The sequence below is a fragment of the Pagrus pagrus genome (assembly GCF_965226575.1).
Source record: "Pagrus pagrus genome assembly, chromosome: 16".
In the NCBI taxonomy this organism is placed as follows: domain Eukaryota; kingdom Metazoa; phylum Chordata; class Actinopteri; order Spariformes; family Sparidae; genus Pagrus; species Pagrus pagrus.
Genome location: NC_140200.1, coordinates 16,618,106 through 16,752,140, shown reverse-complemented (window position 1 = coordinate 16,752,140; position 134,035 = coordinate 16,618,106). Strand labels below are relative to the sequence as shown.

The 134,035-nt window shown below is 40.6% G+C and overlaps 7 protein-coding genes across 28 annotated transcripts; 3 read left to right on the top strand and 4 right to left on the bottom strand.

Moving 5' to 3' along the window:
* Window positions 1-25,657: 25,657 nt before the first annotated feature.
* On the bottom strand, window positions 25,658-41,187 carry gpr176 (G protein-coupled receptor 176). 2 transcript variants are annotated; one of them, XR_014624461.1, is made up of 4 exons: window positions 40,403-41,187; window positions 30,547-30,799; window positions 26,573-27,861; window positions 25,658-26,483 (listed from the first exon to the last, which is right to left on the bottom strand). XR_014624461.1 is itself a non-coding variant. In XM_084377467.1 (3 exons), exons 1-3 carry the CDS (start codon window positions 40,632-40,634, stop codon window positions 26,625-26,627), a joined length of 1,722 nt encoding a protein of 573 aa, XP_084233593.1. In that variant the 5' UTR covers window positions 40,635-41,187; the 3' UTR covers window positions 25,658-26,624. The 2 variants fall into 2 exon arrangements, 1 of the variants encoding a protein (XP_084233593.1); XM_084377467.1 differs by having other exon boundaries at window positions 25,658-27,861.
* Window positions 41,188-43,773: 2,586 nt separating this feature from the next.
* acot20 (acyl-CoA thioesterase 20) lies at window positions 43,774-48,814 on the bottom strand. 11 transcript variants are annotated; one of them, XM_084377645.1, is made up of 7 exons: window positions 48,692-48,777; window positions 48,320-48,476; window positions 48,107-48,164; window positions 47,349-47,377; window positions 46,837-47,255; window positions 46,550-46,752; window positions 43,774-46,113 (listed from the first exon to the last, which is right to left on the bottom strand). In XM_084377645.1, exons 5-7 carry the CDS (start codon window positions 47,153-47,155, stop codon window positions 45,526-45,528), a joined length of 1,110 nt encoding a protein of 369 aa, XP_084233771.1. In that variant the 5' UTR covers window positions 47,156-47,255; window positions 47,349-47,377; window positions 48,107-48,164; window positions 48,320-48,476; window positions 48,692-48,777; the 3' UTR covers window positions 43,774-45,525. The 11 variants fall into 11 exon arrangements, with proteins under 11 accessions (XP_084233771.1, XP_084233763.1, XP_084233769.1 ...); XM_084377637.1 differs by lacking the exon at window positions 48,107-48,164 and having other exon boundaries at window positions 48,316-48,476; XM_084377643.1 differs by having other exon boundaries at window positions 46,837-47,377.
* A 2,993-nt stretch (window positions 48,815-51,807) lies between these two features.
* susd6 (sushi domain containing 6) lies at window positions 51,808-86,525 on the top strand. Of its 2 annotated transcripts, none has more exons than XM_084378066.1 (7): window positions 51,808-52,029; window positions 59,751-59,942; window positions 78,890-79,084; window positions 80,457-80,651; window positions 80,771-80,909; window positions 82,869-83,344; window positions 84,081-86,525. In XM_084378066.1, exons 2-7 carry the CDS (start codon window positions 59,792-59,794, stop codon window positions 84,104-84,106), a joined length of 1,182 nt encoding a protein of 393 aa, XP_084234192.1. In that variant the 5' UTR covers window positions 51,808-52,029; window positions 59,751-59,791; the 3' UTR covers window positions 84,107-86,525. The 2 variants fall into 2 exon arrangements, with proteins under 2 accessions (XP_084234192.1, XP_084234193.1); XM_084378067.1 differs by lacking the exon at window positions 51,808-52,029 and adding an exon at window positions 52,106-52,181.
* Window positions 86,526-88,732: 2,207 nt separating this feature from the next.
* On the top strand, window positions 88,733-95,229 carry srsf5b (serine and arginine rich splicing factor 5b). Its single transcript, XM_084377907.1, has 8 exons — window positions 88,733-88,867; window positions 89,173-89,317; window positions 90,265-90,335; window positions 90,447-90,560; window positions 91,010-91,082; window positions 92,414-92,487; window positions 92,597-92,704; window positions 93,667-95,229. The coding sequence occupies exons 2-8, from the start codon at window positions 89,192-89,194 to the stop codon at window positions 93,992-93,994; spliced, it is 894 nt and encodes a 297-aa protein (XP_084234033.1). The 5' UTR covers window positions 88,733-88,867; window positions 89,173-89,191; the 3' UTR covers window positions 93,995-95,229.
* slc10a1 (solute carrier family 10 member 1) lies at window positions 95,113-104,895 on the bottom strand. 3 transcript variants are annotated; one of them, XM_084377903.1, is made up of 8 exons: window positions 104,805-104,895; window positions 99,944-100,220; window positions 99,745-99,831; window positions 99,173-99,285; window positions 98,070-98,274; window positions 97,121-97,299; window positions 96,809-97,008; window positions 95,113-95,469 (listed from the first exon to the last, which is right to left on the bottom strand). In XM_084377903.1, exons 2-8 carry the CDS (start codon window positions 100,160-100,162, stop codon window positions 95,408-95,410), a joined length of 1,065 nt encoding a protein of 354 aa, XP_084234029.1. In that variant the 5' UTR covers window positions 100,163-100,220; window positions 104,805-104,895; the 3' UTR covers window positions 95,113-95,407. The 3 variants fall into 3 exon arrangements, with proteins under 3 accessions (XP_084234029.1, XP_084234031.1, XP_084234030.1); XM_084377905.1 differs by having other exon boundaries at window positions 99,944-100,116; XM_084377904.1 differs by having other exon boundaries at window positions 99,944-100,178; window positions 104,805-104,869.
* A 3,130-nt stretch (window positions 104,896-108,025) lies between these two features.
* LOC311271920 (hepatic sodium/bile acid cotransporter-like) lies at window positions 108,026-113,980 on the bottom strand. Its single transcript, XM_084377906.1, has 8 exons — window positions 113,956-113,980; window positions 111,905-112,139; window positions 111,706-111,792; window positions 111,110-111,222; window positions 110,011-110,215; window positions 109,508-109,686; window positions 109,196-109,395; window positions 108,026-108,262 (listed from the first exon to the last, which is right to left on the bottom strand). Exons 2-8 carry the CDS (start codon window positions 112,121-112,123, stop codon window positions 108,201-108,203), a joined length of 1,065 nt encoding a protein of 354 aa, XP_084234032.1. The 5' UTR covers window positions 112,124-112,139; window positions 113,956-113,980; the 3' UTR covers window positions 108,026-108,200.
* A 6,423-nt stretch (window positions 113,981-120,403) lies between these two features.
* max (myc associated factor X) lies at window positions 120,404-133,634 on the top strand. 8 transcript variants are annotated; one of them, XM_084377778.1, is made up of 5 exons: window positions 120,404-120,588; window positions 120,914-120,940; window positions 128,485-128,592; window positions 131,122-131,245; window positions 132,038-133,634. In XM_084377778.1, the coding sequence occupies exons 1-5, from the start codon at window positions 120,553-120,555 to the stop codon at window positions 132,223-132,225; spliced, it is 483 nt and encodes a 160-aa protein (XP_084233904.1). In that variant the 5' UTR covers window positions 120,404-120,552; the 3' UTR covers window positions 132,226-133,634. The 8 variants fall into 8 exon arrangements, with proteins under 8 accessions (XP_084233904.1, XP_084233903.1, XP_084233901.1 ...); XM_084377777.1 differs by having other exon boundaries at window positions 131,107-131,245; XM_084377775.1 differs by having other exon boundaries at window positions 128,485-128,640.
* The last annotated feature ends 401 nt before the right edge of the window (window positions 133,635-134,035 follow it).

Here is a 134,035-nt window from a genome sequence, read left to right as displayed (position 1 = left end):
CTTGACACACTGCAGATCCAAACAGACTGTCAGCCAGAAACTCTGGTCTGTCTTGGCCCTGTTGAGATTTCTTTGCTGTCTTGTATTTTGTATTTGAGGAGGGTTTTGAGCATTCTGCAGCCAAGTTGTGTGACAATTAAAAGTCACCATTCAACTACATTAGGTCACCTGCATCAGGACGATGCATAGAGCTAACTGTGCAAGAGAACTGCTTGCCTCACAATAGCTTGGGGCCTGGAGGTTTCTTTTATCTTCACTGAACCCCTCGACATCCAAGCCCCTCATGCTCCTTCTGTCTGTTTTTTGTATTTCATTTCATTGGGCAAATTTAAAGGGTGGTCAAAGGAATATTTTTTTTATATATTTATATGTAAATAGTGGCCTAGGACTGGGTCTGGCATTTTCCCACCACTACCGCCTCAAGTGTATCCTCTGAACACCACAGGATTGAACACACAAGCTGCACCCACTCTCTAAAGTTTGTTCTTTCATTTTCTGGAGGCATTTCTCCATCAGAAGTCATCTGACTGTCACTGTCTGGCTACTTCAGGCTGCGGCCAACAGCATCTTTAATATCTATCTATCTTTAGCATAACATTAGCTTTCTGGCTAACAGCTGAGCCAAACAGCTCGATGAAGTGGGCACACTCGAAATATCTCACGTTGTCAAGTCGATCTAAGGTTTGTCCTACTTACTGGAGAAGTTAAGAACATTTCCATTGCATATTAACAGTATGGTAATGATTGTTCCAACCTTTAGTCAAACCCTCAGTGAGTTATAGCTTGTGGAAAATGTTAGATTTTACTCACAGAACCCATGAAGATATAAATAATGGTGTTATTTTTTTTTTTTTTTTGGCAAGTGAGCACAGTCTAAGTGGGATAAGTTTTGTGTGCTTACTAAAATCAAAATCTCATTAATTCACACCAACAATTGAACTGAAAAAGATCAAATATAGAACAGAATCGGAATATTTCTCAATAATTAGAATAGTTTTGCAGCATCAGTCTACATCAGCTGTGATGAAAGGCTCGGACAACTCTGTCCTTCTTCAGGTCTCAGAGGTCACTGATTAAATCTGCCCGGAGACGACTGCTCATCATTACATCTCGCAGTCCACAGGGTGCGTGTCGCTAATCATTAGCTGATGAATGGTAGCCTGGGGTCACTCTGCAAGCTGCCTAATAACGCCTGTCTGCTGGCTACAAACCATCAGAGATAAAAGGGCTCTCGTGGATGATGCTCCCAGACCGACTGCGGAGGTCAGACTCCATCTGTAGAAGTCGCTGGTCGGTCAGCTGTCTGGATCTCAGCGGGTGATCGTCTCAGTCAGCAGGCAATGGCCTCAGAGTCGGAGAAAATAATGAGACAAATACCAATAAAAATGTTTTGTTTTCAGAAAAAGTTGAATTTAATGTGAGAGAGATCTTGATCTCATGTTGTGCAACATCTTTCCTGCTAATCACCCCACAGCAGACACAAGTAGAACAGATGGCTGGTGCTAGTGTGCATTGTGCTATTTAATTCACTTGTATTACATTTGTGGACTACGAAATTTTTGGGTGAACGTTCCCTTTAATTTGATGAGAGCTATAATACGAAAAATCCACTTGCAAAAAGGTAACTAATCAATAAAACCCAGAAAAGCTGATATGTATCCAGACTGCCAAACATTCAGACAGAATGTTTCTTTTTCATTTCCCACAGACCATCACAGACAGCTCCCACTCCCCTCCTATAGACGTGTTTTTGCACTGAGAGCAGACATGTCAGCCGTGCACATTAAACATCCCAGCATGTACCTGTGGAGAAGGTCTCGGCAAGTTTGAAAACAGTCGCGGCCCTGCACAGGTTCCTGCAGAGCAGCGAGGCCACGAGCCACGCCGTGTTGTTACTGCAGCTGCAGCCAGACATTTCCTGGACGTCCTGCACGTGCCGTGGAAAAACACATCACTGTCCTGCTTCCAGCGTGAAATCCACTGCCCTTTACCAATCCACAGAAGAATGTGAGTGACGCATTAAAATCACAAATTAACGGACATTCCTGAAATTGAATGGAAAAGCAATAAAACGTGGACATGCGAAAGTGCAATCTGTGAGATGTTTTCAATTTTAGTGGCCAGTCACATGACGAACACTATGGAAAATAGGTTGCAGCATGTGCCTCTATTGTTTTGTTACTTTTGTTTTTACATGAGGCACCTGGACAAAATAATATCATAATGAATGTGTTTACATGCACAAGTGTGAGTATTCAGTCGGTATCCATTCACGGCAGTACTTGGATGACCTGAATCGTAACGCAAATCCCTGTAATTATCTTAATCAGATCAAGATTTGAACCGCAATTGGAGCACAGCTTTTTTCTTTCTCAGTCTTTTTCTTCTATAAGATTGTTTTGGTTTTTTTTTCAAACTGTGCATGACAGAGGAGACCGGCGCAAACAAGAACAGCCTGTAGTGACAAGCAGTACACCAAATCTAAGAGTAAATAAACCCAGCTGAAATCGACTCGACATGGTTTTGATCAACTCTTCTCAAAGCACTTCTGCAAAGACGGATGGTGAGTTGTTCAAAACTCAAAAATGTGTTACAGTTACTGTAATGCCAGGCAACTTTGGAGTCCAACTTTGTACCAATCTTTCTCATTAAGATCTGTGGAAAACACATGCGTCTGAACACCAAACTTAAAATGTATTTACAGTATTTAGACGAGAGCAGCTTTAAGATGTCATTTACACCAGGTATGCTGGGGATATGTCTCCACCAGCATAACTATGTAAAATATGCACACAGAAATGTGCAGAACAGTAAACGGTTACTCTTATAGGCTACTTCTTATGTCGTCTGTGGAGAAAGTCACCAGACTCCCTTTAAAAAACGCTCAATTTTTTACTTTTTGCATCAGGAGAACTGTATAAACTTAGTGAAACACTGTCTACAACACACTCTTAACTATTTGGGCCTACTTGTTAATTCGGCAAATGTTAAACATTAAAATATGTCTTCATTTGTGGTTTGTTCCAGTGATGTAGGTCTATATTTGCATAAATAGAGGGAAGGTGAGATCTGATCTTAAGAGGTCACTCAAGACGCATGTCGTGACACATTAAATGCCAGGTGTGAACTGACGGGCTTGAAGTTGTCCACCTGTGATCAGATCACTCAGGACGGATGGTAAAACCAAATCAGAACAGCCTCTGCAAAAGTACCTGCAAACAGAAAGCTGCTAGTTCAAAACAGCATGTCAACTCAGTTAATGTATGGCCCCCAATTACAAAGGGCCTCAAAGGGCTTTACAATACATCGTTTGACAACCTCTACCCTACGACTCTCAATCTCGTGGGTGCAGGCCTGTTGTCTATGTAAAGATGTATTTATCTACCTGGCTGTGTCACCTCTGCATCAGTTATATTGGATGTTAACAAGCAGAGATGATAGATGAGCCCTCTCCTTCAGAAACAGCTGCAGCGCTCTAACCAGACGAGTGTCTCTTCTCCAACAAGAAGATGACTCAAAAGCGCACACACACACAACCTGCGGTGAGTTATTCATCAAGGGTCACTACGTGTTAACCTCCTCCAGAGAAGACGTACTTTCCTTGGCATGTCGCTGCAAACAATAAGGATGGTTTCTTAATCACCAGGTGTGGCTCTGGCTCGTGTTCATCACATCTGGTTGTGAAAATAATTATACTCCGCTGACAGGTAGAGTTACTGCGATCTCAGACATAAAGGACACGGGGTCAAATGAAAGTGGTCGGATGGTTTCACGTGAAGTAGGCCATGCATGAGACTTTCATCAATATCAGTATATCAAATAATTAAATGAGGTGTGAAATGCGTCGCTCTTAGTAAGGAAACCAACAAAGAATTATCATGTGTCGCCTCAGCTCTATGGAGGGTTTTAGTATCTTTCAGCTCATTGTTTTGGTTTCGCAGTTCACAATTTTAAACCCACTGTGACGTCGACCATGGTTTGTGACATCGAGTTTGACGTTACGATCATCGCCATCTTGGTTTTTTGGAGCCAGAGGTGACCATATGTGGGCAAGACGGTGGAGCTAGGGAGGATATCCTTGTTGGATCTAACTGAGAACCACAGTATACACCCTGGTCATTCATAAGGTAGCCACGTCCTAAATCACACCCTGCTTTATCGTCTGTTTTACTCTAAATCGGACCATAATTTACAAAGTGAACATCATGCTGTATTGAAAAAGATTTGAAACTAGCAATTAGAACCATAAATTCATTAGGAAACTCTTTACTGAGTTAATAAATCAAGTGAGAAGTAGGTCTTTTTCTCATAAGCTTACATACAATCAGACTTCTCTTTGCAACCAGTGGAGAATGCAGGTTTGAAGCTCTTACTCGACTTCATTTTTCAGGCCCAGAAGCTCTGTCCACTCTTTCTACAGTCACTGCTTTCATTGAAAAGGCAGACAAAGTTAGCGACAAGCTGGTAAACATAGCAGCACAGTTAGCAGCCAAGCAGGATGATAAAGGCTGGATATTGGAATTAGCATTTTTCAGGTGGCCAGATGCATGACTGCAAATGAATGCTACTGTTGCTCTGTGTCTGCTAGATGTGTGAAAAGGCAACTGTTTGCTCACACGGTCCCCATAATAACTTTATAAGGTGATAATATGTCACTGTTGTGGTTGCAGCTTGTTTTACTGGCCCTACTGCCTTGAGCACTGTGTGGAGCTGCCAAAAATACATTGACCAAGTATCTGGTGATGCTGGCTCAGTGTTGTCTCAAGTAAATGTCCCTACCAGGCAGGTTTGTCTTTAGATCTCCAGCCCAAACACGACGTCCCTGACCTCTGTTGGTGACGTGGTTGCAACCTAACGTGCCACCATCCTGTGTTTTGAAGCCTGTCCAAAAAAACTCTCTGACCTTGAAGATACATATTGAAACACTCTCTGCACTGAGAGGTATTTTTCCTGAAACATAATCTCGCAGAAAGCCCGGTGCATATGGAGGGCACTGTGAGGCACTGTGTGGCACAGTGGCACAAATGAGTCTTTGTGTTGCCTTGTGGGTCTTACATCATTTCCAGACTCCAGCTCCAGGACTGACTGGAGCTGGTGGGCTTGGTGGGAGATCCCCGCGGTACGCTTGGCCCGACACTGAACCCATCTGATTTTTATCTTTCTCACAGAAGCTGCTGTTAACTTGATCACAACCTTATATTGTACCCGTGAAAGTTGTTCCAGGTTCTGTCAGGTTAAAGCCTCACCTCCCTGTCCTGTGTGAGCCTTGCTGCTTTGGATCAGGAGTCTTGCTAGTTGGCAGGTCAATGCCTTGAGTGTTGCTGCACGACCGTATGCCTGCTGCTGTTGCTGCGGCTGCTGCTGCTGCTCCATCTCACCCTGTCTTCCTGCCTGCCTGAGCTCAGCTTTTCCAGCCGTAACTCATTCCTGCTAATTAGGACAAGGGCTTTTGCCGGTCCGCGAGGGAACCACTTTCACATGGGAAGCCCTCGGTTTGTTTCCACCCCCCTGTGCCCGGGCACAAGTTAGCGGCGTTGTGAGACGAGTCTCTAAGTGAGAAAAACACAGACAAGAATAATCCTCCGGCTCTTCTCTGAGGTCACCTTCACTTGGCGACAAAAAAAGTTCCCCTCACGTGAGCGCTGCGAGGCCAAACGCACAAACATAAACAATTGATGGAAACACTTACGAGCTGCTCATCCTTCATCCAACATTTTTACATGATCTGTCTTCACACAGTAAAACTACTGTGTGAAGGATTTTCCTAAACCGCACAAACTTCAAGACAAGGTTCTGTTGATTAAACCAAACATGTTGACTGTGACATGAATGACTCATCGATTCCGAATCTACACATAGCTACTCAACGGCAAAAAGGCTTTGGTGAGAATTTTTGTGCAGCTCAGGTATCCTCTGCTCCTGCTAACTTCTGTTTTTTCCTCTAAACCAGGGCCCTGTTTTTACATATCTTAGGGTCTAAACGACTAATGGGTGCAAAAAGTGCTGCAGTGTAATCACTGAGTGCAACTTCGACTGTCAAATATTCAGTATAAGTGCTCGATTTTGCCACTGACAGACAGTGAACAGTGTAATTCTAAGTGTCTGACAACATTATGGAAAGGATCCCGACAAAATAGACCTTCCTGGTAGAGCATCCTCTTTGTTTAACCAGAAACAGCCATTATATCTCTTTACTAAGCCACCAGACGCTGTTGACAAAAACAGTAATTTGACTTTCTTACTGTGACAGGAACATTTGCAGCCATTGCAGCCTGTTTTGCATCTGTTGTCTGAGGTGATCTACTGCAACAATTCCAAAACGTTTTGTTCATTTTAGGCTAAAGTCACACTGTAGCCCAGATTCAGTTGTGTTTTGGAGGTCACCAACAAAAAGCCAGAGATCACAGGCAAATCAACACTCGCTCCCGTGAGCGACAGTCGCGTTTAAGATATCTAGCGAGCTAAATATCTGGTCGAGCTGCTGACGGGTCAGTGAGCCGACTTGTGACTTAAACTTTACATTTGTTTTGTAGTAATACCCTGTTTGTTTTGGTGCTTTTAAAAACTGGCATTAATTAAGTAAGCACTTGAGGGCAATGCAAGCTGTAACCACAACATTGACCTATTATCACCTCATACAGTTGTTATATTGAACCTGTTTGCACAAATGTACAGATCCAACAGAAAGAGCAACATTATCATTGATGTGGAGTCTTGATGTTTTTCACCTCCTGGTGACAGGATTAAATATTTACTCTCCCTCAGCTCTTCTTTAGTCACTACCAACTCCCGTTTTGCTTATTAAATGCTCCACTATGTTAACCAGCTCGTCACTGACTTTGTCTGCTGTTTGGTGCTGGGCAGATAGAGTACAGTGGGTTTGCAAAGCAGTTTTGTGCCAAAAATAGCTTCCTGCTGGTGAGAAAACGGATGAGCTGAAAAGGGAGCTGAGGTGGTTGTCAGTGTTGGGTGATGATTCACGTTCGCTTTACACAACCCTATTCAACATATTGTTAATATTAAAACATTGATTGGTGCAGTTTGACACTTATAATTTTGATTTTTATCAAATTTCAGTGTCAAATACGTCTGAGAATTACACACAGGAAAATAACTCCCAAACATCCATTGGTTACACTTTGATCAAATGTCCGATGTTTACCACTATGCCAACAGCGAGTCTGTAACCCAGTAGCCCCCTTCTCTTTTTTAACGCGCCACAAAACGCATTTGAGCTTTCCAGCTGATAAAATTGCACCTTGGTAGCAACAGCACTCAGCCCCGAGAATGAGTTTCTGGGAGTCACTGTGCTTGTTTTTATATGAGACACAGTAAAGTGTGTGGCAGAGTGAGGCGACTGGATGGAAATAACAAGAGGGAGCACACAGCCCGAGCCGCTGCGGGGGAACCGAGAGCGCTGACAAACCAGAAAATCTCCCTTAAAAATTACGAGAGGCCAAAGGAACAAGGGGCGAGGACTGGAAGCCAGGATGGGAGGAAGCAAAAGAATAGAGATCATAAAAACTGGAATACACCCTCTGAACATCCATACAAAAGGAGGAGGATCAGTAAATGCTTTTAATAGGGAAACCCTTCTGAGCTGTCTGGTGTTAAAAATGTATATTGCTCTGCGGGCAAGAATAAAGCTTGCAGCATTAGTTAGAAACATTATAATATAATGGCTGGTGTTTTTATGGTATTGATGATTTTATTACATAACAATAAACCCATGCACACACACAAATACATGCAATTTAAAGGGTCATGTAAAAAGAAAAGGAAAGTACATTTAAACTGTATTTAAGCTTCCTCTAAAAATGTATTTCTGGGTTGAGGTTTGTCAGAAGTCTTGTTTTGTGGGACTCCCTTCCTAAAAACAAGTCCATTTGGCACCCAGGAGGTGTTTCTGGCACCGTGGTGAGACCCCGTTCCACACGAGTTGCAAATGTCTTCTTCGCTCTGCACCCCAGAATAACACATTTTCTGAAAGCAGACTTCTCTCCAAACCAAAGCACTTGTAAATCTCTCATCAGGCTCATGCAATGAAACCAGAAATCAGCATCACGCAGCTTCTGAGCCGGTGTCAAAAAGTCATATTTTAATTTTCATATTTGCATGTAGAGATCTCTTTTCATCGTATTTGTGCCGTTGGTCTCAGATATGCTGATGGTTGCCGCATGTATTTGTGCATGTAGAAGCTTTCAGTCTACAGTAAAAGACACTCACTGCAGCATGTGAATGAGATGTTTTACTCTGTTTCATCCAGCAGATGGGGATAGAACTCCAACCAAAATGAAGCCCTTGATCAGAGCTAATTATGACTTTACTCTGACTGCTTTGTGTATAAAATTACAAACCATTCAGAGCTGGGTTATTTCAGAGATTCTTATCTCATGCAGTCATATAAATATAGAACTTTGACTCTGAAAAAGCCTGAAACACGCAGGAATTTCAAAGTACTCTTGCCAAACCCAACAAAGCCCCCTGAATCCTAATTAAATACCGATGATGAATTCCTTTCAGCGCCACTATTTGCAACAACATTTTTGAACCGGAGCCCATCCACAAACCTGAGAAATTAGCCGAGTCTGGTCGCACTGGATGGAATAAATATCCATCATTGTGTAAAGCCAGCAGGGTTTTACAGGGGAATCTGTATTTCAGTGTGCCACTGCAGGAAAACAGTTGATGGAAAACAAATTCAAATCAGTCTGCTTCACATGTACACATGGGCCCACACATGTATTAGTAAGACAACAAGGCTCTCATATGTAGGGACGTTTTTACTGGCATTTCATGAATAATGTGGTATTAATATTTAAAAGGTCCCATATTATGCTCATTTTCACATTCATACTTTGATTTTCGGTGTCTACTAGAAAATGTTTACATGCTTAAATGTTGAAAAAAACACATTATTGTCCTCATACTGTCCATTTGTGCAGCACCTCTATTCACCCTCTGTCTGAATGCTCCGTTTTAGTGCCTGTCTCTTTAAGGCCCCCCTCCCAAAAAGCCCAGTCCGCTCTGATTGGTCAGCTCTCACAGGCCTGAGTCGGCACCGCCCACCCTGTTTCAGCATCAAGTCTGCTGGTGTTTTTGCAACCACAGCAGTGCCAGGGGGCGTGGCTGTAAAGTTGTGACATCACAACCGTACGGAGGCACAGTTTCTGAAAACAGGCTGTTCAGCTAGCACCTAGATCTGCTTTTATAACAACAGATGTATGGCTCAAAACTTTGTGATTATCGTGTTAAATTTTCAATCTTGTTCTTTTGACATTTTATTAGAAGTAATATTATGGTCTATAACAGGATACTTTGTGTGTCATTGCTTTAAACTGCCCTGCTTGGCTAATGTGGCTAATTGTGTGCAAAATGTGGTCATTAACAGACTTCCTGTCTTGAAAATGCAGATTTTGTTCATATTCACAGCTCGGCATCTTACTGTCTTATGATTGTATTTCTTAACCTGCTGCTTCATTATAACAATAATAATAAACTTTATTTATAAAGCATTTTTCAAAACAACGTTACAAAGCACTTTTCCAGAAAAGGAAAGAAAAAAAAACAGATTAAGACAAAAAAAACAGCACATGGCTTATAAAACATTGTGTCAAAAATATTTTAAAAATGTTAAGGCAAGAGCAAAATGATAAAGCCCAGTAACTTATACAAAAATTCACAAATGCCTTCCCACTAACAACAAACAGAACATTCATCTTCTACTCTGATTTACGTGTTTCATGTCGTGACGGGCTAAGAATGGTGCCTGTGGCTGCGTGACATTGGTTTAATGGTGTTGTGTGTGTGTGAAGTGCAGCCACTTACATGACTCAGACTTATGTCTTCCTGTCAGCACACTCTCGGGTCAAAACAATGACAAATTAAAACTGGGACAATGTCAATGCCTTCCCTGTCCTTTCAGTATGTCAAAGGCAGTGTAATTACTAAATTATTTAGTTGTCAGTGGATCTCCATGGTGATATTGATCTGTAGCGAGGCCTGTTAGTCACTCAGAGCTCCGGTGCTAACTATCCTCCCTCCAATGTGACTAATCTAAACCGGTAATCTATACATTAGGTTGTCCTGATGTAGGCTGCCTCTGTGTCTGCTGCGACACTGTGGGGAGTAGTCGTAATGACTTTGTGTGTTTCATTCGAATAAGGCTGAAATTGACACAGTAGGCAAAATTAAAAGCAATAAAGTTTCAGATCATGTTCGATGCTGCACAGTGGCAAAAGCACAGGACCGTGTGATGTAAAAGGTCTTATGAGTTAACTCTACCCAGTAGTACCCATGGGAAGAAAACCACCCCAAGACGAGGTGTTTTGATCCAGTAAAATAACTCTTTGACTTTCTGAAACTTTCTGAAAAGATTGCATCACTGAAAAAAGAAGTTAAACTGAATCCAAATGTAAATGAAGAAGATGAAGGGATGAGGCCAACATTTTTGAAACCTGGTGCCTTTTCTGCTTTAGAAAAGTTTAGGAATAGTTTGGAAAATATACGCTTCCTCTCTTCCCTGCCGGGTGCTTGATGAGAAGATTGACGCCAAGAAATAGTCCAACACAAAACCCTCCGTGAAACTAGAGTGTGTCATTTTTATGCTTTAGTTTCTGTCCATGCTGATTGGACAAACAAGATATAACATGTTAATTTGTGAGGTTTAGAGGTGCTGGTTGGTAGATTGTGTTACATTTGGATGGAGCCAGGTTAGCTGTTTCCTTTTGTTTCCGGTCTGTATGCTAAGCTAAGCTATACCAGCTTCTGGCTTAGGCTATATATTTACCTCAAAAATATGAGATAAGTAGCGATTTTCTTGTCTAACTCTTGGTCAGAAGGCAAATACAGTACATGTATTGCCCAAAATGTCAAACTATTCCTTAATTACATTCAATGATTTAATTTGGCAAGCCAGTATCTGCAAAGTGTTACATTCATTTAGAGTTTATCTGTATTTTTCTCGACACACAAAATGCAATACTGTAATTAATAATGACAAACATGATGGCACCGAGGAGGAATGTCATGCAACGTCAGTGACTTAATTAATTTAGAACACACGTCAATAACACTTTTATAACACTACACTTCATCTACATAGATGGTGGGATACTTTTCCTGACTGTGCTTACATCCTTACATTCAAACTCTCAGATTGCTGTCATAGTTGCAGACATTCCTATCTCTTCTTATCAAAACTTTTATATCTTCCACTGACCTCTGAGATTCTGGGGTTGCAAGCCCTAAAAATACGATTGACTGTCTATAAGTTTGGTATATAAACTCCTAATTTCAGTTTAAAGTTCACACTCTGACCTACTTTGGAGCTCAGTTGGCCACTTCTTCATGAACTCATGGTTCACATCTACCTTCAGACAGCTAATATTGACTTGACGTTGGACCTGCACTTCATCATGTTTAACACACATCCATCAAACGCCTGTTGTGTAGGCTGTGATCATCTGACTGTTAAAAAGAGATCGATGGGCATCCGTCAGCCTGCCGATGTGTCATGCCGCTACCTGTGAACCAGAGCACTGGAGCTTTGATGGCCGCTGTCATAAAAACATGAAAAAGGTTGAAACGTGTCAGTCCCGTGTGAGAAAGCTGCTCTGTAATGTGTGTTCAATTGTCAGGAATGGAGAAAGTGCCTGAAGGATGATGGGACAGCATGTCATCATGACGAGACATCACAGCCAGACGTCTCTCACTCCAGCAACATGACCTGCTGAGAAGATAACTGCTTTTATCTGACCCACTTTACATTCCTCAACACTTGGCTGTTCTTCTTCACCTTCTTAAGGAACTCTGAGGTATATCTGTCTATTTACTTTCAGGGCTGATGATCGAATATATGAACGAGGTGAACGTTTTTTTTTCTGTCAAATGTCAAAAAAAGAAAAAATAACTGAATGATCAAGAAGTGTTTCTATGGGGCACTACTGCCCTCTACTGGCAGAACAGGCAGTGTTTGGATTTGTTTTTGCCTTCAGGTGTGTGTGCAGCTGCTTTTCTTAAGATTTCTCTGACAAATAAGTTTACATTTGAAGATTCTTTGTTTTGTTTAACTTTATCCTGTCTTTATTCAGTTCAGTGCAACTCATGTTGTATCCATTTGTGTTTTAGAGGGTATGAGCGGGGGACTGAGTACAGAGCATTGTGTTATTGCACGACAGCCTTTCATGGATAATAAATATGGAGGACCAAAAGTGTCCAAATCCAAAATAAATAAATAAATGACCAAAAATAATATTAAAAATAAATCTAGGCATTCATTTATTTATAAAATATGATATACATTACTATTTTAATTTTTAGCTGTATTTATTAATCTATTTCTAAAGCTATTTTTTATTTCTATGGCCTATTGGTTTTTGCATTTTACCCCATATTTATTTCCTCAAATGTATTTATTAATGTACTTTCTTGCTACATGTTTTTATGCATTCTGATTCATTATGCTCATGAGGGGGCTGCCATGCAAAGTGTGGCATAAATTAAAAAATATGTATAGAATAGAATAGAATAAAATAACTTAACCAGAGCAGGAAAACTGTCTTCGGTGTCAGCCAGGTAAATATAAAAATGGACACGTCTACAAGATTAAAGATTAAAACAAAAACAAGAACTGTCACTTAAATTAAATAAAGATTCAAGTGTTCAACTTACACTCTCATATTTGAAAAAATAAATATAGATAAACATGGACTGATTAATACAGGAGCAATTTAAGAAAAATATCTATTTATAGCATATATAAGAATTTAATGCCTACATTTATTTTTAACATTTTCGGTGCATTAAATGTCATATCCATTTATTTACTCACTTATTTTATTGCTTATATATAAATATATATATATTCATTTTTGATTCTCTGTACCATGTAACAGGGAAGCTGTTCAAATAAAGGTCAATCTGAATTAAATAAATAAAACACTCAACCATGTCACCTAATGGCTCTGCCCAAGCAGCCAAATTTAGAAATATGAAATGTCACACTACATCAGCGCCATGTGTGCTAAATGTCTCAGGAACGGGCTCTCAGCTGAATTAAGAATTACAGTCATGTTCAGGACAAAATGTCAGCCGTCTGGGATGGCAAATAAACAACGTGAAAATGTTAGAGAGCTTTTTAAATCATGTCCAAATGAAGCTATATGAAATAAGGACTGTGAAGTGCAGCGATGTAACTGAAAAGCAGTGTGCTTTGAACTCCGCTCAGTACTTCTTGAAGCTGCAGTGCCTCTCTGAATTTAATAGCATGAACAGAGCGAGTAATCAGTCCTCGTGGTTAAGAGAGCAGCACTTGAAATTAATAAAGAGAAACTGTATAATCAGAAGTGCTATAAAACAAACATTTAAAATGAAGAGGCTTATAAATGCAACTAAGAGGCTGTTTACACCTGGCATTAACATGGGTCTCGAGTTATCCAATCAATGGACAGCTCTGAGTACAGTTGTGAATGTACCCGAGATGCCTTGAGGACGCAGTGAGATCTGACGTCCTCTGCACAACAAGAAGAAGAAGAAGCTACAACAACAGACAGAACAGATTAACTGATTTCCTTTTTGGTTCACTGTAAAGGGCTCTCTTACCTGGCGCGATAAGCAGCAGATGTTTGTGAACACAGTCTGTTTCCACTGATTTAACTATTGAAAAAGTGAGTGAGTGCAATATCGCTAGACTCCCTTAAAAAATCATGCAATTGTGAGAGTTGTTGAGTGAGGAGAAACTTAACAAACCTTGCAAAACACTTACAGCAGCATGTTTGAAATCATTCATGGCTCCTTGTTATTTCTGCATTAATTAATCAATTAATTTCTGCAGTATTTTGGCAGCTGTTTGAACACTGTTTTAACTAATTTCACCATTTACACTAAATTTATTAAAGACAACACAATTGTATCAAAAGGTAAACATGTCAAATACAGTAAACAGTAACCAATAGATTTGTTGAGTCGGGAGAATTTTTCTAAACTTTTGAAAATGCTGTCTACCACAAATTCATAATTATTTGGCTCATCTTGTAAATACTGCAAATGTTATTTATTCTTTCTTTCTTTGTGTAAAAAAAAATATTATGTCTGAGTGTCCCAACAATGTTCATGTTAGATTGGGAAAGAGAGAAACCCTCACAGGTGTTCGCCCGAGACGCATGTTAATGCCAGGTGTGAAGTGATGTACTCAGAGCTGTCCACTTGAGTCCAGACCATCCGTGACTCATGTCAATGTCAGGTGTAAACAGCCTCTGATTCAATTCCCTACATCCATCCTACTCTTTGGCACTGAATTTGATATTACGACTACATGCACACTAAAGCTGGCAACTGTTTATGTGTGAAAACAAAGTGTTAGAGTTAAACTGGGGAGCGGAAACAAGCTGTGAACATAATAGACATTATAACGTCATAAAGCTGATATGGTGAAGGTGTTCAGCACACAAAGCAACATTGTCATTTGAGCTGTGTGGCCGCCTGGAAAATGTAAGTCCAATATTTGCTCCTTTAAGCTGTGTGTTTGGTCTCAACTCCTGTGGGAAGGTTCCTGGCTGTTTAGCAGCTAAATGCTCCACAGTGTTCACCAGCTAGTCTGTCTTTTGCTTGGTCTACAGTGGGTTTATAAGAGCTTTTTGCTGAAAACAGCCAAAAATTCTGATATGAGAGAGGTGGGAGTGAATCAAAACAGTGGAGTCGATGGTCGTGAAACCAAAACAGTTAGCTGAAAGTCACTAAAATTCTCCAGAAAGTTGAAAGGAGCTGTGATGACTATACTCTGTGGACTCGTTTCTCTTCACTCTTTTGTGTTTTTTTCCATTGTTTTTGTTATAAGCAAAAAGAAAGTATTATAGCTGTCACTTTTTTTATTTCCTGTTTAATGTTGGGAGTCTTTTTCCCGCCTGTTTTCTGTGCTCACCTGTGTTTCATTTGTTAATTAACCACTATGTATTTATGTTGATTTTTTTCAGATTTGGACTGATCATAGAATAATAAATTAGTGTTGAGTGTTGATTTGCAAAGACTAAGACATTAAAGGGGCACTATGTGTTTATGGAGAAGAAATTCAAACTCAGAATTTTCATATTTACAATATTAATGAGGTAATAATACAAAATCAGAAATATTAATTTTTCAAACAGAACACTGTTTGAAGCTAGAAAGGTGGCAGGGTCCGCCACATATAAACAAAGAAAAACAGTATAAAACTGTGTTGTCCTTTAAGGTCAGTTTGTTTATTCAGTGTATTCAACAAAGAGTTTGTTTATTTTAGTTTGTTTAAGCATAAAATAATCAGTCAATAAAGATCTTTCTCTTCTGATTAAAATGTCTTCCCCAAAACTACAGAGTGCACCTTTAAAGGAAACTATCTTGTAACATAACTGTTAATCAGTTTATGATTTTAAAAGAAGAACTGTGTCGACTGCTGTTGATCAACAAGAGATCTCCAGGAGCTGCATTGCACATATTATAGATTCAGTCCAAAGGTCAGCGTCACCTGACATCAGCCGATCATTGATTTAGTTCATGCTTATAAATGTGTGAATCCATCGCCTGAAGCAGAGTGGTCGTAGTGCAGAGACCTCCAGACCTCCTATTGACTCCTGGATGTTTTTTTGCTGTTGTCATTCCATTATTTACCATATGACACAAACCCTGCGTGAGTCCCAGAGAGCTGAAGACGCCCCGGGCGAACACCGGACTCCCAGAGGGATGATGATCTGTCGGTTAAACATCTCCGACAGGCCAAGAATAGCTGAGATTGGACCCTGCGCTCTGTGTTGATGTTTCAACTGTGATTATCTAATGATGACTATGTCCTTGAATATCAAAATTAAGAAAGAAAAAAGCCCAAGAAAGAAAAATCAGAGGTAGAAGTTGTTGAACTTTAACAGGAAAGAAGGACCTAGCATGTATTTTACAGTACATATTATACAGATTGTATAATAGGATGGTCCATTTTCTTCTTTCACCATCATCACCAGTATTCTGAGAATTGGGGGGAGGTTGCCATGGGGATATTTGCTGGTTGCCATTCACTAGAGCAGGTAATTGTTCCTCTTCACTATCTTTCTCTCTCTCATGTCCTCATTCAGCACTTTGCTGACAGTCGGGGGCGTTCTTCACAACAGAAAGAAAATGGTCCTATTTGTTTAGTTTGAACAGAATGAACTTGTGGCGTGAATGTGTTTGTTTCTTGTATTAAATGATGACTTTCTGACAGAAGACGCTGAAGTCTTAGATGTGAAGTTTTTAGCATATCAGACAGTACAATTTTCCAAAACAATCCCTCTTTGAACATCCATTATCAGCATTAAACATACTGTAACCTTGACCGAAAGTGTACGTGTTGGCTGCGATGGATTAGCCACTTAGAGCAGATGTAAAGCTCCAGCACAGGGACGGCATGTAATGGTAAATTGGGCTGCATTTCTACTTTTATACTGAGCACAAAGGGTATCATAACAACTCACACAAAGAAAAACCGATCACTGTTAGTGTTGCCATACCTGCTCATTGAAGTGTAGGTTGAGTACAGGTTTCAGGGCCTTGTTCAAGGAAGCTTCACAAAGCCAACTGTTATTAAAGGATGAGTCATGACACACTCACACCCCGATGGGGAGTTCGTGGAAAACCTCCTGTTATTCAGAGATTGTTCACTTATTATTCCAAGATGGTTACTGGATATTTTGTAGTCCCGCCATAAATAGTCCAAATTAGCAATTTGTTACAGACAGTTAAAAAGAAGCAGGAAGAGTTGTTTCTTGAAATTATTTTATTTTGTGGTTTTGATGGTGGAAACACTACCACTTTTGGCCACATGGGCATCCAAAATCAACAAAATATCAAAGTTCCCTGTAAGAGCTTTAACAAATGAAACCCATTTTAAAGTCCTTTTAAATTAGTTGAATCAGTTGTATCAGTGTATAAATATTTTATTTTATCCAGATGTAGCTGCCTGCAATTCATCTGCTGACACTTTCTTGACACGTTGGAGATATTGTAGGCATCAGGATTTTCTGATATCTGGCTATGGACTTTTGGTGCATGTCATACCCACCTGTCAAATAAAGGCAAAAAATCCCGCCAAAGAAATATTTCATAAAAGAAATTCCTGATATCTCCTTGTCAGAAATACAACTCGATGTGTTGTTCTGACTCAGCTGGTTGTAATTACAGTCTGTACAGTTTTTCCCCAAGATTTAGATGAGAAGATAGACATCACTCGCTTTACTGAGTGATAATTGTGTCGCTACAACCAGGAGGTGATTAGCCTAGTTTAGCATAAAGACTGCAAGTAAAAAGAAATGGGCCAAAGCATAAAAAATGATGGAAACATTTATGAAAAGCAGTTCACAACAAAAGAAACTAAAGCTAAACCCTGTTTTCTGCATTATATACAATACCAGGTAACACTTTATAATAACCATCATTAATAAATGGTACATTTACAGTTAATTAAACTTGAGTTAATAGTTATTTCACTGTTAACAAACAATTAAATGCTTACTCATTCAAAGCTACAAGCTCCGTATTCTTTGCAGAAGGCTAATTTGCAGAAAGCTCCAACAGAGAAATATTTGATTTAATACATATTTTATATGTGTTCATTGCACGGTTACATAAATGTATGGTCTGTTGCAAAAAAATACAAACTCTGTGTTTCATAAAGAAAAGCTGCAGTGTAGAAGCTTAAGTTCGACATTACCATGAACCTCAGAGAACAGCAGGTTTAATAGCACTGCAGAGGAGGACAGACTTTGTTTGATATGTGAGCTAGATGAGAATGAGGTGATGTTTTATGTTTGGCTGTTATGCCTATAGGGATTTTTTTTTTTTTTTACTAAAATGTCCTCCTTTTATGCTGAACCTTCTTTGTAGCAGATTTAGTTTGCCAAGCTCCGGATAGAAGGCAAAATATCTTGTTTAAGACTGAGCTGCAAAAGAACCTGTAATTTTGTAATAAAAACAAATCAATCAAATGTTTGAGTGCTGCAACCTTTGGGGGTGTACATTTGACACGAAAACAAAAGAAATCAAATTCAAATCAAACAGCTGCAGCAGTTGAAGCTTTAAAATGTAAAATCACAGCAGCGATTTACATCCCTCAGGTGGGATCAAGGTCTTGTGAGGAGGCGAGAGGAGTCTAGACGGCTCGACAAGATCAGCATCAGCTCTGTGAGAGCCACGAGGGAATCATCATGACAGGCTTAGGTCTCCATGAAAATACATGTCTGATCAAAGAGGAGAGGAGGTGAGGGTGAGGGATACAAGCAACAGCTGAGCTCTGAGGCCACACATATAAATTATAGACAATAGAGTGTATCTTGTTCTCTAAGATTAGTGTTTTCATACACACCCTGAAAGCAGAACTCTTAAAAAAAATAATATAAAAGTGTTTGGAAGGCACACAGCTCTGTGAATGTCAAGCTTTCACACATGCCAGAGTCAAGATGACCCGACACTAATGCGATCACACCTGTCACACACATATTGGCACCTACACGCTCACAGGACCAACTCTTCAATCTGTAATACTAACTGCTCCCCTGCAAGCCAGCTTTATTTTTTTTCCTGGTGATTTCAGTTTTAAGTTAGTCCATTAGTGTTTTATGTATTTCAAAACTCCTGTGTTTAGTCATCGTTCATAACACTTTCCTTCCTCTTGGGCTTAATAATAGAGCTGCTGGTGAGTTTCAGGACAGAGTAATTGTTTGACTCACTCAAACAGCAGAAATACTGTATAAAAAGTCAGCAGAAGCAAACTGCTGTGACTCACTGCATTCTCTTTTCCGGGCTGTCAGACAATCTGAGCCGAGCTGAGAAGAAGAGTTGTTTGTCTCTTCCCTCCGGCACAAACAGCTCCCGTCCACCTGTCAGATAGAGCCGCATGTGTTTATTAACACCACAACAACAAGGACTCTGAAATCAGACAGATGTCTGACACCTTTAGGTACACCTGAACAAGTTAATGTGATGCAATACGACAGCTCTGCCATTAAATCTGCTATTTCAAAGTTTATAATCTCTAAGTCTTTGTTGTCAGAAAGGTAATAATTCTACTTGTTTATTATAGCGTTGTACTGGAGTGCATTCAATTGAAAATGCGCCTCATGTTCTGCCCCTCTCTTTTATGTAAATGGAGTGGCCAAAATATTCAAAAGACCTCACAGCATAATGCCATCCAGTTATTATCTTTGTGTAATGGCAGAATTTATGGAAGAGCTGCTGTTGTAACAAAGCAGGAAAAGTAAGACATTAACCCCATATTAGTAAAAACTTGTTGTTAAGTGATAGACTGTTTACAGCTGGTGCCCCTTTAACATTGTGAGTCCACCACTGGACAATGCTGTGCTTAGGATCTGATTAGGTTTCAGCACAAAAACCACTGGGTTAGAAAAAAAAGACCAGGTTTTGGCAAAACCGTGTGGTCTCCGTCAAAGTATCCGTGGTTTAACACTTACAAATGTTGAAACGCAGTCTTGAACTGTGGTTAGTGGCTTGGCAGCTTCCTTGCACATCTGTAGAAAGCATTGGCAGTGTGGGAAATACACTTACTTTGCCTTTATTCCCCTAGATTTAGATGGGCAGATTACTTTCCCTGTCATGTCCACTAGACACTAGAATCAGGAGGTGATTCGCCTAGCTTAGCATAAAGCCTTAGCAGCTAGCCAAGCTGTATAAACTCCCTTTAAATTAATAGGTTATTGAAGAGTAAGGACTGAACTAGCATCTAAAAATATCATCATGACAACTGTAGGTGATTTTTAAAGTAAGAATAAATGCTGAAGCGCTATAGCTGACAAGCTAATTAGCAGATGACCAACGATGCTGAAGTTAGCTTTCGGTTTGCTGCTTCCTGTTCAGCAGTTGAAGAGAAAGTGGGAAACTCAGTTTAATTTGGTACCAGATACTCACTTTCAAACTGTGAAAACCTCATTCAATTCATGTAAATACAAAAAAGGGAGGTTTCACTGCTTTCTTCAGATCTAGACCAGATCTAGACCACATTACTGGACTATTGGATTGTCATAAACGTATTTAAGGTTTCATAAAGCTGAAACTGTGTTTTTAGATTTGACAAGTCTAGGTATAGTGGTATTTGAAAAAGAACTGATTCAATATGGTCTCGATACGGAAAAAATAGCAAAATCTCCCTTTTTTTTGCATTTTTACAAATTGTATAAGTCACAAATCTGTAACTGTGTTTTAAAGAATCTTTATCTTAATTTTTAGTCCACATTTGACAAGTCTAGGTATAAAATTGTAATTTGATTCGGTCACTCAGCATTGTAACTTAAGCTTCTCTGAACTTTCCTCTTAACTTCCAAATCAGAAGCTAACTTCAGCGTCGTACATGACGAGCCTGCAAATGAATGTTAGCCGTGCACTTTTCCTCTGTAGGTTTGTTCCGTTTGTTTGGTCTTTCATTCAACAAGCCGAGGTAGAAGAACAAGACGTGTACATTCGTGAGTTAGATTGCTGGATAAAAGTCTGAATTGAGGCATAAGCAAAAAGACAAAAGGTCATGGTGATTTCCAGAGGAGCTCATCCGTGTCAAAGGAGAGAGTGGGTGGAACAAATCGACATCTTTTTAAGTCTCCCTTCCTCTGGGGTCCGCTTGAAATGAACTGAAAGGCCTTTGCGACCATCTGCCACAGCCGGCGTTCAGTGAGTCATTCCACATTAACACCGTCTTTCTATATCATGTCCTTAGCCTCTCACTCGTAATGGCCTCAGCTTTGTGTTTGAAGTCAGGAATGAGAGAGAGGACTGCGGACACTCTATAACCTGCTCTAAAGCATCTGGGTTACCCGTTGCCAAGCAACCATGCTAATTAATTCGGTCTTTGCTTGCAGTTATTACGAGTAATGGCCATCATAAAAAATCAAGTTGTTAAAAACTCTTTAATGCTCCATCTTTTTGTGAGTCCAATAAGTGGACTTGTTGTTAATGAACGAATCCATGGTGCCGATAATAGCTCTGTCAGCCGTTTGGTGACTGATTTTCTCTAATTAAGATAAGCTTTAACTACTGCATAATAAAAGGGAGCAAATTCAATTATCATAATTGTTGTGCATTTGAATGAGCCGATCACATGTAACGCTGCACTGTTGTTTTCTATGATTCACTGTTAGCCGACAGCCTTCTGCGGCTGGGCGCAGCATTTCAATTTGTTTTAATGAATATGAACGAGGCTGCGTGAGAAGCCCTAAAGCTGCGGGACACGCAAATATAGTTTTGTCTGTAAAACAACTGAACATCGGTTCTGTGCAATTAAAATGTCGTTTTTAGCGTGGGTTCAATCAGGAAGGCAATTATCATTCAAATGTTCCTCAAACTGGGCCTCAGTCTCACAATTACATTGTAATTGACGTCTTTCAGCCAAGCTCAGAAGCTGAGTGGTAGTTAAAGGGTTGGATCTTAGTTCTTGCTGTGAACACTTTTCTACCAAACTTACTACCAAAATAAAATCCCCATGTCCCAAATCCCACTGCCTATTTCAAGCTATGCTAACATATTCTGTGGTAAGCATCCTCTGGTGGTCTTTTTGTGATGACAAGAGCAGGAGAGGTTTGAGTAGCATATAACAATCAGACACAAGATTCTGTTGTTCATGTCCCGTCCCCTACCAATAGTTTACGTTGGTTTCTTTTAACCATGACTGCCATCTTTCTCTGACAGACAACTCTTCAAATTCCCCCCTCCAATTGTTTTCCTGTGGTAATACTGTTGGTGCAAATGTCACACAGACACGTCTGCAAGATGACAAGCAGCCTGACTACTGTGCAAAAGAAAAAACAACCGTAAGAATCCAAATTTGACTTGAAAATCCTGATCTCAGTGCTAGGAAAAGGCAGTAAAACACCAAGTTGTATTCATAAGTCGGCAGGTTTTGTTACTTACTGATCTAGTAGAAATAATGTGACTCTCCCTCTTCGCCTTCTTTGCCTCCTCCCTCAGTGGGTTCTTTTTCTTTTGGAAAGTTTCCACAGTTGTTCCAGTTGTTCCACCATCGTCAGGAGATAGCAACCAGGGAAAACAATGCCTCTTCCTGTTGTGGCTGCTCAATGGCAGACGCCGTAATTCGTCCTCCATTTTTCCGGGAGAATCGAAAGTGAGGTTTATAGGGAACCAATCTAAATGTGGATGGTGTTTTTTTTTTTTTATCTTTTTATTACACATTATAATTACACTGTGCAATCAGTATTTATTTTGGAACAATAAGTTATAGCAAAAACATTGCCCACTGCCAGTTCAACCAAGTGGTTTTAGTTGCCTAAATTTATGTTCATATGAATATTTTTTCTAAAAGTAATTTACATTTTAAAAGGCGCTGATGAATAACTTAGTTCTGGTTGGTTCTATGGATGTTCAGCACCTTGAGCACCACAAGCACTACTCCACTCACATCCATGAACAAATGAAGTCAAAATAATTGGCATGGCTAGATACTATTAGAGGTAAGAGATCAAATATAAATGTATTGTAAAACAGGTGAACAGACCCTTTAAACCAGCTTACCTGTTATGTCTTTGTAGTTTTACAGTGCTCCTCTTCTCATTTTTAACAGCAACCTGCAACCTGCGTGGGTTATCTCATAATCTTGATTATTTTATTGTATAAAAATCTGTAAATTGTTACTGTTAAATGATTAAACATAATGAGAACAGTGTCACCTAAATGGCAGGAGTGAGGAGCTTACCCTCTAATTCATATGAGACACATCAACACACTGAGTGAAGTCATTCCAGTTCAGATGTGGACTGGAGGGATTTGCATAAATCTTTAGCGTAAAATCACAATTTTGAACAAATCCAGTGTGATGCATTTCTACAAGTTAGACTGAAACAGCCTGGGCAGAAGGGAAATATTTGGATGTTATAAGCACAAAATAAAATATAGTGAAGAGAATGTTTTCATTAGATGCATTTGTCCAAAAAATCAGATATTTGGGCCTTTTAAAGCCTTTTTGTGCATTTGCCTTGAATTTCAATCTCTTACCTTCATTGTGAAAATTATTACTGTAAATTTACAGTAAATTACTGGCTAACAAGTGCAGTAACTTGTTGGGACACTTGTAGGCCTGTTAGCCTGTTGTTAGCCTTTTAGCATGTAAGCACGTGTACCTTGCTGTAAAACTATTTTTACAGCAAAGGAAAAGAATATTTAATTGCAACATTACTGTATGATGCTGTACCCTCACTACAGTATTTCCACTTCAGAATGCCGCTGAAATTCAAATTCACGGCAGCTTACTGTTATATTCCAAATACTTACCCATCATGCACTGCAAAAGCATGATTGCGGTAGGTTACTGTGAGAATTTACTGTGAGACCTGCTGATTTTTAACAGTGTATTGTGTGTGGTGAGGTGACTGCTTTTCTTCACTGACTTGATTGTGTCCATTAACTTAGACTGCCCAGGTAAAGCTATTATTTTCCATACTGGATTATTCATGAAAAACAAGTCTGGGGGGAGAAAACAGGATGACGACAGCAGTGACGACATGAATAACACCACTGACGACAATTCCTGAATAGATTACAATAAACCAAAGCTGATAACAAACAGAGACTTTGTTCCCCTGCTTTCGTTGCTCAAAGCCTCCTCTTGTGCTCCTTCTTACACAGACTGAAAAGAAGATTAAACTTTTATATACTTGTACAATGTGGACTGGAGCTGCTATAATTTGCTTTAATTTAAAATGCTGCAACCGGGATTTCTGAGTTGAGGTTTTCTGACAACCTGAATGTGGAGTTTTATTGTCAACATGCTGCCTGCTGTCCAAACCCAGTGGTTGTGCTGCTGATTGAATACATTAGAGTCTTTGCGTAGGCAGTAAGTCTCTGATCTCTTATTAACATGTCTAGACGTTCACTAACCCATCGGTCACAAGAGCATAATCCCTGAAAACAACTGCTTTCTCTGAAAAGTCACTGCAGGGAAAAATATACCTACTGTACTGGAGTTTTACTTCCCATATAGAAGTGGTTGCGTAAGGACCCAGTCTTCTATACATAATGTTATTATGTACTTATGTTATCACTGTGAAAGGGGCAAACATGTACAAAGGAGCATACAGATGGAGCACACACTGTATATTTTCTCCATTTTCTTTGGTTTATAATACATATTTGAATAATTACTTTGAAAAAATATCACAAAGTCCATTTAGTAGCTCCTCTGGAGCTTTAATCACAACTCATGATCTTCCTCAACTGATAGGGTTTGGCCATGTGGTCATGGGATTGTAGATGTTCAAATTTTCCATTTTTCCGAGCACTTTAAAGAGGCAATTTGTAATATACCGTCAGAATTTTTGTTTAAAACATTTTTTTTAAAATAGCTTACATTATCAGCAGTGTGGAGAAAATTAGGAGAAAAGTTTTGGCAAAAATATGCCTGCGTATTGTGTTGCAGAGACGTCTACTGCAGTTTGCATGCTAACCAGCTAACCCAGGCCTGTCCTGTCTCCTAAAAGGAAATTAATCCTCCATTCATTGAGTAACATATATATAACATATATGTCAAAATATTCCATCTCAACGAGCCGTTTCCTCTCCCATCTCTGCCTGCTGTGTCTTCTCGTCTCTGCAGTCACAGCCCTAGTCAGAGCTGTAAATCACCTCCATCCACAGTCTTCACACTGGCCTGGGGGGGCCCATTGATTGAGCCCTGTTGCTCAGTGACTCCTACCGTTACCACAGTTGTGTGACGGACTCCCATCAGCAAAAAGGGTCACTTAGCTCCACAACTAACTGAGCAGCTTGTCGCTACAGCAAAAGATAGCTACAGCAAAGTGATGACTCATCAGCAGTAAGCAGATATGCTGCTCTCTATAGCTTTGAATTCTGGCTTTTTCTTACAAATTACAACTTTAAGGGCCTTTAACAGTGTTACTCTGAACTAATGCTAATGTCTAACTAATGTTTTAAATTTGAACCTTTACACTTCTCAACTACTATTAAATGTATGTCTTTTTCCTTGACCCATCTTTTGTGAAAATCAATCAATGCACAAAGGTTTTTACAAGAATTGCCTCTGTATTAACTGTGACTGCACTATAGCCCCGTTGTTAAGATCTTAATGGCTCAAGGAGTGAAAGACTTTTGTTTGAATAAGCCTTGAATCAAATCAGGTGGAAAATCAGAGCCAAGGCTGAAATATTGTTAAACACTCACACCAGAGAAATTCATGATCTTCCTGCGTCCAGCAGCATTCTTGGCTCTGTATTCATTCAGTGCTGCCCATCTACCATACCAGCTACTGTATTCTCTAATGACTGTGCCAACACTGTAATTACCAAAGCAGACTTTTAAGAATAAACATACTGTATTACTCATCTCTTTCCTGCTTTTACGTCATAGCAGTGGATACTGTTTCCAATGAGGCGTGACTGCACAATTTTACCTGATAACAGCAAGTGTAGGATGCAGCATAGATTCAGGTTGTGGACTTAGCAGGGGATTGGTGGTAGCCCCTGAAGGGAGTTACGGCTTGACAAATATTTGAAGTGCAGCCCGGCTCTGTTTACCTCAGCCACAGCCGCAGGTTGATGCTGCTGCTATTGAATTATGTATCACAAAGACAACAGAGCCGACAGTGTCAGTGTCAGAGAAATTTACAATTGAAAACAGTTTCACAGAGCTTCTGTTTGAGTGTTTTTTGCTCTTCTTTATTTTACAGTCATTCAAATGAGCGATTGTTTTTCAGGAAACCTGGGAGAAATCAATAGAATTGATCCACTAGGACTAGCAGATCCCTGACCTGGATGATTGCTTTTCTTTCTTACTTTTATCCAAGCATACCAGTGATGTTTTGAAGCACTCTGTATTCCAGAAAACGAGTCTAAACACACAGTTAAACATGTATTTGCACACTGTACATCTGCATTTTCTTCTTATCAAATTCACTTACATTTAAAGTACAAATGACAACATCTACCACGTTAGAAGAAATGTGAAAAGACTTGAGAAAAAAGGGCCAGCAAATGGCGAGTTAATCCCAACTTTTGAAGTACAACTTGTCAAACATGGTTACAAAAACAGGCCCACAAAGGGTTAAGAGAGGGGACCGACACTGAGATGTGTTCATTTACAGAGTGCAATCACAGCATAACCATTTTACAAAATGCTTTGTGAGGAGGTTTAATATCCTCGCTTGATTATTGGCTATGGAAATATATTGTTCCATATCAGTGCATCTCTCAGGATAATTGGATTTGTACAGTGTGTTCATTTAACTACTGATGCCAGCTCATCAATAAGGGATCTGCTCTCTAAATCATGAGTCCTTAATTATGGAATTGGATCCGTCCAACTCGTAGTGCAGTTGGACTGAGCAGGCCTTTTTCTCACAGCATTGAAAATATCTGATATCAAATTGATTGTTGTCCAGTAAGAAAGCTGCAGTGCCTCAGGCGTCTGGCTTTTGTGCAGTAAAGTGGAAAACCTGGATACTGGAGCTACTACTGCATCTGAGAAAAGTCGAAAAGACAGTGAAAAGGTTTAAATGAACCAACACGTCAATATCCTTGCCAAGTCTTGGTCAACCCGAGAGACCTACCCTGTCAAAGAGCTGTGTCCAGTGTTGCAGATCAGTGGCCGGCAGGAACAGTTCATGGGTCCACGGTGGGGATGGTGCTCACCTTGTTGTTCCGGCTGATTCTCCGTTCAGGCCGCGGCCGGGGCAGTTTGGTCTGGATCAGCTCCTCTGGTGTGTTACCCAGCGGAGGCAGCAGCCTCTTCTTGCTGTTCCTGGTCTCTGGTAACCACTGAGGTGGCAGTTCGAAGGGTCCAAAACCAAACTGTGTGGAGTCCTCAGCTTCTGTGGGTGTAGCAGGTGCCACCTGAGATGAAGAGGCATAAGCACATGTGTGGACCGGAGAGGCCCGAGGTGCTATGACAGAAGGAGGGCCTTCCTTGGTGATGACCAGCCCTCCACCTGTCCCCTGTAGAGGGTCCTTTTTGGTGATCACCTCCCCTCTGAGGCTCCCCAGTCTCGACCCACCCTTCTGGTCCTCTTTAGGTCCAGGGCAGCCTCCTGGTCCTTGGGAAGGGATCTCATTCTCTACATCCTCCTCTTCCTCTTCTTCCTCAGAGGGCCTGAAGATCTGCTGCTGGCCGATGTTAAACATCTCCAGAAGCTGGCTCCCAGAGCGTCCGGCCGTCTCCAGTCCAACCGGCTCCCCGATCACACCCTCCGCTCCTAAAGAGGCCAGACCTCCTGTGCTGACCACGTTACGGCGGCTGTAACGTCTGTGAATCCTGGCCAGCAAGTCCAGCCAGCTGTGACGAGCTGAGCGGTTAACAGTTAGGAACAAAAGCGGATTGGTGAGCAGGGACACCTTGGGTAGCCAGAGGGCCGTCAGATACAGTGAGATGGGGAGCTCTTTAGTGTCTGCCAGAATGGTGCGATACACCACCAAGGCTCCATAGGGGGCGCTGCAGGCTGAGAAAGCCAGCACCACAGCCAGCAGGGTGGCGTGTAACTCAGCCTCTCTCTGGGACACGTATGGGATGGAGATGCTGTTTTGGGGAGTCCGCAGCGCCGCGATTATCACCTTCTTCTTCTGACTGGCACTTAGCGCTCTGCGGATCAGCAGCATGAAGAGGAAGACCAGAGCGAGGGGGAGGATCAGTGTGGTGACGTTGTAGATCAACACGTACACCATGTGGCCCAGGGAGCGGGCGTGGTCATCGGAGCAGGACGAGGTGACGTACACGTCCGTCACATTGGTCACAGCAAACACAGGGAGGCTCGCCACAGCAGCGTGGACCCAGATATAGATGACCAGATCTCGGGATCTCGCATCAGAGATCTTCCTCTCTAACGGGTACAGCACAGAGTAGTATCTAGAGGCAAAAAACACAAATCATTTCAGCTTAAAGACATACATTCTGGCCTTCTCTATCAGAAGAAAATGTCCACGTTTCACAGCGGGAGAGTTCTTCTGTCTGAAGTACACGCATAAACTGCATTTGGGATCTCCAGGTTTCTAAAGACTTGGATTAAAACTGCATGGAAACATTTTATGTTTTCTTTTTCAGCTATTTTTTACATCTCAAAACAGTCCCCATCTACTTCAGTTGTTTAGGAGAATGCTGCTGTTTTGCTGTGAAGCTCAGGAAATTGTTTGTGGACGGGGAAACTTGATCTCCTGATCTCATATTAGCGAGGGTGAGAAGGTAATGACTGAATTTGAATTTTGGGTGAACTTCCATCCATTAATGCATGCTCACAATTTCATTGGCTTAATGGGACACTTGATTATAAAAAAAGGAATAATTTATGTTATTAGCAACACCTGTGCTTTTCTTTCTATGACAAGTGTCGACTATTAAAAAGGCCTTTTGGCTGACTGAATACAGTCGTGCTCATACAGCTTATGATTAAATATATTTTAAGTGAATGCCCCTAAAATACCCCAAACTGTGACAAAAGCTTCAGTATCTCGCTATGAAAATACATTGATACCATTTTTTGTAGTTAATCAAGTTTGTTAAGCAAAACTGAAACTATGACCCTCTCAGTGAGGTAGAGCTTCAAGAGGTTTTTCTGGATGGTACAAACCAACCCATTTGTGCACTTACTGTATTCTTGGTGATAATTTGTGACGTATTTTGAATGAAAATGTTTAATAAAAGTCTTAGAAAACACATGTTGAGCTAAAAGTTGCTAATGTGAAGATGCTAACAAAGACCTAACTAATAATCAATCGATTAAAAAATGATTTCTTGAATAGTTTTGGTTTAACGACTGAACTGGGCCGGATTTTCTCTCCATTTATCTCTACTACCTTATGCAGAAGTTGAAATTGTGTGGGTGTTTTTTCATGCAAACCCACAAACACATAACTAGATCTCCTCATATCTGTAGTATGCAGATTGTTTTTCATCCCATTGCTGTCCCTTAATAATAAGCACAACAAATCACTTGAAGGACTTGCTTATTTCCCTGGATTGTCTCTTCATCACCACATGCAACTCTGTGTGTGTGTGTGTGTGTGTGTGTGTGTGTGTGTGTGTGTGTGTGTGTGTGTGTGTGTGTGTATGAGCCCATAACTGCTGCAGTCTCAGCCTGCCTCTATATCCACAGCGTGAATTACCCTCCTTGAGAATAAATAATTCATCGCTTTGATAGCATTCTCGCTGTATTAGTTGCTATGGAGGCAATATATTATCTTTGTTGCAGTGAAAGCAAGGCTGAGGCGAGGCTGCACAAATACAGGATCTGACCGCAATCATCATCAAAAATAAATGAGACCTTTGATTTGCTATATGTGCTTGGGATGGTTATGCTGACGTCCTGCATGGTTTTTAAATTTAGAGGAATGAGTGTAGCAATGTCCGTCATCATTTGTGAAGCTTCCGACGCTATTTTTAACACGATATCTAATGTATGAAGCATTTTGAGGAAACAGCAGGGTTTTCATACACAGCGATTTTATGAATTGATTGATTGCTTTGCTCTTAACATGTGCAGCGACAAACAGGAGGAAACTCATACTAACGTGACTCATCCTTTATGTAAATGAATCAGAGCTTACATCGTGTAGTCTGAGTGTAATCACTAGTACGTGTTTGGGAAATGCAAGGATGAGTGCCACAGGATTACCTCTAAGTGGGCGAGCCTAATTTTACCAGTTAAAAGCAGTTTATTTTATTTGTAAATGTGAAAATCAAAATGTTTCATACATTCATTAGATATTGTGTTGCAAAAAACCCCTCAGCACCCCCAACTGTGACTGACTTACTGCTTCCCTGGTTACAGCTCACGTAAGAGGTTCCAACAGAACTGGTAGAATTACTATTACTAATAATAATTATTAGTATTAATACAAAACAAATCACACATTTATTGAGAAAACTTCAAATAAAATGAAAGCTGTTTAGTTGAGGTCCACTTTTATTCCAGGTAAGTAAGGGCATGCTCAGCATTACTTTTAAAAAGCCAGATCAGCTGTGACCGTATAAGGACAGCAGCAGTCATCTCAGGCTGCTTTTAGCTGCAGCTTTTAACACTGCAGGGAGGCTGCCCAGCGTGGTGCACACATGCTCTATCGATCGCAGACCCCCGACCCTTCTCGTCCGCGCCACAGGGTGTAGATGTAGATTGAAAAAGACTCCTCCAAAAAACAATCTTCCAGAGTTTGCTGCATCACTTTTGCAGCGTGGTTTGTTCGTACGTCCACATCTCCATTTTCAGGAAGAGAATTACTCCTTCTGACTCAGCTAAGCAGTGTATTGATGAACTGATCAGAGAATCGATTTCCACCGTCCACCTCTTTCAAGAGGTACTTTCAAATCCTGTAAAGTGAGTGGGAGGTACCCACCGGCCTCTTTCAAACACATATTTCAAAGTCAGCGGTTATTACTGCAGAGCTGAGAAGAGCACAAAACAAAACGTCACTCAAGTCCTCAGGGACAGAGTGCTCTTTTTGTAATTTCAACCTCAATTATCTTTGGCTAAAAAGTGTACTGTCTTTTGTTCTTTAACAGTGTGCCTAAATTGGTAAGGATTTCACATCATACACTGACCTGTCGAGTGCGATGGCGCTGAAACTGAGCACGGTGACGGAGCAGAAGAGTTTGTGGAGGAACTTGATGGCCTTGCAGAGCAGCAGAGTGTGTAGCCACCAGCAGCAGCGAGGGCTTGCTCCGAGTGCAACGTCGAAGGGAACGCAGACCAGGCTGGCGCAGATCCCCGAGCATGCCAGGTTCTTGATGAAGCGGTTGGTCACGGATTTAAAGACATTCGTGCAGCAGGTGCACCACAACACCGTGGCATTTCCTGTGGGGTAGAGGAAAGTTTCGAAATAAGATTAACCACTCCAAACACTGGTGTGAATGCATCCCTTAACAACTAGAATATTTACAAAGGTTAAGTCCCCAGATCTCTCTGTATCCTCTTCTCATGCTTGTTTCCTCAATTTTCCTCCCACAGTCCAGACAGAAAATAGTTGGGTCGCCTAGAGACGCTTAATTGTGCATTGGTATGAAACAAGGGTGATGATCTGTCTAATCTATGTGAGTCAGCACAGATGGATGGATGATTTATCTGACATGTCTTCCTGACTTCCATCAAGCAAAGAGACTGTTATTGAGCAAATTAAGGAATTAACAGATTTCACAGACCAAAGAGTGAGAAGTTAGGCTTTAACCATTTCATGTTAATGCACTGGCTCCAAGCTCTTCATTTTATAGCCCTCACAGGCCAAAATTGTCAATTCATTAAATGTTTTGTGCCACATATCAAGGCAAGACAACCAAAACAATGCCTGCTCAGTCTTGCTTAACATTTTAATTGCAGGTTGCAGGTTCAAACACTAATTTTTCTCTGCTCCCTGCAAGACGACCTTGTGTTGATCAGCATCTTCTTGCTGCAGGAAATACCTTAGACTCATGTTCAGATAAGATCCTGTATTTCTTGAGACCAAAACAGGTATTTTATGCCAAAACATGAGCTTCTCCTTACCCTAAACCAAGTGTTTTTTGCATCTAAACCTAACCAGATCATAACCACAGCGTTGTGGCAACATAAAATAGATAATTGAACGCAAAGAAACATAAAGTTGCAACATAAAAAATTGCTCCTTTAGAATAGGTATATTTTTTTGGTGAGGCAGCACGTGCCCCTGATGGCAGGACACCCTTTCAGGTATCTATTCATGGAAAAGCCTTTCAACCTGCTTCAGCAAATCCACCTTAATACAGAATGTTTTACATTTTTTACTCTAACCTATAGCTATAGTATTGCTGGTAGAAATCCTAAAGAGCTCTCTGCAAGGTGACAAAAGTCAATTAAACCATTGCTGAGTGAGACAGCACACAATCAGGTGCAAGCGGTGAAACTGGCATTTTCATGTTAAGATCCCTCCATAATTTGGAGTGATGAGACGGTAATGGTTGTTAATTAGACTTAAAAAGGTGAACTTTACACTCCCTGTGGTGCACCGACTGATGTCAGGTCACACAGGGACACATGTGATAGCAGCCTCTCCAAATGTAATTACCCACAGCCGCTGTGCTTAGCTGTGCTCTCACTGTCAGAAACAGAGCAAGATGTTCTCTGGTGACGAAAACTGTTTTATTTTTTCCTCAGGTTATTTTATCCCCGATGTCTGTAAATGCTAGAAAACATGCCAAAAAACACTTAAAATCAATGCACTGTACCAGATGTAAAAATAATTTATCGAGGATTAGGTTAGAATGGATTTCAGACGGAGCTGTAAGAAGCTGTTTTGAAGGTAACAGGCTGTGCTTTACTGCCAGTTAGCTGTTCAGGATTTCAGTAACACACTGTGTTACAGGGCAGCACACAGGAGTAGTATTTCGGGGAAACCCTAATGTAGCGGTAATCAATGATCGAGCCTCTGCACACTGTGAAGCCGACTCACATGGGATAATGACACTAGCACGAATAGCCTTTGTTTAGAACGCAGCATTACATAAGACAGGACGTTTTGTGCAACGATATATTCACATTCCTACATGTAGATCTATTATTGTAGCTTCTGTTTGTTGCGTTCTAATGATTTTGGTAATGATGAGGTGAGATCTCATATGTACAGAGGGAGAAGAATAGAAATAATGAGAAGTAAAGGGAGGACATAAAAGGTCCCTTGTTACTAAAAACCCATTAGTGTGCTCTGATCTGACACCCCTACTGTTAGCACAACATAATTTGCCAGTGCCCTTTCCAAAACCATTGTAAATCATACTTGCAGAGGGAGAGTACTTTCTATGAAAAGAACGGGGTCATCGTTAAAAGATATACCAATGTTGACTGTTAATCAGACGCAGGATGCAAACTGTATAGTCTTCTGTTTCAAATGTGTTGCACACACCCTGACATTCTTCCAACAGGTTTTCTGGTGTTATCACAATGTCACGCCACTTCCATCTTTGCCAAAAGCCTTAAGCTCATCTCAGGAAAATGTGAACATCAGCCATTTAGCCCTTTAGCCAAACAAGAACATCCATATTGGACGATTCTGCAAAACCCCAGATTACGGTCGATGCCAGTGTTTTGAAAATGTCTGTGAATGGCAATGGTATGGTTTGGTTAGGTTTAGGCGCCAAAACTACTTAATTAGGTCCTGTTAGACTATCAAAATAGTTAGCTGAAAAATGTTTCAGATGACAATTGCAGTTTGAATGGGCAGAGGTGTCTAAACTACTTAGGCAGGTTTTAAAATATTTATGAAAAATAGAAATTCCAGCGAAAAAGTCAGAGAATCTCCAAAATCACCAGGATTCATACTCTTGGCACCTTGAGTGTTGGTTGAATTGTATTTCATATAAATCCAACCAATAGCTGTTGAGATATTTCAAAAAATTAAAAAAGAGAAAAGAAAAGGAATAGAAGAATACGATGTTGAGGAAAAGGTAGCAGGTGGATGGAGATGTGTAGAAGTGTAATTGGTCATTGTTTGTGTTATATACAAGGAAACATTTGTTTGAATTATAAAAAATACAATATCAGTCATGGCAAATTCATTATTATATATAATTATTCCTGATAAAAAGAAAAGTGTTTTGAAATCACTGGAGGTAATAATAGTACAAGAAGGGCTGTTGACGGGAGCTCGGTGAGAGTCTCACTTTACTACAGCTGCAATGGTGCGATGTCACACCCTCCATGTGGCTGCAATACAAGTGATATGTGTGGGATCACAGTTTCATCATAATATTTAACATTTTAAAGAATTTCCCACTTAAACAAACAAACAGGATCAAAGAACCAAATACATTATATTATATTCTACCTAAGCATTATGGTATACATTCAGCTATTTTCATAAAAGTGACAAGTCTAGATAATCATATTAAGAGTGTAGGTGGTTTTTAAGAACATCCACTAAAAAGAATGTTTTTGAGCAGTTTTTGAGATCAGGGCTACAAAGTGCTCCACATAGCCATACCTCAGTAATAAGACATGTCCTTGTCATGCCACAATATTGCAATGCTTTTAGTCAGAGCTCGTGTTGTCTCTAAAATCACTCAGTCCTTTTGTGCCTGAAATACTCACCTAGCACTTGAGGAACACCTTGGCAACCACACTCACAGCAGCCAATGGGGAGAAAGAGCAAACACTAAACATGATTGCTTTTTCCCACTTAACAAATGGCAGTCCGACTACAGGTAGCAACATGAAAAAACCATTACATCAGCAATGCTTTGTTTATCTGCCTCACGTGCGTGAAAGTAAGTTGCACCATCTCTGGATTGGTGTTAATGAGAGGCTGTTATCAGTGGATGGGACTCATCCAGCAGTCTAAACAAAGTGTCGTTTGCTGTTAAAATTCAAAGTGTGAAACATCATTAGCACACTTAACACCTTCTTACTTGCATCCCTGTGGTGTCATAATTACTTGAGTTTCAATGGGAGACCTAATGAATGGTAACCAGCTGATGAATAGAGAGCCTGATATTCACGTAGTCCTCATGCTGTAATTAGTCACAGACGTGATTGCAATAACTTTAGCAGGCGCCGTGCACACTGTGGCAGATTAATCACATTTACAGTTAAACTCTGATCTGTGATTTAGCTGTAAGAATTGAGCACCGTCTCTGCTAATTACTTGAAATGCTCCAAATTTAAAAGAATGGTTCGACATTTTCGGGAGATAAGCTTACTTGCTTTCTTGTTAAGAGTGAGACGAGAGGAGAAATATGACTTTCACGGTAGCTTAGCCTACCTAGGCGTAAAGAGAAGGGGAAACAACTAGCCTGGCTCTTTCCAAAGTTCTGCTGAAGCCCGTTTCATCTTGTTTGATTTATCGATACACAATCAGAAAAGGTAAAATTGACCATTTGTGGTTTAAGGTGGAGTTGAGTGTTGAACAGTTTCTTGGCAAACTAACAGTTTATCCATCCATCATGTCTGTGCAGCTTTTAAGCTATAGCACAGTTTGTCAGATAAGGTCAGTGGGCACAATCCTAACCCCTAACACTTAGGCCCTACCCCTGTTTTGCTCATTCACACATAGGGGTAAGTGTCAAATGCTTGTTGGTGTCGTGATAATACCAGTAACACAAGAGAAATAACCTCAGCTGAAGGCGGCATATTGGAAATGCCCGATTAGTTTATATATAAACAGCATCTGTGACAGCCAAAGGTTTTACCCAATAGTGGCATATTTTAACCACTACCCCATGTAACTCTCTCAAGAAATAAAAATTGGAAATGGGTTTGAACCTTGTACGCTGTAGGCCTCTGTATGAGCACAACGTTGTCACATCTGGCAACTTCATGGTGACAACAAGACCCCAGAAAGTCTTTTACTACAATTCTGTTCCGGAGTAAACAAACGAGATACAACGGGGTCGTTATGCTAAGCTAAGCTAATCACATTCTGGCTCAGATTTGGTATCAACCTTCTTATTTAGCTCTCAGAAAGAAAGTGAATAAGTACAGAATATATTCTATACATTTTGTTTCATTGGTTTTTTTTTGGTTGTTCAAGGGTAAACCTCGTTTAACACGTGGATTGGTAAAAAAAAAAAATTGGTTTGTTCTTAATCAAATTACACTTTACAAAGCTTGATTATAAACTCGAGCAGAGATTTGGGGAGACGTAATGTATATAAGGTCTTTGTATTTTAAATATTTCACTCACTGATGCTCTGTATCAAGCAAATACATTTCAGACTGTGTGGAATAAGATGATTTTTCCAACCTAAAAGCTGCTTTTTGGGTTATAATATGAAGTTAACACCAATACAAAAAGCACATAGCAACAACACACCATCCATCCTCATCAGTGCTACCATTGCATTTTCTTTACACTGTGACACATCTCTGTTTGGCACTGACACGGAAAGGAAGCTATAAGAACATATATGAAGCATTTATTTCTAAAACTCTTTTCCACGCCCATGCATCATGTATCGACTTTGTGTTCACGTATCATACATTACTGGATCTGGAGAGATATTAAAATGAAAAGACTGGACACTTCAAATACTTTTTGCCAATGGAGATTTCCACAAGAAGACTGCTGGCATTTTTCAGGCACTCTTACAGACTTACAGATGGAAAGAGATTAAATCACACCTGCATCAGTACAACAAAAGTGCCGACATGATGGAAGCTGCATGTTTTGTGCTTCCCTGATGGTAAGTGCAGTCTGAATATCAAAAAAGATATTGCGGCTTTTATCATTGAACTAAAATCTTTTTTGATGTTGTAAAAAAAGTGGCTTGAGAACAAAGAACAGAAATTTTATGATGCTCTCTGGACCATCATCACTTTTATTATTCATTGTTTTATTCTCTGGGTTATTCATGTATTCACAGTCAGCTTGAGAGTTGCCTGCAGATGAAATCGCCTTGATTTTTATTTTCCTTTGTCGATAGTTGGAGCGAAATGACTGCAGTCTCCAATCGACCTTGCAATATGCGATCGAATGGTGACTGTTCCTAAAATTGAGTCAGATATTTGATGCATATCATCTGTAATGACTTCAGCCATGATTCTCACAGTCTGTGTCGACGGAAATGTAAACTTCACCCTTGTCAGTTTACTCTTATTTCATTCACAAAGAGCAACACTTCTTCCCTTTCCTATTTTTCAGTTTAAATTTTGCATATATTTGCAGATGATATCAGTCTGTTTTGTTGTCTGCAGTGTCTTTGTTGACGCTAAATGGTGCCAAAGTCAGACATTTTGAAATTCAACACACAGTCGCTGTAACATGTACAAGAAAACACTAAATGCTACGGAAACCGAGAACGCCAATGTTTGTAGTTATTTTTTTAATGCTGTTATCTCAGAGATCACAGGTAAATAATTTTATTATCTTGAGAAAAGTTTAGTTTTGTTGAATCCTTTGCTAAAACGTTAATCATGAATCATGCTTCATTTTTATTTACATCCCACTGAGTTCATGTACAGTGGGAACTCTTTTTAATGGCATAATGTTCTGGACTTCTTCCTCATTTTAGATTTCTGGCTTCATATAATGAGGTATTTTAAAAGGTAAAACAGATGTATGAACATGTTTTCCAAGCAATAAACACAAAATACTGAGAAAGAGGAGGCATTTTGAGCCATGCTGCCAAAGGAGAATATTTAGCAGCTATTCATGTCATGTTTCCTGGCCCTGCCACACTGCACTACACAGCAGGAGGTAGTATCGAGTGCGAATCATTGGGCCAGGTTTTGCTGATTTCGGTGTCAGTTTCACCGCATTTCATCATGCTAAACTATTTGCTCAGCCTCTAACCGAGTCCACACTTTTCCAAACATCTCTGGTAATCACGGCTGAGTGCGTTCTGAGCAGCAAGGAGACGGATGTCAGATGTTACAGCCACATTTGTGACAAATCCCACATTCATATTAGCAGGAGGATTGTGTTTCTGGCTGCCAATAGGGTTTGTCAAAGGCAGGACTGTGTGTGACTGATGTGCTGGTGCGGTACATCAATTCACCAGGCTCCTTCCTCGCAGCAGCAGCAGCCTGTCCTTCTACTTGTACAAGGAGGAATATCTGTCACAGAGCCAGAACAGATCAGGCTTAAAAGAAGCTCAAAATGTGTATGGTAAAATTATTACTATTAATATTTGCCAATTTCACGGTGATATATGTAGCTAAATACCTGTCAAGGTGCCGAAGTTTCCTTCAGATCCTTACCTAAAAAACCCATTGCAATGAAAGGCAGTGCCAAATACATGCATTTTGGTTAAATCCATGTTTGTCTTTTGTATGGAATTTTTCTTGTGTTTGATTAATGAACATTAATGTAACTCTGTTTGATATCCAATAATCAAGTTAGCTTCAAACTAACACATGAATGCAAAAAAACACTCACACACAGACAACTCTCAGCTACACACAGGCAACAAGTTGACGAGTCTCCGTTGGCCTAGCCAGCTATCAGAACTGATATTCAGCAATCTGTATCTGTGTTTTTGTGGCCAATTGTCTATAAAATTAATTAATCAAATGTGCTACTTTGGCTCTGATGCAACATTCTGTCTATAATCACCACTCAATGTATAGTCTCACTCAGTGTCCCGCCCACAACACCGAATAATTATCAATAAGTTATCGAATAAATGTAGGAGTGGAAATACAAAGTAGGTAAAAAGGAAACCATAACATTTTATGGAAAGGTGCAATATGTAAGAATTTTAGTTGAAATTCATATAAAAAATTTCTGAAATTATCAACAGAATGTGAAGCAATAACAGTTTTGACGTTGTGACATCTATATATTATGTTGCATTGTATTTAATATTGCAAGTTAAGCAGCTAGCCCTGACTCGTCCCAGCCAAAGCTCCTGGGGTAGCACCAACATTCCTAATGCCCAGTCCCTACTGCTAGCTGCATGGCTAACTATGCTAACTAGCTAACAGCAGCTACAGTTGGCACCAGTTAGTTTTCTCTGCCCCCTATTTGTTTTGAGTTTCGATTTGACAGATGGCCGTTATATATTGCACCTTTAAATACAGTACTTGGGTAAGCTAGTAGTAAGTTACATTCTATCATTGGCTATTATTAAGTTTGACATCAAGATTTTCCTTTTAAATGCAAATATATATATATTTATATATGATATATATATATATATATATAGATATATATATATCAGTTATATTCAGTTCTGAATAGTGGTTATCAGTCTCCTCGATTACCAATAATGGGTATCTGTATCGCTGTGGACAGCTGAAGTACTACAGGGGCTGGGCTGCTAACAGGTGAGTTTACGTGTCTTGACTTCCATATAATTTCAAAATCACAGAAGGAAGTGGAGTTGGAGGATGTGACCGGGTACAGCCCCAACTAATGGAGTGGTAATATTACCACCTGTTGTGAGCCTGCCTGGAAGAAATGAGCACACCATGTAAAAATGTGTTTGCAATTCAACAATTGGAGGGTAACAGTAGTATTGTAACTAGAGCCTCATGAATACTTAATTTTTGGGGCTAATGCCGATACCAGTGTTATGAAGTAGAATTCTGATTTGATATCTCGACCCACATACACACATTTTTCGCGATTACCACAAGAAAAGTGGTTATCAAACACTTCTGAGAAAGACATTTTACATTAGACAATAAACTTTATTGCCTAAAATGACATCAGTGCACTGGACCAGTAAACGTATTACCCCAAGCATCTTTTTATGCATTATAAGCTTAAAAAAAAAGAAAAAAGGGTTTTCATATCAGCAAACATCGGGCATCATATTGATTAGCGGTGTCGCAGTTTTTGAGATAATCACGTATGGTAAAGATGTTCAGCCTTGTTTCTTTCACAGAAAATATTTTGTTCATCTGGACGCCTTTTCACTTGTAATCGAGTAATTGATAGTACTTTTCTTTTACAGTTATGGTTACAGACTCTCTTCACCTGCCTACACTCGAATTTTGAGGATAATTAATTTGCCATAAAAGAGACAAAACACAGTAAACAAAGCTAAAGAGAGATTTGTTTACTATAGCATTTTTCTTTTGGAATTTCCATAGATATCCCAATAATATTGCTATTGCAAATTAGTCTGGCCACGATAATCATGTAGTGCCAATATCTGCTGATATTATCAGCCAACAAATATATCAGTCAGGCTCTAACTAAAACATTACATAGTGAAACATACGGGTAGGATATGGCATAAAGACCACTCACCAGTGGTTTGAATTGGTATACCTGCAAATAAAGATATGTTTTCACATCTTTTTATTCTTTCAAATGGATTTCTTTTGCCATGTTTTTGGAGTCATTTATGTACAGCGTGTGTTTTAGATGTAAGACCTACATGCATTGGGCTGTAAATTTGAGAAAGATGAACAAAATTTTATACAATTCAGTGTTTTTGGGGTACAGACGTCATCATACTGCTGCCTTCTTTTCACCCTAAGTCTTTTCAGTATTAATGATTAAGCTACTTTTAAAGGTGCATTATGTAGTTTTGGGGAAGACATTTTTTTATGTCTAAACAAACTAAATAAACAAACTCTCTTTGTTTTCATGACTGAATAAACTGAAAGAACAAACTGACCTTAAAGGACAACACAGTTCCATACTGCTTTACTTTGTTTATATTTGGCGGACCCTGCCACCTTTCTAGCTTCAAACCTTATTTTCCTCTGAGAACAGCTTGTTTATTCCCTTACGGAAAAGATACATATTTGTACACAGTGCCCCTTTAAAAGACTTGTTTGTTTTTGCAAATTTCCTCTGATATTTTAATCATTCTGGCATAAAGGGAGTCCTCATAGGTTCCCCTGACCCAGACCTAGGAATCAAACTGTTGAGGGTCATGGAAAAAATGTTTTAATCGAGCAGATCCATTAAAAAATACATTTTTTCCTCCTCATCTGCACCATTCTCGGTTATTTACGGGGCCTTTCTGTCAATATGTTCATTTCTATGAGGCGACTTACCCAGCAGCGAACTTAAGAGGATGAAGATCTGAATGGTGGTGGTGAAGTCCCGGTAGGCTTGCTCTCGGATGAGGCGCTGCTGCTCGTCCAGCCCGCTCCCCTCGGCAGGTGGGCTGCTGTCCCACCGGGTCGGCGGGCTCGACGCGTTCAGGAGCTCCAGGCTGAGGTGGGCTGCTGCTGTGAAATTGGCGGCACCGTCCCCGACTGTCGCAGCCCGGCTCCCGCTATCCATTGTCGGCTCAGCCCGCGATCCCGACGGTTCTTAAGAGGGCTGGCGGGATGTCAGCAGCCAGCACTGAAGAGGCATCTCTGATCACCGCTGTGCTACCAGAGGGGACGATGGTGAAGTGTTATCACAGCGGGGACAATCTCCAACACCGTGCATGTCAGTGTAGATGCAAGATGGACACAGGTAGGAAACGCGCGCAGCTGCCTGCCTGCCTGCAACGAGGAGATCTCTTTTCTCAGTGTTAATTGAGGAAAAACATGGTGTAATAATAATCATACATCAGAGCACCGAGGATGCATGCTCCATCATCTCCCTCATGGCAGGAATCCGTGCGCAGAGGTCGGCTGGATCTACTCCCAGCGCACCTCAAACCACAGCGGGCTGCGAAGTGTCCATTCCGGGAAACGAAGCCTCCAGCACGGAGAGCTCACTACCATCACCTCAGGAAAAAAAACAGTGTCTGTCAGGCTGTTACTCCGGCTGCTGCCGCTGCCAATCGCACTGTCAGAGGCTGTTTATTGGTAGACTGACTGGATATTTCACAGCGTGAGGTGCAAGACTGGAGAGGAGAGAGGAGAGAGGAGAGCAGAGCCCCTCCTCTCCTCAAGAAACTCCACTGAATCTTATGAATGACAAGCAGGGGGAGGGAGGAGGGTGTGGGCAAATGACCAAACCCACTGGTCAGAAGAAGTGTTGGCAGTGGTGATCCCTGCAAACCACTCATATGTTGAAACTTTATCATTTCATGTTGCAACTACAGCCCGACCGATATCAGATATTTGAGGCAGACACCGATATCAGGGATACAAACATTCAGAAATTAAAGGGGCAGTATGCAGTTTTGAAGAGAATATTTAGGATATTAATGAGGTGATACTATATCTTCAGAAATATCTGTTTTTCTCCATAACATAAAAAGTACATAAAAATAAGGTCCCCACAACTAGAAAGGTGGCAGGCTCCGCCACATATAAATTAAGTAAAACAGTGTGATATTGTGTTGTCCTTTAAATTGAAATTTGGCACACGCCTTTATTTTCCCCTCAGGCAAGGTGAGGCAAGTTTGTTTGTGTAGCACAATTCAGACACAAGGCAACTCAAAGTGCTTTACAGGGGAATAAAATTACATTATAAGACATTAAAAAATGCATTAAAAATCAATTAAAAACAAGAAATCAAGAAAACAAGTTAAGAAAATAAGCTCAAACAAAATAGATTTAAAAGAGACAAGGCTAAAGAATAAAAGTCACAGTGCAGTTCATGATAAATTGTAAAAGCTTTGTTGATCCCCTGACTTTAATCTAGAGCCATCACCTGGTCAAATACTTTGGTTTATGACCAAATACCTGCACAACTAATAACATTCCCCACAGCCTTCACTGTACTTTGTCCATATGTTTGTGTGAATTAGCAATGATTTTGAATGCTAAATATGCAAAATAACTGAATAACTGAATAAACAAGTTGTTCTCAGAGGAAAACACAGTTTGAAGCTAGAAAGGTGGCGGAGTCCACCACATATAATCAAAGTAAAACAGTGTGAAATTGTGTTGTCCTTTAAGGTCAGTTTGTTTATTCAGTCATGAAAAACTCAGTCAATGAAAATCTTTCTCTTCTGATTAAAATTTCTTCCCCAAAACCTTTTATAAAGCGGCGGATATTAACATTTTTTGCAACAATTCCTCAAATGTGATTATCAACCACTTGATGATTGGAGGCAGGATATTAAGTGTCTAAAATAACACCAGTATACGACGTAGTAGACGACACCTATGTTTATATCCCGTAACAGCTTTTCATCAGTTTCTGTATCTAGATATTCATATTCATTTACAACTTGATAGATACTTGTTGTTATCTCCGTCTTCTCACTCTGAATTTAAAGATCATTTCCTTAGTTTTGTTGGTATTTAGCCGGAGACAACTTGCGTGACACCGATTAACAAACTCAACCACACATCCCTGTCTTTAATCATCAGCGATCAAACCAGCATCTGTGCTGCAAATTTTACACTGATCAGTAATAGAGAAGGGTAAACTTCCTATAGTGGTCCCCAAACAGACAAACGTCCACTAAACTGTCCAAAAAACATTCTGTCAGACAGTTTGCACGGGTCTCAATTTTATAACAAGGAGCACTATGAATCTGTGTTGTCAACTCTTTAAAGGTGGTTTTCAGACATACAAATGTAACCTAACATCAGTGTACATGAGGTTCACCCTCAACAACAACCCTGCTGTTGTCTTGCTCAGTCTGTTCTCTCACAGGAGCTTGTGACATTCCTCTTTGGTTTGCTGAAAATACCAAAATAGGAGAAGACATGTCTCACAGTATTTTATATTCAATGTTTAATTAATAACAGTGAATCCTTTGTAGTCTCTTTTGTGTAAGCCGGCGAGCGTTCCCCCCCCCCAGGAGATGCTCATTATGATCCCCTTGTAGAGAAAGAGCTCAGGATCAATGTGTAAGAAAGAAAGACACATTTATCACAAAAAGCTGCCAGTTCAGTCCAACAAAAGTGATGGCCTTCATTACATAATTGTTAAAATTGAGAGTATTTCAATAGAAACGAGGGCAAATCAAATCTTGACTCAACAAATGAAAAGTCTTTTCCTCCTTTTCCTTGTGTGATTTAGAAGGATGTAATGAATAACTGCCTTCATAAAGATGAATGTGGTTTGGGACATGCCATTGTCTTCGTCTTCTACCTCAGACTCCCCTCTTTGATGCACATTGTTAATAAAATAAAAAAAGCACTTACATCATCAAAGTCAATTCACTTCTCTTTGAAACAGAACAGCCTTTCATGTAAAATTTCAAGGTTTCTACTCTAAAGTGGGAATAAAAAACGCAACAGCAGGCTCAATGTTATTCAAAATGCAGGCTTTTGTTTCATCATTAAAGTTCTGCTCCCAGTCTGCTTCACATTGTGCTGTATGTGACGAAACATACCTCACATTTATGTGTTAACATCGAAGATGAATGTAGGAAGGCTGAGCTGCCACTAGATGCCAACGTTTGCACAACTCACAATTCACATGCATGAGTTTTATCTGGGAGACTAATAAGTATCCTGCCAACAGTCACACGGATTGGTGCAAGAGGAGGCATTACAATTACAGACTGATACCACATGATGTCTTCTTTATCAACAAGAATGCTTTATTGGTATCAGTTTAAATCAGAATAAGGCAAATGTATACAGAATCATGTAAAACAATCCTATGCAATCAACATATCTGATCAATGGGCGGTCGTCAGATACCCCGCTGGAGGTAGAGGCCACTGATATCAAGATGAGGAAGTTTTAGTACATGAGGAAGTAAGCACAAGTGATAAGTGGAGGAGGTGATGGGACAAACCCCTGCACGGTGTGTAACATCAACGGTTTGAAGGAGTCAAAAAATCAAGGACTTTTAGGAACCCAAAACTGGGAGAGTGGCTCCAGCAGAACTGTAACTGAAGCCTCAAGTCTCTGGTAGAAGACACCCACTATGCTTCCTCATTGGGTCTCATCAGAGTATGTGGCATTAGTTGCAAACATGAGCTCAGAGTATATGTTATGATATTGTGGAATATTTGAATTTGTACATTGACTGAATGGATGTTACAGTGTCTATAAAAGAGACACAAATGGACATTGAAATACAATGATGGAAAAGAGAGACAAAAATAGCTGTTTTGCTAATAGAAATAAGGAATTATTCAGGATTGTGTTCACGTTTCATCATCAACCCATTTGTCCTGCTGTCAGGAAAACCTAGCTGAGTCACCTAGAATTCCTCATAAGAGCACCCATTTGCAAATCAGGTGTGGTCTCTGCTCGAGATAGAACACTTCAAATACCTGGACTGCTGACGGTGACATTTCATTGCATGTTTGAAATATGGCTAAGTCAAGAGCTGTCCAAAACGTTCAGAGAAGAGATCTTTGCCTTGCACAAATAAGGAAAATGATACAAAAAGGTAGCAAAGGCACTGAATGTTCCTAGAGATATAGTTGGAAGCATAGTTCGCAAGTTTAAAGTTAAAGGAACAGTGGCTACACATGGACGTGGCAGAAAGAGGAAGCTATCAACGGCTACCACCAGAGTCCTGAGGAGGCAGGTGGTCAAAACCCTCAACTGACTGCAGCAAGACTTGGTGACAGCAAGACTGGAACTTTTTGGGCCTATGAATGGGGAACTGAAGGCCTTTGCCCATGAGGAATGGGCTAAGATTCCTCAGGAACACTGCCAGAAGCTGGTGTCTGGCTATGCATCACATTTGCAGCAGGTCATAACAGCAAAAGGGTGCTCTACTAAGTACTAAAGATGCTTGTCATGAAGGGGTTGAATAATTTTGAGACTGCAGTAGTCATTGAAAGTGGCATTTTGTGTTGAATCTGGAGGAACCACTTGTAATATTAGTTGTGTTGAGCGATTTAAATTGTTCTTGTTTGATTTGTTTATTGTAAACAGCTGCTAGTTTGTACATTTTGCCAATAAACCTAATTTGCAGTGGGGGTTGAATAATTTTGATTGCAACTGTATATGTAATAGAAATTATAAATGAAAAATAAGTAGGTCAGTACAAGTAAAACATCATTCATAGTATTTTCTGTAACAAAGCAACCAACCAGAGCAGACAACCTAAACTGTATCTACACACAAATACCTGTGTACATGTGTGGACTAGGCCTCAGTGGAATACTTAATTAGCTCCATCTGTGTTTTTCTGCTTTGACAAGGTTTGTAGAAGTCATTAAACCAGAGCTTCAACAGGAAAATGCTGACACAGTATCATTTAGAATCCTTTGACAACTTTATTCATTAGAAACTGGAGACAAGGCTAAGAATAGCTAAGGATGGCCATTCTGGGATGCCTGATGCACTTGGCGCAGCATTGCTTGCTATCAAGGGCTCTTGTTAATCAAGTGGCTCTTGAAGAACTCCTGGACTCTCCCCCACAGGTCCAGCTGGGCGTCAGAGTGAGCTTTTGGCTCCCCACCAAACACCACGTTATGCCCCACTGCTGCATGAAACGCAGACGGACAATAAGGCATGGGAGGGACTTCCAAAAAGTGACCGGCTTTTGGGTACGTTAGCACCTCACAAGTGTCTTTGCCGTGATCTCTCAGCCTTTCAGCAGCCCGCTTGGCAAACACGGCACTGTTCCAGTTGTGGTCATCTTCAGACACGGCGAACAGGAAGTGGCAGCTGGCACGTTCAATTGGAAACAATGACTCCCTGTGCTTTTCCCAGCAGGGGTCTGGTAAGGCATCGCGTATATCTACAAGCCCAGAATCTGTGAATGTAATATTCTGAATGATAGGGGTAAGTGGAGGCATAACAATGTCTTTGTAGTGTACGGGAAGCACAGTGTTTCCGATGCAGGCATTGACACAGACGGTCGCAGCGATCCCAGGGAGGAAAGATGACATCGCCAAAGCCATGCCACCACTGTGAGAGATTGACAGGACGCCAATCCCAGGACCTTTAACCTGCACAGAGAGGTATCGTGGTAATAATCATGTTTAGAGCAGCTAATATGTCCTGTCGTAAAGATGTTCAGTTTGTAACCACATGAGATGAATAAAAATTCTCACAATAAAAAGCTTGAACTTAAAAATGCAGATCAATTACCTGTCCATTGCTTAATAGATTAAGTAACATAATTTCCACTCTAGAATAATGCATGATGTGCAAAGGACCATGAAGAAATTCCATCAGTCACAGAAAGTAGCCAGCAGATGGCAACACTGACACATTAAATGTAAACATGGGCCTTAATCTTTGACAAAATCCTACTCTGTATGTTATGAATTCAGCTTTCACAATATTCATAATCAGTTCAAAAACAAAGCAGACATCACAAGAGGGGATACAATGGAGATTCTAATACCCTAAATATAACTTTATTTATTCTTCACTACTGACCTCTGGTTGTCCTCTCAGATATGTTACAGCCTCTTCAAAGTACTCCAAATCAAGCTTTTTAGGTTTTTTTGGTAAATCCTTGTAGCCAAGATAGGCCAGTGCCAGAACAACAAAACCTTTATTTGCCAGGAGGCAGGCTTTGGGCTCAGAAAGAGCTCCACCAAATGTGTACAGATCCACTATTCCTGGGAATGGACCCTTTCCTGGAGAAAAAAATAAAATAAAAAAGGAGAGGTCACACTGACATCTCTCCACTTTAATCAGCTGGCATACAGTACACGACTAACCTGGTGGTATGAACAGGACTCCTCGTATATTTCCTTCTTGCACAGGTATTCTCTTCATCCCCTCTGTCATGTATCCTCTCTCGTTGGTTTCAGAGGCTAAGATCTCACCCGTGTCTCCACTCAGTGCTTCGAACTCCACCACTGTTGGACTGAGCACATTCTTCTTCACGTATTTGTTGTGTGGAGTCTCTGATGCCATGGACCAAAACAAACCCATGGGCTCCACTCCGGTGTAGCTTCCTCCCAGAGAGGGTGCACGGCAGACATCCACCTGGCCAGTTTCATCTGCTTTGTACAGGGCAGAAGCCTTGAATGTCATCCCTCTGTCATCAACCAGCTTGGACCTCAGTTCGACTGGTTTGTGAGGAGCAAGTCCCTCGACTTTTATGTGCACCAGTTTGTCAAAGAGGCAACGAACACTGGGGAGAATTTTCAGGCGGATCTGTGAGTAAGCCATTTCAGCTCTTCGAGATGGGAACCATAAATCACTGTAATGGCCTGGATGTCCTTACCCTTTACTCAGGCCTTTATTTTAGTACATCTGTCAGGGAAAATCAAGAATTAAATTGCTGTCATTGCTCTCACAAAAAAGACACTCATATGTGCCTCAGTTCCATCAAAAGCAATCGTATTTGTTCATTAAACCATATCAAAATAGTGTTACTGAGAAACTTTGATGTGTGGGTTTTCACCAAGCTTCAATAATCTTCTTATAATCATATAATTTGTTTTTATATACATTTTTTAGTATATTACTATACAGACTATACACTGTGTGTATTACATTATGGTGAAGTAACTCCGTGCAATTGTCCTTCTTGATCATTTGTATGTAGAAAGAGTGTATATAGACTTTATTTTTATTTTTTTTAGCAGTAGTATTTTCATTTTGTATTTCTGCCATTTTATTGTGTATTTTTCCATTTTGTCTCACTTTTGTCCTGTTCTTAATTTCTTAATCTATCATTCAACTGCTGCTGTAACGGGTGAATTTCCCCAGTGAGGGATCAATAAAGCCATATCTTATCCTATCATATCAGTGTTATTATTATAAATATTTCAAGTGTATATAAACTTTCATGTCTGTCGGAACATAATATCTCATCAAAATATACTTAAGTGTTTGTTAAACAATAACCTTCTGTTTTCATTCATTTAAGGGCCACTGTAACTGATAATAATAACAATAACTGTTGTAAAACCAAATACTGTGAAACCATAAAACCATGATATTTTCTGAGGAGGTTATCATATCATGAAAATCACATACCTCTGGCAAGCTAAGACAAAATTTAGATGTCGATAACATTTCAATTCATTGTGCAGTCCTGTTAATGGCAGGTAAAAAATAAATAAATAAATAAATAAACACTCATTACCTTTCACACAGATAACTACAACTCCATGAAAGGCAGTCACAAGGGCAGGGGTGTTAAATCTGTTTTAATATGTGAAAAAGGCTAGGTTAGATAAACCTACCTACCACTGACAACTTGATGGAGTTGTTCAGGAGCTAGCTGAAAAATGCTGTGAGGGTCTTCAGCTGATGGAGTGCATTCAGGGACATGGCCATGACTAACTGGGTGAAAGGTCAGGCAGCGCAGCTCACTATTCTCCAGATGAAGACGAGTAGCTGGCAACTAAATCATGAAAGCTAACTTCAGATAGTGGGTGAATACCTTCTGTGGTTACAGCTTGAATAACTACTCATGCTAGCTAGGTTAGAAAGAAAGCAACTTTGCAGGTGTGAGCTTGATTGTCGTTTTAACTTTTGTTTACCGCCTTTGTTTTTGAGCAAACTGACTACTTCCTACAGCAATTTAGCTCACACTAATGATGTCTAATAAAGTATTACCTGCCACCAGCCATAAAGTACCTCGAAAAGCGTACCTGTGGATACCTTTGGAAGAAGGAAGCAATGTTGTTATTGCGGACAGGACCCCATGGAAGCAGCACTACAGACTAGGAAGAAGCTGGACGCAACCACTTTACCAAAGCAGGGGGAAGCGCTTTTGAATTTGCTGCCTCTGGTGTTTGTTTGTTCACGACCGTAACGCTTTCTGTACTCATAGTATGTCACAATACATACATAAGTGCATGTATCAAAATTCAAAATCTAAGAGAAATGTATGATGGCTAACAGAGAAAGCAGAAGGTCACGGTTGCCCCTGTGGAATGAAACGGTCCATATATTCATAGCCGTCGACCCTTGGCGCCAGCGAGAGAGAGTTGAGGTCATCCATCTGAAAATATGAGATGACATAAAATAAATGAATTAAATTAAACATTTTATTTCGATCATTTCTAATTATTTGCCGTCATATAAAATTCACTGTCACATATGCCCGACGGTATACATGTATGTAGGAAGGTAAAGCAGCCACAAGATGTCAGCAATGGCACAGAGTTTTAACACTTGGGAAAGCTTGAAAGGTTAAGACGCCCTTCCTCACCAAGAACATTTAATGTTTTATCTCCTTACACAGTACATGCTGAGTGTAGGCCTATGCCCTTGTGTCATCATCAACAAGGTGAACATAGTAAGACAGGCAGAGTGCATGATGGGGAACTCATTTACACCACATGTTCCTCTGTGGAATAGATTATCTGATTAGGTGTTGGACCACCTTGCTGCATATTTTTTTCATATCAATGAGCAAAATGGAAGGTTGCTGGGCTCAGCTGCCCCTTGTTTATCTCCAGGGTAGACCTGTGGGTGTCCTGTAAGAGGTTCTCTGCACGACTCAATGACATGTCAAGGTGTTTAGCAGGAGTTTGATCCTATTAATTAGTGGTTGGTCAGTGCCAGGACTTCAGAACCTCTGGGCTCATGAAAGATTTCTTCTTAAGGAGAGGGGAGAGGAGAGAGTCCTTCATATTGGATAAAGGGGGGCGATTAAGACATGAGTGGGATGTAATGGAGATCAGCGAGGGAGCCAGATTTAACTGTTACTGAGAAAGTGAAAGTAAAAGTGGGTATGTAGAATCAACAAACTAAATATCTGATAGTGTTTGTGCTGATGAAATGTTATAGATTAACTGATCTGTTTCTGGACATCTTTCAACCCTTTTATGTACATTTTTACATTTAGAGGAACAACACTTCAGTCAACGCTTGGGTATGAATTTCCTTCCTACTTACGATCTTTGCACAAAATGACTCATACGACTGGAGTGAACTTTTGTACAATTTTTTAAGTGCAGCAACCTAACAAGAAGTACAGAGACAGATCATTTAGTTCAACATTTAAAGGACAAAACCATAAATAGGTACTAGTAGAGGGAAAACATAGATAAGATACACATTTAATAACCATGAAATATCAAGAATAACTTCACAAAACACCGTGAGCCATTCAAATTCTTGATAATAATGACAATACTAATGTGTATGTAGCTTCATAAAAGCACTCTGAGTTCATTTTCAACTACTCCATATGACATGATTGTTTATATTTTCTGATCTTTAGCTTTAAGACAGATGTTTGCACTTACTGTCCTCCCTCAGGGTATGGGACTAGATAGGGATTTCAAAAATATGTGACTGCCTCTTTTGATGTTTCTTTGCAGTGACGCATTATGATTTGCAAGGTTACAGTGCAGCATGAACTGCGGTTAGGTGCCAGGCGAGATCTCTCTTTCTCTTCTGTGTGAATGAAAGTAGCATTGCCACCCACTTGTTCTTTTCTATCTTCCACCTGCAAGCACATTGTGTAAATACAGTGTAGTGCTGTTTGTTATATAATGAAGTATAACTTCCCATACTGTATAAGCACATTCAGATCTTGCATCTATTTATTTATCATCTTTTGGGTTTAACAACTACTCATCTGAGTGTAGATCTAATACATATGCACTCTGTGATGATTTACTCTCTCCAGCGGCAAAAGCTACAAAGAAAACCCGTATCAGAGGATCAAATAAAACTTCCTTGCAGAGGCAACAAGCAAGATTCTGTGTGAAGTGTCAGAGATAAAAAGAAATATTGCAATCACAGAAGAATCTTTCACATGGTATGGCTATAGGTGCTGGCAGATAAGTTTTTTAGTTTGGTTTGGTTGACTGAAAATATTCCATTGCATTTAAAAGGCCACATGTCAGACGTCATCAGCGATGAAACAAAAAAGTCTTGAATTTATTTCCAGCTTTGCCACTGGTAGTTACACAATCCATCAACCTTTTTCATTTTCTGACAATATTTATTTAAAAATATTATTCTAGAAAGCTAGAAAATCAAGAAAAATCTATTAAGTAAGACTTTGTCAGGGAAATGACAATAAAGTCTTGGATTTATTTCCATCTTTGGTATTTACACAGCCCTATCAAGATGGAGACAAGCATTTTTTTTTTTTGAAAGAGACTAAAAAGCTAGAAAATGATATTTTAGGACTATTTTTTCTCAGAAAGCTGACAAAAATATTCCAGAACAGATGTATTATAGGATTTATGATGCAAACATCAGTATATCAAAAGGTAAAACACAAAAAAACATGCAAAGATATCCCCATTCTATTCTGCATTACAATTTTGTATTTTAGCATTTTTAATTTCTTTTCTCCAGTTGGCCAGTTCAACTAAATAAAAAGATGTTGAGTTTTTTATCCATCTAAAGATAGTAACTGGAAGAAAAGCAATGAATATGATGAATCTCTGCAGATAGTTTTGTTTATATGTTTATATCAAGGATTCGGATTTACCCATTTTTTTTTAGATTCCACTATTATTAAAGGGGCATCAGAGCCATTCACCACCAGAAATCTCTACAAAGGCACTTACACCATAATACATCCAATTTTCTGGTATGTGTTTGCAGCATTTATTGTCCTGAATGCTGCTGGATTCTTTTGTTTCCCCCCCAACACATCCTGTGCTTTTATTTTGAAGTCGAGCCCTGTGGTTGGGCCTGACACATTAGGATCCGCCCTTTTAACGAGGTAGCCATGGAGACCGCGCGAGAGCGAGGCAGCTGGTAGAGTTCTCACAGCGAGTGTTTCCGCACACCTCGAATAAAGAGCTGGCGAGCCGAGGACAGGGAACAACACAGCGGCGCGGACGTAACTACACGACGAAAACTGTATATTTTTCTTTAAATTCCGCCACATTCTCGTTTGGGTGTCGCCATTTTTTACGAGCGTTAATGCCTCGAATGTGAAGCGGTGAGAGGAGGGCTCGCTGCTGGTAACCTTTACGTTGGTGAGTTTTTTTTCTTGGTTGTTTTTTTTTTTTTTCGCAAGCTAAGCACACATAGGCCACTACGAGATCTCCTGCTCTGCCTTTCGCTTTCTGCCTGTCCTGTATTCGTCGACTTCATGGTTACAAACGGGGAAAGAGTTACGCATGCTAGGGTAAATGTTTAGCAATTTGTTAACGAGAATAACGAGTTGTCAGTTTTGTTTTTGTGTCGGCTAACTAACCTAACGAAGTGTGTTGTTACAGTCATTAAGCTAGTCGTGATCCGCTAATATCTGTTAACGTTAAGATAACTAATCTAACTACATGTTTATGACATGTCTGCCGTGTTTAGCTGGCTTTAAGTCTTGGTTAGCTAACGTACAGTTGCTTGACAAAGTGCTTACAGACACAATAAAACAGAAAACCGGCTCGAGTAGCTAGTTAACAGTTAACAGCTGTAGCCTTACTGTATTGTTACATTCTGGTCATGTGAACAATAAGTACAAGCTAGCTGAGTGACAGAAAACGTCGCATTGAATCCTGATTTTATGGCGTATTAACGTCAGACTAACTGAAACAAATATCTTACAGCTGTAGCCTGTGTGTTGCTGTGGTTGTGTCTTTGTTTTTGTCTGAGTGTGTGTGTGTGTGTGTGTGTAGTCCTGGCAGCCCACCACACTCTTTGTTTAAATAGCTCGCAGTACAGTTGCACGTGTCGAAGCGTGTGACTCTGCTTCAGAGCCGCTGTAAAGCCAGTTGACCACGTTTCATACAGTTACAGGGCTTGTATTATTATTATCGTTATTATTGAATCTCGAGGGTCTGCCTTCTCGGATATTCCTGACGCTGTTATTTCCGTCACCCTCGCTTTATGTTCCAGTAAAAGTTAAGTGAGTCGTTTCCTGTTGGCTTTTGTGAGGAAAGATATGACACATAACCAAAGCAAACTGTCAGGGAAGTCCAGATGTGAGCTGTTGCTTATCGTCATAATGAAGACTAAACATTTTGTGAGACCCTTTAAGCCAGGAAGAGGAAGGTAATGTTCCCTTTTTAAGCAAACAGCTTTTTTGAGTTGGCTAATGTTTTGATCAAATCATGGTGCACCACATGTTGTTGTTGTGGAGCTAGGGTTGAGGATATGATCATGCATTCCTAGAGACAGTTTTGCCACACAGTTTACACTGTGGTAGCTATCCCTGCTTTATGGCATCATTGTATTTTAGTTTAGATATTTTCACTTCCTTGATGTGATATGGTTTAGCCAAAACCAGTCAATCCCTTTATCCACTAAGGGTTTCTCAGTGTACAAGCATCATAACTGCTTTTTAACACAATTACCACTGCTGTAAATGAATCCAGCCCGCCTACAATAAGATTTTTGATGGTAAAAGTAATTTTATGCAAGGCATTGTGTGGTTATGTGCCCGCTTATGCTATTTTATGATGTTTTTAATCACACTAAACTGTTGTTGCTGTATTTTCAGTGTTCGACAGTATCCAATGTTTTCATAATGTTTCGAGGCAGCGTATTTTGCTGGACAAAACTGATTAGAGCACATTTTTTTAATGTGTCATAATCACTCACTTGACTCCCATTGTTCAGACTGACACATTTTGTTTTTACACATTGTCCACATTCTGGCTTTCACAGAGCAACTAGCAGATATACAATGTGCAGCTTTAATGGTTCTCAATTTAAACCCCATTGTGTAGCTGCAGTGTGATTTTTATAACTCCCAGTCCAGCATTCAGAGGCCTTTTCTGTTTGACAACATAGCTTAGAGAAAACATCTTGTGAGTAAAGATAAGAACACTGTGTTTGGCTTCAATCCCATTCTCAGATATCCCAGCCTTTCACCGCTGTCAACATAACATTTGACAGCGTGTCTCTCATTTTTAGTATGTCTCCCCTTGTATTCTCTTGTTTCATCTTGCTTCTCTCTCCTTATGTTCTGTCTTTCTGCTCTCTTTTTCTCTTGTCTCCATCTTTCTGTCTCTTTCTGTCCCCTTCCTTGCGGCAGTACACAGGGATGCTCAGCCGCTGTGGGGCTTAACACTACATAATACTTCATAACAAAGACTCCTTTCTGTGCTGCCATGCAGAGCCCCATCTCTGGGCTCCCTCCGCAGGCCCAGGCGGGCTCTACCAGCAGCAGTAGCAGCACTGGGGCCTATCGGGTGGAAATCTCCTCCCGGCTGTTTCTTTGGCACACTGAGTGCTCTCTGTTCCCGGACACATGCCTGTGCTGCTGCTCTCCTTGGCTCCCTTTGCATTCCAGGAGCCCCTGGCAGCTGAAAAACTGCAGAAGCAGCCTGCTGGCTGGCTGGTTGTCTCACTGGTGTCTGAAGTGGAGAGTTGCATAGGTTTTTCCCCAAGTGGTGGACTAAATAGACTAAGTATTTATGCTTTATAAACCTCTACTTTCCTAATACAGTGGGCGGAAGCATGTCTCACAAAATTGACAAATAGCGTTGCTATTTTCATAAAAGTTCTCAAGGGCTGAAACAAACAATTATTTGCATTAGTAATTATTAGGATTGCGCAGTTAATCAAAATGTCTACTACATCCAAATCACAGAAGTGTGCAGTTTTTTGATAACGGTAAAATGTGTGACAAAACAGCATTATAATAAAGAACTGTAGTGCTGCAGAGCCTATAAATCTTGTTCTCAGATGTAAGTCATATTTATTTGGCACAAACAGACAAATGTCACATCATTGTGATTTTGGTAGTTATTGTTGAAAACACAGTGAAAATGAAAATCAGGTTGCCCCAGTGGTTATATATTTTTTCAGTGTAAAAGTAAAAAAGCAGATTTGACCTTGGAGAAGCTGCAATTAGCATGTTTAGCATTTTTTGCTTGATATGAAAGACTTTGGCGAGTACAGTATTTTAATAACCTACAAGTACTGCAACCCTTCGAGATACCCAGCAGAAAATGGATGCACAATTGTTGAATCATTTCAACTTTAGTTGATTTCAAGTGGAAACAGACAGCTCCGTCCCCCTAGTTCACGAGCAACCTAATTGCCAGAATAATTGTTGGTAGAATACGTTTCTGCAAACCACTGATAAGTTAAAACTTGACATTTTCTTTATGTTGCAACTTTACGTTTCCTAAAGTTCAGTTTTCTTTCTCTTGTGAAAACAATGTGTTCATGCCCTGGTTAGGTCTAGGCACAAAAATCACATGGTTAGGGTTAGGGAAACACCTTGTTTTGAAATAGACTGGAAATTGCCTCCTTAAAAATGTAAAAATGTATTCTGTTTTTATCAGAGCAGCAACTACCAACAACACAGGACAAAATGTGAGTTTGTTCTTTCATTTAGTTGATAATGGAGACCTAAAAGCAGATAGAAATACTGCCCGGCTGCTGGATCACCAGTCAGCCTTCAGTTTCCAGAAATATTTCATGACCGGTCACAGACAAAATGGTATAATGAATGCAGGATTTACAGAGAACCAATCTAAACGTAGATGGTGTCATTGTTCTATATCCACTACATTGTGCAATCAATCATAATGATACGTTAAAGCAAAACCTTGTCTAGCCAGTTTAAGCAATATTTTAAATACTCTGGAACCAGAACATCGAGTATAACAACATATGTCTTGATAAATCATTTAAATAAAACAGGACTAACGTCAAACATAAATATATGTTATATGAAAAGAAATGTCTTCATTTTGATCTGGCCCAGCATGATGTTCAGTTTCAACACAGCTTTTTAAAGTGGGCACCTTCAGAGCAGCTTTGTTCTGGTTGTGGCAGTAATTCCCTCTTAAGGATGCCATTTTCCACTGTCTTGTTCAAATCTGACAGTGAGCTGCAACACTCTATTTAATTATTAAAAGAGGTTCCAGCCACTCTAAGCTTTATTTAATATGAAACAAGGAAGTTGGCTTGTTCTTTTGTATGAAACCAGGTCGTGTTTGCCTTTCATGCAACATCGGTGTGTCTTTTAGTAACCTTTGGTGCTTCAAATTCGATAAGACATATCGTAATCACATTAATATAATAGCTTGAATGTCAGCCATTTAAAATGGCTTTGAAATTATACCGATAGCTATTCAAACATTCACTGTTCAACTGTACACACACCAACGTCATTACAAGCCCTAATCTGTGATCTGGATGCGCTAATGTTACCTGCGTACTTGCAGCTGTAGGCAGGAAGTGTTTGTTTATGCGGTTTTACACAACATTTTGTTCCAGGAAAAAGAAACTAAATCTCTTGAAGGTTTAAAAATAGCAGCACAGTCTTTAATGTGATGTGTCAAGTTAATCATATTGGGCAGCATCTGAGAGGAAACACAGACAGGTGCAAGTTAGAAAGTTGTCATCCAAACTTGAAAGTATTTCTGTTCTTTCACTGTCAAACTACCTGCTGTGTTAGCATGAACGTGAAGTCAGTGCATTAAAAGATCTACTAAAATACCCTTTAAGGCTCCAAGCTATCTTGTTCTAGCTAATTGGAAGGCTCTATTTTGTGAGATACCATAGCACAGCGTTAATGACGTTCTCATTTCTTAGACGCTCTTGTGTGAAAGCAATTAGGCTGATTCTGCTTAAGTTTTCAGTTTGCAAACACACTGGCCGGTCAATATTCTGCCCTCAGCTCTCTCTGGAGGGCATTCCTACATTATAAATGCCATCCCAAGTGGTTGTTCACATCCCAACAAGTGCCTTTGAACAAAACGCGTGTTACTTTTTGTCTTGACTTTGACTCTTATTTGTCGTGGATATTTCTAAGACGTTCATCTGGCAAGAACAGCATCTGTGTTAGTTACGTAGGGCCTCTCTGTAACCCAGTGCTTTGATCCCAACATGGACAAATGAGAAAGCGTCTATGGATCAAATGGCTGGCACAGGTCCCCTGCATGTGTTTTTGACTGTATGCCCTTTGGCTCAACGCAATACCCAAACTGTCCTGCCAAAACCGACTCACGTCACTCTCTCCCACTGCCTTGCTCCGCATGCAGGTATGACTCTCCATCCTATTATTGTGGACATCACAAAGGTGGCAGGTAGTAGGGGGTCCAGCTCTGTGTGTCGGAAAGTAGCTAACCCTTTTTTCCTGCTTTACCTTTTTTTCGGTTAATAGTTTTGTCTAAAAAATGTCAGAAAATTGTACAATGCAGCTGAACTGATTTATCATTTATTCGATCCACTGAAAATTAAACTGCAATTATTGTGATAACTGTTTTGTCTTTTTAGTCATTTTCCAAGAACAAATCCCAAAAATGCTCTGTTTTTTTCTTCTCAAATGAGATGATGTGCTACTCTTGTGAGTCATTCGTCTTTATAAACTGAATATTATCACTAAGAATTGTCTTTCAAATTAGCTGGAGATTATTAATTAACTCATTGTTACAGCTCAATGGAATATATCTATATACAGTCATCTAACCATAGGGCAGCAAAATACGGTAAAGGAAAACAAAAGTAGAGCTGGTTTGACATATCATGTGATTGCGATATGATTCATGAATAGTAGGAATGATCATTTTTGCATCACAATTTTCATTTTCACTCAAAAAATATATACAAATCATGATGACGTGACATTTGTTGGAGCCTGTACAAAACGAATATGTTGTCTTACATCTGGAGAACAGGATTTGTAGGCCAGGTACTCTCTGCAGCACTACAGTACTTCATTATAATGCTGTTACCCTCTGTGATTTGGATATTGCACTTGGTCATATTGAATATTGTGCAGCCCTACTGGGTTGTGCATGTGCGTTTCCAGTTACTTCCCTCATCACGGTAGTTCTGGGTCGTCCATGGCAGTGCAAGTAGCCATGCAGCCGATCTGCAATCAAATTCGCGGCTCTCTAAGTGCAGCCATACCATTACTGTAGCCATTAGCTCAGCAGTCTTGTGTGACTGTAATGGGCCCTCTGCCTGCTCTTGAGGATATGCTGCCTGGCAGCAAGCTAGTTCCTTATAAAATGCAACTACTGCTACTTTATTCCACTCTCTCTGAAACAACATGACCAAGCCTATGTGCACCTGCATCTCATTTATGTAATGACAGTGTGAGTCTTGTTGTATCCCCCCCAATCAACTGACAAATGCTTTTAGGAAGTTAGTGAAGTTGGTATCATGGAGAGAGGTTTGTGAAGAGAGGATGAGGTTGTCGTATGGATGTGTTTTTCATCCCTCTGGTGCCATTTAAAGGTGTCTCACAGTAACTCTGCTGTCATCCAGCTGTTCTTGGAATGCACAGTTTGATTTTATATTAACTTTTTTGCCGACACAACAGATACCACTTAACCAAACCCACATCAAAGAACTAGTGGCAAGGGTAGCTGTATGTTGCATTGCCTGTGTCAAGACCAAAAAGCTGTACTTGACCGTACCGCAACGACCACAGCTGACAGCCTACTACCTTTTATGTTTTCCACCTGTGTGAACGGTAGTCTGTATTCCTTGTTTGAAAGTAGAAGACCCGGGACTGTGGAAAAACCAACTGTATTTTTTGAAACCACTCTCGCCACTTTCAAAGCGTTGCAAATGGTACAATGGTATTTTCCCTTTCTTTTTCTGTTTCTCTTATCGTGCACTGCCGCCAATTCTACATGGGATTGGCAGAAGTGTCAAGGCCTTAAAGTAGATATGAACTTAGACAAACAGAGTAACAACATTTGTTGCAGTCAATGCAGTAATATGTGTTAGAAGGAACAAAACAGAAGCTTATGAGGCTGATGTAGTTTTCATTTTATACAGAATGTTGACCAGATGAGCGGCTAAAGAATACAGGAGATATTTCAGAATATAGCACCTGAAATAGTTTACATAATTTAGCCATCAAACTCACATCACAGCATATGGCAGAGTAGCGTCACAGCTGAGCAGAGGGTGGTATGGCATCTGTTTTTCCATTCAACTGTAAAGTACTGTACCCTCTTTTTCACATTTCTTTCATAAATACATTTAAGGAATTCCTGCTTCAAAAGTTCTACATTTATCAAAGCACAAACTTATATTTCACAGAAAGACATATATTTGCTGCTCAGACACCAGGGAGCAGTCGGAGTCATAAACTGATTTAAATTTTATTTATTTTATGATGAAGCTTTAGGAAAATGCAGCTCTCTCTGCCCATTGGGACTTTTGCTAAAGTTGCAGTTGTAATCACTGTTTTGTTTTGCGCTGACTCTCTCTCTCTCTCTCTCTCTCTCTATCTGTCTCTCTCTCTCTCTCTCTTCTTACATGCTTTTAGCGTCTCTCGCCCTAAAGCTGCTACCTCATCAGCAGCAGGGATCTTTTCCCTGTTACATCATCTACAGCAGAGTGTAATGCCTGGTTTATTTAGTTAGATCTTGTGGAAGAGCCAAACGTAGGGATGGAGGGGAGATCAGAGGAAGTCTCCTGCTTCTGCTGCCATTGGTGGTTTTTAAAAGGGAGAGCTGGAAATTGTTTGTCTGGGGGCTGGTTAAATAGCAGGATGCCATTTAAGGAACTAAAACATGAGAAGAGGAAGTACACGTAGAATCATTCATGCCACCGTTATTATCGGTAAACCAACTGTTACTTGATGACGTGCAGAGACGGCCTTCTCCCTGTCACTGTCTCTCTCTCTTAAAGTCTTTACAGCTCTCTCACTCTATTCCCTCCTGTCTCGTTGTGTTGCTTTTGGTTACATAATCCTCGCTGAATGTTGATAGTAATCCGCGTCCTTTCTCCCTCCCCCCTCCCTCTCTATCCCTTCCTCTCTATGTGGCCTGGACAGGTTAAGCCGTAGAGGACTCTCGCTGGTCGCCGGAGGAAAAGATGTGCGATGGAATGGTAGCGTTTCAGACGAGAGCCCTTTCCTCCTCCTCCTCCTCTTCCTCTTCCTTCACCTCCTCCTCTCTAGCCCACAGGCTGGCTGCCTCCGCGCTTCTCCTCCTCTTCACCCTGCTCCCTCATGGTCACGCATCAGGTAAGACGCAGACACACATACTCACACGTTTTTTTCTCCCTCTCCATCACTGCTCCCACATGATACACATTGACTGAACCGCCATCTTCGCCCATCTCTTGTGAATTGATCGGGGTTAGTTTCCCCCCTGTCTTGCAGGTCAGTTAGATTAAATTGGCTTCCTTTTACCCTTGGCTCGGTCAGGTTGCTCTGCCTCCGAGCGGCAGCTGAGAGCCCAATCCCACACACTCTGCGAATCCATTCACTGCCCTAATGAGTCACAACAGTTTTCCTCTGCTATTGAGTGAAACAGAGACATGATGTTGTCTGCGGTCACATTGCTGTCATAAGGTTTTAATCAGCCCTGACATTTACCGTCCTCTGAGAGCTTTTAGCACAACTAGCCAGCTCTGGTTATTACTCTACAACAACCCTCAGATCAGGTTTTGTATTTCAGTCTCAGATCTAAGATTATTATCTTTGAGTGTGAAGTTTCAGGTTTTCAAATTGAATCGATTGTTAAGTGGAGGGGAATTTTGTTCATACTTGGAAGTAAAAGTAAACATAAGAAATTCAAGAATTCATCAAGCAGCAGGGGACATACAGAGCCTGTGTTTCTTCAAAAGAAATACAATCTTGATGACATGTACTCACTGAACCCCTTCACTTGTGCCAGCTTTCCCTTCACTTCAGCCCTCCGATGTTCCAGTCCCCTCCCCCCCCAAACAAACACACACTACCTACCCACATGAACGACCCACACACACACACACTCCCCTCACATAGCCAGCTTGTGAAATGTGCCAGATGTCCTTGCCACAGAGAGGAGGCGGACTGTGTATGTGTGAATAATGTGTGTGAGCGGTGGTTTAAGGCTCTGGGATGTTTTTAAAGTGTTAATTGATTTCCTTTCTTAAATGTCTGCAATAAGTGAATGTGTGTATGTGTGTGAGAAACGGCAACAGAAGGAATCGATGGGCGGATGGGCAGGGGGAGGGAGCGGCTGATCCCAAGTGTATCCTCTCTCTCTCTTGCTCTCTCTGTCTCTCTCTCTCTGTCTCTCTCTCTGTCTCTCTCTCTCTCTCTGTCTCTCTCTCTCTCTTATGTAATACACATGATTCATGTAGAGCCCAGAGGGGCTGGTATCACGCTCACGTTCTGCGTCCAACACACTCACAAACACACACTGCCTACCAATACCAAGGAAATGTGTCCTCAAATCCCCAGCCCACGTGCTCTGTGCACTGTATGTGTGTATATACTTGTGTGTACATGTGTGCAAACCGCTCTACTCACTGTGGTTATTCATGGATGGTATGCATGTAACATACAGTATCAGGACACCCAAAAACTCTGTTAGGCGGTGTATCAAAAGGCTTTATCGACCGTGTTTATGACATATTTTTGCCTTACGTTGGGACAAATGTTCTCCCAAGATTTTCTTTCCAGTACCCATAATGCACCTGTGCCTTTAAGCCTGCCAGTCAACTGATGGAAAAGGACAGATAGTTCTCTAGACTCCACATTCACCACAAGGACTTTTTTCAACTGGCAGTGCGATTTATGAACTGACTGAATCTTTCTAGACTTACTGTCTCATTAGCTCCTTGAAGGAATTTGCATGGACAACACACCCAGACAAATGTATTATTTACAGTTTCCTTTGTTTTCATATTGCCACTGGCATTATTTTATGCCGTAATTAATTTTCCAAAATGTAATGGAAAATTCTAGGTGGTGCTTGAGTGAACTGACTGGTTATTTGTAGGTGTTGTCATACCTGTGTCTTTCTTGCATAATTACTTCCTTATTGTTTGCAAGAAGTTGTTTATGCTGACTCACACTTTGAGAGTTCTGGCTCATCAAAATGGTGTACAACACTCGACATTTGCCTTCTCGCATTAAATGAATATGAGCTAAAAAATATATTAACACCATCTGGGAAACTGTGTTGAAATAAATCTCTTCCCTGACATGTTAATGATGAATGGGTTTTTTGGAATTTTTCAATCCAGGCACTGTAGTATGAACTTAAATATTTAATCAAACATCACAAGCTACTTCTATCTAGAAAGGAAAGGCAATAACAGAAGTAACAGAAACAAACAAAAACCCACTGCTCCTTTCAAATAGTTTTCATGTTGTTTTGCTTATAAAACTTTAATGGTTATTGATGAGAAATGGGTTCACTTCCTTTCAGTAGAAAACAATAAAGGTGGATTTAAATCAGAACAGCTCAAATGTAAACATAAGCGATAACAGCAATTACAACACTCGAACAATCAATACGTGAAGGGCAACATTGACAACATGAATATATGAAATTAACCAATAATTAGACATATTACCATAGGGGTGAGCCACTCGTTTTAAAGCCTTAAAGTCATCATGTTATTAGTTCTCCTGTTCACTAGCCGCCGTCTCTCCTCTGCTCTCCATACATAATTCACACAGGTAATCCCTTGACGTGTTCCAGGGATGGAGATTGCTCTGGAAATTTTCATGAATATGAAATTTCATCACTGCTGACAGGCTTATTCCCGACTCCTACAAATAGCAGTGTGCTGTGTGAATAGAAATGGATCCTAAAAAAAAATATACTGTACAGCATTTGCATACGAGAGCCGAGCGCTAAACACCAGAGACCAGCATACAGCACAGAGCGGCTTCTATTTCGGGTCTGTGGAGGTTTGTGTCACTTTAACTCATTTCTGGATATTACTCTTTTCGGAAATATGGCCTTTGAGTGATAGGAAATAAGATGTAGAGACAGGATGATAGACCGTAAAGATTGAGGTACTCTTTGCTCCCATTTTGCCTCGCTTAACAAAGAAAGGAAAAGCTTTAAGTTCCTGCATTGGTGACTTCATGTTCTCTGTGGAAAGGTCAGGACAACAATTTCTTATATCTGTTAATGCGCTCCGTTGGGACGCAATCACAAAGCCTGCTGGGGCCGAGGTATTTTTAGAGCCAATCACAGTCCAACTCATGTCTTTTTTATCTGTCGTTTAGCTGTTGAGTGTAAACAAGATTACCAGCAGGGTATCTGCTGAGCTAATGTAAATGTTGCACTCAAATTTGTGTTTGAGATTACTGTGTATGATTTGTGTTTATAATTCAGGACATTCTTCCAAAAATAGAAACATGCTAAACAAAACATCCTCTGCATTCAAGCTGGGTGCCAGTAAACAAACACAGCAACAAAGCGGCACCTTGGGTTTTGTGTACTGTTTGCACAGGATAAATGGCTTCAGAGTGGAAGATTTTCAGGGCACAGCGCAAATATTGCTTGTTTCATGACTTTTCTGAGTCTATCTGACATCCCACTAATGTTTGCTGCATAGAGCTCAGTTCCTAATATGGTGTCAATTCCTTAGAGTGAGCCTTTGTGGTTTATTCCAGAGGAAGTGGTCCTAGACAGTGAGTCAGAAAGAGTAAAGATGAGAACTAGGAGCGCCAAAGGGTCTATTCACATGATCACATGCCATGTTTTTTGCTCTAACAGTGTTATATACCAGGAGGTAAAAAGACTCGGATGATCCTTGTGGGTCCACTTAGATAGATAAACGATACCCTCTGAAAAGCCATTGTCTTGTGAAGTTGAGTTAAAGCTGGACAGGAAAGTGCCAGCGAGGACCAGAAGTCTCCCACAAACAAGCCCGCTGTGTGCTCTGTGTGGCGGTGACGTTTATGTATGTTCATGTGTGAGAACGGGAAATGGCTTTCAGAGGGCCTGGAAGAAAAGTGGAGTCAATAGGGTAGAGAAGAGAGCAAGGTGAAGGGGGAGGAGTGCAAGAGAAGGAGCAGAGAGCTGCCTTTGTAATTTCCTCTGAGATTTGTGTTTGTTTTTGACAATCGATTGTTATCCATTCTTGGCTTGAGTTGAATACATTTTTCTCCACCTGATGAAGGCCTATTGCACAGACAGATCCCTTTGTTTTGGCAGGTCTTCCATCAGCGCGGAGGACCTAACCAAGGATATGAGGATGTTTTCTTGTAAGTCGAGTTGCTTCAGGAAAAAAAAAGACTTGACAACTCCCTTTTTTCTCTGTAATAACAGAGTAGACTCCAGCGGCTAGCATAGCGTCATTGCTCTGACCACAGGAAAATATCTGAATGGGCCACCATGCCCTACTTCTGGCATCTTAAACAGCTGTAGTCTTTGAAACTTGTTGCTTTCTGAAGCCAAACAAAATTGTGTGTGGCTGTACAAAAAAACCCACAGTGTGCAAGCATGTCTGCACACTGTTGGTTTCTCCTCGCAGAACGTTTGCTAGATAGGCTGGGTTTACAAACAGTGCAGCCCGAGGGGAGGGGGGAACAGTGGGTCCAGTGCAATTAACTGTTCAGAATAGTCCCCTGAAGTCCTGTTAGCAAGGCTGTTAGCAGGCAGGCAGGAGTAAAGCAATATGTTGGCTACTGGCTCCTTTCTGAAATGTGAGAACAAAGAGGGCTTTTAGGGGGGTGTTGGAAGCCACAGGCCAAACCACTGCAAGCTGCTGCCTCGCTAGATCACCAGTCTGCAATTAGGACTGCGAACTGTGTGTGTGTGTGCGTGACTGAGTATATTGAGCCCAGCGCAGCCCCCTTTTCTATGATGTCTCTGTTCTTCTTTCTCACTCTCTTTAAGGCTTCAGCCATTAGCCAGGTGAGACCAGAGCCCATTAGAGGCCGTCTGGTTGAATCCATCAGCCTTTCTCTTTCATTACCTGTGTGTTTATCACTTGAGCCATCACTCTCTGCTCTCACCCTTTGCCATTTAACAGCTCTCACACCCAATCAAGCCCTGAAGGGAAACTTTAAACGCCTCACCAGATAGAAAAAAACATACTCCATGGAAACAGATACTGCAGTGCGGACAGGCGACACAATACTGTTTCATTCACTTTGAATGGTTGACCAGACAGTTCCATTACTTGGTGAAGATCACAGATGGCCGGGATTATTGTTAGCTACGCAGCGCTCCCTCTTCACCTCGTAACACTAAGCTTATCATTGGATGTGATTTTTATTTTTTGAATCCCATTTTTTATTACTTCTATTAAGATTTTTTTTTACCATTCTGGGTGTCTGTTAATCATATTTTTGTCTTAATACGGAATTTGACATTTTTGTTTGTTCAATGTGCTGATTGCCATTTTGTTATTCCTCCCCTGGTAACAGGTGCCATGTGGTAAAGGTTAATGAATGTCGAAGCAAAGGAGTGGTGGCACTGGCACACAGCCGGTCAAATCTGATAACATAGAAAATAGGTTAAGATACATGGCGCTGCATTTATAAACAAGCTCTGTTACTGGTTATTTGCTAATGCAATATTTAATATGATAATATTAAAAAGCCAGTTACTTTTAAAAACAACATCTTACTTTGCATTGTTCAAAGCGTTGTTTTCTCCAGCACTTGAGGATTATTCTGAAGCTACATTAAAGCCGGAGAGAGGAGATTTGTAAATTGTTTTTCTGTGAAACGTGTGCAGTTGTCTGAAGCAGCAGGCAGTCATAATGATTTCCAAAGGGCCTCATCTGAGGGACCAGCCTGCTGAGTAGAGGACATCTCTGACTAATGAGCTGCTAAATATATCCCCCAGTCTCTCCTGTCTTCTGTTGCTTCTGCTTCAGTTCTTTCTTTCAGTCTTTTTATTCATTCTTTTTTTCTTTTATTTTGTGTTTTGACCATCATTGTACTTTTGTGTGTGTTTTGTATTCTTTTGGATTTACATTGTCAAGCTGTCTCCTCAAAATCTTGCCAAAGTACATATCCGTAATCTCTCTCTTATTTGACTTTTTTCTGTGTCTGTCTTGTCTTTGGTCCCTCCTCTCTCACCTCCTCTTGGATTTGTGTGTTTTTCTGGCCCATTGAAACAGTGTGGGCTGATTTTTTTTTTTTTTCATCACACCGTTAGTCAACGGCAGCATCCTGTTCAAACAAGTTCATCAGCTTACACATAAGGCACTGAGCATCCTACACAGATATGCTGAATTTGCCAATGGTTGAGACATCCAAACCGCGCCAGACTGTGAGCAACAATGTCAGAGCTCATGACGCAGGCGTAGCACGAATGGTTTGCTAAAATATGATATCTTGCTGACAAGTTGAAAGCTTGAGGTTTGTCTGTGGCTTTTACCATATTTCCATAATATTATCAGGAAAACTGTAAACAGTAAACTACTGACATGAAGTGCATAAACATCCACATCGTACTTGCTTGATGCTTCACAACAAGGCTTTCTAGTAGAGTTGAGCAAACAAGTAAAATGTGCCAATATCCATTCTCTTGATGAAGGAAAACCTTCAATGGGTTGCTAACTGAAGTTTATTATTTGAAGTTTATAATAGTTTTTTCGCTCGTGTGATCAAAAACATTAATTTGAAGTTCAGTTCTGATGCTGTTCTGGAAGTAGTTTTCTAATAAATGATAGATATAGCAACTTCTGATCAACCCATATCAATAGAGAGGGGTAGGGATAACATTTTGTAGGCTAACCCAGAAGCTAGCATTGCTCTGTTTCCCTCAACAAGTTTATGATACATGCGTGTTCTGTTTGGCAAGATAATCTTCACAGATGAACATCACTTAAATGAAGTGTAATTGTGACTGCCAGAAGAAAAAAGCTAATCTTAGGCCATAAGATAAAATAATATAAAATAATCCTTTATTATTATCATTATACTTATTGTGTCACTCTATTTCAGGCTTAAATTAACCTCCTGGTAGCCCCGGCCTTTTGTGGTTTAAGTCCTGCCCATTCCAGGAACAGATATGGATACAGATAATTTAGTTGGCTGAATAGATACAGATATGGGTCTACTCACTCATATCTACTTTCTAGCGGTCTCTAGGCTGTAAATGTTAAACAGCAGCAGCAGCAGTAAATGTTTGGCTTGCATTAACACTATCTTAAAACAGCAATTACATCTCCATGCCACAGAAAATTTTAGGTTAGACAGCAGCTACTAAATTACTGACAGCTGGATATAATGAGACTGTTTTTCAAACAGTGGTTTCTCCTCAGCCGCCTGCATGACCATCGGTTTAGCACAAGAGCGGCAACTGACGTGTTTCCACTGAAATGCCGACGGCCTGTGCAGTTATCACCTGCTGAGAATCCACAGTGGACTACAGAGTGGAAATGCATACAGTCATGCCTCAACATGCCACAGCTGTAGAAATACAGTGGAAATGGGGCAACACTGTACTGCAGCATGCACAACCCTTAATCTGTTGATTCAGCTTTTAGCTTTAGTCCAACTTTAGCTTTGTCAGAAGCTCTCTGCTAGTTTACTTGCTAAATAAATTATCTAAAGTGCATATAGAGGCTACTTAAACACAGCCAGTCTTAGGCAGAAAAATAAAGTAAACCACTTGATCTGACAGACTCGCTGATATTGAGCTAAGGGGAAGGGCTGGGCTCTACATGTGCTATCCTGCCGCATGTGCTTTGCTGGCTGTCATGGGTGGAGATGGTGTACAGCTGTTTCTCTTTAACTGAGTGCATTTCAGCAGAAAAGCCATTTCCATTCCTGCTTTAGTAGATGTTTAATTGAGATTGTAAATAAGGGGAAGAGAGGGGATGACACTCCACAATTCATGATTCTTGCAGATCTTTCTCCAGAGTGAAGTCAGAGCCTAGAGTTTTATTCAGAACAGCAACCGTGGAGCTGTAAGGGACTTCAGTTTCGTGCATAGTTGCTGACTCGCACGCCTTACCCTGTGTCCTCACTTTAAGCACGGCCTCCCTTGTTCCTACACAACCCTTTTGACACATCTAGTATTCACTTTTTCCTGTGACTTCATGGTACATGCTGTGGTCTCATTTTTGCCAGCCGGGTGTCCTAATATTTCCCGTCTTCTTCTCATTATTTCCTGGTTTTTTTTTTGTTTTGTTCTGTCTAGTCCCATCCCTCCAACTGTAACCAGTCCATTAGATTGAGTGTTGATATGTTTAGTGGCCAGTTGGCTTAGCTCCACTCTAATGCCCTCTGTCCTTATTACATCATCTGTAAACAGCTCTCTGGAACAAACAACAGCCAAATGGCGAAGGCCTTTGTATAGGCTACACTAGAGTCCATTTGGATAATTGTGTCAGGGTTGATGAGAAGCGTGCACATCTCTGTATGTCTGATCTGTTTTTATTTCCATCCATCTGTTTGTATATGTTTGTACATCTATGAATTAATTCCTAGAATTTATATCAGATTAAAAAATTACAACAGAATCCAAAGATATCTTTTAATTGCCATCTTAGTCTGACCAACGGCCCAAAAGCACAGATGATTAGTTTATGGAGAGAAAAGTGAGCAACTCTTAGCATTTGTGAAGCTGCAACCTCCATATATTTGGTGTTTTTAATTGATAAATGTGGATGATTAATTCTTTAATCTTTTCAGCCCAAGTAACAGATTTTTAAAACATGTCATCTTTAACAGCTTGTGTTTGTATGTGTGGGCTGAAGTCCTCATTAACTGTAGATTGCTGCAGTTGCGGTTGGGCTTGAGTCACACATTTGATTATTTATAATTCACTTGGCACATTTGAAAATAACATGAAACGTGTGACTTTCTTCTGACGTGTTTGATGACTAAAGGCTTGACGACTTTGAGGTTGCAATATTTATTTTGATATGTGCAAGTAAATAACTATGTTGTCTATTGTTTATTGTGCTGCGCTTCCCTTCACACTCAGTCGGTTACTGAACTGATGTTACTGTGCTCTTCATGCTGGCAGCAGTCCCATCCAGGATTTGGAAGTTTGATATCTGTGTTTGAGTCCACAAAAAGTTTGCTGTGTTGGAGGTCTAGCCAGCAATATAAACTGTACTTTGTATCTTCTTCGTGATGATAAGCAGTAGTTTATTGGTAACTCTCTTACTAGACTTTCTATTTCATGTTGTATTTTTGGCTCGAGTCAAATTTGCCCACCAGAATTTTTGCACTTGCTCAACTTATATAACTTAAAATGTGAGGTTTCAGAATTATTTTCTTGTGTATGCATTCGTGTTTAATGTTATCAAGCAATGGTTATTAACTTGAAGAAAATGTTCAAAGTTAACACATCATGGAAACTTTGTGCAACTTGTCTTGACATGGCTTGCCTTGCTTTTACTAAAGGCTAATGGATGGTTGCCCAGGAGTTTAATATTTTCTTGGCAATGTTTTGTCTCTGTCAAATACAGGTATGCTGCTTTTTCTCAGTCTTTCTTCTCTTTTCGGTAGCACTGACATGGTGACACCAGTGATTGGGGATGTCCTGTTTTTTAGGCACCCGGTCTAGATCCAAGTCCTTACACTGTGAACATGCTGATGTATAACTTAAGATTTCTTGCTGCTATTTATGTATTTTTAGCACGTGGCTGTTAATATTCTCAGAATTTTGTTAATTGGGAACGGCAGTTGCTATATGCAGAGCAAAGAAAGATTCACAGTTACATTCACGGTCAATGCAAACACACAGTATGTTGGCACGTAAGAACGAAGTGTAAACCCACCAGGATGTCACCCATTAGTTTGTGGACTGCTAAGACCTTGAGATTGGTATTACATCTGTCGCCATATTGGTTTTCGGAGCCAGAAGAGACCTGAGTACATGCCGTTGTAGCAACCTGTCATTCACAAGTTAGCCTGCTTTATTGTCTATTTAAATCCAAATGGGACCATAGTTTAAAAAATGAACACCATGCTGTACTGACGAAGACTGGAAACTAGCAATTAAGACCATAAACTCATGAAGAAACTGTTTACTGAGGTAATAAATCAAGATAGAAGTAGGGTCAGTTTCTCTTAAGGGTACATACAATTTGGCCTCTTTTTGAAACCAGTACAGTTGCCCCATGCATGTTTTAAGCTCTTTGGCATTGGCTTCATATTCAGACTCAGAAGCTCTGTCCATATTTGATACAGTGAATGCTAAGTACCTGCTGTCCTGAAAAAAACACTAGTCACACACTGACAACATATCACTTCTCTCAGCGGAACATATGTTAAGAAGTTGTACTCTGGTTGGTGCCATTTGATCACCGTCTTGCTGACTCGCTAGAGCAGTTGCTCTGTCAAAGTTCAGTTGGGCTTCATCAGGGTGATGAAGTGCTGTAACACTGCCTGGATTGTTGAATCACAGGAGACTTGATACAAAGTTTGGGACAGTCTTTCACATTGTCTTTGTTTCTTACAGGGATAATAGCCATAGTCATGTTTCCTAAATAACAGAAATAAACAATTCTTTTGCATTAAGCAGGGCTTGTACAAAATGTTGAAAGTTCGAGACACGGTATGTCTTCAAGGTTGGGAGTAAACTTGAATTAGAATATACTTGTTGAAACATGCTTGACTTTCACCATAATGTAGTGTTTCATCTACATGTTCACTCATGTTAACCAAAACTCTTCTACTGGTTAAAATGAAATGGTCCTATCATTGTTTTTTATCATTTATTGTAATAAAAAAGTGACAATATGCACAGATTGTTGTGTGTATAGAGGAATTGTGATGATACAAGCTTTGGAGTCTGGAAGTTTTTGGTTTCGGAACTTGTGTAAGTGAATTGAACTCTTAATAAGCTGTTCAAACGCTGTATGAGTCTTCCTGCGCTCCATTTAAAGTTGCTTCCTTCATAGTGTTGTGTGTAGCACAGTATGTGCTGTTCTGTTGCAGTAAACATGTTCAACAACTCAAATGTCCCCATAAAAAAGGACGCAGACTGAATTATGTCTTAATGTGGTTTGAAAGAAAAATCTGTAGTATAACTATCAATAGACTTAAACTGCCCACACCTAACTCGTGCTACCAACATATCGGCGTGCCAGCCTTGGTAAGCAGGGTTGGGATTATCTCCCTGACTTTCACCTTCAACAAATGTCCCAGGCTCAGCACTCATACCTCTGCTGGCTGCTGAAATATGATCAGCCCACAGTTGCATTGACAGTTTTTTGGGAGGGGGTTCTGTGTGTGTCTGAACACATGCACGTGTGTGTGGGAGGGGTCCCACACACTCTTTTGTTTTCCTCTGAAAGCTGAGAAGAAGGAATGTCTGCCTCCCAGCTGTCCTCAGCAGTGAGGGTGATAGAAGCAGAGAGAAGGGGGGAGCTCACTGTTCGCATTCGCTAACATCCTCCCATCTGTTACTCGAGGGCAGAGTGTGCGCGTATGTGTGTGTATGCCTGTATCTCGGGGTTGGAAAGAGGGTCACACAATGGTGCTCCCCCTTGCCCTCACCCGCTTTGGCCTCCCATGCATATTTAACCCTTCAAATGCAAAGTTGTCTGTTGTCCTGTTCGGAGGCACGCTGCTTAAATCTGTCACTGTTCCCCATCCCTCAGTGAGCGGGAACAATGGGTTGTAATGGCAGCACACGTGGCTTGCTAAATGCATTGGAACAGCAGGGGAGAAATGGGTGGGGATATGGAGGATGTGGTGTCTGTTAAGAGACTTCCTTCACCCTGGGTGTATGCAGCATGTGTGTTTTGCAGCTGCGGGAAGATGTGTTATGAGTGGGCCGCTGAGTTCTCTGGAAATGCTCTTCTGGAAGCCCTTGACTCGTGTTTTCTGGCAAACTTCCTGTTTACTGTACAAATGACACCGTTGGCTATGACATCAGTGTGCTATACAGACACTGGTTGGCCTTTTTAGAGCGTATGGAGAAGAAATAAGTGCCCACACTCGGATTCATACCCTTAATCATTCACACAACACAGATAGGATGTCAGTGAGCAGTACAAACCTGCTGTTTACAAAGGCGCCTTGGGACACTTGCAACCTACACTTGCATAGAGAGAAAACTGTCCGCCTGGATCTATGTGTACTCCGGCAACTCCCTCACAACGCCTCCGTGTCCTTCATCCTCCTCCGCCTCCCCCCTTCCTCCTCAGTAAGGTCCCTCCACCTTCTCCCCAGAGGCCCCAGTGTGCTTTTTTGGGGGGGTTTCATGCTTTAAGGTTTCAGCTTTGTTCTGCATTCTTTCTGCTCTACAGTATAAAAGTCCACATTCATAAGCTGTTTTTTTTTTCCTCATTTTCTTTCCCATAACCTTTCCTCTCATTCAACAAAATCTGCTTTTGAGTCAGGGCCCAGCTGTTATGAGTAGACAGAATATGAAAGCAGAAGTAAGTGTGTTTGCGTCAGTGTTTAAGTATGACGACTCCTCACTGACTTGCAGTAGAACATGACACTACTAGTATCAGTCACCCAGACATTAAGCAACCTATGTTACCGCCCGGTGTCACCCTCAGGTCAGCGTACTGAGTTGTGTCACTTCATACTGTGTGAAGCTCATCTGTGAGGTTTGTGTATGTGTGAAAGAAAGTGAGTGGAGGAAGCTTGCTCTTCACACATACACACCATATCACATTATGAAGTTGTACTATGACTCACTTATAGTTTCGAGTTTGTAGTTTCTGACCAAATGACGCTTGAAAAACTTTCACTGGATTTGAAGCTAGATATTAGCGTTCGTATTGTATCTTTTATTAGACTGTACACCAATTTAATCAGTTTGACCAGTAGTTCATTAAAACAAAACACTATCCACCGATAGCAGAAATGTATTGCGTGCCCCCTTATACCTTCCAACACTATCCCACCGTGGGCTCTGCTGCACTGTACTGCACTCTAATAACAACAGCTTGGCTAAAAATCCCATGGATTAGCAGCAGAGATGGGAACGTGGCAAAAAACAAAAACAACCTCAGCCCAAAAATGACAGCAACATCATCAAAAACAGCAAAAACAGAGGGCTTGGAGAGAGGCCAGCACATGAACAAAAACATATTTACCAGGCCAAAGAGAGCATCATCATCCTCTTGGTCTTTAGCTTAATCCAACACACATCCCCCCCTTAGCATACATTGACACACACAGATTCCCCTGCCCTACACACACACACTTGAAAACGCACCCTCTTTTATGGCCTATTGTTCCGTAGAGCGACCAAACAGCTGGTTGCAGAAGTCATCAGTATCTGATCTGCTTTAGAGCGCTTCCAGCTTGTAATGGAGGATAATTAGAATTTTAATTTGCCCGGGCAAAGAGGGCTAAAACCCTTGTCTTCCCCCCACCCATGTCTTCCTCAATCCACCTACCAGCTCTTAGCTGGCGAGTGCCATCGGTAACAGATGGAGAAAGGGAGATATTCACAGCCAGGCAGGCACTTCAGAGCAAGGCAGGGGATTTTAACGCCCCCCATGGCCTGAGTCTCCTCCGGCACTGCCTTAAGGCGCTGGATGTTGGGATTAGCAATCAGCCTCATGGGCTCTCTATCCCGGCCCAGTCCTCCCACTACACGGAGTGTTTCTCCAACCTTTTAGCAATTAAGCTCTTTGATCAGCTTACAGTCGTGTGTCCCAGAAGATTTCAAGCAGTTTAACCTTTTTTAAATGTCCATTTTATTTAACTCAGTGTGGCAAAAACCAAAGCTTAAAGACATGATCTCTGTCACACAAGTGTGCTTACCATTTCTATCATTTTTTTTTTTTAAATGAATGTAGTATTTTCTTACACAGTCTTACCACTAGCTTCCACAAGGCACTTGTGACTCTGTGCTAGCCATGATTGTTTTCGACATTTCTCAAAGACCCGTTCTCTTGAGCACACTCTTAACATCAGACCAGTGGGAGAACAGCTTGTGTTTAACTGTGAGTCATTCCCTTCCTCATGAGCACAAAACACAGCGTGCTGAAATCCACTCTGTCATTGCTTAGTGCTTTAATAAGGTTTTTTTCCCCTCTGTGTGTTTTCAAAGCCAATATTCAATCTAGGCTGAGAGGGCGATGGAAAAGGGAGCGACAGCAAGCACTCTACCATCTCTGGATACTGAAGCAGCATTCATTCTTTCCTTTAACAGAGTCTCTCCATTTGTGCTAGCCCAGCCCACAGTGTGGTATGTACTGTGGCTGCCTCCTCTTCCCATTGTTGCTGTACAGAGCCTCTCCCTCACACAGAACTACTGGTCGACCTGCCACGACATGTCTCTTTTTGGCTTGTAATTGCTCAGGGCCACAGTGCTCCATGATGCTGACGTTTTTCTGCGCTCTCTTCTACTCTTTCTCTGTCTCCCCTCCCCCTCTATCTCCATTCCTGTTTATCTGATGATGAATACCTTTACCGTCAGTATTTTCTTTTTTTTTTTGTTCCTCACTTCTATCTAGCTTGACCTTTCTCTTTCCTGGTAATTTTTCAGAAGTAGTGCCAGGTTTTTGATGTGGAATATATTTATACTTTCCTAAGGTAGGCTCTGACTACTTTTGACAAGTGTTATCCCATGCGAGAATGAGTTTAAGTCAAAATTATTAACTGCTCCAAGTTCAACAACCACTTTTTTGACATTTCTTTATCTTTTCATATTTGTCTTCATTTCCTTTTATAAGCTGACATGGGTACGAGTTGTTCTTTTCTCAGGGGATGTAGTTTGCCAAGGAGTGTCTGTGTGTGTGTGTTCAAGCATGACTTGTCTATATTTGGGGTCGATGTTGTTAGTTTCTACCAATGAAAATAAGATGGTTTTCATTATCAGTTTGTCTGCCGATTAGTTTCATGGGATTGATTGATAGTTTTGTCTATAGACTGAGACAAAAATGTTGATTGTAACCTCCCAGAGCCCAAGGCAACATATTCAAATGACTAGTTTTGGCCAACCATATTTCCAAAACCCAGAGAAATTCAGCGTACTAGTGTATGTGACAATGAAAAGCAGCCAGTTTGCTTGAAAAATGATGGAAACAATCAAAATAGTTGCCATTTCCTTTTCTTTTGATCAACAAACATTGAATAATTGACTTATTGTTTCAGCTCTAACGCAAAAAAATGACAATATAATAACATAGTATCCTTGAGATGATGTAAATTGTTCTATAGGGAGGTCAAGATTTTAACCTAACCTGGATAAAGGCACCATTATAAAATCAAGCTGTGTTTATACAATACCCCTCTTTTCAAGGAGAATTGTAAAACGTAAATGACAGTTGTCAGAGCATAAAACCAATGAACTGTTGATCTTTACAAATCCAAATGCAATAGTGAAACAATGACACAGCCGTCAGTGCGGAAAAAAGACCTCCAGTTTCAAAATTGAGACATTGTACTGGCCTCAATGTTCGTTAAGACTGACCTGACTTCACTGACCTTTGTGGCCTGAGTTCTCTGTATGCAGTAGCCCTCAACTGGGTCAAGCCTTAAACTGTAAGCATTATCAGCTAACCTCATGCTAATGCAGAGAGGTTCTTTGTAGATTTAACAGTTAAAAACAACAGTGGATTTGCTTAAAGCTTCAAGAAAAACTAGCTCCACTCATTCTATATTTAAATCTTGCAACTGTCGCCCCCAACTCTGTTTGAGTTGAAGCTAGATTATGTTGTATTTTCTTCCTTTTGGTCTCAGTCTCTGGTGTCTTTTAAATTTGATGAAGCAGTTTATACATAATGTGTGTACTCCTTTAGGCATTGGCAAGGTTCAATGTTTTGAATACATTGCATATTTGTTTTTTTATTAAAAATACTACTGTATCCCTTTCATATACGAAAATGAATACTTATACAGATATACACACGCCTTTTATTTCTGCGACAATCCAGCAGGTTAGAGAGCAATGATTAACACCCAACGGTCTTCTGTGGTTGTATTGACTGCGCCACAAAAGATCATAACAGAGGCTGTTGGCTACACGCTATTGTCCTAAACTGCCCCCTATGGCCTTTTTGTCCCCTGCTGCCTCCTAGCCTGGGGTCATCAATTCATCACCTTTACCACCTCCATTAGCACCATCTCCTCCTCAGAGAGCCTTTAGTCGCCCTGAAGCAGCTCACCAAACAACTGCTCAGGTCATGGTGTCAAATGGCCTCCTGAAATATGTGTGCAGATAGTGTTTCTGCATGCAAGAGAAGAGCACGGATGTGTTTTGAGTGAGAAGGATTAATCCTACTTTAAAGCACAAACCTTGTGTATGCTGTATTATATCAAACACACCTTCAGCTTGTTTTTGGGATATTATACTCAGACTGTTAGTCATGGCTGAACCACTGAATCATATAAACTGTAATTCTGTGCTTTACAGGGCTGTTGCATTGTGATTTATGACGCTCTAATTTTGCGTTTTAACATGGCATATTTGTTTTAATGACAAAGGATGTAAGTTCTTAATTCAGTCACCTCGTAACAGATCATTTAGCAGCTAACTAGATCTGAAATTCCATTAATTGACTAGCTAACAGAGATTAATCTGACAGCCCATTTGTTTTTGTTTTAATTAATTTTCTAAGCAAATATGGCAAACACTTTCTGGTTCCAGCTTTTCAAATGGGAATATTTTTTCTTTTCTTTGTCTTATATGATAGGTAATTAAATATATTTGTGTTTTGGACTGTGGGCTGAGCAGAATAAATAAATTGATGATTAAGTTATAAGTTATTTTCTATTTTCTTATTTTCTGACATTTTTTATATTAGCAGAACCCGTCGGTAAGAGAAATCACTTGATTGGCTGTTCAAGCTAATCGGTGCACAAGAAGGTAAACAAAAAAAGAAGTGATCACACACATTGATTAGAAATGGCGATATTAGTGAGACTGGTGTCAAAAAACATTACTTTATCATAACATAGGTTTGTACGTCTGCAGTCTTCCAGTTTCCCTTTTTGAATGACAAATACATATGACCTCCACCTGGGGGTATTAAGAGTCATTAAGAGTCATTTCCTCTCTCACAGACGCAGAATGTATGAGCTAGTTGACTGTCGGCTGTAGTCTTTGTGGTGCGTTCAGGTGCAGTTTTTGGCCAAGACACAGCTGACGTGAGAGGACGTTACAGTCGGCCTTGGTCATCACTAGTTCGTCGATGTCGGATTTGTGTGTGTGTGGGCTTTAACAAATATCTTGTGATGGGCAAAGATGGAGAACCGACCTTCATCAGTAGTAGCTGTGTCACTACTGTAGTTTTACAGTACACCTTCAGTAAGCAGTGTTGGCACTTCTTGAGCACACACTACATCTGTCCCAAGATGAATTCAATACCACACCCTTTGGTATGACAAGATTGAGTCCTGGGAGGGTCTTTGTTTGTGGGTGTTGACTTTGTTTCTTCTGTGTGTGTCTGTGTGTGTGTGTCGCCTAGTAGGGGCTCGCACATTTGAGTGTTTGCATTTAATCTTGTGCTGCCAGCTTAGAGCGACGTTTTCCCCCGGAGATTAGAGGATGTTAGAGGCACTGCTGTGGAAATAGTCTCTCTTTCAATCTCTAAACACACACACAGGCAAGACAAAGTGGCTGTTGGCAATGTTGGTGTGTTTGTTTACATCAAGCAAGTGATAAGACCCCGCAATAGACCATGGCTAATACGTTTTTATAAATACTCAGACCAAAGATTAAATAATGAGCCATATGGTCATTAGTGTTGATGGTGTTATTAATGTTCCTTATTGTGGGGGTGTTTCAAATTGACTTATGTCTTGTTAGAGAGGAAAAATCACTGTGCAGTGTGTATAATTCCATTTAATAAATCAAGAAGATAATATGTACAGATGAAACACTGGAATGCTTTCGCTTATGACAGACTTGATTTATAAATAATGGCCCAGATGGGTTTTAAGTGTTCAGAGTTAGCATTTGAGACATTTCCACTGAAGCCAAGCCCATAATTCTCGCATGACCACTTCACAGATGAGCCAGATTAGTAGTAATTAAATTGATTTGTCTGTATCTTTGGTTGCCACAGTTGTTAAAGATCAATAATACTGAAAGTAAAGTCAGCCCCCTGCTGTCATGTCTCAGTTTACACAGGTGCTGCAATGTTATGTCAGACCTGCTGGATTTAGACGCTCTGCTCTCGCCAGATTGCAGCTTCCTATGTGTGCGTATATTAATGCGAACGTGTGTATGCGTAGTGACAATGTTTGGAGCTGTGGGAGTGCAGCACAAATTCAGATAATTCACTCGCATACTGCAATGAAATGCACACTCAGACACAAGGAGCTGGCATGGCGCTGCAACATCATAGACGGAGCATGGGACGGTGGATCAAAGCACAATTAACTTCAGGTCTTCTGCCTCATCCTGTCTTTTTTGGCTGGCTTAGAGCTTCAAGTCTGTCATTAGAGCAAAATAAATGAGCCTTGCAAAAAGATCCTGTCTCACCGCCAGAAAGATAGACCCAACAACGCTGGCGTGAGATGAAGACAGTTTAATGAGCAGGAGATAATCGAAAGAAATTAGATCTATATGAAGCTCCTTGTGACATTTTAATCCACTGTAGGCACTTCAGGTAGTCTGTCTCCACCTAACTCATCATGTTGATACAGTGCGTCTCCTTCGCCTGTGTTAGATGCAGCCTAGTTTCAAGTAACAATACCTCTGAGCTTTAATTATCAGCTCAACCTGTCAACTTGACAGAGTTTCCCTGTGAGAAGTTGTTTGACCCAGTGGCAGCTGCCTGCAGAGGAGACAGTTTATGTCAGCAGTAATGATGGAACAGCACAATATTCCAGTAGCACAACATTAATGTAATAGACTCAGTGGAAAACTCTTATCAAGGTTCTCTATTAGACTGTGATGGAGCCAGTCATAACAAGCAGCATTAGTGACATACTTGGGGAAATACTCTGCTTATTTGACATGATATTGGGGCATAATTCTTCAAAGAATCAGCCACATGTGAGACAAATTGTCCTTGTTTCCTCAGCAGGCATGTAATACATAGTAATCCATTCATAAGATGCTGCATATCCTGTCTACAGGCAGTTTCTTGCTCTACTAAGTTAACTTACATGCCTTATAATTACCTTTTTACATTACATTATTAAAATACAGTTCAGGGTGCCAATTTGTCTGCTGGTCTGAATTTGGTAGTTCCTTACATAATGATCATAAATCCAGCCTAGAGCCAGAAGAAGAAGCTTCATATCTTACTTTGTCCTGAACCTGAAGGGCTTCTCTCATTTCAGCCTTTAAGCAGCCAACTAATTCTTATTTTCTTCACTTTTTTCTGTGTCCTCAGGTTGTGCGCGGCCACCCGGCGTGCAGCACGGAGACTTGCTGAATCAGACCGAAGCTAACCGGGGCTCTTTTCCCCCGGGCACCCTGCTGACTTATGGCTGCGAGCCTGGCTACACTGCAGATGGACCCACTAGCATTATATGTACCAGCTCTGGAGCTTGGTCCCATCAACCTCCACGCTGCATCAGAAGCAACGGTGAGCAAGACTCAGAAATACTAAAGAACATACTATAGCGTAATTAAGTGTAATTTAATTCTTTTGAAAAGCACAGTATGTAATTTCTGCTGCTGGGTGTCTCTCAATCCAATAAAAAGATTTCAGTAGCTTTGGATCATGGGATTGAAGAAGTAGAAGGAACAACAACAGCAGGCAGATTGGATTGCACACAGTCTGATTTTCATGTGGCTCACTCTAATGTAAATTAGATTTGTGGGTTCTCTTATCCCGTCAATGTTAGCAGCAGATGTTTGTGAACACGCTGTCTGTTTCAACTAACCATTGAAGTAGTAACCGCATTATCCCAGGCTCCCTTAACAAATCACATGATTTTAAGAGTTGTTACATGAAGAGTAACTTAACAAACTTTACAAAATGGCTACAGCAAATTCTAAATCATTTGTGCCTTCTTGTAAATTCGGCATTAAATGCAATACAATAAGTTGTTTCTTTCCTTGTAAATAGTGTCAGTTTGCCATGACACTGCTGAATCATCCTGTCCGCTTACATGTCTTACGTGCGTAGTACCTCCCTACAGTTGTTTGAAAACACCTTTCCAACTGATTTCACCATTTACATTGAATTCATTCAAGAAGACCACATTTTCACAGTAAACATGTCAAATTTTTCCAAAAAGCAGAACACAGTAACTAATGAATGCTACTTCTTTGTTGTCCGTGGAAAGTCCCCAGATTCCCTTAAAAAAATGCTTAATAATGAGACTTGTTGCTTAAGGAGAAACTTGTCTTGTCTACAGCTTATTTTCAACTATTTGGGCCAGCTTGTTAATTCAGCAAGCGTTATACATGAAGATATTTCTTTATTTGTTTAAAAAACACAGTATCTGTTCCAGTTATGTACATGTTAATGGTGTGAATTGAAGGGCTAAAATCTGGTCGAGTCATTTTAGGAAATGTTACATATTATATCATTTAGTAACTAGCAACTTCTTTACAGCTCTTTTTTCTCAACTCAAAGGCCAATATATTATTTCTGAAAAAGACATTATTCCAGCCTATAGAAAACCATTTAAATAACAAGGATTAGTCATTTGCACATAACCATGATTTTCTCACTTCCTAAAAGTCAGTTTTATAAGCTTCTGTGGTTGACCGTGAGTGCATCAAAACTGAAACATTACATCAGTCCAGTATGACACAGTATCATAACTTCAATAGAGAGGATTGTCCTTGAGAGCCAGCAGGGAACACTGGGAAATTTTACCCAAAATATGAGCATTTAAACTGCAGGAATCAAACCTGACCACAGGTAGAAATAACACCAAACACACTTTCAACACATAACAACAGCCACAATTGTTCAAATCTGTATTTTCTCTGCCTCTTCTCAGTGTGTTCGCCCCCCACTGAACCAGAGAACGGGGGCTACCGCTGTCACCCATCTCCCTGCCACCGCCTCACCCAGAAGACCGTCATCGAGTACTTCTGCGACGAGGGCTATGCTCTGAAGGGCGACTACAAGTTCCTCACGTGCCAGAACGGCGAGTGGGACGGTCCCATGCAGATTAGCTGCCGACTCACACAAGGTCAGTCACCTTAACTAAATTAAGCCTTTATGTACTCTGTCTCTGCCTCATGAAGAAATGTAAATCAAACCACTTTTAAACACATTTTAACTTACTCTCTGTCTTCCTGTGTCCCTCAGACAAGGAGACCAGCTCTCCGCTGGGTATACCAGCTCTGTCCATTGTGGCTTCCACAGCCAGTTCTGTGGCACTCATCCTGCTTTTAGTGGTGCTGTTTGTTCTTGTACAGCCCAAACTTAAGTCCTTCCATCACAGCAGGTAAGACGCCCACACACAGTCAAATAAATTGATGATCCCCGGGTATAATAATGGCTCAGTGCTGACTCAATTGGTCTATATGCAGCAATTAGTGCTGCTGTTTATGAAGACGAGAAACAGATTCTAGTTTCTTGAATCCCAGATCTTATATTGGTTGTGTTAGCTGATCAGTTTTGTTATAATAATATTTCAGTTGTTGTTTTAGATGCCTGTTCTTGTGATGTTTTTTGTGGGGGAATTCTGGTATTTCTGGCCTTTATATTTGTATTTTTTGGTATGTAAATGATTCCTTACTCATCATATAACTTACCAAAAGCTTTGGAATCAGTCCAATAGATCACCTCAGCTGGCAGCTGTAACACCGCTGCAATGGCTGCTACTTAATCTTTTGGGCACCTCTGACTGTCAATGTTAGATCCACACAAAGTGCTTGTTATTGCCACTGTCAGGCTGAGGTTGTTATTCTAAGTGTCTGACAAACATCAGGAAAACAATATCTTCGGAGACAGAAATAATAAGATCCTTTCTGTAACAAGAAACACAAGTCTTGTTCAAGGAGAACTCTCGCTCGGGGCGCCCCAGTAGCTCAGTTGGTAGAGTGTGTGCCCCGTGTTCAGAGGCTGTGTCCTCACCGCAGTGGGCCAGGGTTCAAGACCGACCTGTCAGTTCAGATCCGTACTGTCAGAATAAAGCCATGAAAGGGCTAAAAGAAAGTTTTGCTCTGAAATCTCGCGAGAGGTGAGTTGTTGCAGGAAGATAACAGTGAAAACATGAGTTGGAGAGAGCAGTTTGGAGTTTACATAGAGGAGCTGACATGAAGAATATTTATTTCCAAAGTTATGGCTGAATATTTATTTGATCTTGACTTTCTATATGAGGCAACAGCTGCAACAACAGAGTGAGACTTCTCCTTAAATAAGACTTGTGTTTCTGGTTACAAACAGGGTCTTGCTCTTTAACAAATAGGAATCATTTCCTTAATGTTGTCAGACACTTAAAATAACGTCAGCCTGTTGGTGACAAAAAAGGCCATGTCGCCAGATTGGCTGCAATGGCTGGAGCCATTGGCCAAAACTTGTGGTAAATATGAATCATTGACATACTAAAACATGGACATAAAGGGCCCAGGTTTGAAAATATTGGAATTCCCCTTCAATTGCAATCACCGTTAAGTTGTTTCTAAGGAAGTTGACACTTCCCTAGATCACATTGATAAATTAAAACATAATCATATTCTTTGAGACTACGTGTCATTTAGTTTTTGCTCATTAAGAGAATGGTTATGCTTCAACCTCCCTCAATCTGTTAGCATTTTGCATTCTTCTTTTGAACAGGGGAACGTGTTGAAAGGATTTTTTTATCAGTCTTTTGCTTCTCACACAAACTGTTTGGCAGAAACTCTTGAAAGCTTTAGTGCTGTTTGCTTTGGAGGAACACTGCCCTTTTATATTCGGTGCTGTAAAACCACCTCCCAATATGTGACAAAGTAACACAATAGAACAGAGGAGCCAAGAATCTGTCCTTGGACACACCTATTATTCAGAAGTTTTGGTTGAAACTAATTCCATAAACAAGTCGTCTGTGTAAAATGGGTTAGAGACCTAAGACCTTTCTAGTTTAACAAGTTCACATTTCTTAAATACTTAAGAAAAGAAAGTGAAAGTAAAAGAAATAAGTTTATCTTATCTAAGTCACTCATGTGCCTCTGCTGTGGCCCTGATAAAAAAAGCCAGAATGATTTGATCTAATGCTCATTGGTACTTGATTATGTACTGGGCCTGAGGGCTTAGTGCAGCCTGCTATAAAGGGATTGTACAGCCAACGCTAATCACCTATTCTGGTTCTGCTGTGGCACGCAACACATATGACTGCATCAGGCCCATCAACCTGAGCCTGAGGTTGTGCTCCACACTTGTCTTTCTCTCTGTCTCACTCTGTCTTCGTCTCTCTGTCCATCAGGAGGGAGCAGGGAGTCTCAGGCCAGCCCAGCTCCATTATGGTGGAGGGCGTTCAGGTGACACTGCCCTCCTACGAAGAGGCCGTATATGGAAGTGGAGGACCCTGCAGTGCCTCTGGTCCTCCTCCTTCTCCACCGCCTCCTCCGGCTCCTCCAGAGTCGCGAGTCCCCATCGTGCTCTCTGAGGGGCTTCCTCAGGGAGCTACTGGAGGCCAAGGCCCCAGCAGAACCCGCCACCACAGAGACTTAGACTTCTGTCTCCCATCCACGTCCTCTTCATCATCCTTCTCCTCCCGCCGTCACGCAGAGACTGTGCTGGTTCATCAGGCCCCCTCTTCCTCTTCCTCTTCTTCATCATCATGGGCTAGAGAGCACCCTGGGGGTGCATGCGCTGGCCCCCTACCGCTCCGTAGAGACTCTGAGAGTAGCGACCAGCACAGTCTGCTTTCTGTCACCTCTACGGATGACTTTTCTGATGGTAAGAGGAGACCAACCATGTTATTCCACACATTGGTTTTTAACAAGATGTCTGACCAAAATCAATATTGGTAATTTGTTTTTGTTTTCTACATGAACGCAAAAGATGGACAATTTTTTGTTGTAGTTCGTTTACTTTGTTAGAATTATAACCAGGGTATGTCAGTTTATCAGCTGCTGAATAAACTCTGGTGGACGCAATTATGAAATTTCATATTACTCATCTTGTTGACTAAAAACCCTGACAAGAGCATTTTCACCGGCCAGCATAATCAATATTTTTTAATAGAAATGTCAACACATTTTCAACGTTATTTATTGTATAGACTCACATTCAGTAAAGTACCAAAAGCAGAGTTAATTAAAAGTTTGGATTGTTTGCATTGGGTTTAAGGGGCAATTTGTGATATGGCCAGAAAAGTTTAGTTAAAAAGTGAAGAATTAACAGTGTTGCAAAGATGTCTGCTAAAGTTAGCATGCTAACCAGCTAGCCCTGGCCCGTATTATATATAATATTAATATAATTATAATATAATAATTATAAGTCATTGTACCATCGAAATGATTTTTAAGGTAAACATGTTACGTGTTGTTACAAACAGGATGAAACAAACAGGAACTCCAGTTTCATTGAAATCTTTTTGGTGATGTAATGGCTCGCATGACTGTATGGTGGGTAGACAGCTGACTCTAATGCCACTGCTCTATTCTGATATATCTGTTCTCTTCCCCCGCAGATATTCCCCTGTTGAAGGAAGCATGAAGCCTGCCAGCCTGCTATCAGCATCAGCAGCAGAGCCCCTATTTCCCTATCTCTCACTGCTGACCAGGACTGACTGACTGTGGCTGTCAACCTTCTTCCCCCCTCAACTCCCCTCAGCAGCCAGCATAGAAAAGACTAGAACTACGCCCATTCCCCCCACGCAACCTCTTCTGCCATTGCTACCCATGCAGAGCAACGCCGACAACCAATACTCAATGCATCATAAGCAATGACGGAGCACCACTGGACCCAGCTGCTGGATCAAAATAAAGACAAGCCAGACAAACAAAGTGGTGCCAGCTCAACATAAATCCTGTAGATCCCATGTATATGAGTAAAACATACATCCTGAGTCAAGGTTGTGTACTATAGGCTATGTATTACCATACACTTGCCTCCTCCCAGGTGTAGTTGTCCATATTAAAATGACTCACAGAGGCTTCATCGGAGCAGGCTATAGCAATCGAGACACGTTGACTCTGTCTGGGATAAGAAAAAAATAACTTGTGATGTTCGCTCCTGACGCCGTGGCGCTCAGAATCAGAATCGTCTTCCCGCTGTACTTGAAAAGTTGTGAGTGGCGGCTGGTGTTTTTTGCAGCCCGCTTTGTGAATGTTGCATGTTGTTTTTTAGTTATTGCTGTCACAGCACGGTGGCCCACTCTGAATGAAGCATGAAGCCTCCCTCCTCCGTCTCTCTCTCTCTCTTTCTCTCTCTCTCTCTCGCTATCTGTGTGTCCGGGTGGCGTCTAGCATGTGGATTAGTGGGATTGAGAACCACTTCACAAGAGCTAAAAACAGGGTGCAGCGTCTTACCGAGCACCATATCACAACTATAAAAAGACCTGTCTTGCTCCTTTTCTTTTCTGTTCGCCAGCTGCACCCACGATCTGGAAGGTGCTTCTCCTGTCGCATGAGTGGGATTGATTGGTGTTTTGGTTCCAGGACTGCGCTGTACATCTTACCTTAATAAGGAGAGGGAGACGTGTAAAGTCACATTTTGTCTGGAAGCAGAGGAGGCACGGTGATTGGGCACATGACTGAACTTTTAACGTTGTTTAATTTTCCTCCCACTGTATTTATTGTTTGGTGTGTGGCTCGGTTTGCTTTGAGTTGCTGAGTCCGAGAGCGTGTGTGTGTGTATGTGTGCGTCTTTGTGTGTCAGCTAGGCAGAAGATGACACGTCCTCATATGGTAGGCCTCGACACAGCCATAGTCTGATTTGCCTCTCTTCAGGCTGCACAATGTCCCCGTCTTTCACCATAAGAAACTAGTCACATGAACAAACCAGCGTCACTTCAGGCATCGGGGTCCACTACACAATGTGTGTATTATTCATCCACTCTCGAGCAAGAATATTTATCATTTTCTGCTGAATGGCTGGAAAACACAAGTCTCCTCAGAGGAAATGACTCCCGCCCACCTTCACACTGTACCGAAGACTCTCCACTTTTGTGCTTTATTGACACAACTGCAACTGGTTGCAGTGAAAACGAGAAAAAGTTTTGTGATATAGCACCCCACCCCCGACACACGCACTCACTGAACCCTCCTAATGCCAAGTGGAAATTTAAGAGAGAATCGTGTTATTTTGTTAGAAATCATCCTCCTGTTTTCATCGCCACTTGAAAAAAGCTTTGGTGGTTGAGCTGGTCACCCTGGAAACAGCATGACTCCAGAGGATCCTGAGAATTACTTTTCAAGCTTAACTGCTCAGAAGAAGAAAAACACCCCCAGAACAACCCGTGTGATTCTGTTCTCAATTTTATTTGGCATTTGTGGCTGTCTGTCAGTGTCAACGGCTACATTATTAATGCAAACAGAATGTTGCCTTAGACTTGTACATTTCTTTTCTATTTTTTTTTTTTTTTGGGATGTATAATCTTAAGCCTCCGCGTTGGTTGCTTTACAGTACTGCAACGTGTTCTGTTTTCCCAATGGCCTTACTCTGTTCTTTTTCTATTCTATGCATAAAACTGTCTTTGTGTATTTATCAATGAGTTTACTTCTGTTGTGGACACGACTAAACGAATGTCCATCCTTCTCTGTCCTCCTGCCCTAGCTTTTCCAGCTACTGTGATGATGATGACGACGATGAACCTATAAGCACCTATATTTCACTATTCTTTTGCTTCTCTTTTGCTACAAGGCATTAAGACATTACGGGATTGAAAAGAAAAAAAAAGTGAAATTAATTTTTGCGTTCAGAAGCACTGTTGTACGGTGTTGCTTCCCTGAAAACAACAGGTTAAAAAAAGTACACATCTTGATTCTAGGTTTCAATGCTTTCAGCTTTGTTTTCTTTTCCTCTGTACATGGCAGTGGGTGTGAAGATAGTAATTTAATATTTGTATAAAGTTTAATTTAATTTTACAGTGTGTATATAACTTTCTAATTAAAGCTTTCTTTTGAATGTGGAAGACGATGTGTCATTATTTAAACCTGTGTCAGACTGTCTGTGTGACTAACTCTTGGAAAAAGTGCACATTTTCAGCCTGAAAAGCAAAGTCTACATCGAATGTCAAGACATTTCCAATGCCCATAAACCATGGCAATGTGTATCTGCTTCTATTAGTCAAAATAATATGATTTAATTTGCCTTTGGATTAGATACTGGAGGAAGCTTCTTTGCACTCCTGTTCAGTATCAGCTTGAGTGGCTGCACTCGCCTACTTCCTGTCTCTGTGTAGCCTGTAATCAATGTAATATTTCTAGAGCTATATATAGTGTACCTGAAGTATAGGGTAGTGCATCATAGTTCCTTGTAATACTCTCCCCAGCAATGAGATCACTTTATAACCTCTGGATGGGGCGTTACGCCATCTGCTCCATCAATTCAAACTCAAGTCAATCATTAACCAATCTAAAGTTATATGTACTCTTGGTCAAAGGTTGTCATAGTTTATTATTTCTTCATAACTGCTTCCTGAATTTTGCTGCTGTGTTTGATTAGACTGCAGAATGACCTGCCCGAGGAGCTCAGCTCCCTTTAAAGCCTTGGTCTCTTTTTAATTACTTCTCAAAACCAATTTTCTGTGCCTGCATTAATGAGAAAATTGCTCTTTCTGACTCAACTTGTGGTTCATTATTGTGTTTTTTGTCCTGCTGTTATACTGTTCTCGCCAGTGAGTCTTATTAAGCTATAGCTGCTGTACAGTGTGTGATCCTGCACAATAATGCTTATTGTGTCTGACTGACACCTAGTGGTCAGAGCTAGAAACTGCAGTTGTATTGGTGAAGGACTGACGTCATGGGTACCCGACAGCTGCACTTTGTTTTTGTTTTTTTAACGTAAAATAACGTCGTTTTTTGCATCGTCACCAAGTGCAGTGTTCATTTTCATTACAGAGGATTTACTATTTTTTCTACAGATCTTATTTTCCTCTTTATTTTGTTATTATTTTTTTTAAATAATCTTTTTTTATTATTCAAGGCAATATAGTAATAATATAGTGACAATCTCAATAACATTATGATTACAGTCATTTCCCCCTTATTTCTTGAATAAAACCAATTGCATTTAGAAATGCGATTAACAGCAAAATAAATACAAGAGAACAGCCCTGTATTTCTGTCTCTAAAGGGAATTGTTTGAACTTGTCACTAAAAGCAGTAACGCATGGTTTCTTTCCTGGTAACTTATGGGTATGGAACTTAGCCATTTGTTAATAATATTTGCTTACAATTTGCTTTATGTACCAATAAGGCAATAAGGCGTCTTGGAATACAGAACTGATATAGTGAGCACCAGTGATGAAATGTCATGTAAAAAGACACTTGCTCAAGTACTGTACTATAGTATAATATTGAGGTACTTGTAGTATTTCCATATGGTATTTAATGCTTCGACTCAACTACATTTTGGAGGCAAATATTGTACTTTTTACTCACTACATTCATTTAGTAATTTTAGTTACTAGTTACTTTTTAGATTACATGCTGGATCACAGTTTAAAACACCAATGCCAATCATCAGACAAATGCTGAATATCGGATATAATCACTGGCCAGGCCCATAATCAATCGACCCATATTGACATATCAATATGACATATCTTAAGTCTTATTCTGTGTTTTGTGAATATTTTTGCTCAATGTGACACATTTAATTTGACTTTTATTGCATATCCATGCACCTGCATATACGCACCAATATCCCAATATCCCTGACTAATTTTGAGTAGTGTAAATGAATAATTTATTTTTACTTACAATTTTTTGCTTGATAATTACCTGCTATTTGTATTAATGTATGACTTTCACTTTTACCACAGTAATATTTTAACATGATATCTTTACTTTTACTCAAATATGACTTTTGGGCACTGGTGAGCGCAGAGCAGAAACGAATACATTTAAATGAATAGATAAAATAAAACAAATTTAGAAATTAAAATATTTTTTAAAATAAAATAAATAGAATAATATAAAATAATGTAAAAATAAATAAATAGAATAAAATAAAAAATACATAGAATTTAATTAAATAAGAATTAATAAATAAATAAATAAATAAATAAATACAAAATAAATAAAACTGACTCCAGAAGATGGCGATAATGCAACAAAGATGGCGGCTGCCGTGAGCCCTGGAAGAAGAAGGAGAAGAAGAAGTAGCCTCCTCCTCCTCCTCCCCCTCCTCCTACTTCTCCTCCCCTTCCTCCTCCGTTATGTTCCCTGGGTCGTTTCCGTTCCCCCTCCCTGAACTGCAGAGGCTCCATTTTGTTTGATTTTTGAGTCTGCGGTCACTGTCGACAGCCAGGTAAGAAACACCACAAGTAGCACCATTTGAAGGCAGATTGCACGGAATAACGTCCGCAATAATGTCACCTGCACTGCTCCTTCTGTACAGTTAAACATCAGCCGCCGAGTGTATGTGTCGTTAGCTTAGCTTAACGTTAGCCTAATTCTGGAAGCTAACTAGGCCTCACAGCTAGCTGGCTAGCTCGCTACAAAAAAATATAATTTGTGAATTCGACGTTTTCGGGTCGTTATTTATCATTTTTAAATGGGCTGTGTTGGCTAAGTCCTCGACAGTAACGTTGGTGTATTTACTCCTGTGTGCAGGTAACCTTACAACATCAAAATGAGCGGATGTCGTATATTCATCGGCCGTCTGAGCCCGTCTGCCAGAGAGAAGGATGTGGAGAGGTTCTTCAAAGGATACGGCCGCATCCGAGATATTGACCTCAAGAAAGGCTTTGGCTTTGTGGTGAGTCACGTAGCATGGAAACGGTTTGACACTTTCCCTCAAAATGCTAGGAATTTCACTCAATTCTGCATTCAGATACAACGTCGTTTATATTTAGCTTTAAATCTCATTTGCCCTAATAATGCTCTTAGGGATCAAGGTGTAAATGTTTCACCGCTTTCCCTTTTACTCCATATCCTGTTTGTTCATACACCCCCTCAGCAAATCAACCCTTTCCCCTCAAATCACAATATGGCACAAGTACAATAGCGAAATTGCAAGCTGCAATGTTCTGTTAAAGGTCAAATGTGACAAATCAGCGTTATAATGTTCATATTGGAGTGATGCAGGGACACACCATTCTCTCCAGATGTAAGAAAACACATTTGTTTGGTGCAGACCCTAGATAATGTCACATCTTCATGATTTTAAGTGTCTAACCTTGAATTGTATCACAATCAAAACATCTGGCAAACTAATTACAGTATGAGTTTTTAGTTAGATCATCATTTATATTGTGACAATATTGAAGGGATCACTATTGGCTCTATCACAGAATATTAACAATGAGACTTTTCATTATTAATCATCAGTAATGTGGAAATGAGACTAAGCTGGTAAAGGCAAATATTAGAACAAGTAGAACAGTCTGGTGAGTTAAGAGAAATTGCAACACTTAAATGCAGCCTGTAAAACCAGGAAGTGACAATACTTTTGCCGTGTCACGATCGAGTGCTATCCAAAAGCCATGGCACGATGGTGTGTAGTCTCATGTCGCGAAAACAATATTATGGGCTGTGGCCGTTTTCTCCTTGATATATACATTTTTTGAAGCTCAGAGGACAAAGGCTCTGCTCACATATTTAAAATAGTTTGGTACTGTCCTCCTCACACATGACATGCAAAACTGCTTAAAAAGGCACAGATGTAAAGGATGATGTACATGTGCTGCGTTCTGTTTATTGTAGGAGTTTGACGACCCCAGAGACGCTGAGGATGCAGTATATGAGCTTGATGGCAAAGAGCTGTGCAATGAAAGGTAGGAATTTCTTTTGAAGTAAATGTGACGTTAATCAAAAACGTAAGCAAAACTGAGATTATGAGTTTTCCTTCTCCGCTTCCTCGCCAACAGTCGTTTCTGTAATTTCAGGGTGACCATTGAGCACGCTCGTGTACGTCTGCGAGGTGGCCGCGGCAGAGGAGCCGGCGGTGGCGGAGGGCGTTTCTCTGATCGCTATGGCAGAGGCTCCCAGAGCAGTCGGAGGTAACATTTTCACACTACCCACAGTATGTGTAAGCACGGTTTCACCTGATGGCAGATAAGTTTAACTTGATGTCATTTAAAAGAGTAAAGAACACGTGTAAATGAATCGCTCTAGATGTACGCTGTGTAAACAGCTCTGTTGTTTTGTGAAAGGTCAATAATCGCTGTAATGTTTGTAATGGCTTCTGCTGGAGTACGTGTTTCTTTTTTGTTTCCTTAAGTAGGATGTAATAAATTACCCACAGACCGAAAATGTTAAACAGCTTAATCAAAATGCAACCCGAGCCCTGCGCTCGCAGCATTTTAAAGATGGTTGCCATGAATTAGCCGCGCTATTGACAAGTAGCTAATGAGAGCTCTTAGGCTGTGTGCCAGAGTCTGTATATCTACCCCAGATTGTTATCGTTTAGTTGATTAAGTCTTTACTAAGTTTTTCCTTCTGTTTTCAGTCGAAACCCTCCTCCGATGCGCACTGAGAATCGTCTGATTGTGGAGAACTTGTCCTCTCGTGTCAGCTGGCAGGTTAGTATTGGCACATGTTTTTTAATGCACAGCAACCCTCTCAAACCACAAATATTATCACCTCCAACAGTCTGCCTCCAACAACATAAATATACATTTGTAGAATTACCATGCTGCTAAAAACATAGAAACTCTGAAGTCAAATCAGTTGCTAATATATATAAATAGACTATTTTGTTGTGATAAGGCCCAAATTGTTTTTGTAAAAGCACTGCTCTGATTAACCTGCATCTCATGCAGTTAAGTAATAAGTCAAAGAGCAAAAGCAAAACAATTAATTTGTTCCTTTTTCAAATTTTAACCAATTCTTCACCCCTTTATTTGCCAGCCTGACTGTTGTGTCATATGGAAGAGCTCGCTTATGGTGGAGTTAACCCCTTCTGGGTCCTTCTGTCTGGGTTGAGCCTGTGGTGTCAGCCAGTCTGTCCTACTCCTAGTTGACGCCTGCTGGTCATGTGAGCGCTCGCTCCACACTAGAGGTGCTGGCGGCCCCTTCGCTCGCTCGCAACGCCCCCTGTCGAAGGCAGGGGGGCGCCTGGTGTGAGGCTGAGAGCGAGAGAGAGGAAACAGAGAGTTGGCAGAGAGAAAGGAGAGGAAAGAGCGAGAGTCGATGGTGATGGTGGTGGCGTATTGATCGATGGTTCGTTAATTTGAGGGGCTTCGATCGATCGATATCCCCCCTCCCTTCCCCCCTCTGGTGTTCCCGCACATCGCGAGCGAGAGAGAGAGTGTGAAATCCTCCCAGGTGTCCATGGATAAAATCTGCTGTTATCCCGAGGTTATGGTGGCTCGGAGAGCCTGCGGCCCACCCCAAAGGGTTTCGCTCTCAGGTAGTAGTTTCCTCTCTTCCACCCTGTTCACTCTCTTTACTGAGGCGGGGTGCCGAGACAGGGGCGGTCCCGGCGCGGAGCCCTGTGCCCTTCTTGCCAGGGACTCTTAGTGCCAAACGCTGCCTAAAGCGGCGCCACTGCAGTTCAGTTCATGCAGATGGTGTTCATGTCTCTTAGTTGTAATGAGAAGTGGGTCCAAGAATCTCAAAGCTGGTGCAAAGACTCAGCCTGTCTAGTCATAGCACTTGTCAAAACTGGTTGATCATTAAATTGGCACTCATTACATTATTCAAAGTTCTATATTTTTTGTTATACCCACTTTGTTGAAGGTGTGGCTGATTAACAGCGTCCGAGGTTCTTGGACTCCTCCTCCTTATCTGCAGTAGCCTATGTAGTCCTCTCAGAGAATCAAACCTTCTCTCTTTTTGGGTAAATCAGTCCTGTTTAAATGTCTTTGTGTCTGGAGCCTCTCCATAAGTTGACTGATGTTTACGTGTGTAGGACCTGAAAGATTTCATGAGACAAGCTGGAGAGGTGACATTTGCAGATGCACATCGCCCCAAGGTCAACGAAGGGTAAGATCATCCTCTCTGTTCGCATGAACTGACTATTAATACCATCCAGTTCATGATAAAAAGCATATATAACATTGAAACTAATTGTCGGCCCATGTGGTTTGTACAGGGTTGTTGAGTTTGCCTCTTACAGTGACCTGAAAAACGCCCTCGAGAAACTGTCTGGAAAGGAAATGAATGGCAGGAAAATCAAGCTCATTGAGGCAGCAAAGAAGAGGTGAGTGGTCTGCTGGATCCTGCAGTCAGTTAAAAACAAATCAATACATATTATTGTAGTCAGCTGATTGTGGCTGGTGCAATCCTATTCAGTGATAACTTCATTCAATACTCACAAATCAATTTCCACCCTATTCAGAGAACTGAGGCAGTTAGATGAACAATGACAGGCTCATTTTATATGGCTTATAATCACCTTAGTTTGGATAGGATAAGGGATGTATGAAGCAAAAGGCCAAAACTGTTAAACTTGGGTTATCACAGTATAGATATTAAGAAGAAAATGGGATGCTTGCTCAGTCATAATTCTGCTGTTTGGAAAGTAAATTCAGTTCGTTAATATAACACTTTTCAGGAGAGCTCTTCACTGGCTGAGCATACATGTGCTTTTAAACCAGCACCTTGTTAACATTTAAATGAAATAATAAAAATAAAGTGTGAAGGATGGACCAACACATAAATAAAATAGAAGCCAGACTCAGGGAAAGCATCACACCGCCAATCTCACCAACTGTTTTTGATTTAATTTATTCTCTGAGCACTAAATGTATTGTGAGGTGAGACATAGTTGATTCTGGGAGAGAGACTCACATGATGGAGCAGCACATGAGGCAGGTTGATGGAAAGCAGAAGAGGTACTGTTTTGAATGAAATTAAGAACATTAGAGAAAGAAATAGATTCTATTTAAGTGTGTAGGTGTCACCAGGTTTGGTACGGGTGCTGGAGTCCATTGGAAACGCTTGAATTTTAATTTCCTTTTTGAAATTGTAGCTGCATCACTTTTATAATAAATATATAAACATCTATATGTAATTTACTGCAGATATCAGTTGCCAGGAAAAGCTTGAAAATGCAGGATAAGTTCTTGAACTTGTCTCTTGAAAAAGTGTAGGAACCCCGTGTTGAACATAATTATAGAAACGTAGTCCTAATGTTATTCTTCCTCCCTTTTTGTTTCCTAGGTCGAGAAGTCGTTCCCGGTCTGAGAGCTCCTCTCGCTCACGGTCCCGTTCTCGTGGTCGCTCTCCATCCCGCTCCCCCAGACGCTCCCGCAGCCCCGCCAAGACCCACAACCGGTCGCGCTCCCGGTCCCGCTCTGGCTCCCCTGCTGGCGGTGCATCCTCCCCAGCCCCCAAATCAAAGGAGCCCGCTAAGAGGTCCTCAAAGACGAGCAAGTCTGCCACTCCTCCGTCCCCTCTGCCGGCTCAGAGAGCCTCCATGTCCCGTTCCCGCTCTCGTTCTCGCTCACGTTCCCGTTCTCGCTCTCCTTCTACTGACAGCCAGCGCTAAAAGCTGCGTTTAAGTTTAACCAATCATCAGTAGGAACAACTTGTGTCAGCTAGAATCAGCTTGGACGAGTTGGCACACTGGAGGTCCCTTCTGAAAGCTGAGACAAGTTTGGTTTTTCATGTCTGGGTTGTTTTCATTACTAGTTTTTCGCATTAAATCACAGATACATCGTCAGACCGGAACAAGGATATCAGGTCAAATATTTTATCATCATTAATAGGGCATTTATAAATTGAATAACTAAAGATAAGACACTTGTGATGCTGTTTGTGTCCTCCCACTCATTACCCATCCAGCTACGACTCGTATGTGTGTTTACACCCAGTGACTCCACCTCTGATCATTTTTATTAAAGCAGCACCTCCGGGACTGGTCCTGCACCGTTGTTACTTCTCACAAAATCACAAAAATGCCCAAGTCTCACTGTTATTGGGCCTGTAAAGTTAGTGATATCGACACTTTGCAGAAGAGGGAATCTGTAAATTTCCGCAGTATTTGGATGCTTTTGATAAGTCATGTGACCACTTTCTTAACTTTATTGTCAGTGAGAATTTTTTAATCACCTTTTCCATTTTTGTCCGTATCGCTCATGTTTTCCAAGTCACTTCTTCCTGTATTTTCTGACATACCATACTGACCACAGCTGGTGTATGTGATATCTATTACTTAGAATGCTTGCATGTGCTTTTGTTTGATCGAAATTATACTCTTATTATCACTATTGAAATATTTTATTTGTGCTTTAGGCTCAAATAGAAACCACCATCATAACTGGCATTGGCAGCTTCGGTATCATGAACACTGTACATTAATGCACGTTGTTCCTGCAGTTGAACAGCTGTACAGTAAAGATCATCCCTTTTTTCTTGCCGCTAACTGAGAGATGTAATGCTTTTCTGAAGATACGGTCAACTCTTTAATTTCAACACTGTAACATGGTGTTGCTCACAGAATGCAGTTTATTCTAGCATTGTAATTTTCTTTTTTATTTGGTGTAGGTTTTTTTTTGTGTACAGCATTACAGACTTTTGTTTTACACAAGTGTGCAAAGTAATTCCAAGAATCTGTTGGTACTGTGACTGATGTTACTGTGGTACAAATGAACGTGTAGACAAGAGTTTGGAAAAACCTTTTTTTGTACATAGGGATTTTATTTTCAGTGGAAAAATGATGGACGTTTGTATGGTGTAGGAAGACGATAGACTTAAAAAATAAAACAATTTTAACTAAATCACTATTTGTGTTCATGAGTTCTTTATATGAAACATCTACAAATACAATTGCATGTTGTAAACTCACAATTCATAATGTAAAAAATATCTTGGCACAAACTGCAGTTTTTCCATTTGTTTCAAGTACTGCAGAGCCTTTGCCTCTTTGGTCAGCAGGAGTTCAGCGTTTGAGATGCATCCGTCATGGAGTCTCTTGAGGTGGCTCTTCAGTCTTTTCGTCCGTTTCTGCTTTTTCATATGTCTCTGTAGGCCAGACAGACACGTGGATAAGAAGGATAAACCATTTTATTAAAGTTTTCAGTTAACAGAATCATTAAAGGGTTACTACATAGGTGTAAAAAGCCTTTTGTGGCTCTAGAGTAAGCTGCGTGTGATCTGATATATTGCCGAGAGTGATGTCATTCAGTGGCAAAGTTGCATTGTGGGAAATGTAGGCACCAGGTTTTGAAAAGCAGTCCACAAATAATCAAAATCGATACATCAGAACCAGTTAAACACTTTTGTTATTCTTTCCTCCTTTTCAAAACTGAGCGCTGTTGATTGCAAAATGCACTAAAATATATATTAATGGCTTTAACATTTATGTATTTGGCAAGAGACCATGGTATAAGTGGGATAATGCCCTTTGAGGGGTCCATAATCTGGAAGTAATTGGTCTCCATGACAATCATTGTCCATTGATTCCTGATAACTGACACCATGTTGAGCGTTATCCATTAAGCTACTTACCAATGTAGTTCTTTAATTTATAAGAATTACAAAATTAGAACCAGAAGTAGTTACATTTGTAATGGAAGCAGCTGTAAGGTAAACAATTTTACCTTCGGGGATAATAAAGTATTTGTGATTCTGATTTGTGCTTGATAAATAACTTTAAAGATTAACGGAGTGTAAAAGGGGCACTATATAGTACGAAAGTCCTAAAGGGCCATGCATTCATACATTTTATTTCCTCCGTTTTCCCGTGATAACGAGATTATTTCATTTGTTTTCTCGAGATCTCGAGTTATTATCTCGAAATAACAACTGCCGTTCCAAGATAACAGGATCATTTTCCCGAGATCTCGAATTAATTATATTGTTATCTCGGGAAAACAACGTTTCGTTATCTCGAGATCTCAAATTAATTATATTGTTATCTCAGGGGAAAACAAAGTTTCGTTATCTTGAGATCTTGAGAAAAAAATATTATTATACAAATATTCATCTTCTCCATTACTTGATAAACAAGCTGTTCTCAGAGGAAAATAAGGTCCCAGAAACCTGTTCGAAGCTAGAAAGGTGGCAGGTTCCTAAATAAACAAGGTAAAACCTTGAAGTGTGTTGTGCTTTATGGTCAGTTTGTTTATTCAGTTTATTCAGTCATTAACACAAAAAGTTTGTTTATTTAGTTTTTTTATGCATACAACAAAATCCATCAATGAAGATCTTTCTCTTCTTATTAAAGAGTCTGTCTTCTCTAAAACTACTACCTTAAGCACTGTCTGCAATTACTTTTCTGATAATCAACTAATAATTTCTGCACTATGTTAAAGGCCTTCCTCGACACTTCAACCCTGTAAAATCCTGGTGTCAGCCTCACCTTTCTTTTTCCGTGTGAACCATTGGTGGCACCTGAACAGCACAATGATGACCCCCGCCTCCATCAGCTGGATGGCCACGTAGACCATGGGGAACAGGAACAGAGGGCCGATCAGCTCTGGGGGGAAGGCCACCTTCAGGATGGTGGAGCACAGCTGGATGTTCTGACAGCCTGTTTCCATAGCAACAGTCCTACACTCCCTGAGTGGAGGTGGATGGATGTACACATAAAGGAAAGCTCATGACTCTTTGTTCCCTGACATGAGTACAATGCTACGTGTCACAGTGTCCATCAGAGCTTGAGTGCACTTACGAGTGTTTGAGTCTGAAGAGCGCAGAGATGACGTAGCCGAAGGTGTAGCCTATGAAGGGCATGAGAGCGCCGATGGCCATGAGGGGAGGAGCCAGCACCATCAGGATGGAGCCTCCGAGCCCAATGTTGGCGAGGGTACCGATCAATACAATGGCGATCATCAGTATAATGATGCCTGCCTGAGAGCAGCAGAAACAAGTTAGACAGTAGATTCATCAGCCTTTCTATTGTTTTCAGTGAGCTGCAGTGGATGACATGTTCCTTCACTACCACAAACAGTTTGAGCAATATTTACAAAGAACTACAGTGCAGGGTTTTTAAAAATATTTTTTATTGGATTACATTTACCGTGGCTGGGCAATATAACTTTAAATGATTATTTTCAGACTATATATCCTGATACACAATATACATCTCTATTTTGGGGCTGGGCAACAATATCAGTATAGAGTGGTATAGTTTTTTGTCTTAAAACCCTGCAATCAGTTAGCATTTTTGCACATCCAGTTACCTTGACTCAAAGATTTTTACACGTTTTGTTCTACGGCATAAAAACATAATTAAATGTCCCACAATTTAATTAGTGTCTTAAAAACAGCGGTTGCTAACAAGCGGCTAAATGAGACTACAGAGGTTGTCACGGACATTAAACGTCATCAGAAACCGAACACGGAGACTTATCTACTGCATTTCATTATTTATACCAGTGAAATAACTATTAACTAAAGTTTAATTAACTATAAATGGACCATTAATTGGTGATACCAATTATTGTCTTAAAATGACACCAGTGCACTGAAACAGTAAACTTCACAGGTAATCTTCTGTATCATAATCTCTAAAAAGAAAAGTTCACATCAGCACATATCGAGCAACACATACACCAGTGTCGATATATCTGTGATGGGCCGGTATCAGCTGATAAGTCGAGGCTCGAGCATGCACTAACCTTTGTGATGGTCTTGGAGTACTGCGGCCTGTAGTAGTTGATGAGGATGCCGACACCGCAGGGAATGAGGAGTATGACCAGCGATACCATGATCTGCGTGTAGGGCACGGCGTTCCGCAGTTCAGGGAAGCCCTGACAGTAGAGGTAGAGCAGCAGAGGCATCATGCCCAGAGCCAGCACCGTGGAGCAGCAAGTCATCACAATGCTGAGGGGGAAACACAGGGGATAACCTCTGGCTAGTGAACAACTGCTGCTGGGCCAGAGTCAAATAAAAAACCGACGGATAGTAAACCACAGAGAGACGGTGTCGATCATACAGATCAGATTGATAATGCGATGTGATCATAGTTCCAGAACAGCTCTGTCTAGCTTGGTTGTTTTCTCAACGGCTGTTAAGAAGGATAAGAACGAACTTTCAGCTTTACAGCCACTGGATGATTTTCATGTGTCCTAACTCTTTTTCTGTTGACCCGTTAACCTTTCCCCTTGTGCCACCGAATCTTCCTTTTATACACACGAAAGGTCAATGAGTATGAATCAATTAAATTTTACTTGACTGCATGCTGTTAAGTTTGTGAGGCATACTGATCATTGTATTCTCCAGGAGGCCGCAGGTCAGATGTCCAACTTGTTAACTGCAATATTTTCTTCAGAGTAGACATCTGTTCCAGGATTTACTGCCCTCACACTGCTCCGTTATACAGCAGCTGTTTCATAACATGCCGCCATCACCTTTACATTCCAGGCCTATTGTAACATGTTGTTTTTGAATGTGAATTTGCTGAGATATATAGTAATATCTGGATTCTGATACGTTGCCAGCACTGATTGGCACACACAGCACGTGATGGGATGTTGTCTCGTACTTCATCATTATCTGAAAGAATCTGTTGGATCTGTGGTGTTTTAGTTATCGGCTGTTCTCACCATCTGTTAGCCTGATAAGCAGCCACACACCTGGTCCTTGATGATAAGACCATAGTAAAGTAAAGATTGACCCAGAATGTTGGGTTTCACAGTCAACCTTCCCTGATATATACCTGGGCTCACAGAAGCTTCTGGAGCCACCAACCTCTATAGTTGCAGTGTTCGCTTGTGTGTACCTGAGGTTCATGTCTCCCTGCAGAGCCAGGGCCAGGATGTTGGAGAGGCTTCCTCCAGGACAGCAGCCAAAGGTCAGAACCACCACAGCTCTGATTTCAGACAGCTGGAGCGCCTACAGCATGAAATCATAGCACATTCATACACAGCTGGCAATTTCTAGTGCTGCTGACAATGTCTATCGCTGAGACTGGTGCTGATCTGATGTTGATAATGGAAATTGACTAAATGTTACCCAGTTACTCAAGATAGTCCACATGTAGGAACTTTTTTCTTTCTGTATCACCGCGCCTAAGGAAGTGCGCACCTACTCGTGGACGAGAGGCTAACTAACTAAACGAGCTACAGCAAAGTCTTTGGTTTATTTTGAGTGACCGGGTCATGATTTCTCCATGTAGTTCTGTAATATTGGACAGAAGGCAGACATCTCTATGGCTAATAGCTCCAAAACTTGACAACTCACACCAAAACAATCTAGAGAGAAGAATAGCTCTGCAGGAAAGAGGAAAAATATGCATTTTTGATTTTGTGGTGAACTGTCCCTTTAACTACCAGAGCTGAAGGTAATACCAACCTTAGCTAAACAAAAGGCTGTAAGGGGCATGACGCCATACTGGGCCAGCGCTGCTATCGCCACCCCCTTAGGTTTCATTATGTGATGCTGCAAAGAAGAAAAAAAGATGTTTTGGCACAGAAATCTTACAAAGAAGGTGAAGACCTACTATATAAACACAGATGATGTACTTAAACTAGTGGATATCACCTGAAGTCACCTTGATTTTGGACACCTCCATGGTGCATCCCATTGAAACCATGGTGATGGTTAAGACAGTGATCAAAGATATGTTGATGGTTTTGTTGATTACTGGCGACATCAGAGGCGTGTAAACAGAGCTGGTGTTCGCAGCCGTCGAGTTGAACCAGAAGCTTTCATTGAGCCATGAATCTGGATCAGAGAGTAGATCTGCTGTGGAGTTCGTGGTGGATGCCATGTTGGAGCAGCACGTACTAGGTTACAGCTGTCACAGCTGGGGGTGCTGAGGGATCAGTCTGTATAATGATGTTATTGTAAATGTTGAGCGTCAGTCATGTTTCCTGTCTTCATTTGAATGGTCAATCATTTACAATAACGTGAAAATGTTTTACACTACAGAGTGAACCTGAACACCAACATATTAAAGGTCAAAGCAGCCGCAGCAACTACAGTCAACAACAGCACAGAGATGACGAGGGAGAGGAAAGTCCCCAGACTCCCTTATAAAATTACTCAATTTTGAGAGTTGTTGAGTTAAGAGCAGCTTTATAGACTTTGTGGAAAATAGTCTATGACAAATTCTTAATTAGAATCTTGTAAATTCGGCTGAAGTTATACATTAGACCCTTTAGTTCTTTGTGTTAAAATCGTAATGTCCATTTGCCTATAGAGCATCGAAGTGCATCTTCTATATGCATTTTTTTTTGTCAATTGATGGTTTTTTTAATGCGTCATTTCGGGGGTGCTGCAGCCCCATCAGCAATGGTTTGATTTTGTTACTTTCAGATTTCACATTTTCACATCTTTAGAAGACCTTTGATAAATTCATTATTGATCCACTCGTTCCATCACAGAACGATGAGGGCAGTAGAAATCATTGAAACGAAGACTGCCATCATATACATGTTCTCTACGAGTGTATGTAAATATGGGGATAGAATACTGACATAAACCGCGCGCGCGGATGTTTGGTTTGCGCGCGCGCGGATCCAATTTGCAAATCAAACATCCGCGCGCGCATTTTTTCTCCCCCGAGCACTTTCAAAGCACTCGCGAGCTATTTTGTATCCTGCATCTCTGCCCCCTCGAGCACTATTGTAGCCTGTGAGGAGAAAAACAGCTCGAGCGTGCGCAGAGTCCGCTCGCAACACTTTCCCCTGCTCGCGCTCAGTGAGTTTGTTTAGTGGGCGGTTTTTGTCAGCAAGGGGGCGGGCCTGGGAGGCATGCCAATCACCATTGTATCCCGAATATAATTGGTTGAGCGAATTCGCCATTGGACAGCAAGGTAAAGTTGCTAGCTGTTGTAGCTAAACAGCTGTTGTAACGTTATGCTACCTTTACTCGTTTGTTATTATCAGTTGTTTTGCACGTCATTTTAATATTTGTCCATCTAAGTCTGTGTGAAATGCCTACAATTATGCTAGAAGTGAGTTAACTGGACCCTGCTCAGTCATATAAGTAAGGCTTAGGGGTGTTTTGATATTAATTTTGATGTATTAAAGTGTGGTGTAGTGTGGTCTGTGTTCACAAATGAATGTACCAGAAGAAATATTCTAAATCATGTAATTAATGTCATGTATCCCTATAGTTGGTGAGTAAAAACTAAAGATACAATTAATACACTGTTCATCTGTGGATGTACAGTTGACACCATCAAAATAAAGAGGAAAGATGAACCTCGGCCATATATTTTCTTCATGCAGTCTTTATGCAAGACATCAGTTTTAAAACCTAACAAAATATTACCTTTAATTGCAGAGTATCCAGAGGACCAGAGTAGAGAGCCTATGAGACCCTTGGAGAGGCAGATGTCTGAAAACTGCCACCATAACCCCTGTACCCAAAACCTCAGCCATCACAAGCCTGAATGATTACCCTCACGTCGGTGATTATGAAAATGCTTTGAGAGACTACTGCCCCACATTAAGGCATGCATCCCTCCTGACCTCGACCAACACCAATTTTCATACAGGACCAATAGATCCACTGCACAGAAAACTGACAAACTACAAACACTGGGTCTGGGAGACCTTCTCTGCAGGTGCAAAGGACTTCCTCACCAACAGAACCCAGTGCATCAGCATCAGCCACCACACCTCCTCCAGCATCACTTAGCATGCACCTGCCTCCCCCAGGGCTGCGTCCTTAGTCCAGCAGGACACCTCGCACCCCGGACACTCCCTGTTCCCCATCCTCCCCTCAGGCAATAACTATGTGCAATAACTGCTGTGTTTTTAGTCATTTACTACTGAGTAATCTATCTATGTGGAAGGAGTGTCGCTCACCTCAGGAGTGAAGGAGTCTCAACACTGATTCAGTTTTGTATTTAAACACTGTCTTTTAATTAGAAGAGATGGTTAATCTTTGTACTGTACCCACATGAAACATGTAGTATTAGTACATGAAACATATATTATCACTGTGGTATTGTATTTGTTGTTTGTATTCATCAATGAAGGTATACACATGCTCTAATTATGTCAGTAAAAAATGCAACAATTCATGAAATAAAGTTATTTTTTACTGGTGTATTGTATCCTCTCTGGCCATAGTTATAAGACTATTAAAATGCAAAATGTCTTAAAGAAGTGGAGGGAGTTATAAAATACCCAATAAAGGAAATGGTGTGTTGTAGGATGTGTAGATTGAGAAGATGTCAGAACAGTGCAGTTAACAAACACATCAGAGTCAGGTTCTGAGTTCCAACTTCACATTTAATTGCTGAACACAATGTGTCACAACAATATGACTGAACACATTTATAAAAACAACAACAGCAGCAGCATGTTTAGAAAGTGCGTCTAATTATTTGCATGGCCTCGGACAGACCAGCCACAGCCACCGTACTCTCCTGAGATATTGGTGCCCTGCACTTAGGGCAGACATCATCCCTGGCCATGAGCAGTGTCAGGCAGCACAGGGCCAACACAGGACCTTCCATTTCAGCTGTAATGACAATAACAACAAAGATGTCAAGTTTATTTCAAATTGATGAAAGAAACCATACACTAGAGAGTGTAGTGCTATTACACTCATTTAACAGTGGTATGCCTGTATGATTGAACTACCACTACACTACTACCACTACTAAGATGTGAAATTAAAATTAACAAATATAAACAAAGTTCAGACTTCTTATTAGTTATAAATTATCATGAAGAATAAGTGTAGCTGCTGTATCACTCATTTCAGGAAAAAGGATGTGTGAGGATTGTGTTTTTTAGCTATAGTTGAGCAGGCTGGAGTTGAGGAAGCTTTGTACAGTGGTGTGCAGAGTGGAAATGATTCTTGAAATAAAAGTTTCAAAGTTCATTAATAAAGTTTGAAAAATAAATTCACTCTCCAAATAAAGTCCAACAATCAATGTGATTACTTCATGTCATAATGCAAACTGTAACATGGGCTAATAGATTACAAGAGCATAACTGTAGGCATTTCACACAGACTTAGATGGACAAATATTAGAATGACGTGCAAAACAGCTGATAATAACAAACGAGTAATGTTACCATATAACGTTACAACAGCTGTTTAGCTACAACAGCTAGCAACTTTACCTGCAAACAAAATAGCATTGTTAGCGTTGGCTATGTTCTGAAGTTAACAGCTAACTACGTTGCTGGCAGGTCAACAGATTTAAACAGTGTTTGGTTGAAGACGTTTGGTGGATAAGGTCAACAAAAAGGTTTGACTTACCTCATGAGACTGCAGCAGCAGCGGCTCAGTCTTCGTCTCAAACACGGTGTGTTTACTTTGAAAATCCCGGTGATTATCGAGCAGGGGAAAGTGTTGCGAGCGAACTCTGCGCATGCTCGACCTGTTCTTCTCCTCGCAGGCTACAATATTGCTCGAGGGGGCAGAGATGCAGGATGTTTGATTTGCGCGCGCGCGCAAGTGTCATTGCTCGCGCGCGATTCATGTCAGTATTCTATCCCCATACTGTAAACCTCTGACCACAGTAATTGTGTCAATAAATACTTCTGCTGTTACAGCGAAGTGTCCGTTGCTTCTCAACAAGTACACATGTGTTGATAAGCAGTGGTAATTTCACCTTTACTCTCGGCACCTGCAGCAGAAAATACAGTGTGTTTATTCATAGTCGATACTGTACTACCTGTATATTTATGTGTTCAGCACATACAGGATGCTGACTGGCAGAGAAAAGGCAACATGGCTACAACTTTAAGTCCCCCTATTTATCATTTATCAGCATTATACAAATATTTAGTGAAAAACTTTAATGTAGCTGGACACAGAAATGTAAGTTTATTAATGGGATGTCAATAATTCAATCATGAGATTAAAAAAGTGAAAATTGAGATACAAAATGTCAACACTAAACTCATAATTATACTATGGGAATAGTTTTGATCATTTTTTGGCCTTTACCTGGCAGAAAAGGGCGTCCATATGTTAAGTTGTATATACACAGGAGAGAGAAGTCAGTCTTTTTTTATTACAAGATTTTATAATTGCTTTATTAAGTATGATGTCAGTATTTATAAAATCCTGGATACAGCACTGTATGCAAGAAAATTGCAGTTTATAGCTAGCTAACATCAACGCGCCCTGCACCCCTGCTGACATGCAAGACATCCAGAAACTGCTGACTGACAGTAAACATGTGTATATATCTGCAGGAAGTCACTTAAATCTGGCTAATTTGATAAAGACACCCTGCTTTTGCCTTTTTTCTCTCAAACCTCACTCTCCAAGTGAGCCTCCATCTCCAGAGCTGACAACCACATCCTCCCTACTGGCATGCTCACAAGCTGTGTGCAGACAAGTTACCTTCGCAGGATTTCTCACATCTATATTTCACTCATAAAAAGAAACACGTGCACAAAGAAAAAGTTACTAGAACACCACTAGTTACTTACTGCTTGGCTGTTCTGAAGGTGAGAATTGCACACTTATTCTCAGAGGTCAGCTTGTAGAAAACGGCAGCAAGAGCTCCCAGGTGGATTCCCAGTAAACACACTTCTCCCTGTAGGAGGTGGGCCAAGGGGAGATTACGTGTATTCAGACGATCCCCACCGAGGGAGGACCTAATTTTGTGGACAACATCTTAATTTTTCAACAAATTAAACAAAAATTGTTGGCACTCTTACCTCTTGCACATTTTCTGTTTATCTGTAACTTCGTCTGAGTTACCGGTTCCGGCAAACCGAGCGGGCAGCTATGCTCGGGGACCGACATGTATGACGTCATTGCAGGTATTGTCCAATGACACGCCTCGAAATTTCCCGGAGTTTAACTTTTTTTCCCCCTTCGTTTGCCGGTTACCATGGTTACCATGGATCTGTTTAACTCGCCGCTGCGGTTAAGCTATTGGAGTACAGTACATCAACACTTTGCACACACATTGCTAATATAACGCGCATTTTGCGTATCAATCACTTTAAGAGGAGGTAAGATTAATCAAATTAACGGTCTATAAAGTTCGTTATTAAGCTTGATGAGAGGAAAATGTATAATGTCCTGTCATCCATTCTTTTGGAAAAGAAAACAACTCACTGGACCTCAGATGTTGGAAATTGGTAATATTATGTGCAAAACTCACAGTGACATTTTGAGGACATTATAAATGTAACAGAAGACTGAAGTTTTCAAAAGAAGGGATGTGCCTTCATTAATTGTCCATTTAAAAAAGTTAACTGAACCTCAAACTTCAGGAACCTGCCACTATGCCAGTGTGGCAAGTGGAGGGTCGAAAAAGGTGTCGCCAACAACGCCACCTGGGGAGTTTCGCCCCAGGAGATAGTTAATTGTTTAGAAGAAATAATTAAGTAGCCTACCTTTACTGTTATTACAGGTCGCACAGTCCGAAATACCACGGGCAAGAGACGTTTTTTTTAGAAAGATAAACAATTTTATTGAACAGTTAAATAGAACACATCAAAATCATCATCGGCTGACTCACGTGCTGCCAGACTGGGGCCAAAATGAAGGGGTGAACAGAGCTGGGGCTACCTCGGCGCCCGAAATCAAATCAAGGGATGGATAATTAACAAAAACACCCGTGACACCGCACACACAAACTCAGCAATATACATTAACACAACATTAATACAAATATTAATTAATTTAATTAACGAAGTTCCCAGGGGCAGCAATCAAAGCCCCGATGCCAGCTCGCAGCAGCCTCTGAGGTCAGATGACCGCTCTGACGTTGCTCCAAAGAGCTGACGAGCCACAAAACACAGTTTCAGTAAGCCAAAACAGCAGTGGGTCCAGGAGGTGATGGCGTTGATGTTTTGGGGCCTCACCGGCATAGCATCATGGACTCAGAATGAATATTCTAAAGGCAACACACAGAACAATAGCAATCAGCTGGAGGCGGAACAAAATGGAAAGCGAGGAGCGGACAACGCCGACTTACCACGTAGAGACATCACTACAAAACACCCAGCGGTCTGCCACCCTGCAGCGGAGACAACTGTCGAGAAGACGCAGCGGTGCGCGTTACTGCGCCTTACCTGTGCGCTGCAAGAGGAAACGTGTGTCTGTGGCGGAGATACCAAGGACGCACCAACGACAGCAGAGCCACGCCACCTGAGCTTCACCACGCTGACGTCCACTCCGCCACGCCAGGTGAAACCAGCTGCTCTATAGAGGTGCGCCCGCCCATCAATCAGTGCACCAAGGAGATACAGCGCCCCGCTGTGAGAAGGAGTGAGGGTGCTCCGGCTACACCAGCTAACCGTGGCTACCACAGAGACTGCTACAGCCACTTCACCAATGTCACAAACATAAAACGAGCCCAGAGAAGATGTGAAAAGGCACCTTTATTTCAGAAAGAGGCTGAAAAAGAGGGTAGGTGTTAAATAAGAAAAGGATGCTCTTGTCAATGTGAATCTTGAACTTCAGCTGTGAATCTGTGAAGAAAAAGAATAGAAATTAGCATGAAAACACAATGACATTATGCACATTACATTTGAGAACCAAGCTTTGTCTTTAACTCGTATGACATACGTTTATTACACTGCTTCTTAGAATTATGTGGTGGGGAAAAAAATCAGATATAACAACTTTCTCGCTGGATGTTCCTGGTGTTTCCCCCTGAGCCCCCTGCGGCACATAAATGCACTAGCCCCGTGACGATATGAATGAGATTCCTTCAATTAACATACATAATTAACATTATTAGCCTAACTACTAAAATATACAATTAAGTGCTTGAACTTGTCTCTGGAAAAAGTGTAGGAACCCTGTGTTGTACATAATTATAGAAGTCCTAATGTTACTTGTTTCCTAGGTCGAGAAGTCGTTCCCGGTCTGAGAGCTCCTCTCGCTCACGGTCCCGTTCTCGTGGTCGCTCTCCATCCCGCTCCCCCAGACGCTCCCGCAGCCCCGCCAAGGCCCACAACCGGTCGCGCTCCCGGTCCCGCTCTGGCTCCCCTGCTGGCGGTGCATCCTCCCCAGCCCCCAAATCAAAGGAGCCCGCTGACTTGTTTTCCAAGTCACTTCTTCCTGTATTTTCTGACATACCATACTGACCACAGCTGGTGTATGTGATATCTATTACTTAGAATGCTTGCATGTGCTTTTGTTTGATCGAAATTGTAGCCTACTCTTATTATCACTATTGAAATATTTTATTTGTGCTTTAGGCTCAAATAGAAACCACCATCATAACTGGCATTGGCAGCTTCGGTATCATGAACACTGTACATTAATGCACGTTGTTCCTGCAGTTGAACAGCTGTACAGTAAAGATCATCCCCTTTTTCTTGCCGCTAACTGAGAGATGTAATGCTTTTCTGAAGATACGGTCAACTCTTTAATTTCAACACTGTAACATGGTGTTGCTCACAGAATGCAGTTTATTCTAGCATTGTAATTTTCTTTTTTATTTGGTGTAGGGTTTTTTTTGTGTACAGCATTGCAGACTTTTGTTTTACACAAGTGTGCAAAGTAATTCCAAGAATCTGTTGGTACTGTGACTGATGTTACTGTGGTACAAATGAACGTGTAGACAAGAGTTTGGAAAAACCTTTTTTTGTACATAGGGATTTTATTTTCAGTGGAAAAATGATGGACGTTTGTATGGTGTAGGAAGACGATAGACTTAAAAAATAAAACAATTTTAACTAAATCACTATTTGTGTTCATGAGTTCTTTATATAAAACAAAAATACAATTGCATGTTGTAAACTCACAATTCATAATGTAAAAAATATCTTGGCACAAACTGCAGTTTTTCCATTTGTTTCAAGTACTGCAGAGCCTTTGCCTCTTTGGTCAGCAGGAGTTCAGCGTTTGAGATGCATCCGTCATGGAGTCTCTTGAGGTGGCTCTTCAGTCTTTTCGTCTGTTTCTGCTTTTTCATATGTGTCTGTAGGCCAGACAGACAAGTGGATAAGAAGGATTTATTAAAGTTTTCAGTTAACAGAATCGTTAAAGGGTTACTACATAGTTCAAAAATAGTAGTAAAAAGCCTTTTGTGGCTCCAGAGGAAGCTGCATGTGATCTGATATATTGCCTAGAGTGATGTCGTTCAGTGGCAAAGTTGCGTTGTGGGAAATGTAGGCAGCAGGTTTTGAAAAGCAGTCCACAAATAATCAAAATCGATTCATCAGAACCAGTTAAACACTTTTGTTATTCCACGCATTCTTTCCTCCTTTTCAAAACTGAGCGCTGTTGATTGCAAAATGCATTAAAATATATATTAATGGCTTTAACATTTATGTATTTGGCAAGAGACCATGGTATAAGTGGGATAATGCCCTTTGAGGGGTCCATAATCTGGAAGTAATTGGTCTCCATGACAATCATTGTCCATTGATTCCTGATAACTGACACCATGTTGAGCGTTATCCATTAAGCTACTTACCAATGTAGTTCTTTAATTTATAAGAATTACAAAATTAGAACCAGAAGTAGTTACATTTGTAATGGAAGCAGCTGTAAGGTAAACAATTTTCCCTTCGGGGATAATAAAGTATTTGTGATTCTGATTTGTGCTTGATAAATAACTTTAAAGATTAACGGAGTGTAAAAGGGGCACTATATAGTACGAAAGTCTGTTTGTTTATTCAGTTTATTCAATCATTAACACAAAGAGTTTGTTTATTTAGTTTTTTTATGCATACAACAAAATCCATCAATGAAGATCTTTCTCTTCTTATTAAAGAGTCTGTCTTCTCTAAAACTACGACCTTAAGCACTGTCTGCAATTACTTTTCTGATAATCAACTAATCATTTCTGCACTGTGTTAAAGGCCTTCCTCGACACTTCAACCCTGTAAAATCCTGGTGTCAGCCTCACCTTTCTTTTTCCGTGTGAACCATTGGTGGCACCTGAACAGCACGACGATGACCCCCGCCTCCATCAGCTGGATGGACGCGTAGACCATGGGGAACAGGAACAGAGAGCCGATCAGCTCTGGGGGGAAGGCCACCTTCAGGATGGTGGAGCACAGCTGGATGTTCTGACAGCCTGTTTCCATAGCAACAGTCCTACACTCCCTGAGTGGAGGTGGATGGATGTACACATAAAGGAAAGCTCATGACTCTTTGTTCCCTGACATGAGTACAATGCCACGTGTCACAGTGTCCATCAGAGCTTGAGTCGACTTACGAGTGTTTGAGTCTGAAGAGCGCAGAGATGACGTAGCCAAAGGTGTAGCCTATGAAGGGCATGAGAGCGCCGATGGCCATGAGGGGAGGAGCCAGCACCGACAGGATGGAACCTCCGATCCCAATGCTGGCGAGGGTAGTGATCAATACAACAGCGATCATCAGTATAATGATGCCTGCCTGAGAGCAGCAGAAACAAGTTAGACAGTGGATTCATCAGCCTTTCTATTGTTTTCAGTGAGCTGCAGTGGATGACATGTTCCTTCACTACCACAAACAGTTTGAGCAATATTTACAAAGAACTACAGTGCAGGGTTTTTAAAAAATATTTTTTATTGGATTACATTTACCTTGGCTGGGCAATATAACCTTAAATGATTATTTTCAGACTATATATCCTGATCAGCACATATCAGCACATATGGAGCAACACATACACCAGTGTCGATATATCTGTGATGGGCCGGTATCAGCTGATAAGTCGAGGCTCGGGCATGCACTAACCTTTGTGATGGTCTTGGAGTACTGCGGCCTGTAGTAGTTGATGAGGATGCCGACACCGCAGGGAATGAGGAGCATGACCAGCGATACCATGATCTCCGTGTAGGGCACGGCGTTCCGCAGTTCAGGGAAGCCCTGACAGTAGAGGTAGAGCAGCAGAGGCATCATGCCCAGAGCCAGCACCGTGGAGCAGCAAGTCATCACAATGCTGAGGGGGAAACACAGGGGATAACCTCTGGCTAGTGAACAACTGCTGCTGGGCCACTGTTTATTCTCCATCACAACTCATGTATTCATACTCAATCAAGGAGCGCAACGGCACAAATACTGGTCCCGTGACCCCTGACCTTTTGTTTGGGCCCACTGTTGGTTAGAAAATCTGGTTAGCAATGAGGAATCTGGAAAACTATCTTTGTTTTGTGGAGAAGAAGAGCGATTAAACAGACACATTGTTTTCTTAATGGATGATTTTCATGTGTCCTAACTCTTTTTCTGTTGACCCGTTAACCTTTCCCCTTGTGCACACGAAAGGTCAATGAGTATGAATCAATTAAATTTTACTTGACAGCATGCTGTTAAGTTTGTGAGGCGTACTGATCATTTGTATTCTCCAGGAGGCCGCAGGTCAGATGTCCAATTTGTTAACTGCAATATTTTCTTCAGAGTAGACGATCTGTTCCAGGATTTACTGCCCTCACACTGCTCCGTTATACAGCAGCTGTTTCATAACATGCCGCCATCTTTACATTCCAGGCCTATTGTAACATGTTGTTTTTGAATGTGAATTTGCTGAGATATATAGTAATATCTGGATTCTGATTCGTTGCCAGCATTGATTGGCACACACAGCACGTGATGGGATGTTGTCTCGTACTTGTATTTTATCAACAAACTCATCATTATCTGAAAGAATCTGTTAGATCTGTGGTGTTTTAGTTATCAGCTGTTCTCACCATCTGGTCCTTGATGATAAGACCATAGTAAAGTAAAGACTGACCCAGAATGTTGGGTTTCACAGTCAACCTTCCCTGATATATACCTGGGCTCACAGAAGCTTCTGGAGCCACCAACCTCTATAGTTGCAGTGTTCGCTTGTGTGTACCTGAGGTTCATGTCTCCCTGCAGAGCCAGGGCCAGGATGTTGGAGAGGCTTCCTCCAGGACAGCAGCCACAGATCAGAACCACCACAGCTCTGATTTCAGACAGCTGGAGCGCCTACAGCATGAAATCATAGCACATTCATACACAGCTGGCAATTTCTAGCGCTGCTAACGATGTCTTTCACTGATACTGGTGCTGATCTCATGTTGATTATGGAAATGGATTAAATGTTACCCAGTTACTCAAGATAGTCCACAGTCCACTTGTTGTGAGCAGTTTCATGTAGGAACTATTTTCTTTCTGTATCACCGCGCCTAAGGAAGTGCGCACATACTCGTGGACCAGAGGTGAACTAACTAAACGAGCTACAGCAAAGTCATGGGTTTATTTTGAGTGACCGGGTCATGATTTCTCCATGTAGTTCTGTAATATTGGACAGAAGGCAGACATCTCTATGGCTAATATCTCCAAAACTTGACAACTCACACCAAAACAATCTAGAAAGAAGAATAGCTCTGCAGGAAAGAGGAAAAATATGCATTTTTGATTTTGTGGTGAACTGTCCCTTTAACTACCAGAGCTTAAAGCAATACCAACCTTAGCTAAACAAAAGGCTGTAAGGGGCATGACGCCATACTGGGCCAGCGCTGCTATCGCCACCCCCTTAGGTTTCATTATGTGATGCTGCAAAGAAGAAAAAAAGATGTATTGGCACAGAAATCTTACAAAGAAGGTGAAGACCTACTATATAAACACAGATGATGTACTTAAACTAGTGGATATCACCTGAAGTCACCTTGATCTTGGACACCTCCATGGTGCATCCCATTGAAACCATGGTGATGGTTAAGACAATGATCAAAGATATGTTGATGGTTTTGTTGATTACTGGCGACATCAGAGGCGTGTAAACTGAGCTGGTGTTCGCAGCCGTCGAGTTGAACCAGAAGCTTTCATTGAGCCATGAATCTGGATCAGAGAGTAGATCTGCTGTGGAGTCCGTGGTGGATGCCATGTTGGAGCAGCACGTACTAGGTTGATGACACAAAGTAAGAAATTTGATTTTGTGCTTGAAATATATCCACAAATGTAACAACAAGGGAAGTGGGACGTCAGTCACAGCTGGGGGTGCTGAGGGATCAGTCTGTATAATGATGTTATTGTAAATGTTGAGCGTCAGTCATGTTTCCTGTCTTCATTTGAATGGTCAATAATTTACAATAATGTGAAAATGTTTTACACTACAGAGTGAACCTGAACACCAACATATTAAAGGTCAGAGCAGCCGCAGCAACTACAGTCAACAACAGCACAGAGATGACGAGGGAGAGGAAAGTCCCCAGACTCCCTTATAAAATTACTCAATTTTGAGAGTTGATGAGTTAAGAGCAGCTTTATAAACTCTGTGGAAAATAGTCTATGACAAATTCTTAATTATTTTGGCCTTCTTGTAAATTCGGCTGAAGTTATACTTAGACCATTTAGTTCTTTGTGTTAAAATCGTAATGTCCATTTGCCTATAGAGCATCGAAGTGCATATTTTATATGCATTTTTTTTTATCAGTTGATGGTTTTTATAATGCGTCATTTTGGGGGTGCTTCAGCCCCATCAGCACCTTTACTTCCCACGTCCTTGGTAACAACAATGGTTTGATTTTGATTTGGTCACAGTCAGATTTCACATTTTCACATTTTTAGAAGACCTTTGATAAATTCATTATTGTTCAACTCGTTCCATCACAGAACAATGAGGGCAGTAGAAATCACTGAAACAAAGACTGCCATCATATACATGTTCTTTACAAGTGTATGTAAACCTTTGACCACAATAATTGTGTCAATAAATACTTCTGCTGTGTCACTGTTACAGCGAAGTGTCTGTTGCTTCTCAACAAGTACACATGTTGTGTTGATAAGCAGTGGTTACCATGAGCGAACATGAGGAGCGCAAGTTCAGAGTCTAGTTCATAATTCACATTATATGGTCTTGTGAACCTGTCACCTAATTTTCAAGGTAGAGTAATTTCACCTTTACTCTCGGCACCTGCAGCAGAAAACACAACGTATGTTTATTCATACAGTTGATACAGTACTACCTGTATATTTATGTTTTCAGCACATACAGGATGCTGACTGGCAGAGAAAAGGCAACATGGCTACAACTTTAAGTCCCCCTATTTATCATTTATCAGCATTATACAAGTATTTAGTAAAACATTTTAATGTAGCTGGACACAGAAATGTAAGTTTATTAATGGGATGTCATAATTAATAATTCAATCATAGTTATGAGATTAAAAAGTGAAAATTGAGATTCAAAAGTCATGAGATGAAATGTCAACACTAAACTCATAATTACTTTAACTGGCATCCATATGTTAAATAAGTCATATATACAGGAGAGAGAAATCAGTCTCTTCTGGGTCATCATGCTGCTCAAGATTATTTTAATAACAAGATTTTCTAATTCCTTTATTTAGTATGATGTCAGTATTTATAAAATCCTGGATACAGCACTGCATGCAAGAAAATTGCAGTTTATAGCTAGCTAACATTAACGTGCCCTGCACCCCTGCTGACATGTAAGACATTCAGAAACTGTTGACTGACAGTAAACGTGTATATATCTGCAGGAAGTCACTTAAATCTGGCTAATTTGATAAAGACACCCTGCTTTTGCCTTTTTTCTCTCAAACCTCACTCTCCAAGTGAGCCTCCATCTCCAGAGCTGACAACCACATCCTCCCTACTGGCATGCTCACAAGCTGTGTGCAGACAAGTTACCTTCGCAGGATTTCTCACACACGTGCAAAAAGAAAAAGTACTAGAACACCACTAGTTACTTACTGCTTGACTGTTCTGAAGGTGAGAATTGCACACTTATTCTCAGAGGTCAGCTTGTAGAAAACAGCAGCAAGAGCTCCCAGGTGGATTCCCAGTAAACAAACACTTCTCCCTGCTTGAAGTGTAAAACTGATTTGTCTGCAGCTGCAGGTAAATTTTTGCTACCTGTTGGGCCAGAGCTTCCTCTGCTCTTCTTTCCCTCTTCTCTCTGAAAATAATCAACTCCTTATGTGCTGTCAGTCTCTTTACTGTCAGTAACGAATGACACATGACGGCTGATGGTTGTACAGAGCTGCCATCTAGTGCACAGTTGACTTCTGCAGCCTAAGTGACACATGAGAGAGGAGAGAAAGGTGAATAAAAGATACTCTTTGACAAATACGTCTGTTATTTCTGACACAGCTCTTGTCGGCATTGATTTTGAATTAAGGACACAATGCAGCTCTGTAACTCATTTTATCTTTTCGCAGTCTTTCTAAAAAAAAATTTAGATATTTTTAAAGTGTTGACACAATCCTCTCTCGGGTAAGTTTGTGGCGGAAAGAACGGACATCTGCAAGACATTCTGGAGGAGGAAGATCCTGTGAATATTCCCCAAAGCTCTCTGAAGGCTTTCTGTGACTTGTTTTGTAGTGACCACAATGAGTCATAGAGAGGAAGAGAAGAATATCTTAATTATAAGCTTTGTCCTGTGAGAGTAAAACTCACGTCGTCTGTCCTTATTTGCTGCAATTGAAAGGTCCAGTGTGTGGGATTTAGGGCAGTTATATTCATGGTCCCCTTCCATGTTTTACAGCCATGTTCAATTTAAACACTGGCTCAGGAGAGGGACTTTCTAAATGTTTGCATTCTTAGCGTTTGTCACTAGATGCCGCTAAACATACACGTTGGACCTTTAAAGGGGCACTATGTAGTTTTGGAGAAAAAATTTCAACTCAGAATTTAATTATTTTATACAATCTCAGATTTTTTTTCATAAATGAACAAGATGTTCTCAGAGAAAAATAAGGTCCCCTGAACACTGTTTGAAGCTAGAAAGGTGGCAGGGTCTGCCACATATAAACAAAGTAAAACAGTATGAAACTGTGTGTCCTTCAAGGTCGGTTTGTTTATTCAGTCATGAAAACAAAGTAGAGTTTGTTTATTTAGTTTGTTTGGCATAAAAAAAAAATCAGTCAATGAAGATCTTTCTCTTCTGATAAAAATGTCTTCCTGAAAACTACATAGTGCTCCTTTAAACTGCGACAGCTTTGTTTTGAAAACTAAAATCTTAGAAGGCCCTTTTCTTAGTCAAATATAAAAATCTTGAGCACTGTTAGCAGCCCCAAGAGGCTAAAATGTTCATTGAATTTCACATTAGAAAAGTGTTGGATGGAACAACCATACAGCAGTTGTTTTTTTTACTGCTGTTTAACCAACAGAAAGGCTTAAACGCCAGTTTATGTGTCATGTTTTACATACAGGTAGTCTACTTTCAGTGCCCCTTTCCTGCCAAAAAATGGCCTCAGAAGTTGTCAAGAGGAGAGCATTAAAAACAAATGGATCATTTGCTCATTTGGACTCTACAGCGTTGCTTTACTTCTCAGAGAACGTGTGATGTTATCATCAGGCTCGTTGGCGACAGCATTCTGGCTAGCGAGCAGATTAGCTTTTGCCAAGTACAAACTCTGCCGCACATGATCACAAATTACGTGCAGTTCACAGATTGTTGCTCTAAAGCTCGAGCCAAGATTCCTGATAGCTTTCATTTGCCGGACAATTCCGCTGTTTCTGCAAATCCCTCTGCAGAAGAAACTCCTCGCGCATGTAGCTCTGTGCCAGCCCGAGAGAAGCGCCTGCTTAATGCATTCAACATGGTTATGAGACACAGCTAAGATAAAGGTAAATCAATTCGATCAGCGGTTCCCTGATAGAAGTACTTTTTTGTGTATGAAAAGATTGTGGAGCAGCTCAGCTAATTTGAGAGGAGGAAAATAAACTAAATTAAAGGATTAAAAATTGTTGTTTGGCTGATCTATACTGATCTACAGTAGTATATGTCCTTGTAATAAGTGTCCTTGTAAACAGCCTTTAAAAGTCCTTATAAAATGCTTATTTATATTAATAAGACTATATAAGTGTTAATCATAGTGTAGTAAACACATTTATTGTTAGATTGTAAGACGTTTTTAAGCACTTGTAAGAAACGTCTTAACAGTTTATAGATGCTCAACACTGTTAATAAAAGTCTTTTTGTTACCTCCGCCAAGAAGATTATGTTTTCACCCATGTCCATTTGTTGGTTTGTTGGTTTGTCAGCAGAATTACACAAAAACTACAAAACAGATTTCCACGAAACTTGAATGGATGATGGGTCTCAGCCCAGAATAGACCCCATTAACTTTTGGTGCGGATCCAGATGAAGGAACGGATCCAGGAATGACATTTTCGTTAATTACTCAGGGAACAATGAAAAATATCTGCCTTTATCAGGGCGACTGGTATCTATGAGTGAGTACAGCTTGATGCAGATCCTTATAAAAGTCCAGATCTAGTGGACTGGAATACACAAGTACTTTGGGGGTGCTTTTGGGGATACATCAGCCAGAAATAAAATGTTGGAAATAACTGCAGTAGACCAACATAACATTTGTTCTCCATATAGAAAGAAATCTGAGCATTGAATATGGCTGACGGATTTGAAAATGGGTGTTTGGAAAATATTGCATCTTCATGCAATGAGAAAAAGCATCCATAGTGGAAATCTGACACTGACTGTATTCTGATAGACTTGTCTGTGAATGATCATGATGAGTCATGAAGTTTAGTGTATAAATAGGTCTCTGCCCCTGTGAGACAATCATTTCTTGGTGTGTCATCCTCCGCTGAGACAATGGAATAAAGATTAGTTGAAGTAAACTAGTCCGGCACTGATGCAACAACACGTCATCAGTAGTGTTCTTAAAGCAGGCAGGTCTTTGAAATCTAAAATCACCAGAAAAAGGCTGAGCGACACTACAGATTCACAGCATTTACAATCCACCGTGCCACTGGAGAGACGATTCCCCCATACTTGTGACTCTTAACCATTCCTCCCTCAGACATACAAAAAAAACCTCTTAGCACATATAATAAAGTCCAACTAAAATAAATAAAACACTTTACTGGTTGTGATTACTGCTATTACGTTTATTGTATTTTTGATCTTGTATTTGTGTCTACTTTTGTTTTGTGGTATTCATTATGTTGTGTCTTAACTGCTGATATTTGTATTGTATCACTTTACTATTAAAAACTATACTACTACTAAAACTCTCTCTATGTATATATACAAATATATATCTATTAAAACTATATAAGAGATATTGAGATGGATCCAATCATTTTAATGTTTGGCTCATCTAAACTCCCACAGGACGGTGATATCATTTATCACCATGTCACAACATTGTAAATGTTCATCACTGAATTTAACCATTGATGCTTTTAAAAATAAATTGGTCTTTATCACGTAATACAGTCAGTGACTTATTCAGATCAAACCTGAATTTCTTCTCCAAAACGACATAGTGCCCCTTTAACTTTATTGTGTGTTTTCTCTCTTTTTTGGCAAATGAATTACACTCAAAATGTGCAGGGAGGTGGAGAGACTATTTTTATTCATAACTGTACAAAAGTGCACAAAAAGAACAATTACACTTAATGTTCTTTTGCGTTTTAAGGCGGGTAGCGTTTAAGGTGCTTTACCGCAACCTACTATGACAACATGGGAACGGATAGAATCAGAAATGATGTCAGAGGTTGTGTACCCAATGTTATCGTATGTGTATTATTGACACAATACCAATTTAATTTATTTCAAATATCATGGTTGTTGTCATTATCGTTCTATAGCAACTCCCCTAGCTGAGAATATACTTTATACTGTAAATATATAGATAGTGTATTGTAGTTTTCACCTCATCCTCACCAATCCTTAGGTCATCCAAAAATGATTATTATTAATAATGAGATCATTACTCCAAATATTTGAATCACTTGTGAGTCACATTACTGTAGATCATTCTGCTTATGAATGATGTGTAGTGTTTTCAAATGTTAACATGCACACGCACAAAAACTGCATTCGAAACCGCATCATGCTCATTCAAGGCACTTCATGTGTGTCTACCCTTAATCTGATGGTATATCTGACAGTGCAACCCCCTCCTCTCCCTTTCACAAGTCATGCACTGACAACAATGGCAAGAACAAAAAAAAAATCTCTTATGGTGACTGCATACTGGGGCCGTTCCAGTGTAGTCTGCAGTACCCTGGAAGGGGACAAAAGGAGGACATTTTAATGGTTTAACAGGCCGGCCCTGTGAGGACATAGGGGGAGGGGAGGGAGGCTTGGCCTGAGCTGATCAGCTCTCTCTCTTTAGCTATAATTACAGCCCAGTGCTTCACATACCTGGATGTTTTACTACTTGTCCCTCCTCCAGTCCCAGCCACAGCTAATCAATGTCTCAGCTTGAATATTATGGGCTGAAATGGTGCTGAAACACTTCATAAGTCAGCTCAGGCCTGGGGGGATAGCGTTAAGGGTGTGGCAAGAATAAGGCAGATGTGAAAAATCTCTGTGAGCTCTGCCTCATTATCATATTTTTTCGGTAACATTACCCATCCCTCGAGGAAATTTAAATGTGATTGTAGCACACAAATATAGCTATGTGCTTTCTTGCTGTCATCCATGAAGACAGAGAGGCTTCACTGCAGCGGATGCATTATTAAAGGCTGGCCTTATTGTGTGGTCATCCTTTACTTAGGGCTATAGTGTTACGCACCATATGACCCTGTTTGGCTCTGCTGCTGCAGGACATGCATTATGATTCTATAAAATGGTAGATAGGGGTTGAAATTGCCATTAGGACAAGACATAGAGGTCTAACAGGAAGTGGGATGATGCAGATTGGCTAGATGGTAGAGGAAAAAATGGTTGAATCAAGGTCAGTACAGGTCTAAAGCCCCGTGTCTGTAGGGAAGGTGATGGAGAGCAGGGTGTCGCCCACAGCTGCTGTGGCCTCTTGACCTGTTGGGTGAATGGATGAGTCTGCTCCAGGCTTTTTTTTTTTTTTTTTTTTTACACATTCACTGACCCACTGTTGCAAAATAATCCAGTGTAAGCTCCTTATCTACAGCACAATTTTGTGAAAAAGGAAGCACCAGTGCAGATTATTCGCAATTTGTTGTGAGATCAGCCCCCACACTGCATAACATCTTTTCCCACCATTACATGTATACAACATGAACTCAAAGGACTGCGTTGTGGGAAATGCAATACGAGTTCTGCATCAAAATGGCTGTATGTCAGATTTTTAGGGCTACAATTTTCAATAAGACTGTGATCATTTACTGGATTAATTGTCTCTTCAATTAAATATTAGTGAATAGTAAATGAAATGGACTATTCATCATTAGTTATTAGATATTTTTTAGTGTTTCACTTTATTGTCTTTTTTGTGACATATCTGAATTTTATTTTGTGTTTTGTGAATATCTTTAGTCCCCAAAAATAATGTGAAACATTTCATTTGACTTTTATTGCATATCCATTCACCCATATCCCAATATCCCCAACTAATTTTGAGTGCCGTACATAAAAATATCCCAAAGCAGTTGTTTTGTACAGCCAACCAAAAACATTCAGTTCAATATCACATCAGTCTTATAAAAAAAGGGAAAAAAACACGTTATATTCACATTTTAGTAGCTGGAACTAATGAATATAATGACTATTCACCATTTTGCTTGGAGAATTACTTAAATGATGAATTGATTCTTTAAAAAATGGCAAATAAAATGTGTTTTGTGTCAGCTCAACAGATGTTATTTTAGATATACAGCTGTAATGATATAGGCTGTGAGTGAAAAGAATATAAACAAAGAAATAAATAAAAATGAAAATCAGGAAATAAGGCTGCATTTTTAGTGACAAAAAGGAAGAATCAGCTGATTCGTGCATATTTGTAGGCTGCTGTAATAACAGGACGTGAGTGTGTGTGTGAGTGTGTGTGTGTGTGTGTCAGTTGTCTTTCTTGAGTGTGTTCTTAAAAATCCACGTGTCTCAGCCATGGCCCTGTTTAGCTCCTCTGACATACAAATATCGCCCCAACTACAATTCCCACAATGCTTCTGAAGCGAAGAGACGCTGTGACGTCGCGAGCAAGCCAAATGACCCCTGGAGAGTGTAGTTCAAGAATAAAAAACATGCTTCCTATTTTTATGTTATCAAAGCAACTTAGTGGTGTTGTAACAGTCCATCGCCTGTTTAATATCTGTTTTTGAATATGTTCACCTTAAAAAGCCTTCGGTAATGTCCGTTTTTTAAAGGTACGCTGTAAAAACGCCCGAGCAACTCCACTTCCCATAAGCCCCTGGGATCCTGCGCATGCGTACTGCGCGGCGGTAGTTAAGTGTGTGTAGCGTAGTCACGTGGAGACGGTAGAGTCCACCTCGGTTCTGTCCAAACAGAACGTGAGCATTTAGCTGTCTGTCTGTCGGAGCGCCGCTCGGTGCTAAACTGATTCATGTTGTTTTTTTAGCCTCCCGTCCCTTTAAACTAGCCTATTTTATCGAAGAATGAGCGATAACGATGATATCGAAGTCGATAGTGACGTGAGTATGACCACTTTTCGCCTTTTAACGATGTTATTTTGCTAGCTGGCGATTTAGCTGAACTAGCGGCTCAGCTAGCGTTAGCTACCAATAAGCTGGCTAGTTTTGCTTCTCTGCTTGATAAGTATTTCTTATCGGGATTCTTCTTGTTAATTGATAAGCAACACTAGCCCTTTTTCTGTCTTTTTTAAAATTTCTTTTTTTTTTGCTTAAGAGCTTTTGTGAATCTGCTAAATTATTTCACTTTCTAGTGACCTCAGCGAAACAGTAAGATTTGCTGAACAATTATGGCTACAATTGTACTTTTTGTTCTGTTTCTTTGCAGGAAGACTCACCGAGATATCACAATGTGGTGCGTAATGCTGGGGGGATTGTGTCCAATGTCGAGAAATGTTTTGCCCACTGCTGCAAAGTTGATTTATTTATTACATTTTTTTTGTTTTGGTATTTAATCGATTGGTAAGGTTTACATACTGTGGAGGTTGAACGAGAATGTCAAACTGCTGCTCTCTTCCTTGTGGAACAGCTATATTATTGTTTGTAGACTTAAATGTGCTGCACGTAATGCTCAGTAGCGTTGAATCGTAGTGTATTTCCTATAAGGCTGCGATTGTTCCTCGGCATCAGCGTTAGTAGTGCACTGCAGGGTATCCCCCATCCTGTGTGTTCGCGGCCATAGGGAGACGTTGACACGACATCTATATTTAGACCAAAGCTTTATCCAGCTACAATGGCTGTTTTGTTGCATGTTTGTTATTTTTTCCGGTAAACACAAAGCTTTCCGTGCTCGGCTGCGGCCGCTCCGAGTCGTGTTTTTTCTCCCCCCCCCCGGCGGTTCACTCCACACCGCGGGGATCCCGCTCGTGATCCGGTTTGCAAATAACACATGTAGGTCATCCCGTAAGAGCCACCGTTTTATTTTATTTGTAACATTTGCAGAGGGAAAAGGGTTTAGAGAGGCTGTTGCATGTGCCGCGCCTGCACCTCGGACGAGCCCTTCGTGTCAGGAAGGGGTGCTGCGGGATGTTTTTCCTGTGTTGCAGCCAGTGATTAGAGCCATCTTCTCTCTACAGGCCACTAAAGGGCTGGCAGCCTAAATGAATGACGTATAGCTGCATCGCATACCGGCGAGAAAAACACCCTGTGCACGACTTGGGTTGATGCACAGGCTGCACGGCTCGACGCCTCACCTCCTGTCAGATCATTGAAACGCATAAAGACGGAAAGAAAACATGCGTGTTACATTTTAGATATGCATTAGTGATAATAAGCTGGGAAACTTAGATCAACCTCAAACCTTCCTCTCCTTATCTTGGTTTATTGCCTTGATTGCAGAGCCACACGAGAGACCGAAACCCGAATTTAGCTCACTTAATCTGAGCCAATTTGAAAGCTACGGGTATGAATATGTATGTCCTGGTAGCTGTTTGTGCCCCCAGAGTCAAACAGTTTCTCCCATCTTTGCATATCTGGAATGAGTAGAGGATGAGTCAAGATTCAAGATATTAAATGTCGCTCAAGTCATGTTGTTCAAGTAAACACGTGTGAAAATCGTTCGCTTCGAGACTACAGACACGATAACTAGTGACTAGTAAATAAAATGTATACGGCAATAATAATACAATAAGTATGCAGAATAAAAATACAGACAGCAGGGATAAGGTTAATGTGTATATACTATCTATACATGTATGAACATGGGACACGGATATAATTACATAATTAAAAGGCAACACTGGTGTGTTGTTGTTGCGCAAACATGAGTGTAAGATAAAGCAAAATAAGTTTAAAATATTGCAAAATGTAAAAAAAATAGCAATAAAAGTGATCAAGTTTACTGAATCAACTTGTGAATGTGAGTCAGAATGTCGCCTTGTCTGCAAATGCACAACCAGGGACAGAAACTCACAAACAGTTGATCGAGATAATCATGATTCTCCTCATATTAATGTCTTGAAAAGGTGTCTTACTCACTGATGTACAGTCCTATCTGGATTTCCTGATCTATTTTGAATGTCCTAATAAGGGCTAGATGGATAATTTTGAGCCAATATGCAGTATTTTTTCCGATTATTGGTTTCTAATTTTTCTGTCAGATCGCAGATAAAATAAACTAATTTAAAAATGTGCTAATTTTGCTCTGATGCAACATGCTCTGACACAACGTCCCGCCTACAACAATATCTGATTGGTAACGTGTCACAAGTGATAGCCTGTAAACATTGAATAATCTCAATCAGCAGAGTAACTGGTAACTAAATTTATCAAATAAATGTGGTGGAGAGGTATAATTAGTAGAAGTATAAAGTAGCAGAAAAAGGAAGTACTCAAGGAAAGTACCTCAAAATAGTACTTAAGACCAGTACTCGAGTAAATTATATGTTGATAAACTACAAATGAATATTGGTGCCAACTCTCATTTTTCAGTGTGCTTGAGCTCTAATTATCAATATCGGACCTGAAAAAGCCACATCGGTCAACCCCTATTCTCGACGCCTGTCACCATGGCTGGCACATTGTATCCCCCACAAAAACAAGTTAATCAGATGTGTGTAAATACTAAACTAAAAAACAACAGAGAGAAGAGGTTACCATCATTTATTTATCCTTTACTCTGTTTGTTTTTCGCCACAAAATGTCCATGTCCTCTCTGTGGTGCATTAAAAAGTTTATATGCACTTAAGGATAAAGTGATACCAGATGTTTAAGTACAAGTTTTAAGGCTATTTTGATGCTTATTGGGATAATATCGTGAATCGCAGTTATGTTGAACAGGATAATCGAGACATGAAATTTTAATATTGCCCCACAGCTAGCTTAAACCTTCACTTGCTACAGCATGTTACACCAACGGCAGTTATGCAACTGCATCAAAAAATGCAGTTTTCAAAGTGCGATTTTGATCTAAAAACAACATTTTACTCAGCCAGTACAGACATAGAAATCTTAAATCTTTTTCAAATGTTGTATACAGTGAGATGCACTAGATAGTGCGTCTGTTGTCTGTAGATAAGTTGTAGTCATTGAGATAAGAAATTGACTGTCTGTACACAAAGTTTGCACCAACCTCTAGAGGGTTTAGTATGCTATGTCACACGTCAGACTTGACTTGACAGAAAATGTATCGACATTAATTCAGAAAAAGTGATTTGACAAGAGTGACAGAACTTCACTAGTTTAGATTCTCAAATGTGATGTCTGGCTACTTTTCTCTGTTAGCATTTAAATAAGATTGAAGATTCAGTATTTTGTTGCTATATCAACATAATTGATTGGAATTTGTCTCGATGGGTTCAACAAAAAACAGAAGACACCACACACTCATTAAATACATCAAGCTAACCCTAACCCAACTTGTGAGTTATAAACTACTACATTGAGCTTTTGGTTTACTAGTGTTTCCACTGTTATTAGAGCAAAGAAGGTTTTCCCCGACTCCACCGGCCTGACAGAAGTGTAGCCTTTCATGCAGAGAATGTGAGACAACCATCATTAGCCAGGGAGCGGCAGCTACCAGCTCTTGCACTCGGTACCTGGAGCAGTTATGTAACATGTCGTGGTCAGGTATGAATAGCATGGAAGGAGCCGCTCAGCTGGCGTGGTGTCCTCATGGAGGTATCAGTTTTATGATGAACTGATAATGACTGCATGGAGGTAATTGGACACCTGTTTTTCATGGTGTCCAGCAACTCAGATAGCATATAGCTAATAAGGCACCAGGACATGTCACAGTTCAACTAGCAGTACTTGTGAAGGTGGTTTGATGTCAGTGAACTTTCACAGGACAGGTCACAAGTCAAACAGCGTGTAGCTCAGTTTGTTCTTAACCTCAAAATGAGATGCCCATAAAGTTGTCTGTTTTTATTTCAAAGCAAAAATGTCAAACATTTGAGGTTTTAGTTACTTAAATGTAACAATTTGCAGCTTTATTCTTTTCAGACTTGTGGTTGAAGGCGGCACTTTGCTCTGTGAAGTTGTGAGCATTTTTCACAATTTTGTAAAAATGCATATCTTAAACATTTGGCAGATTAATTGATGATGAAGATAATCTGTAGTTGCGAATTCAGTAGAAGGTCCCCGTCCACAATGTTGCAATTCAATCAAAAGGATTTCCTAATGGCAATACTTGATTTTTAAATGTCTGTATTCTCATGATGTACCCTGAATAATCAGGTTTCTTTAATTGTTTATTTAAAAGATCCCCACTAGCTGCTGCCGGATGTTTACACTTAACATGATGAACATTAATTGCATTGATATGTATAAAATTACATCCATATACATTAATATAAAAAGAACAAAGCAAGGCGTACATTAATGTACAACAGAAATAAAAATTACATTTATATACAATACAGCGATTGGACCGCTACAGCTAGATAAAATGGGGAATTGAATATTTTAATCTATATAGCAAAACAGAACAAACAAAAGGCTCAGTTCCCCTTTAATCAAATGATCAAATAACCTTATATAAAGAATGGTGCTGGTCATGTGACATGGTGGTGTCTTGAAATCTTTCCAAATATCCAGAATTGATATTCTGATGTTTTTAACCACACTAGTACCGTGATTTTTATCCATGTCAGCCTTTTTGTTTTTGGGTGAACCACCTAGTTCCTGATGCGCCTCGCCTTGTGATCCATTTAGTCGTGGATGACGAACTCAACAGCAGACACACCTGTTAAATACTGTATGTGGAATTTGGTGTGTGAAATGGCACGTCTGCCCTCTTCCCCGGGAATTAATGTTTAATTTAAAGTAATAAAGTACACAGATGTGGACCACCTTCACTGTAAAACACTGCTGAAATTGGATTTCAGTATTTCACTGAAAAAATACATTTTGGAGAGAGCAGAAAGAGTCGGATTCTGTAAAAACAAAAATTTTAAATGTCATGTAGCTTTATCCTCGTAGGGATTTAGAAATATCAAGTTACTAAGGGCTCATTTGAATCACCCAGGGCACTTGATGTCCATAATTGCCATGTAATTGTATATAGAGCAGCTCCAGAGAGTACTGCTTAAACACATTCTTGGATCTTAATTAACTCTCAATGATTAATGATATGAAGTACCATGTCTGGTGAAAGAAGTGTGTTTAAAACAAGTCTTAGTTTGTAACTGAGAGCCTACGTAGATGCTAATATAGTGCGAACAAATTTGAAACGAGGGGTGGGGTTTAAATTTTAAAAATCGTCACACGAGGAGCAAATTCTTCAGTGTCGTCAGTCTTAGCTGGGCACAGGAAGTCAGCCACGTGTACCGACTAAACCTCCCTTTCGTTTACTGAAACCGTGCATCTGAAAACAGCAGCCAGACTTGTAATTGCACATGCCATCCATACCAGTCACATGTTTGGTTAATGTAGGGAGTGGAGGCACATGGTCCTGGTGGATTCGTCTCTCCTGCTTGGTTTCTGTCTTTTGTGCAACAGGCCACAGGAGCAGCTGTTACCATGCCAGCCAGACTAAACACAAGGCAGGTGACTGTGATCAATATGCTGTGAATTTTTATGGAGCGGTTTTTGTTGTGCCAGTTTCAATCACGTGACATTTAGGCTGCTTAATTCTTGTTTTGTTGCATTAAATTGCAAACTACCAGCTTGTTTTTGTTCCAGATGTTTGTAACTGAGTCGCACTTTATATGTCGTTTCCTCCCACCCAACATATGCCATGCTGAAGGCTTGTCTTAACCTGCGTGTGTCTTGCGTGTGTCTCACTTGTGGCTTCTTTGGTTTTGATCTGTGGACAAGATGAGTCAGAAGACACCGGATCACATGACTTGTCTCCGCCTTGTCTCCCATCTGCTCGAGGCCGTGTCGTAACCACATCACTGTGCCATTTCTTTGCTAATATTCAAATCTGGCCTTGCTTTGTTGGAGGTGCATGAAGCGAGATGATCAGTTGAGCTGTGAGGGCTTTGATTGGGTGTTGGACTTAATGTCTCAGCCTGGTGACAGCGTGGATTAGGACAGAATCAGATTTGATTGGAGGCTGGGATGGTTTGGCCTAAAAACAGGTTGAACTACAGGCTGCAAACTGATCTACTGTCTGGATCTGGTCATGTGATGATGGCAGCCATCTTATGCCTTTACAGTCTAATTTGAATACAAATGCTTGATTGGTATTTTGAGCTTGTTAGATGTGTGTTAATTCGGGATGTATAAAATGAGGATTGTGTTATTAAAAACCAGTTAATTGACTTGGCAACTTATGTGTGAGGTGTTGTGATGCCTGAAATTAACCATGAATTTGTCTTGAGTTCAGTGAGTTAAACTTAAACAACAGTCCTGCACAGCATCAAACTGAATTCTGCTCATAAACCTTAAAGCGTTAGCTACAAAAGTACCGTCATAAATCTACATTTCATGGGGTCTTTGTTGGTCCCGGTCCTGCTTAATTCTGTCAGTGTCGTCCTCACCCAGGATCTGCTGTTCTCATCCGCCCCCATCTCACCCCATGATCTGAATGACTTACGTTTTTTTGACTTTGACCCGGTCATGAATTTGAACGGACACTCCTGGGTGCTCCTGCAGAGAAGGGAGGTGCCAGAAAGGCATTTGGGGGGTCAGATTGGAGGAGGGGGATGGTAATTTAAGTGGAGGGCCAAAAGGCCACAGAAAGCAGCAATTAAAATTAGCTCTTTTACACAGTTGGGACTTTTTGGATGATAACATTTCAGACAATTGATTAATTAGGTGTTAGTTTTTGTTCTGTTTGACTATCGGTAATATATCCCAGAAATCAGACAGGTGTTAATAAAATTTGTAGCACACACAGTCAGCCGAAGGAACATGTGATTAGTTTCTGGTGTGATTAAGAAAATTCTTAGCACTGCGACTAGAAGCACCTTTTTCCCTTTACCTGAAGTATCGCTCTTAACTAGAATCAGAAAACGCCGGTGACGACAGTTTGATCCACAAGTGTCTCTCATTACATGAATTTAGAGCCAGTTCCAGATGCAAAATTTGTAGACTTTTTCTGTCATTACTGTATTAGATTAGAAATGCACAAACCAAGTACTTTCTATTTTGTAAAATGACAGATTATTTATTTCTAAAAAATGAGTATTTATCATTTGCAGTTTCTTCCAAATGTTTAAGGAATTGTATTTTTCAAATCAGACTTTTTTAAGATGACTACATTTTGTAGACCAGGTTTATTTGTTTCCCTTGGAGGGCCAAAACTGAAACTTTAATGGTGGCTCATAAACCAAAGCAAGCACATACTGTATGGTAATGATTTGTTCTTAGGTGAAAATGGTACTAGGGTCCCAAGATACCTTAATTGACTGACTTCCTGTGCAAAGTTATACTCTGCCCGCCATGCTAGGATCATGAAAATTTTATAATTATTTGTATATTTATTTAAAGAGCATTTTAACCGCATGAAAAATAAAACAGCATAAACACTGATGTAATTCTCTGTATGTAGTCTTGCCGAAATCTAAGCTAGAATAAATAAATTATGGATGAAGCTTTTGTTGAAACAGGCAGGAGTTAAGGTCTGATAAGTCGTGTCATCTGCAGCTGGAACAATTATTTGATTGATCGCGAGACAAAATGTATCGGCAAATACTTTCAGAAGCATAAATACCACATTACTGGGTTATGAATGAGTATCTTTGGGTTTTGGACTGTTGAAGATGTCAACTTGAGTTTGAGGAAACTTGTGATGGCCATATTTTTGTATTTTATTATATTTTATGCTAATAATTTTTTCTATATATATGATAATTATTTCACTGAATCACTGGTGTTCCTGTTGTAGCAGTGTGGGACTTGGCAGCAGAGCGGTTTGTGTAGGTTGACTAGGGACGGTTGGACACCCGCTGTCCTCTCTACTCACGCTGCTCTGCTGCCAGGCTGAAGGCCTTGTGAATCTTGTCATTGCAGGCAGACAAACGGGCACACCACAATGCGCTGGAGCGCAAACGTAGGGACCACATCAAAGACAGCTTTCACAGCCTCCGGGACTCGGTACCCGCCCTGCAGGGAGAAAAGGTTGGTAAAGCTCAGCCTGCAGGTCCCCCAGGCACACAAACGGCTCATGTAAGAAATCTTTGAACTTGTACTTTGCCATGTGTTTGATAAAAGGTTAAGTATAATATTTCTAGTTTATTATATTCTGTGTGAGGTTATTTAGGGATTTTGTGCTTGAGGTAATTGTAATGATTTCTAGAGGATGTACAGATGCAGATGTCTTTACTTGCTTAGTGTGTGTGTGTCAGTGAAACAGTCAAAGGGAGGAAAGCAGATTGGCAGCAGCGAGACAGTGATGCAGTCTAAATACTTGGATCAGCGTCAGGAAGTTATTATGGGGAAATTTTGTTGCTCTCTTCCTGTTTTGACATTCATGACATTGAGAGCATTTGGAGCTGGTTCAGTAACTGGGCACACTGTGTTATTTTCCCTTAAAAGACCAGTTCACCCAGCGTGAAGGGCGGGGGTTTATGAGATGATGATGTGAGGGGATGTTTGGTGGTAATTTGTAAGACGTGTTGGGTTAAAGCTGTCTCAGCACTCACCCCCCGCTCCTCTCCCAGGACCGTACTGCCATTATAGCTCTGTTTTAGGGCCAATATGCTGTAATTTGGTTTCTTGGGAGAGGAAGCAGAATATGAAGAGAATATTGAGGCTGGTTACCAAACCTCATGCTGTTTTGGTACGGACTGAAATGTGTCGGTAGCATTGAGTTTACTTGACTGCCAAGTACTAAAAGCTGGCAGTGAATACCTGGTCAAAGACTCCTTATTTTGTTTTCTTGATCAGATTGTCATTTGAATCAGTTGTTGCCAGGTTTTATACTAATGTATTCAGGGAAAGTCCTTGTTAAGTGCTTGCTTTATGATGACATTTTTAATTCTTTAGCCCTTTGATATTTTGTATTGAATAAAAGAAAGGAATTTGTGCAATGATGTGTTTATATTTGTCAGAGTAAGGGAGCAGAAAAGTATTGTGTGCTAATTTTTCAGAGGGAAGTCTGATGCATCTCATCTTGTGATCAGTTTATTTGGTAGATGTCAGTCTAAACAGTAATCACACACATTAAATATAATAGCGAGAGCTGAGACGTAAATCCATTGAAAATAGTTGGCAACCGTTTCTATCATTGACTTGTCATTTAAGTCACCTATTTAACAGTTAAGTGCTCCTGGTTCTGGTTTTGGTTTTCTCAGTGAATATCTTTTGGTTTTGGACAAAGACCGTATAAAAGAAATGGACGTAGCCATAGTGACATCACCCATTGGCTTGTGAATGACTTGAGTTCAGCATTTTGACTGTGGCCATATTGGGTTTTTGAAACCAGAAGTGACCAGTAGTCATCAGCTAATGCTAGTGCTATTTTGATGAGCAAATACATCCTTAATTTGAGGGATCCTCAAGATGGCGGCATGACAAATCATAGCATCACCAAGATCTCAGCACAAAGCCTTCATTTGAAGAACTTTTTAAGAATTTGACCACATCTAGTTGGTGAAGATTTGAACTTACATTGCAAAAAAAGTCCAAAAAGACTAGCTTCCTTGCTAGCGACCACAGCTACGACAGGTGTATGGAGTACAACCTGCAGGTGCATTATGAAAAAGTTCATCCATAATTCACGTTAACTGTGGTATTAATCAGGCTGTTAATTTTGGCTTTTAAAAAATGAAATTTCCTTGCGATGAACAGCCGACTCCTGAGAATATCTTTCAGTAGAACTGAATGCTGAACCAAAATGTTATGTTTGACCTGAACACACTGTGAAAGGGTCGAAGCAAGGACACGGACTTCCTCATTGGTGTCTCTTGTCTGACCTGGAGGCTACACATTTTTGTTACAGTCTATGGTTTTGGCTATGAGAACATGTCCGCTTAAGCTTTGGGGAATTATATCATCATATATCATTCTTTCTGGTTTATGTGGACCAAACCACTGAGAAATAAAATTGGAAGATTTAATTGGTATAATCAGTGTCTCAGCTCTATTTCTGTATCAGTTGAGGTCTTGCTTCATTAAGACATAGAATAAGGTGGACTTTGTTTTAGGCTTTAAAACACTGCAGGAAACAGAATCTTGTGCATACCCAGCCCATATCAGTACAGATGTCACTGATTCTGCTGATATTATGTCAATGAACAGCTGAGACAAATGGCTCCATTAATTAAAGATGTAGTGAATGTTTGCCAAGTAAGTGCCTGTTATCCTTGATTGTTTTGGAGCAGCTGGTCAGATAGTGGTACTTTTCTTTGCTGTAATCCAGGCGAACACTCTGACAGTAATGTGTCAGGGTTGTGACCTCGCCTGTGGATGTCAGACTGAAGTGCTAGAGGATTTTGAGAGGTTAAGAGGAGGCAAGCTGTGCAGAAACCCAGTGTTGTCCTAGATTTCCCTGTAGCCTCCTGCAGTTGTTGGCAGTTGTTAGATCTCGGTAGCATCACACAGGATTTGAACTTTTTTTTTGTGCAATAAATGTGAATGAAAAGAACTGTATACTAGCGTCATTGCATCAATCTCTGCATGTGTCACTAACAGCAGTCTACCAAACAGGCGTCTCGAGCTCAAATCCTAGACAAAGCCACAGAGTACATCCAGTACATGAGGCGGAAAAACCACACGCACCAACAGGATATCGACGACCTGAAGAGGCAGAACGCACTGCTGGAGCAGCAAGGTATTTTACACCATCCCACTGTCGTGTTGATCTGCAGGTTGGGGAAACTCTACATGAAATTTAAACCCATTAGAACTTGATTTAAGAATCGAGAACAGCTGAACCAGTTTAGGGAAGTTGTGGGCATTCAGATGTTTTTGCCTGCCGATATTAGTTGGGACTCAGCACCGTGTCTGTTTTGGTTGGATGTTGTAGTGAGATAAAGCACCATGTGGATGAATAGAACATGATGTCCTAATCTCAAATTCAAACTGTTTCTGCAACCGCAGCAGCACAGAAATGGAAACTCCAAGTGAATCTTCATCTCAGAGTTTAACTCTATCACTACACTGCTCAAAATTAGTTAGGGATATTGTGATATCAGTGCTTATATGCAGGTGCATGGATATGTAATAGAAGTCAAATGTAATGTGTTGCATTATTTTTTGGGACCAAATACATTCACAAAACCCAATATCCCTCACAAATTTTGAGTAGTGTAAGCTAGTTTATCTACAGAATTGTATTAACTTTTATGCGATTAATAGTAAAGCAGCATCCAGTTAGAAATAAATTCAAAGGAGGACTTTGCGGAAATCTCTATTTAGGTTGCTTCCCACTCAGCAGAGCAGGGTTATATAAAAATGGATGGTGCATCACAGCTAATACCTTGGTGTCCTCCATTTTGGATTCTCTGGTTATCCACATTTCCTGTAACATGTCCCCAGCCTCACTTATAATATCAATTTAAAATCCTGTTGTTTATCTTCTAACCCTCTTCCTCAGTTCATGTTTCTTGTTGTGCCCACACAGTCCGTGCTCTGGAGAAGGTGAAGGGCTCCACCCAACTCCAGGCCAGCTACTCGTCATCTGACAGCAGCCTGTACACCAATCCCAAAGGCAGCGCCGTGTCGGCGTTCGACGGAGGCTCCGACTCAAGCTCCGAGTCTGAGGCAGAGGAGCCGCCCAACAGGAAGAAGCTGCGCGTGGAGGCCAGCTAGAGGGCCGAGCGGTTCAAATCTGGCCAGGGTCGAGGCGGCGGGCACAAGGGAGGGCGAGAGGGAACGCAGCCTTCAAAGCTCTCAAGGCTCATCCACCCCTCCCCTCTTCATAACGACCACCACCCCCGGCCTCCCTCACATCACCGTCCTCTCTCCTCCATCTCTGGGTGGGCTCGCACTGGAGACTCATGATGCCTCAAACCTCCACACACCGCCGCCACAATCGTCTCTCTTCCCACCCGATCTCCACGAACTGGAGGGAGGAAGTCAGCAGGGTGGAGGGTGACTGCTTCAATCCATCTAGAGAGCTTCAGGTTTTTTCCCCCTTCCCATCCCTCTCTTTCTCTCTTTTCTTTGATTCTCCGTCATTGGTATTTCCCCCCTAGCAACGCCAACAATCCAAAACCCAAAAAGAGGCAGCTTGGCTACTTAAGGACTTGATGCTTTTTTTGTACCCTCAATAAAGCCCCTCCTCCTCCCCGGGTTGTTTTTGGGGGAGAAGGGCGTGTCAGGCGTACTCCTCCAAGCACTGCTATATTATATATTTTTTTGTTTCTTCTTTTTGTTTATTTTGTTATTCTTGATAAAAACCTGTTTAGAATTTACACACACACACCTAGATAAATCGTCCTGGAGAAGTTTACCTTTTTAAAAATAAAAAAAATAAAACATTTGTAGCTTACTTTTTTCCACTAAAGAATGTGAAGACGCTTTGAAGCAAATGTTAAAGTGATACCCACCTCAGGCCCACTGGATTGCAGATGTTTTCTGCCTGACACGTTTGTTAAACACAAGATTAAAAAAAGAAAAAAAGAAAAGATGACTCCTTTGTTGAAATTGATGTTTTGAAGGAGAATATTCCTAAACTTGTATCGTATTTTGTCCTTTAGCTTGAAGTAGTGAATGACTTTAGGTGGCTGAATACGTTAGGCATCTCGTTTTATATATTATAAAAAGCATTGATTGGATGTTTTCAAGTTTCAAAAGTATGTTATGCATTTTGTAGTAATCTCACAAGATATGGGAAAATGCCAATTTGTCACATGTAGTTTTCCTTAAGGGTATGAAATAGGTATTGAATGTCAAAGGTAGCTCCCGTCTTTTGCAGTACAAGGAAGCGAATTAAGTCCTTGTCGATGTGTTGTGCTTTACACGGTAAAAATCAATGTTGCTGAATCCCCCAAGGAAAAAAAAAGGAAGCATTTTGCGTGTCTAGGAAACGTGTGTGTATGTATATTGTTTCCATTTTATTTCCATTTAGGAGGATATAATTAGTGTAATAGGTCTTTGTTTGTCCGATTCCATTCCATGGAAATTACAAGTATGTTGTACATACTGCCAACAATTGTCTTGCAAGTTGAGGCCTACCTTTACTATGAGACTATAAAATAAACTATTTTATCCTTTAACATGCTCCCTGTCGTTTATTTGGCCGCCACACCAACATTTCCAGTCACCTTCCTCCTCTCTGACTGCAGCAGAGGAGCTTTCAGGACTGGATGTGCGATTTGTGGTGCAGCAGACAAACAAGACTACAGGTTTTTCTGGTTTCCACTGATGCAGGCAGGTGTAGAAAACGACTGAGGGCATAATGTACTTTCATGTGACAATTCGCCCCTTACACCGGTGGTTTTTAACCATTTAGAGGCAAGAAACTGGGCCAGCTGATGTTTTCGTCTGAGCAACGGCCAGCCTACTTTCAGTCTGAACACTGTGTCTTTTCTGATTTTTGTTTTATTGTCCTTCATTTCCTGCTTTCAGGCAGGAGCAGAGTGCGGATCTAAGAAATACTGAAGTCACGAGTCCGTTT

What these genes read in the sequence shown, in the direction of transcription:
- slc10a1 (XM_084377903.1), bottom strand. Translation starts at nt 100,162, where the DNA reads ATGGCATCCACCACGAACTCCACAGCAGATCTACTCTCTGATCCAGAT. An exon ending in CAGGGAGACATGAACCTCAG is followed by an intron (nt 98,275 to 99,172) that starts GTACACACAAGC and finishes TTTCCCCCTCAG; the next exon opens with CATTGTGATGACTTGCTGCT. An exon ending in CTCTTCAGACTCAAACACTC is followed by an intron (nt 97,009 to 97,120) that starts GTAAGTGCACTC and finishes ACCTCCACTCAG; the next exon opens with GGAGTGTAGGACTGTTGCTA.
- gpr176 (XM_084377467.1), bottom strand. Translation starts at nt 40,634, where the DNA reads ATGGATAGCGGGAGCCGGGCTGCGACAGTCGGGGACGGTGCCGCCAAT. An exon ending in CCTCTTAAGTTCGCTGCTGG is followed by an intron (nt 30,800 to 40,402) that starts GTAAGTCGCCTC and finishes TCTACCCCACAG; the next exon opens with GAAATGCCACGGTGTTGTGG. An exon ending in AGCGCCATCGCACTCGACAG is followed by an intron (nt 27,862 to 30,546) that starts GTCAGTGTATGA and finishes TTTTGCCTCTAG; the next exon opens with ATACTACTCTGTGCTGTACC.
- srsf5b (XM_084377907.1), top strand. Translation starts at nt 89,192, where the DNA reads ATGAGCGGATGTCGTATATTCATCGGCCGTCTGAGCCCGTCTGCCAGA. An exon ending in GGCTCCCAGAGCAGTCGGAG is followed by an intron (nt 90,561 to 91,009) that starts GTAACATTTTCA and finishes TTCTGTTTTCAG; the next exon opens with TCGAAACCCTCCTCCGATGC. An exon ending in ATTGAGGCAGCAAAGAAGAG is followed by an intron (nt 92,705 to 93,666) that starts GTGAGTGGTCTG and finishes TTTGTTTCCTAG; the next exon opens with GTCGAGAAGTCGTTCCCGGT.
- max (XM_084377773.1), top strand. Translation starts at nt 120,553, where the DNA reads ATGAGCGATAACGATGATATCGAAGTCGATAGTGAC. An exon ending in CAGGCACACAAACGGCTCAT is followed by an intron (nt 128,641 to 131,106) that starts GTAAGAAATCTT and finishes TGTCACTAACAG; the next exon opens with CAGTCTACCAAACAGGCGTC. An exon ending in CGCACTGCTGGAGCAGCAAG is followed by an intron (nt 131,246 to 132,037) that starts GTATTTTACACC and finishes GTGCCCACACAG; the next exon opens with TCCGTGCTCTGGAGAAGGTG.
- susd6 (XM_084378066.1), top strand. Translation starts at nt 59,792, where the DNA reads ATGTGCGATGGAATGGTAGCGTTTCAGACGAGAGCCCTTTCCTCCTCC. An exon ending in CCCTCATGGTCACGCATCAG is followed by an intron (nt 59,943 to 78,889) that starts GTAAGACGCAGA and finishes CTGTGTCCTCAG; the next exon opens with GTTGTGCGCGGCCACCCGGC. An exon ending in TACGGATGACTTTTCTGATG is followed by an intron (nt 83,345 to 84,080) that starts GTAAGAGGAGAC and finishes CTTCCCCCGCAG; the next exon opens with ATATTCCCCTGTTGAAGGAA.
- acot20 (XM_084377636.1), bottom strand. Translation starts at nt 47,293, where the DNA reads ATGGCTTACTCACAGATCCGCCTGAAAATTCTCCCCAGTGTTCGTTGC. An exon ending in AGTCCTGTTCATACCACCAG is followed by an intron (nt 46,753 to 46,836) that starts GTTAGTCGTGTA and finishes TTTTTTCTCCAG; the next exon opens with GAAAGGGTCCATTCCCAGGA. An exon ending in ATCTGAGAGGACAACCAGAG is followed by an intron (nt 46,114 to 46,549) that starts GTCAGTAGTGAA and finishes CTCTCTGTGCAG; the next exon opens with GTTAAAGGTCCTGGGATTGG.
- LOC311271920 (XM_084377906.1), bottom strand. Translation starts at nt 112,123, where the DNA reads ATGGCATCCACCACGGACTCCACAGCAGATCTACTCTCTGATCCAGAT. An exon ending in TGGAGGTGTCCAAGATCAAG is followed by an intron (nt 111,793 to 111,904) that starts GTGACTTCAGGT and finishes TCTTCTTTGCAG; the next exon opens with CATCACATAATGAAACCTAA. An exon ending in GTTCACACGGAAAAAGAAAG is followed by an intron (nt 108,263 to 109,195) that starts GTGAGGCTGACA and finishes TCTGGCCTACAG; the next exon opens with ACACATATGAAAAAGCAGAA.